Here is a 144,179-nt window from a genome sequence, read left to right on the forward strand (position 1 = left end):
CCAAAGTTCATTGCAGCACTATTTACAATAGCCAGGTCATGGAAGCAACCTAAATGCCCATCAACAGACGAATGGATAAAGAAGATGTGGTGCATATATACAATGGAATATTACTCAGCCATAAAAAGGAATGAAATTGGGTCATTTGTAGAGATGTGGATGCATCTAGAGACTGTCATACAGAGTGAAGTAAGTCAGAAAGAGAAAAACAAATATCATATATTAACGCATATATGTGGAACCTAGAAAATGGTACAGATGAACCAGTTTGCAGAGCAGAAATTGAGACACAGAGGTAGAGAAAAAAACGTATGGACACCAAGGGGGGAAAGCAGTGGGGGTTGGGGTGAGGGTGTGATGAATTGGGCGATTGGGATTGACATGTGTACACTGATGTGTATAAAATTGATGACTAGTAAGATAAATAAATAAACATTTTAAAAAACAATTTAATAAATATTTGTTGAATAGTTTAAAAAAATAATGAACAAGTTGAGATTAGTTTATGTGGTAACAAATTGTCTATTGTAAAATATTTTATTGTGAAAATTTCACAGTAATATTATTTGCTCCATTTTGAATCTTCCAGATTTTATATTTCTGTGATTTCAAAACTATATTGAGGAGTTGTTGAAATAGTTTTTTTCCCTACACTTTCATCTTAAATGTGTCTATAAGTCTAGAAAACTTTGTTTAATCATTCTCAAATAATCTTTTTCCTCCATTCAAAAGGGTATTTTAAAAATCACAAGATTTTTGTCTAAGTTTTGACATGTAAAGAGCTTAGAGGTCATCACTTCTATCCTTACAAAAAGAAAAAGCTGGACATACTAGAAATCAGTCACTTTCCTTGGTTTCATGAAAGAACTGATGTCAGGGAAAATCATCACTGCAAAAATCTGATAAGGCTACAAGATACAGCAACTGAGATCTGCCTACCTGCAAGAGAAGTCACTAGAGCCATAACCTAAAAGGAGCAAGAGAAAAAAAATCAAAAAAAGAATGATAAGAATTATGGCATGTCCATTGTCAAAAATCATGCAAGCCACTAGAGAATGAAATGAAATATTTAAAGAAGAAGCCACCAAATTAGAATTGTACATCCATTAAAATTATTGTTTAAAAGTAAAGGAGGGACTTCCCTGGTGGCGCAGTCGTTAAGAATCCACCTGCCAATGCAGGGGACAGGGGTTCGATCCCTGGTCTGGGAAGATCCCACATGCCGCGGAGCAACTAAGCCCACGTGCCACAACTGCTAAGCCTGTGCTCTAGAGCCCGTGTGCCACCGCTACCGAGCCTGCGTGCTGCAGCTGCTGATGCCTGTGCGCCTAGAGCCCGTGCTCCGCAACAAGAGAAGCTACTGCAATGAGAAGCCGGTGCACGCAATGAAGAGCGGCCCCCGCTCACCGCAGCTAGAGAGAGCCCATGCGCAACAACAAAGACCCAACACAGCCAAAAATAAATAAATAAATAAATTTATATTTTAAAAAAAGTAAAGGAGAAATAGACTTTCTTAGAAAAACAAAAACTGGATAAATTTGATGACTTGTCATGCAAGAAATGTTAAATGAATTTCTTTAAGCAGAAGAAAAATAAGTGAAAAACTTAGATCTACATAAAGATAGGAAGATTATAGGAAAAGGAATAAATGAAGGTAAAATAATATCTTTTATTTTTCTTGTTAGTTGAACTAAAAGATAACTGTATCTTTAAATCAATAATAATAACAATATCAAGTGACTATAATTTATGGATAATTGTAATGACTGACAACAATACCATAAGGGACAGGAGGGAAGAACTGAGGGTGATCCTTTATAAGATACTTTCACTACACATTAAGTGGTAGAGTGTTATTTGAAGGTGAATTTAGATGATCTAAAAACATATATTGTAAACTCTAGGGAAATCATTGGAAAAATGGTTGATTCTGGGATAGGAGCAGGAAATATATAAGATGTACCTTCAGCATCTTGCAGTGCCAGAAAGTAAGCAAGTGCTGAAAATAAAAAAAATTAAAAATAGACACATAATAATGGGAGTATGTAAAAGGGACACAGGAGCCAACTGAAAGAATGCCCAGTGGCCATTAATGGAACACTTTGAGCAACAATGTAAATAAAATAGTATTCAATTAAAACAGAAAGTATAAAATAAATAAATAAATATAAAGTTAATATCTACAAGTTCATTTTGATAGAAAGAAATGATTAAATAAATTAAAAAATGGGAAGAATAAATAAATCTCTTGAACCCCCAAATTCCAAATAATTTATGTAGATACCACCTCCTCTTTAAGAAGGTAGAACATAACCTTCCAGCTCTTACCTATAGGATGCATGTAGTGACTTCTTTTAAAGACAACTGTGTGGAAAGGGGAAAAGAATAACTTCATGGTGGAGAAGGCTGACAAACACTAAATACCACCTTAGCCAGGTGATCAAGGTCAGCATCAGTAGTGATAAATCATATGGACTGCATGAATCCTTAATATGATGTGATGAGAATGGCATATAATCTCAGTCTAATCATGAGAAAAACATCTGACAAACACCATTTGAGAGACATTCTACCTAATGCCTGAGCAGTATTCTTAAAACTGTCAAAATCAAGAACAAAGTTGGGAAAAGTGTCACAATCAAAAAAAAAAAATCGTTCTGAAGAACCTAGGGGCAGGACAGGAATAAAAATGCAGATGTAGAGAATAGACTTGAGGACATGGAGAGGGGGAAGTGTAAGCTGGGAAGAAGTGAGAGAGTGGCATGGACATATATACACTACCAAACGTAAAATAGATAGCTAGTGGGAAGCAGCCGCATAGCACAGGGAGATCAGCTCAGTGCTTTGTGACCACCTAGAGGGGTGGGATAGGGAGGGTGGGAGGGAGATGCAAGAGGGAAGCGATATGGGGATATATGTATATGTATAGCTGATTCACTTTGTTATATGCAGAAAATAACACACCACTGTAAAGCAATTATACTCCAATGAAGTGTTTAAAAAAAAAAAAAAGGAAACTAAGAAGATGTGATGACTAAATGTAATGTGGTATCCTGTATGGGATCTTGGAATAGAAAGAAAAAGTACATTACATTAAAAACTCTGGAAGTCTGAATGAAGTATGGATTTAAATTAATAATAATGTGTAAATATTGGCTTATTAATTGGAGAACTATGCCATACTAATGTACGTTGTTAGCAATATGGGAAATTGGGTTTGGGATATATGGGAACTCTACTACATTCATTTTTTTCTGTAAATATAAAATTATTATAAAATTAAAGGTTTATTTTTAAAAGTCACTATTTCTTCTCTTACTTACTGCTTGCCCAGTTGTAAAGAACCAGGTATTAGTGGTTGCCCGAAATATGAATCATAAAAGGCTATTCTTATTAAAAGAGTGAACTCCTGCTCCAGGAAGCCATGAGCTTGACTAAAGTTTCAGAATTTGGACTTCCTTGCCCATTAAACCAAAAAAGAGAATCTTAAGCACTATTATTTTTAAAAAGCACTAAGCAGAGTAAATATTAGTTTTAGTAGATTATTCCTTTCCCTTGTATTTCTCAAATAATCTGTAACTGTACTGTCCATACCAGCCACACACTTCGGATTCTCTTCATGCAATTGTATGAAATAAAAATACAATCCCTTTCCTTATAAGTTGTGATCTAGATCTCCAGGATTCTTCTGGTATTTTCTTTCTAAAATTAGATGGTTCTGAAATTCTAAAATTGTGAAGAAATTTGACTAGATAGTCGAAAACATGGGTGGATAAAGGACAATGCTTTTTTTTCTGGTTGTTGCTGTTGTTATTGTTTGATTTGTAAGATATCCTTATTGATATTCACTTTCCTAATGAATTTGAAAGTTTTGCTTTCAAATTCTTCCTGGGTAGGATTTTCTTGTATTTACTGTGTTGCTTCCTTTTTTTCTCCCTAAGCTCACATACAGGTGAATATCTTTTATGTCTTTTAAGCTTCATATTATACGAATGTAATACTTGTGGCAGAATGGGAATGTGAGATTGAAAAAGAGAATGATTCAGTAGTAGAAAAATAGAACCATTTTTTTGCATATCTGAATTTTTGCCTGAGATTCTTGTTGACCAAATAGCACCTTTTATGCTGTGATCATTATTATTTCAGGAAGGGGGAATAAGAGAATGTAATAAACAGATTAGAATATTGTCCTAGGAGTTAAGATAGGGGGTTCAAGTCCTGGGACTTCGATGGATTAACTATTTGACCAAGACAAGGTCTAAATGGACTCAACTGCAAAATGAAGCGATCACTTTAAATAATTTCTAGAGTCCTTCCTGGCTTTAACCTATTTTTGTAACACAATTAATAGCCAAAACTCAAGTGCAAAAGTGTTTGAAAAATTAGCCAAACTTATGTGAAATTCTGTTAGTAACTCTTTCCTATAACCAATTCATATTCACATAAGGGGCCTGGGTTCCTCCACTAGGGTTTTTGCTTTGTTTTTCTATTATATTAGTGTTAATGTAACTCAGTAATTGAACAAGTCGCAAAGCATAATTTGGATATCAAATAAAGGGAGTAGAGATCTCTTAATCACTATCTTTAAATAAGCTTCAGAAATAATTTCAAGAGAATTGTGACCTTTTTAAAAGAATTCTAGAGAATGGACTTGAGGACACGGGGACGGGGGAAAGGTAAGCTGGGGCGAAGTGAGAGAGTGGCATGGACATATATATGCTACCAAATGTAAAATAGATAGCTAGTGGGAAGCAGCTGTATAGCACAGGGAGATCAGCTCAGTGCTTTGTGACCACCTAGAGTGGTGGGATAGGGAGGGTAGGAGAGAGACACAAGAGGGAGGAGATATGGGGATATATGTATATATATACAGCTGATTCACTTTGTTATAAAGCAGAAACTAACACACCATTGTAAAGCAATTATACTCCAATAAAGATGTTAAAAAAAAAGAATTCTACTATGTATAAAAAATAGAGACAAAGTTTCTTTCCCTCTCAGACTCCATCTCTCTTTAAAACTTACTTTCTCTGCTTATTTGGCCTATATGACTGCATTTGTTTACTGAGGCTGAGGTAATGAAGTTCCACAAACTGCTGAGTTGCTTAAATTAAGATAAATTTATTTATTGCCTCACCGTTCTGGAGGCTAGATGTCCAAAAAGCAGGGCCAACCTCCCTCTGAAACCTGTAGGGCAGAATCTTTCTTTGCTTCTGCCAAGCTTCTGGAGATGGCCATCCATCCTTGGCATTTCTTGGTTTGTAGCTGAATCCACTTCAGTCTCTGCCTCTGTCATCAAATGATATTCTCCCTCTGTTTTGGTTTCTTCTCTGTTATAAGAACACTGGTTATATTGCGTTAAGGGCTCACCTTATACCAGTATGACCCCTCTTAATGAGATTATTAATTACATCTGCAATGACCCCATTTCTAAATAATGTCACCTTCTGAGATGGTGGGGTTAGGATTCAGCATATCTTTTTGGGGTACACAATTCAACTCATAACAATAATACAATACAGATAAAATATACACAGAAACTCAACCATGGAATCCTTCTAAAATGATATTTTAAATATAACAAGCATAGTTCATTCAATTGATTGATGCAAGGAGATGGTAATGGCAGCTCAGTATGACTTTAAAAATCAAGTAAACTAGTAATAAGCCTGGAAAAAAAGTGAAGGGATTATTTCTAGGTAAATAAGCATTGTATCACAACTTTTCCCAGGAAGCATTTATATGTTAAGCTCTCATTTGAACTTACGGAAAATAATAGGAAACTGTCTGGTGTTCTTATTTTTTCAGCACATGGTATATGCATATTGTATATTCATGGAGTTTTTTGCAACTTAATGGAATGGATAGCACCTGTGACTTTCAGGCAACTAAGAATTGGGACCTCATTAGGGCATGCTGTTTGCTGCTGCCTGTAGTTCATTTGATGACCATGTAAATTATTCACTGACATCCTGTTACTAATTTCTGATCAACATGTGGTCCCTGACTATTTTAATACATACCACCAGAATGCATTAACCTCTAAAACAATTCCGTTTTCATTAGCTCTCAGACTGGAACCACTTAATTTAGACAGTAAGATAAGGTATTGGAAGTCTTTAATAATTACTCTTTTTAATCACTGCTGTGGCCTTTGTCAATATTTCAGCATAGAATTTGTTTTTTGGAGTATTTATCTTTAAAATAGATTTTTAAAAAATTAACATATATTATTCAAGACATTTTGTTTCAATCTGTTTCTTTTTTATTTTAAGTTGCATTGTCTATCCAAATAAAATTCCTCAATAAGCAGCATTTATGAATACATTTTTTAATCATTTTATATTTTCGTAAAAAACACGTAACAAAATTTACTATCCTAACCATTTCTAAGTGTACAATTCAGTAGGTTAAGTACAATTACATTGTTTTGCAAACTGAATATTATTTTTTATAAATTCTACATTTTCTTATACTAATCTATTTTGTGTATGTGTGTACAAATTGCTATTTGATAGTTTCTTTAGAAATCTATATCAACAGGTACTTTGCCACATAATATTGTGTGTATTTACTTAAGGTATAATTGCAAGTGGGTATTGATTTTCAAATTGTGACCCAATATAGGGTTTATTTATCCTCAAATAAACAGTGTGCATTAAATACTCCAACTTTTTGCTAGTATAAAGTAAGGTCATAGAATCTAATTGTTAGAAAAAACCTACAGAATTCACCCAGTCCAGAATGAATTGTGTCACCATGGCTTTTGTCTTAAACAGCACTAGAAGGATCTGCTTAATGGCTTGTTACAACAGAGACCCACAAAATGTTAGCTAAGTTGAATCTGAAGGCAAATTCATGCTCTTTTCCAGTGTCATCGTTACCAGTTATTTCCTTGTCCTTTTGCAATAGTACAGTTAAAATTCCTTTAAAATATATTTTGAATGAGAATTCATTTTATAAAGCCCAGGCAACTTCTCACTTATTGCCAAATGTTTCTTTGAAACCACTGGGGTGGGAGTGGAGGGTACAATTAGAAAACAACTAGGATCCTTGTAGGGTGTGTTGCATTCTTTTTATTTAAATGGAAATTTTGTTCCTGATGGAGAACTTAATATCAACTCAATCATAGCCATAGAGCCTCATATTCTAAAGCACAAAAAAAATTTAATAATATTTATCTTAATTTACATTTGAAATTTAAAACTTAAGTTTAAATGAACATTATATACATTTACATATGATAAATAGGAATTGATCTTACTATAAATTTGCCTCAAATTTTTGGTAAATGTTCCCTAAGTTGACCATCATGTTTATAATAAGCAATATTTAAATAAAGTAAGATTATGTTCTGTCTTAGAATATTAACATTTTTTTGCCAATTATTTGAAGGACCTGTAACTTAAAAATAAGCAATATTTCAAAATTTGAATCAATACCATTTCTTTCTTTTTAATTTCTTTTAGCAATAAGAGATATGCAAGTTGTTTCTGTTAACTTTAGAGCTGCCTGCAGAATACTGCATAATTACTTCAGTTATGAAGCACTTTATATCCACTGGAAAGCCGTAAAAATATAGTTGCCTGGTCATCTGTCAGAACTTTTAAGGAAAAACTTCAGTGTAGTACTGTAGAAGTTATTTGGAGTTTTATGCTGATGCTACTGACTCAGTTTCTGTGTGACCTTGAGCAATTTACTCAAACTTTTGAAGTTTCCTTTGCCCTTATTTGTGAAAAGGAATGACTGTGAGTCTCTGATATCCAAAGTTCTAGGCAGTACTCACATCCTGTGAATAAGTTACAGAATTTTAAGAGCAGGCCCAATATAATGTCCTATTCATATGCTCACATTTGTGCTTTAACCTGAAGGGTTTAGAAAATTTTGAGAGTACAGAGATTTTCGGTTTGTTTGCAAGAATGGCATGTATACGTGAAACTATTCAAGATAGTTTACACCTGCCAAGATGCACAAACTTTATTTTCATGGAGTTTCTTTTCTTGATTTTAAATCCTGGTAATATTTTATTAGAGAAAAACAATACAAAAAATCCTCTTTAACAGCTAATTTCCCAAACAGTAGACTTTCATTAATAATCTTAATTTCGCTAATTTCCTGCAGCGAGCAGGAGCTACTCTTCATTGCAGTGCACAGGCTTCTCATTGCGGTGGCTTCTCTTGTTGCGGAGCATGGGTTCTAGGTGCGTGAGCTTCAGTAGTTGTGGCTCGCGGGCTCTAGAGCACAGGCTCAGTAGTTGTGGCACATGGGGTTAGCTTCTCCGCTGCACGTGGGATCTTCCTGTACCAGGGCTCGAACCCGTGTCCCCTGCATTGGCAGGCGGATTCTTAACCACTGGCCACCAAGAAAGCCCTCATTTTTTAGCTTTTGATATATACTATACAAATTAGTCAAAATTGCAATGATGGTTGCATTTAACCATGCTTAATATCACAAAATTTCATGAATTTAATTTAAAATTATGGCCTACCAATGTAAAAATCATTCTTAATATTGCTTTTAGGAGCATTAGTGAGCATTTGTTTCAGTAATATGTGTTGTTTATGCTTTGCAAATATGATAGGAAATTAGATGACTTTCTATTTGTAGTTTCTGAAAGTGTAAACACAAAACTGCATCTGGCAGTTGTTTTCAGCTTAATAAAATCCCTCTAAAGAAGTATCATAAAAGAAGTACAGGACTTCCCTGGTGGTGCAGTGGTTAAGAATCTGCCTGCCAATGCAGGGGACACGGGTTCGAGCCCTGGTATGGGAAGATCCCACATGCCGCAGAGCAACTAAGCCTGGGTGCCACGACTACTGAGCCTGCCTCTAGAGCCCATGAGCCACAAGTGCTGAAGCCCGTGCTCCGCAACAAGAGAAGCCCATGTACTGCAATGAAGAGTAGACCCTGCCTGCTGCAACTAGAGAAAGCCCATGTGCAGCACCGAAGACCCAAGGCAGCCAAATAAATAGATAAATAAATAAATAAAATAAAATTATAAAAAATTTAAAAATACAAGTATAGTATTGCCTATTTCTTAGGATTATGCTTTAATATGTTTGATATAGTCAATATGCATTGCTTTGAATTTTGAAATAGTAACCTGGAAAAACATATCTACATATATATATTATATACATAATTATATATATATATATTTCTGTACACATATGGTCAGTTTAATGCTGGCCATTTTCCTGGCAATATAGAACCCTGCCAATACAGCATCTTTGTCAATTGATTTAACTCAGTAAGTAGCTATATTTAGACAGATGTGAGATCCTATCAAACTATAAACCTCAAAAGTAGGTATGATTTTTATTTCCAATAGTTCTTATATCAGAGCTCTATTTAGTTTGAACTATTCGGAAATAATAGAGAAAATAATGAAACTGGGACAGAGTTAAACTGATGATCCATGAATTCTGTCCACAGATGCATTTTTTTTGCCTTCATAGTTTATCCAAAAACTGATTTTAAAATATTTCCCAGTCAAAGGCTAACCATAAATCATTAGCAGCATGAAGGCAGTGGTCTTTGCATTCTGAGGTTCCCAAATGCAAACAATTTGCTATAGTTGCTCCCACTGCAAGGGACATGCTTTCTAGACCATCCTACTTAGTCTGATTCAGCCAGTTACATTACTTTTGGTCCATGGAGGTATCTGAGTCCTTTACCCTGTGTATTACAGTTTATTCTGCCTCTGCACTGCTTCTTGAATACTGTTTATCAGTGTCATGATCCCTTAGTTATTGGTGCAATTGCAAAATTACCAGGGCAGAAGTTTCTTATCTTCGTTGTTTGTTTTCTGTTTTTCTCATCTTAGCACTAATCCTTTTCTCCTCACTTTCCTGAGCATTTCCCAAGATAAAATTTTTTACCAAGTCCAAGCTTGTACTTCTTGCCCCATGCCAGGCCAATAAATCGAGAGAAGAGGTGTTGGGGCAAGGAATAGCGACTTTATTTGGAAAGCCAGAAGACCAAGAAGATGGTGCAGTAGTGTCCCAAAGCGCCATCTTACTCGAGTTAGAATTCAGGCTTTGTTGCCGACGTCTTGGTGCCAGCCAGACCCCAGAGGGGATGTGATAATCCTTTGTTCTTGCAGCTGTCCACTTAGGTCTGGTCACAATGTTTCTGTAAACCTCCAACTAGACAATTGTGATTTTCTCTTCCTCAACTTTTTATCTCTATGGGAATAGAAGAGTGTTATACCTTTAAAGTTCAAGCCTGGAAGGCGGAACCTTGAGAATGGGCAATCATGTGTATTTCAGACTATAGGCAACGTTATTTTACAGATAGATGTGCAGAGTCAGCATGGCTAAGCATAGGCAACAGAGCACAAAGCTTAGAGCTAAAGGAATAGATCCAATATGGATTCAGGTTTGTTTTTTTCTTTTACAAAATCATGTCTAAATTTTACTAAACTTTTTAATATATCGCCTAAATTTGAGAATGGAGGAGAGAAGGAACATACTCCCATCCTCACAGGGATATTAGTTTTTATCCCTGGGAAAATCATGGCAGTGAAGAAAAAGAATAGGAAAAAGTGAAGGGAGACAAATGGAAACCCTAAAATTCCTCCCCACCAATGTATAAAGAATAATCTTCAGACCCCTAGCAGGGAACAACAGCAACAGAAATTAGAACTAGAAACTTGGCTTAAAAAGCTATAACAAACTAAATGTGGTAGGAAATGGGTCACAAGTGCTATATTCGTATATCTTTTACAGGTTCTCAAAAACAACAAAATCAAAACCAATAAAAATGTATGCACAAAGATACAGCTCAGTTTAATCATCCTTCCCCTACTTCTCCATTAGAATAGCCTAGAAATTCACTATTATCTGAATCCAAGAGTGACATCTCTTCCAGTATTTATAGAGAGCTTGACATTAGACACATTCAGCAGATTACCTTGCATTCATTTTCATTTTTATTATATGATAGCATTATGGATAATGTTTAACAATTTTGAATACAGTTCCTTCATATACAAGGATTCATTTATGAAGAAGATAACTGAACTTCTGAGAGCTTGTGTTTAAACCAACATCATTTAAAAGAAGTAAGCACATAACTAACTAGCTTACTGGGGGGTAAGTGTGATACATTAAAGAGATTAAAATTATATTCAGGTATTTTTATTTGCCATTGTCTGAATAACAAATGCTTTTTTATAGAAAAGCTGGTTTTCAGATGATACGACCTACTCTATGGTTCTTCACATCTGAATTCTGAAATCTGAGTTTAATTGCCCAGCCATTGTAGAAGAATTGTCTTAAAGGAGATATTCTCAGGATTTGGGGGACTGATATAATAATTAATTTGAATCAGTTTTAAAGCTGAACAAAATTATTATTGCAAATTTGAAAAATTTTGTCAAATTCAGCTATCTTATGCACCAAATTTAAGGCAATTAGTTTGAGAATGACTATTTAACCAATATTGATTTCATTTTCCTGAATAAATTATCAATAAAGACAATCATGTTAAAAATGCAGTCCTTTTAATAAGAAGTGGCTCATTCAATGTGTTCTAATCATTTTTAAGCTATAGATAACACAACTTTAACTCTGAAAATAGTACAATTAGGATAATTTACAGGCTTAAAAGTAGCTGACTTTTACTCTTTAACCATCCTACATACATATAAAATTGTAGGTATTTTCCATTTGGCCAAATTTTTTTCATGTTGTGAGTACATCTTCCCTTTACACGGAGCAAGCTTCCTGTCCTCCATCTATAGGAATCACAAGAGATCCCCAACCCAGCATATTCTGAGAGAAACTGCCTATTCTTCCCTATGCAAATCTTACAGTGTCACCATGCCTACCTGACTCCAGACCACCAGAACTAACCCCGTAGCGCCAGGTGTCTCTGTAAATGTCAATCACTACATGAAACCCCAGATTTCCAGGTCATTATTTCTCTAAATCTAATCCAGTGTTTTTCAAATCCGGTGTTTCTTATGACCATGCATAAGAATCACCTGTAGACTTGTTAAAACATAAATTTTTGAGTTCATGTCTCAGAAATTCTGATTCAGTAGGTGATGCTGAGGTTGCCAGTCCATAGACCACACTTTGAGACTGCTGAATCTCCTTATTTCCTATCTCTCCCCATCTCTCACTGCTCCTCAACTTCTAAGTTGAGTCCTTTCCAATATGCTCTTTGGCCCTCATGGTCCATCAAAAAAATCTCTTATACCTTTGGCATCTATGAATGTTTCCTCCACATATTTACTTTGACAATCAATAAATATTTTTGTCAGTATTTTCAGAAAAGTGTTGTGCTCTTTCAATATGTAGTTTTAAATCTTTTTCTAGCTGTTTTATTTCAGGAAAGTTTTCCTTAATTAAAGATTTTTGTATTTGTTTGTTTTCCTTCCTTTCTTCCTCAGAGATTGCTATTATATATATGTTGAATCTTCACCTATTAATCACTTTTTATATGCTTGTCTTATTTAAAAAAAAAAAGGCTCTATTGAGATATAATTCATGTACCACACATTTTACCCATTTAAAGTATATAAGCAAATGGTTTTTAGTATATTCACAGATATATGAAATCACCACCACAGTAAATTTAAGACTGTTTCAGTCTCCTAAAAAGGAAACCCATGTCCTTCAGTTGTTACTTTCCTTGGTGTAGTTCAGGAGAGCTTTTCTAACTTCACAGAGCTCCCTCCTCTTGATTTCATAGAGTGTTCAAAGATATGATAGTTTTTTCTCTGAGTTTTCTGCTCCATCCCTATTTCTCAGCTTTATCTAAACCTTCTTTTCCTTTTGTGTGTTGTCCCCTTCTTTTCAATTTCATTCTATTCCCAGCAGTTTCCTGTTGGCTTTGGGATCTGTGCGAGAAGGATTTCCAGGTGGATTAGATTCTAGAGTTTAAAGGGGCTATATGGCTCCAGCTCCTTCAGACCTAACCATGGGCTTTTTGAACTTAACTATTACTAGATTTTAGTTCGGTAAAGTCACTCTCATTCTTAGTGGCTGTTCTTGATCTGGTGTGTAATGCTTTGCAGTGAATACCTGTGTCTATTGGGGAGTTTCTTGTTGGATGTCCCATTGCTTTCTTCTGCTTCCTCCTCCTACACAGAGAATGAAAGTATATAGGACTTATGGTGGTGGTGTTTGTTAGTACGTGCTTGTATTTTAAAATTTATGGATATACTTAATGGCCAACTTTGATGCTAGATGTTGTCCATGGATTTTGGTTTGCTACCTAGTTTCTCTCTGGTTTTTGTTTTGTTTTGTTATTTGTTTGGTGTGAATTATATAATCCAGTTGTTATTTTTTGATGTGGGGCCAAAAATAGTACTTAAAAATAATTAGGTTAAAGAGTTGAATAAGTTCTAGAGATATTTGTTGATGATCATAGCCAGAAAGTTAATTTCCTAATACAGAAAAAATATACAATCAAGTTTTATAATACTTTTAATTAATTTTGGGCTCTGTGATGCTTTTCTCTTCTTTTATGCTTATAATTAATCCAAAACTCATCAGATTCCATCATATTACCGTTTTGTTTATGATTTTTATGGCTAATCTTGACAAAACTAAGTAAACTCGATTATGAGTTAGTCGTTTTTGTTTGTTTGTTTTGCTTTTTATGTTAGCCACTTTTTGATTTACAATTTTGCCTAAAAAATTTTAGACTATTTTCTGTTCTTTTTTGTTACATGAAACACATTTTTATACCTTATCAAAATTTATTTTAAATTTTATTTTCAGTATTTTGTTGGAGAGGAAAACTTTTCCCTTCTTCTAGGTTCTTTGGCTGCCCTAGTAACTAAATTGACATAAGACAGATTAACAGAAGAAAAATGTTTAATTTCACATGTACAGGAGTCCCACAAAGATATGAGATTCCAAGGCAGTCAGGCAATTGAGACTTGTAAACCATCCTGAACTAAGGAAAAGGCTGGGGTCTTGGGCTTCAAAAGGAAAGGAGACAATTCACAGGGAGATGAGAAGAGCAAATGTTTGGGAAACATATTTGTCTTGCTCTGCAGGTAAGTCTTTTACATATAGAAAGTTATTTCTGGTAGTATTTCTCTTCCTGATACATACCCCCTTTCTAAATTCTTTTAGGCAGTTAAGGGGGAGGTAGAAAGCTTTTCCTGAGTCTGCTTGGTTTTGACTGCCTTTAGCTCAAAATAATCCACAGGACAAAGTGGCACATTTTGGCACATTTCTGCTCCCTTTTAACTTCTAAAAAGTAAAACATTTAAACTAGATTCCTTACTTCCCTAACATCTTTTATCTTTAAACAGTGCTAAAATTCTATAGTTCTTTTAACACTCCTTCCCAATGCCACACATGAAGAATAAAATACCCATGAAAGACATAGTCTTTCTCTGGATGTTGTCTGAGATGTTAAGTGAGAGTGATGTTATTTATGGGGATAACCTTGACCAGACTGTAATTCATAAACAGTGAATCATTCCCAAACTGTGGTACCTTAAATATTGTTTGTAACAAGTTACCTATAACACATCCCTATGACTGATTACAACAAACCAATTTGTCACTGCTTTGTAGCTGAAAATCACTGGATTACAAAAAGTTGAACTTTTCAATGGCTTTTCTAAAGGGTTTGTGTAAATCTTACATTTTAAAGGAAGCTTCTTCTGTGTGTTATAAAATGTCATCATAATTTGTCTTCACTGCTGTAGGCATTTTTGTTTACTCAGGAGAATTACCTTGCCTTAGGAAGAAGATTTTTGTTCCTGGCATTCTTTAAGTTCACCAGAGAACGATTTTTACAGAATGCCCTTCTAGTAACCATTGTAAACTTCATAAACATAAACTTATTAATACACAGTTCTCCTTTGGTACCAGAGCAGTCATATATAGCTGACAGAGTTTTGTGGCTCTGTTGTTGAGAAGTAAGGATACTATAAATAGGTGTTTTTTTTTTCTGATGCTGCTATCCTGTGACCTCTCTTGAACTTTTTAAAAAGAAATGCATTGAGATAAGCTTAGGACCTCCATTTACCCATTTTTTAATCAAAGAAAAATATTATTCTAAGGTCAAAATAATATTTGTTTTAGAAGATATTTGAGATGATAGATAAAATTTTATTGTTTGGCTGGCACAAAGTTTGGTAAGACATGGAGCTAGAAGGAGAGAATACAGGCCACTGCGTTTTATTTAAACTATTGCATGGCCTCAGCTGCCAAAATATCATTTTGTTTTGTGGTAAAACACTTTAACTGCTTTTTAAATGCTTTTCTTCACATATGATTTTATTATCTATGTATTTTTTTTTAAGCAGTTTACCTATCCAAGTAGACTCTTACAAATACATACAACATGGCTACATGAAAATGGAAACATGCCTATTATGTTATTTTATGCAAACATTATTATTTTAATTATTTGAGTTTCATATTAGAAATATCCACATGTTCCTTTTTAAGTTAATGAAGAAAATAAGGACATGAAAGACTAAATCCCCAGGTAATAATGAAGCTTCATTTTATTTAAAGCAGTGACTACTTTTATCGCCAAGTCTTTTAATAGAACTTCTAGTCAGTAGTCATATTATGTTTATCATCATTTTTATTAAGTGTTTGATGAAAGGATACAGCAGGTAGAAATAGCACAACACATTACTCTCTGGAAAAAAGAAAATTGTTTTGAATTATAAAATTAAGATTTATTTCCCAAATAATTTGTATATTTTGAAAGAAAGTAATCAGCATTTAACCACCCTTGTCCCATGACCAGTGTTTCCACTTGCAAGCCACAGAAATGTCTTTGGCTGTACTTATTAGTGAACTTTTCAAAAGGATATGATGTAGCCTAAAGAAGATTCTAAGAGACAAAGTAGCCTGATTGTATCCAAAATTAAACTGCAGATCTAGTTTAGTGAGGGCACAATTCTGTACTATAACATGCACTCTAACTTGATACACTTCTACTATCCACAGTGGATAGTGTGGATAGTAGAATGAATGCTGTGACAGCAGAGCTGCCAATACTTCTTTTGGAAATTTGTTGCTGTTTTCACCAGTGTGGGTGCCATTTAGGAAGCACTAGTCATTCTTCCTAATTCACAATATGGGATGGGCATGTGGATCTTATTGGAAGGATCTAGGTCTTATGCTCACACTCAAGCTGCAAAGGAGACTAGGAAAGTGACTTCGGAATTTTCAGTTTCTATCATAAGTTTTGCCTCTCATGTAGACTTATAAAGTCCCCCAAACATAGAGAGGAGGATTAGATACTGATTGGCTGAACTAAAGGAAAAATATCCTGTACCATGTTTCTAATTTTTCTGCATATGATTTTTTTAAACAACTCTGTATTTTTCTTTTGTGTTTTACTGGTGTGGATCCTGCAAATACTGATGAAACTGAACAAAAGCTACTACTCCTTGGTTACCATTTAAAATCTAAAAATGTCCAAGTAATTTCCTTCAGTATTTCAAACTACTTCTGTGTGTTCCGTTTGTCAAAAGAGAACACTGTAATCATTTCAGAACATGAATTCCTTAGTCTCTCTTTTGATTCTTTTAAGGAGATATGGAAAGCCCTTCCCACTGACAGTTGTCTGTTCATGAAGTCAGTACTTTGATTGTGAAAGATTAATCGTCAATCAATGTGCCTTTAAAAACTGTGAAGAAAATGCACTAACCTTTTCAAGTTTCTATGCTGAGCTTGGCCTGGGGGCTCAAGTGATTTAGTAACTTATTTGATTTTCTTTTCCTAAAGTTGAAAACCACAAAATTTCTTTGATTTAGCCTTTTATATTCTCTGTGTTGCTTCCTAGACTCTGATTTCTGACAAAAAATCAGAAACTGCTGGGAGAAGTTTTATTAAATGTTGCCTTTATGTCCTGCCACCTGGAGGTGATTCTGGTTCTGGTTCAAATCCAGACTTCTGCCAGGATTTGGAAAAGTTCCTATTTGGCCTTGGGTCATACTCAAGCTGTGTATACTCAAAAGCCTCTGAAAGTTTTGAAAATGGAATAGGGGATTCAGTCAGAGATAAAGGCCCTCAGTATGGTTCATTATTGCCTGAAAGAATCCGCTGTCACCATCATAATGTATTACCAAAATTTTCACTCTTAAGGATACATACCTAACAGAAATGTGTATATTTATTCACAAAATACATGCATTAGAATGTTCTAGGAAATACTATTTATAAGAATCAGAACTGGAAAGAACCCAGATGTTCATCAACAGTACAATAGATAAATTGTGTTGTAGTTAGTAAAATGAACACTAAAACATCAATGAGAATAAATGAAATATTGATATAGCAGCAACATATTTGAATAACACAAAAATGATTTGGAGCCAAAGAAGCAAGATGCAAAGGTATATCTTACAGGATTTTATTTTTTGTTAAGTATCAAAATAGGCAAAATAATCACATAGAAGTAATGGTATTGGTTTCCTCGGGGTGAAAGATAGTGACTGGAAGGTAATACACGGGGGTTTTTAGTTACCAGTCACATATTTCTTCATGTGGGTGCTATTTTCACAGGGGTGTTCACTTTGTGCAAAGCTCTTGAGTTGAAAACATAACTTTGTACATTTTTGGATATATGTTATACTTCAGTAAAAGTTAAATATAAATTTCACTAATAATTCATATTAATAAATTTGAATATTGCTTTTACTCTTTTTTTATTCAAGTTGATTTACAATATTGTGTTAGTTTCAGATGTACAGCATAGTGATTCAGTATTTTTGCAGATTATATCCATTATAGGTTATCACAAGATGATGGGTATATTGCTTTCAGTCTTAAAGCTGTGGTATTACTCTCTAGATCAGGGTAACTTTCAGATTTTTTTTTTTTTAACATTGATTCTGATTGTCCTGAACATTATTACCATGCTCTATTTATGGGCAATCCACTCAACTCTATTACTGAATAGTTATCTAGTAATAAACTGCAAATAAGTCATCTGTGAGTGGTATCATTTTGAAGTAAAATAATGCAACAAACAGTTTTATTCGATTCTCATAGAAAAGTGAAAGACATGCTACCTGAGAAATCTTCAATGGTATAATAACATAAAAGCATCCCTCTAGTGCAATTGCTCTTAATTCAAATTTTCTATACTTAACTATATAAATCCTAATATTATCACCAGCCTATGTAAATGCTAAATTGCCTGTATTTTATTTTAATATGAAAACATACCAAACTCCTGATATTGTTCTTACAAGAGCCAGCACCTTCCCAGTTTTATTCCTGTCGTACCTCATTGCACTTTCTTGATTAACTGCTAGTCTTTCCAGCTAGAATGTAAGCTCCATCAGGGACTACACAATGTCTATCTTGTTTACTCTTTCATCTCCAACATCTTACACATTAAATGATACATATTAGATACTTAAATAATATTTAGAGATGACTGGATAAAGTAATCCAACTAGAAGTATTCAAGCAGGAACATCTTCCTGGTTTTTCTTGGAAAATTTATACATTCTTCTAAGTGCCAAATCCTGATAGCAAGCAGCTGACAAAGTGGGAAAATTATATATATACATATAATATATACATACATATCTGTGTATATATATATTTATTTATAATTCTCTTGTGAGAATTAAAGCATAACTATAAATGTAAAGACTACTGATTTGAAGGAACCTGATAATAAGAAGTCAACAGCAAGAGCAGGAAACATTGGTACACTTTGAAGATTAGGGTTAACATTTTCGAGAACTGGAACAGAAGCCTGTAGGAAAGAATCGGTCACCTTATAATCAGGCAGTATTACTTGTAGCTGTTAACATGTTAAAATGTGTTGGCGATCTTTTCTATTTCTAAAGGTGAGTCATTTGTGCAACTTAGATGACAGATAGATGATAGATAGATGGATAGATAGATATTATAATTTGTACAAATCTTAGTAATGGTGCTTCAAGAAATAACAAATAACAAGTTTAGGATGCTAAATAAATACTTAGATTGGCTGTTTTTACACATGATTCTTTATCTTCCTGTTACTTTGCTAGAAGATCAGAATGCTAAGTTATTCAAAGACTCCCCAGTATTGTACACTGATGTTTTCCAGTATTTGAATTTTTGCTTAGATTACAGTTTTTAGTAAATATAGCTAAAATATTACGAAAATAATAAAAAAAATACTACTACAAATAGTGATAACATACTAAGTACTCTTCCATTTCTAAATACAGTTGACCCTTAAACAACTCAGGGTTAGGGGCACCTATCCTTGGTGTAGTCGGAAATCCATAAATAACTTTATAATCAGCCCTCCATATCCATGGTTCTGCAACCTTGGATTTAACCAACAGTGGATCTTGTAGTGGTGTGGTATTTGCTATTGAAAAAATTTGCATATAAGTGGACACATGTGGTTCAAACCCATGTTTTTCAAGGGCCAATTGTACGACAAAATGCAGAAAAAAATCAAGATTTCAGGAATTCCTAAGAATTACTGGGAATTTTAATCTCAGATTATGAAGATTATATCTGTTGGATATTTGGAAAGAGTAAGTCCAACTTCGTACTTGATCTTAAGATGCTTTATCTATTTGGAAAGAAAACCCTATTTATAAAATACAAATTACCTATATGACAGAGTATACTAAGTACCTGACAGTAGAAAATTGGCTACAACGTTGTTAGAGGTAGATTTCAAAAGAGTGGAGGAAGAGTTGTGATGGTTTTGTGGGAGGAGGAGGATTTGGGGGTTTCAAGTCTAGATTACACTGAAATAAGAGGGCAAGGAATGTAAAGAAGAAGGTATTTTAGGCAAAAAAAAATTGAATAATTGAAGTATATAGAAAAAGAATTACAATGGCTAAATCATAGAACAAGTTTTTCTTTTTTCAAGCAATGAAAGTTCGTTTGAGAATAAAATTATAAAATCTTGGAAAAATAAATAAAAATAACTTGTGTTAGTACTTGAACAATTGTTGAACAGTAGTACTTGAACGATGTCAAAGTTGGTTGGTGTTTACCCTAAAGGCTACTGGAGTTTTGATCGAGATGTGGGAAAATTCTGTGTGTAAGGCAGTGATGGAAGCGGTGTATGAGTGAATCCAATATTTATTTTAATTAAAAATAAATTCCATCGCTATTTTGAGTAATTTATTGAAACACAATCAGTGCCATTATTAGTAATTAAAATTTCTAAAACAAAATCTCCCAATATAGACAAAATCTGTAATAAACTTATGTCATTATTTAAAATATTGAGTAAAGATATCAGGTTAGAATTATTTAAAAAAACAATGCAAAATTTATCTAACATCAAATTTATTTATTTATTTATTTGTTCATATATCCTTCAAATATTTAATGGTTCCCTGCTATTTCCCAAATAGTTGATGGTGTTGAATAACTTTTGAATGTTTTAACAATCCTTAAATAGAATGCCTAAAGTGGGAGAAAGTCTAGAATTTTTCAGAGGTAATTTGGAGGTAGTGTGGTTAGGACAAAATAAGCATGGCTGTGGGCTGATAATATCAGAGGATATCTAAGAGGTAGGGTAGGGCCAAGGGTGGTGGGTTGCAGGTTCAGTAGGGCTTTGAAGGCCTTTGGGAGCACTATGATTTTTACTCTGAGTGAGATGGGATACTACTGGATAGAAGAAAAAGTGACATGATCTGGTTTATGTTTTTAAAAGATCACTCTAACTTGTGTGGAAAGAAAATTAAAATGGAATCTGTATTGCTAAGAGAGCTGTCTAAATTGGAGCCAGGAGGCCACTGAGGAAGTATGCCTTATGCATGTCTCTGGCTGGATGGAATCTGATATTTTGATCACTTATTATCCAAACAAAGGCATCCAGAACATCTGCCAGAAACTCAAGATACTTAATCCAGCCCCTTATCCTAAAATAACTTGTGACAGCCTATCTACTTATGGGAACGCTACCCTAAAACAACTTGTGATTCCTTAAGGACAGACATTTCCTGACTTCCATCAGAGTCTATCACAGTTTTCACAGGGCAGAGAATTTTAACAACCTCATGGCTTTTTGTCTTTAACCCTTCTTTCTCTTTCCTAGAATACTCTTTTAGTTTTACGCAAATCTGTGTCTCCTGAATTGCAATTCTTAAGATCCCAAATCAATTATTTTCTTATTCACAGCTTTCTGCATTGTGTTTTGGTCAATGCTAGCTTAAGAATAGATTATGGAAAGAAAAAAGTGAAAACAGAGACCAGTTAAAATCTTTTGCAATATTGTATGATCTTACTTATATGTGGAATCTAAACAAAAACCAAGAACACCAAGCTCATAGATACAGAGAACAGATTGGTGGTTGCCAGAGGTAGGGGGTGGGGGGTAGGGGAAATGGGTGAAGGCAGACAAAAAGTACAAACTTTCAGTTATAAAATAAGTCATGGGGATGTAATATACAGCATGGTGACTATAGTTAACAATACTGTATCATATATTTGAAAGTTGCTTAGATAGTAGATCTTAAAAGTTCTCATCACAAGAAAAAAAATGTTTTTGTAACTGTGTATGGTGACGGATGTTAACTAGACTTATTTTGGTGATAACTTTGCAATATATACAAATATTGAATCATTATGTTCTACAACTGAAACAAATATGATGTTATAAGTCAGTTATACCTCAATTCAAAAAAAGTTAGACAACCAAAAAAAGAAAAGCCCCAAAACTTTTGCAATAATGCAGGAAAGAAATGATGATGGCTTGGTGATGGTTGCCATGAAAACTGGCAACAAATGGTCTGATTCTGGGTACATTCTTAGAGTAGAACTAATTAGATTTCCTGACACATTGAATATAGGTTATGAGAAAAATGAGCATTCAAAAAATGGCTCCAAATTTTGGGGAGGATGAAGTTGCCATCTATTGTGATTTGTGATATTCTGAGTAAAGAAAGAATACTGGGAGAAGATCCACAGTTCAGCTTAAAATGTAAGTTTGAGATGTCTGTTAAACAAAGTTATGTTTTTATCTAGTGAACCATGGTTTCAAGTCACTGATTTCCTTCAAACATTACATACATTCTAGCATGTACCTTTATTCTGTTGAAAAATCTGGCCGTGAAAATAATTTACAATTACAATTGCTGTTGGTAAGAATCCCTTGAAACAAAAGTTGCATTTGGAAAGTTTATGAAGTCACTGTTCAATTGCTTTTTAAAATTTTCTTTTTGGACAAATTTAGCATCTACAAAATATTACGGTACCACATATTTCCTTTCTTTAAAATTAGATCCAGATGTTTAGAATAACATCATATTTGTAGGGTTCAGAAATGACTAATTATTTGGTAGAAAGAAAGAAAATAATAATTTAAAAATAAATATATATTTAAATAAATAAATAAACATTTTTTCTATTTTTAGAAACTTTTTTTTCATTTCCTTCTTCTCTTCAATTATTCTAATATCTCCCTTCCTTTTTCCCCCATTTCCTTCTTTCCTTCCATACTTTTCCTTTAATTATAATTCATTTAATTGAACATGTACTATATTTCAGGTACTAAACTGGGCATTTTAAAAGATACAAGGGAAAATAAGTTGCAGGTGCATTTAAACGCTTGAAAGCTTATTATAGGATACAAAACATTGCCCTTGCTATATATAACACAATGCTGGAGATGTTAAGTGGAATGAGAAAGGTACAGATAAAATTTTAAAAATCCACTGTTTTATGTTGTCCTGTATTCCATCTTATATATGTAAATTTTATGTGCTAAAATAATTGTCAGTTATATGATTTAGTGTGCCAGATTTCCTAATGGTACGCCAGAATTTATCATCAAGTGGACTCATATTTAATAGGGAAAAAAATAAAATGTAAAGTTTCTACACATTTTCTGTGACTATAAGCATTCAAAATAGAGAAGAAATAACAAGAATAGAGAAGAAATAAAGTGCACGGGTAATTGAAATATTTTTATCTATATAAATATTAAATACATATCATGCTTACATGAGTCTTGGAAGAATTCTATAGAAAGATTCAATCTTATTTTCACAAATAACCCTTGGCAGTTATTATTCCATGAGGTCCTTGAAATTCCTACTAATAATATTGTCTGAATGTCACATAAAACTGCTGTGCTTAACTCTCAGTTTTATTTCCCATCTACTTACTGGATTGCTAGATTCAGAATCTGAATTTAACTGTCTGACCCTGAGAAAGCAAGGTGAACAAAATGCAGAGATGTGTCATTAGTTTGAATAAAACATATCTGTTCTTAGAAGGCCCATTAATCTTCACTAAACCGAAAGGTCTCCTGGCCTGAAGAAAGAGATATAAACTAATGGATATAGGTGCTGTTTCTTACACAGTTGCTGGGGAGGTGGACCAGAATTTTGTAGATAAGGACTTTAACTAATTCACTGAAAAATTATGTGAAGAATTTGGAATGGCTTCTTATCATGGCAAATGTATAATATTACAATGATATACTGATATTTAGAAATGAAATATTAGCATCTACATCTTTATTAGAAGCCACATTGATAAGCCTAGCATTGAGAATATAACCCTCCCCAGCCTTAACTCCAGGAAAGGATGAAACTCTAAATGACCAATTTGAGAAAATGGATTCCAGAGACATCAAGCAGCATATAGGTCCACCCTATTATCCTAAAAGAGATAATATGGCTGCAGAGCATAGTAAAGACGCCTATGAACATATGAGCTGGTATCTGCTGATAGGTGTGAGATTTACTAAGGAAACAGTATGGGAATAAAAAGTACAAATTTGAACCCTTCCAGATGTTAGATCAACTCTGGTCTCTTGTGACTTCAATACACTTTATGAATAATCCTTTGAGACCTAAGTTCAGTTTTAATTTCATTGATGTCTGAAGGACTTAACTTTTGGATCATAAACAAATCCTGGATCCTTCTGCCTCATCACACATGTCTATTCTTGTTTAGGCTTTGGCCAGGATTTCTACAATATTGCACAGGCCCTTCTTTAAGTCACAGGGTTTTACTCAAGCTAGCAGTCTGGTTTCAGTCTACTTCAATCTGTTTCTGATATAGCCACACTCCTTCCTATGATAGCTGACACATCTCCATCAGGAAACTTTTGCATGGACTTTTCCACTCTGAGTGTTTTCAGTGTTGCTTATCTTAAAACTATCTAATACAATAAAAAAACTCATTTTTTTTTGTGTTAGAAGCACTCTGATAACAATTAACAGACACCTTCATGCTACTTTCTCTATGAGAATAATAAAACATTTAATTTGAGTAAAATTTTATTGGAGACATAGGATCCATGAAGTGGCTCTCTGGTAAACTCACTCCTCAATTTGACTCCAATTTTTCTCCAAATGTTGTTCAGGGTTTCCTGAAAAGCCAATGAATATTTTTGAAATCTACACCTGTGTTTGTTGAAATGGAAAATGCTAACATTTATGGGACTACTAGGACAAAGAATGCTCATCAAACTCTGTGTTTTTTCTCATCTTCCTATGTTCAGTGCTCCTCAGTGTTTCTCAGATCCTTTACATTTAGGTTAGGGATAAAGAACTGAGTTCTGACCAGTGAAAGGTATACAAAATTATACACACTGCTTCAAGGCCCATAAAAGTCCTATGTGTAAAATTCCATTCTCTTTTCCCATTGCATAACAGTTGTGGAGACAGCATTAAAAACCATGGTGCCTAAGATGAAAATGCCGGGGTTCCTAAGTGACTGTATGGAACATAGCAGTCTCCCCCACCTAACTGATTCTTTTTGGAAGCTTGTGTACCAAAAAGAGCCACACCTGACCCAATAGATATGACCGAGCAACACAATACCTCTAATCTAGTCTTCCAGGTGGATGCAAAGGTGAGATGGAATTTGGGGTCATCTCCTCTGGAGAGGGTTTTCTGTGTGTGAAAAGAAAAAAGTAAAGGAAAGATCTGATCATTAAGTAAACCATCAATGACATAGGTTCCTGAGATTTTTGGGCTGCTTGATATAACAGCATATAGATAGTACTAAAACTGAAATCTTGAAGTCGGGTACCACTTTAAAAAAAAAACCCTCAAAATATATGATATTGGCAGAATTGTCTAAAAGTGGGCAAAACAGAGATATTGGAGTGGAAATGCAGTGATATATATGTTAATGAAATATCAGAATCCTTGATAAAAATGTTGCCTGTATTAACTGATGACAGATTGAAATTGTAATGGAGTAATCATGGTTCAGGAATAAAAAAAAGAGTTGTGGAAATTTTACACATAGGATTTTTATAAAATAAAACCTAAATTGAGGATCTGGGTCTCAGACACATCCCTGCACCACTGAGAACTTGAACTTTCTGTGAACTATACCTAACCCAAGGACACCAGCCATTTTTAAAACAATATGTGCTAGCTGCAATCTGTGTCTTAAGGTTGTTCCCCCTTGTAACTATGCAACCACTTGGACAATCACCCTTACTCCTTGCCAGCTTATGTAACTGTGGCCTTGCAGTTTTTGCCTTTACGACACTCCCCAATTTTGTAGTCTGGAGGAACACAATTCAAGTGCTTCTTGAATCTGTGTCTCCCAGGCTGCAATCCTAACAAACCCCAAATAAATGCCTCTTTATTTCAATCAGGTCTCAGCTTCTGAAAGTTCGGTTAACATAACGTTGAAGACAGTCTATGCACCTATTGAGCTAGCATCTCTAAGGGAATTGGCTGAGGAAAAAAGAGTTAGTGAGTATTGATATTGGCTGTATTTAGCACAGTATTTCAAAAAGTGATGAGTACAGAAGAGAATTAGAAATTGAATGGTTTGAAAGCAAAAATAAAGGAAAACTGCTTCTAAATATCATATAGTGGGCAATAGGACGGAGAACTTTTTCACCCCTAAAGGTCCATTAAGACCCATACTTGGGTCAAAGATTAGATAAAAGGTAGCTTTCTCTTGTTCACACCTGATAATCTCAATGTTACTTCCGGCAAGATGAGGAGAAGCATGGGGGCAAGGAAGCAAATATAAAGAAAAATTGAGTCTTGTGTCTAAAAAGAACTTCTAGTGTTTTTCTGGTACATGGAATAACTTAGAAGTCTTAGAAGTACCAGACAATGTATGCTCCTCAATCAAAGTTTCAGCTATGTCTAAGGGTATCTTATTCCTAACCCGTCATTGAACTTTTAGTGTGGGGTTGCAGGGTGAGCAGATAACTAGTGTTTAGACCTTAAGTTTTTGGCCCAAGAGGAGCCGCATCTGATCCCAATAGAGATGACTGGATAACACATCTAAAATTTCTGGTCTTTCAGCTGAATACAAAGATGAAATGGAATTTGGAGTTATCTTCTTTGGGGAAGGGAGAAACAGTATTCTATGCGTGGAAGGAAAAGAGCAAAAGTATATTTGGTGATAGAATGATAGAATTTAGCAGAGAAAACTAGTGCTTACTAGTGTGTTCCCTCTCCTTTCTAGATATGTAAATAAAGGGCACTTCCCTTTCAGTTAGATTGGAACCATACACCTGAGTTTCTTCAATGGAATGTAAATAGAAGTGAGGTATGCTGCTTCCAGGCCTGACACAAAAAAATCTATCAGATACTATCCACCATCTATCCCTCCATTCTGTAGACCCAGGGTTGGAGTTGAAGATGGTGGTACCACAGGATGGAATAAACTAGCGACTCTGAATAACTGTTTTGCAATGTTCCCTTTCCTTTCCTATTCCTCACTACCCAACTCAGACTGGAATATAACATGAGAAACAAATAAATCTTTGTTTATTTGTGTTAAGCCATTGATATTTGGAGTTTGTCTTTTAAATACACACACATAGACACACAAAGACACACACACATACACACTAGATTGAAACTGGGACTTTCTGAAACGTCTGAGACATGTAGTTATCGTATATATTATATAAAAACTCCAAGAAATGGGTTCTAAAGCCCATATAATCTTGTCATCTGAAAAAGAAAAGTGACCAAACTTGTAGGAGGGAAACTTACTGGGAATGGATGGTGTATGATGATTTAGGAGGGAACTTAAAATACTCCCACACTCCCTTTCCTGAAGACAATTTAAAAATGGACAAAAAAAATACAGAAAATCTCTAGGCTGAGCTTTTGAAATTTGTAGAATAGTGTGGCATACATAAACCAGTTAGAGTGCTCAATACAAAGGAATTCTTTTGAATAAAGAAAAATGGAGGGTAGAGATAGGATATATCATGGGACATATCATGGGTATATCATAGGACAAATGCATCATGTAGAAATTGTGGAAATCAGGATGTCCCTAAAATGTTGGTGCCTAAGAGTTCTAGGTACCCGAGAGACATGGGTACAACTGGACAGGAGGTAGTGTATTGAGTCCTAGAGAAATGTAGGAAGCTAGCACTCAATACGGTATGGAAATGCCTGGATCCTGGGGAGTAGCCCAGATCTAACTCTCTGCAAACCATGATAGTCCATAGGGCAGACTGAAAGATGGGAGTGGAGAGGGGTACAAGAACTAGAGGACATCCAGATGCTCCCTGGGAGCTGCTGAAATAGAGTCTAGTCAAGAAAAAGGGTTTACATGTGTAGTTTTTTTGTTGTTGTTGATTGGTTACTGCTTTTCTTTCACTGTTGCTCCTCCTATAAAAATAAATTTTGTGGACTTCCCTGGTGGTGCAGTGGTTAAGAATCCACCTGTCAATGCAGGGAACATGGGTTCGAGCCCTGGTCCAGGAAGATCCCACATGCCGCAGAGCAACTAAGCCTATGCACCACAACTACTGAGCCTATTCTCTAAAGCCTGCAAGCCACAACTGCTGATCCCACGTGTCACAACTACTGAAGCCTGTGCACCTAGAGCCCATGCTCCACAACGAGAGAAGCCACCGCAGTGAGAAGCCTGCGCATCACAACAAAGAGTAGCCCCTGCTTGCAACAACTAGAGAAAGCCCGTGTGCAGCAACGAAGACCCAATGCAGACAAAAATAAAAAAAAAAATTTTTTTTAATTAAAAAAATAAATTTTGTGTTTGGCACATGGAAGATATGCAATATGAATTTATTCAATAAATAATAAATATATTCTGTTGATAGGACTTTGGCTGTATTCTAATATATATATATTCATTGGTTTTTTTGGTAGAGGGAAGAGAGGTTTCTAAGTGTTAAGAGAAAACAGAAATAGAATAATTTTTTTCAAGATTAGAATCTGAAATAATAATCTAGATAAAACTATGATTATATTATTATAACATGAAAAAAGCCAAACGACTGTAATTTCATCTTTGTCTTTTTACCATGCTATTTAGGTAAGAAATAAAATTAGTTTATTTCAAAATTACATTTAGAATTTCAAAGAATTAATGTTCTTATTTTAGCCTGAGTTTTTGAAATGCTTATTTATTGAACCCATCTTTAGTGTTTGGTCTTTACTAATTGTTTTTTGAAGGTCCTTATTACCAGAGCCCTATAGAGCTTCCTCTCCCTCACCACCACCCCTCCACCATGTTTGTTCTCTTCCTTTCTTAGAATAAAAAAATGACAAAAAGCAACTACATTCACAACTGCTTGAATGTCAGAGTATTTGATGAGTCAAGGTGTTGTGGATATAGTGATACATCTGTCATTGTCTTGTTATTAATGGGATTCTAATTAGACCAATCAGTTTTAATTAGTATGCTGTCCTGTAGCAATCTAATAAGATACTGTCGTGTAGCAATCTAATAAGATACTGTGTCTAGGAAAATTGATCTGGCCCTGATGCTAATTACCCTCCTAGACTCTAAGCTTTATAAAAATAGGAATTGATTGCTTCTAGGCAACCTATGTCCTTTCTCCTTTCCTTTGTCTTCTCTTGCTTTCTTATACACAGAGTTTTCTACTTAAGTTGTCTCCTTAATTCATATTGTGTTTTCATTCTCAATTTATTTTAGCCAAACCTTGGACTTTGGTGTAACCTGAAAAGAGTAGGGCTTTATCACTTGTCAGAGAAAACAGTCCTCAGTTAAACTTTTCCTCTAGGGAATGCAACAGATCATAGCCTCATAATCTTAAAGGCTGGCTCAGGGTTAAGGCTGACAGGATTTGTCCCAGGTCAACCTCCGAATAAATCAGAGTCAGAGAGAGCTGGGGCTGTGGCTAGAATCAGGGAAGACAGTAACATTAACATTACAAAAGAAATATCATAATAATTATCACGTGGGATTTGCTACCACTGTTTTCTCAAAGCAGCAGCATGGCATTTTTAAGGTTAAATAAATGAATATTTCCAGTAATCAAATGACTGGTTGATATTTCCCTAGCTTCTATTTAAATTTAAAATCAGAATAATTTGAGATAATTTCTGTTTTCTTTTAGTTATGAGGTACTTGGTCTACAAATCTTGAAGCCTGACAAATTTTTAGACGTGTTTTAGCTCATTAACTGTGCATCTGGGCTTTTTATGAAATTGCTGTTGGAAACAAAATATAAATATATCTTCCTACCTAAAAATAAATTGAATTATATTTTTTTCCTTCCTTTTAAACAAAATTTATTTTAATGGTGTTTTAAATCCAAGGCCAAAGAAAGAGATTTTTTGATCTTCATAAAAGTTTTTTTCTATTATGTTAGCATAACCATGGCTTCAGACGTTGACGATCTTCATTAACTGTCTCAATTTGTTTTTTGGGGGGGTGGTCCTCAAGAAGTGAGTAGCTCTAAAATTTTCTGAAATCCCCATAAAATGTGTTATAAGGTTACTGGGCACATATTCATGGTTTTATGCATGTTCGCCTTTAGGAATTCATTAAATTTTACCTTGTGAGGTTAAAGGAAAGTTAAATTGAAGTGATGTTGAATCCTTAGACCAGTGTCTTTCACAGTGTGATCTGGCACAGCAACCAATCCATGAACTATTTGTTACCTGTGCATAATGACATGGAAGTTTATGCCAGAATGAAAATCACATAAACCATTAAGAACACTGTTTAGGTCAGCTGACTTTTTTTTTAAATAACAAGTCTTTATCAATGAAGGAAACAGCAAATTGAATTATATTCTGGCACAAGCTCCTCATTTCACTATGTGTTGTCACTTTGAGTAGCCCTGAGATAGTCTGGCAATATTGAAAAGATAAAAGATGTCTTCCAGTGATAAATATTTACACAGATCATATACTAATGATGGAGGATGTGAGCTCCAACCATCCTATGTTCATCTAGGAGTTTCAGTATGTTCTAAGCATATCATTTGTTATATTCTTGATTAACCTCACTGGAATTTCACTGTTGGTGTGTGGAAGAAACAATATCAGGAAGGAGTAATGTTTATTTCATTCTAACCAGCAAAAAATACCTGACTGATAAGTTGAAAGTGATGAAGTTTTTGAAAGAATATGGCTTTTCCATGGAAGAAGTCTTTGCACAGTTATAAAGGACATTCTGATCATAGTTAGACATGTAAATGAATATTTGAGAGAAAAATTTTTTTTTAAAAAGCAGAGAAAAGGTATGCTGAATCCTGCAGTCAGAGAGCTACAGGAGACTATAAGAAAAATTCAAGGCACTGAAGCATGATATGCCTACTCCAAACTCTTTGAGGATAAGAACTCTGCCTTGTCCACTACTGAGTCCATAGTTGCCTGGCCTGGCCCTGCTTGTTCTTATTTCTCTTCAATTATGCATAGCAATGGGATCTTAAAAATGACCATTTGAAGAACTTTTCCTGTAACTCTTGGACTCTTTGTTGGTCAAACACTAAGTGAGACCTACACTGGAAAAGCATAATGGTGAGAAATGATAGCTAACTAGCTGTTCTGCCTAGGGAAAGGGAAAGGGAAAGAAAACAATGCCATGAATCACCTGCCCTCCCAGAACTTGTTGAGGAAGTGAGAGTGTTTCTCATAGTCCAGATGTGGGTCATATGGGAAAATAATCCACTTTAAGTTGTTAAAGTAGCTTTTACCAAGAGGTCTGATTAGAAGAGCAAAGGAATTTCAACAGTTAGAGATTTTCAGTGCAGATTTTAGAAAACCAGGGCTGAGGAAGGTGTTGCATTCTCAGTCAGAGTAAATGTCTGAATTAGTGGACTACAGGGAAGAGAGCCCCCATGAAGAAGAAAGAATTCTCTGCAGAGTCATGAAAACAGACGCTGAACTCTGAATGCTCAGAAAGCCCAGGGAGAAATAGGTATAAACAATAGCCTGGCCAGAGAAAATTTGGGATCAGGCAAATATAACCTCTCCTGACCCTCAAATTTGTCTTTACCCCCTACTTTTCTCCAAATCCAGAGAAACTAAAAGGCAGCCTAGTGATGATGTGATAACGGGGGTGGTGGAAGATAGAGGTGGGAATTATAGTCCATTATACCCTTCTTCCCAGTCCAGGCTTCTGAAAGATTTTGATTTTTCCAGGGAGTAGCAGATAAAATAGTGTAAACAAGGGTATTTAATTGAGGACTATTTCCAGAACTAATAACATAACTTAGAGAATTCAGGTAATGAGTAGAAAACATTGTATACTTTCTCTTTATGGATTTTTTCCCCAAAAGATTGCATTTAAGTTTTGGCTCTACCTTTTAAGATGGATGTTACTGGCAGACTATATAGATTCAGATCTGGATAACAAAATGGTGAAGAAGTGTATGAGAGACAGTGAAAGTAATTGAGTATGTTTCACTATGAGCAAAGGGAGGCTTGAGGGGGCCAAATATCTGAAAAGTTATTACAGAAAAGGAATTAGACTTATCAGGCAGAGATAAGATTAAACAGAGCTATGGAATCGTAGATGCCAGAGGAGAGAGATCATGAAACATGGGGTAATCATATGGTGGGTTGGTAGTCATCTTCCAGTCCAAGGTTTTTCTAATATGCTGTCCTATACTTCAGGTTCTAGAAAGCTAAAACCCACTCTTCTCAGCTTCCCTTTCAGATAAGATTCCCCAAAATAAAGTTGTTTATATAAAATTTTGAGGGCAGAATTGATGCCATCTTCCTGCTGCTGATATTGGATTTCTTTTTGTTTATTCTTTAAAATTGTATGTGCCAAGAAACAGATGGGTTGTCAGTGACAGCTAGACTCAAGAAGGTTTCTGTGACTGTTGCAGCAGTCAAAGGGCAGTTACAGAGGCAACAGGAATAGCTTCCTTACTCCTGCGTCACAGTTTTGTTTCTCATTCATGCTGAACACCAATATTTCAGGCATTCTTCTTCCAAACACATGGTAAGACTGCACTTCTTCAACCTCTTGAAGTAGGTAGGGTCAGGTCACGTGCTTTGATCAATAGAATGTGAAAGAAGTAGTATGTATCACTTCCATGTAGAAGCATATAAGAACTTGTATGTAATTTCTTATCTTTTCTCTTCCCTTGGCCAGAGCAAAGGTGGAAGTATGTGTTGCAAAGGAGTTACAATGCTCAGCCATCACATGCATAACAGTTGCCCTGGAGAGTCTTCCAGATATGCAATAGATCTTGTCTGGGTAAGAAATATATCATCATTTTTGTTTGGGGTTTTTTTTTCCATTGTTTTAAATCACCATGATTTTGGAATTATTTGTTACCATAGCAAGACCTAGACTAATTTCAATACTGCAGAAATTGACACCAGGTTTGGAATGTTGTAATAACAAAGCCTAAAATATGTAGCATTGACTTGGGCAGAATTGTTGAGGAAACTGAGTCCAAAAACTGGCAGTCTGTGCTATTCACTGGGAAAATAATTTGTTAAATGGACTTCTGAGTTAACATGGAAGGATAGTCATGTACTTGATGACCCTGCAGGTCTAGAGGAAGAAGATAGCAAAGTGAACATGGGTAGTGTGTATTGATTACTGTTTACATGGTTGGAAGGTATTATATGAAAAAGTGAGTTCAGAAAAGAATTGGACAATTTAACAAACAAGAATAAAAAGGAAGAGAAAAAAACTAGAAATTTGGGGATTCCTGGGGTTGGAAGAGGCAGCTATTTCTCAGCCCCTCACAGCACATGTAAAAACTAAAGAAGGCTTTGAATCACACGATTCAAATGAAGGGGATGGCCATCACATCTGTTATTATAATCTCTGGATGGATTAAAATATCTCAGGTTTAAGATCCAATTAAAAGTATGGCTGAGTAAATCTTTTAATTACTTAAAATGTCTCATGGAAAAGAGATTAAGCCATGTCTCAATCACAGAGCTACCACAATCAAACCACATAGAATCACAACTAGGTCAAAAGGGAGAGATGGTCATGAGACCAAAACTAAATAAATAGTGCAAATTTGAAAACAGTGTCCTAAGAGGAACCGTGCATTTGGCTCTTATCATTCGTTATTGATTGGACTCAGTCTACTAAATTTTTCAAGAGGTTTTCTATCAAAAGAAACAAAGTCTAAACTAAAAGTAATCTCTAACTGAAGAATTAAAGTGAACCTTTTGCTTACAAACAAGTATAAGCAGAAATTAGTCTGAAAAAACTGCTCAGCCACAAAGAAAGCTTATTTCCCCAATTCCCAGTTGTGATGTGATCAAGAAGGAAAATGGCAAAGGAAGAATTTCTTAGCTACCACAGAGAAGCTGGTCATGCACAGCATAGGACTTTTGAAAGCAAATGTGAGACTTCAAAATAAAGCAACTGTTAAGTATCAGCTTGAATAGTGAATACTAAAAAAAAAAATCTTTTGAGTATTCAGTAACCTACTCTCTGCTTCACACCATTGTGAAGGCTGTCAAGTCCAAACCCTGCAGGTCAGGCAGCAGACTGGAGACACAAAGAGAAGCTGATATTGCAGCTGTAGTCCAAGGCAGTCTGGAGGCAGAATCCCCTCTTTCTCAGGGAACCTCAGATTATTTTTCTCTTAAGACCTTCAACTGATTGAGGTATACCACATTACAGAGTAATCCCCTTTACTGAAAGTCCACTGATTTAAATATTAATCCCGTCTAAAAAATACTTTCACAGAAACATATAGACTGGTTTTTGACCAAATGTCTGGGCACCACGGCTTAGCCAAGTTGGCACATAAAATTAACCATTACAATTTATAAAGGAGCCCAGAACTCTCCCAATCTTTTCTCTTTTCTTTCCCCTGCAATGTATATGACTGACTCTCTGGACTAAATTCCTAATAACAACTTAACATTTCATTCCACTCTTAAAGGGATTTGTATCTTAGTGAGAAAAAGTTTCTAACCTAAAATTAAACTATCAATATATATTGATAATTTCAGTTTTACTTGATCAGCAGAAAATGATTATTTTGAGTAATAGAATTTGCTTTGGTTCATCAGTCCAACACCTAATCAGATTTCTGTTCTACATAGACACACAGTTTGTCCTGGTTATAAGCATCCAGATATGCCAATTAATTCAATTTAATAACATTGATTAAGTGCCTACTCTGTGCCAGGACTCTGCTAGAAATCTGAAGGTAAAAGCAGATAACCTCATATAAGAACTTATAGTCTGGCAAAGGAGTTGTGTACACAAATAAAACATAGTTTGACAAGTGCTGCACTAATTGTATAAACAAACTATTATAGGAGACAAAGGAGCTAGTCACAGTTTCTGTCTTGGGTCATCAAAGGAATTTTCAAAAATATAAGATGATAATTAGCTGTGTGTTGAAAAATGACTCACTCGATGGATTACAGACAGGGAAGAAAGGAATGAAACTTAGCAGACAGGGAAAGCAGGGTTTGTGGGAAGAACTGAAGGTGCCTACTGCATAGCCTATATGAAAAGATTGGTGGGGACCAAGCTGAGGGAGATGGGTTGGGACAGATATGAATGTATAACAGAAAGATTGGACTTGATCCTGTAAAGAATTCAAAGCCATTGAAAGTACTCAAAGTGAGAAACAACCAGATCAGATCTTTGTTTTAGATATTTAGTTCTGATAGGTAAGTAGAAGATAAATTAGAGTCTCAGAGAGACTCTAGTCAGATAAACCATTTAGGGAAAACCTGTAACTGTTCCAATGAGAGAAAATCTAAAATATGTTTGTGGAGAAGAGAAAATGGATTTGAAAATATATGTTTGGAAGAAACTGGACAGGCCATTTGACTATATGAATGTAGAAAGATGAGGATTCAAAGATTATCTTTGGGTTTATTATAACTTCGAATGTCACAATTTAAGTATTTTAATTGAAATCTTTCTAAATGTTATTGGACACTTTCCTGTATTTTCAAAAAAGCTACTGAACATAATTTCACTTCTCAATAGAGTCATCAATATGAACATTCAGTATGTTACTTTACTGTAATTTATAGCATAGTTTTATTTACATTTGTGAGGCTTTTTCTGTTTTTAGTCTACTTTTCTGTGGCCATTGTTAGAGATCTGTTTATTAAAGATTTTCCATAATATGTAGGTCTCATGGGTTGTCTACATACAGGTGAAAAAGAATTAATTATTAATTATTTAATTATTAGTTAGTTCATTGTCTCTAACTCCATTGTTAATAGTAGAAATGCACTGTTATAAACATATTGTTACAGGTCAGACATTGGCAAAACTATGGCCCACAGGCCAAATCTTGTCTGCCACCTGTTTTTTTTTTAATATCCCTAAGAATGTTTTTTATATTTTTAAAGAGATATAATAAAGAAAAAGTTGAATATAAGAAAGAGATAATATAAGGCCCATAAACCCTAAAATATTTAGTATGTGGACCTTTGCAGAAAAAATTTGCAGACCCTAGTTATGAATAAAGGTTTATTTCTTATATGTGCCTTTTGCTGTCACTTTCATTTTTGTTTACATATATACCGTCTCACTAAATGAATGATCAGCTCATTGAAGGCAGGAATCAGGCCTTGGATTTGTGTAGCCCCCTGAGCATTTGGTACTATATATATCTATGATTCTGTTATTATAAAGTTTATATAGATTACAAAGCTTCCTAACATTTGTAGGCTCCAGAAAAGGGAAGAGGGAGAATGGCAAATTCTGCAGAAAAAAAAGAAACAAAAGATATTCTTATAAGAATTCCAGTTTGAGATGTCAAGAACCCTCTGAGGCTCATTTCTCATTAATTTTTTTATCCTTGTACGAATAGAAATTTAAAAAATTTTTATAAATCACTACCTTGGAGAGAGGAAGGCAGTTAACAAAATGTATGACCATCTGAGTTTTAAGCATTATATGACTAACTAATGCCCTTTTAAATAAGGAATGAATTTATGATAAGTAGAATAGATGCTTTATTGATCTTCTAAAGAGGTCCTGTGAAAAATATATGGCATAGCCAATGAGACCTGAATTCTAAGAGGAAGTATTAATCCTTTGACCATATTAGTTTACCTCATCTGCTTTGAAATTAAATAATAACTTCTATAACACTCTTTTAAAGATTCATATTGGTTTTAAATGTGTGTATATTTCTGAAATATATTTACCTATTGAATGAAGAAGATAATTCAGTAAAAGAACAGACAGGCAACACTATATTGCTTAAGTGTGAAGCCTCTGGCCTGAGATTGCTTTAGTCTGAATAGCATTTCTCTCTCTGACTGTCCCTGCAAAAGGTAAATGAGAGCAGTTTCCTCACCTGTAAAATGGGTACAATTCTAGGGCCTTCTTTATAGAGTTCATGAAAATATTAAAAATGAGATAATATATATATAGACACTTATAAAGTACTAAAAACAACTAGCAAAAGGAAAAAGAAATTATTGGTTAATTTTTTTCTTCTATCTATTTGAAATACTGGCTAGCTCCTGTTCTTCTATCTATGAAGCACACAGTATTCTACCAATCATAGCCAAAAATATCTTCTAGTTCTATAAAAAGATGGGAGAGTATTGGACCAGCTGCAAGCACCTCTTTGGGAATTTACATTTGATGTTTATATTTTCTAAGAAATGGTGTAACTTTCAGATACTTAGTTGTTTTTCTTCATGGATCCATTATATGCTATTCCAATTTGCTCCTCCTCCCCTCCCCTCCCCTCCCCTCCCCTCCCCTCCCCTCCTCTCCCCTCCCCTTCCCTTCCCTTCCCTTCCTTGTTACCATTTGTGTGCCAAGCAGTGTTTGGCTTTATTCACTGCAGGAATGGAATGTATAGGATGCTTTGTTCAAAAGACTTTAATTTTGTCTCAAATCTCCATAATTTCTGGAAAACCCTTTCAGAAATGGGCTTGAGGGAAGAAAATATGATTTTTCCTTTCTGCAGCTATTCTGTTTAACCAACTGGGATGTAAATTAACACTCACAACAGTTCTGTATGTTGTAGACTGTACTATATTTTTAAAATGATAAAGATATTGTAACTTTAATGGTTCTAGAGTGAAACAAGTAACTTGAGTTTCTGGTCATCATGCAAGATTTCCTCTTCTGGTCTCATGACCAGAGAACAACATAAAAGTATTGATTTGTTTATGTAGCCATTATAGTCATCACCTTACATCACCATCATACTAAAAAGTCAGGGTACTTAAAACAATTTTTTTAAAAAAGCAACCTTAAAAATAAGGAGATATTGTATTCCACTACAGACAGAAAACTTGAGAAAAATCATACACAATGTAGCTGACATATTAGCAATATTTTGCTTCAGGTTGTATATAAATTCAATAGAAAAAATGCTTTCAAACAGATATTAGGTACTAAAAAAAGTCAAAAGCAATCCTTAGCAGCTTAGATATACCAAGTAAAAATGTACACTGGCATATAAAATGCATATCTTGATGTAGGTTGTAATTCAAAATAAACTCATATTTGATCATCTAGATAGAACTTGATGCTTTTTATTATCATTATTATTCTTAATCATGTGGATAAAACCTATGAAAGGATGTTCTTAAATGTAAGTATCATTTATGTAATAAAGCACAAACTCTTTAATATTCTTGACTTTCTATTTGAGAGATGCACCAATACACAAAGGAGGGATGGAGTATCCAGCACTGAAAAGATAGCACCAGTCTGAAAATGGTAGCGTAGTATGACTTCAACTATATGACATTGCAGTAAAGGAAAACATATAGAGGCAGTAAAAACATCAACGGTAGCCAGGGAGGGACAAATACGTGGAGTGCAGGGGATTTTAGGGTCGTAAAACTCTTCTGTAAGAAACTGTAATGGTGAATACATGACATTATGCATTATTCAAGACCCATAGAACTGAACCCTAATGTAAACTATGGACTTCAATTAGTAATAATGTGTCAACATTTGTTCATAAGTTGTAACAAATGTACCACACTAATGCAAGATGTTAATAATAGGGAAAACTGTGCAGCAGGTGGAGGGGAGAGGGGCTGTATAAGAACTCTCTGTACTTTCTGCTTAATTTTTCTGTAAACCTAAAACTGCTTTGAAAAAAATCTATTAATTTTAAAAAGTTGCATATATGAGGCATTTTTGTCAAATGCAGCAGATGGAAACTGCTAAAATGATACCAAGAAATAAATACCACAAAATATCCCAGAATCAAAGAACTATAGAGCTAAAACACACCCAGAGAAAAATATCTACTCTAGCCTTAAAGATTTCTATGGAAAGAGATCCTACCTCTTTCCCTGGCAGCCAATTCTAGGATTTAATTACATTCTGAGTCCACCAAAACTACCCTGTATATTAATAATTCTGTCTTCTCTGAAGTAAAGAGTGATTTGATCAATAGCCCCCTTAAATAACCATTCTCTGCTAGAGTTTACTTCTTAAGTAAATTATTGCTTTGCTTTTTTGTCTGGTTCTGATTAAATGGACCCAACACCTTTAATCTTTTGTCACAAATGCAAGATATAATGAACTAATAGAGAGCTGATGAACAAAAATAGTTCATCCATAGCAAGCCTGTCATTTAAAATTTACATTTCTAATGTAGAAATTGTCAAGTTCTAGAAGATTAAAAACTATGTATTACAGCACACACTTGGGTAAAGGAAAGTTACTTTTTATATTGACCCTTACAGTTTTGTTCTCACACTGGATTCTGTTCACTTTTAAATGTAATAATGGATAAAATTTTGACTATCCTAGAAATAATTTGATTAAACTTGTGTTCAAAACCTGATTTAGCACAGGGAACTCTATTCAATACTCTGTAATAACCTGTATGGGAAAGTAATCTGAAAAAAGAATAGATATATGTATAACTGAATCACTTTATTGTACACCTGAAACTAACACAACATTGTAAAATCAACTATACTCCAATATAAAATTAAAATTTTTTAAAAACCTGATCTAATTCACTCCTTTGATAAAGTCAATGTCTACAATTCTAATTTTTCAAATAAAACTTCTTTATTGAAATAATCAAACGCCAAACACCCATTCTCAAGAAGAGGTAAAACCACAAAGGATAGTTACATGTTGACATTGACAGTTGCGCAAGGGAAGATGTAATAGAGAACCCACATTATATATAGCTCATTTCTGAGATAAGTCTGCAGATGAATTAAAATGTTAATGTTTGAATCTTTTTAACTGCCAATTGCCAATGAAATGGTAAATACCACTGAAGACATGGTAATAAAATGCGCAACAAAATTATAAAGAGCATAATTTTTGTGAACATGTGCTCTTTCTGAGTGTAATAAATTATACTCATCATAACTATGGGAGGACAAAAGAGATTATTTTTTTTTCCATGAAGAATAAGTACTACATCCTAGCACATTTCAAATCAATTTTGTATTGTCTAATACTCAACATTAAGGGCTCTTTTATAATCTTAAAAATTATTTTTATGTTAATTTTATTTCAATTATTTGGAAATTATACATTTCTGTTTAAAATGATTCATGGAATCAAGATGAAGTTCAGAACATATTTCTTCCTCTGTCTTTGTTGTGCTTTAAATTTATACCTTTCTCAATTTTAAGGTGTTAATCATGAACACATTTTTCTTTCTCTTTGTTCTAGAAAACAGCTGTTGATACAAGGTTATGAGATTATGGCTCTTTTATGTGTCAAGTTGAAAACTCATAGCTTGACTATTCAGTCATAAATCTTCTTTTTGATATTTTTTTCCCTCTGTTGACAATATAGTAATAAGTCACGAGGCTGACTAAAATGTCTTGCTTTATCAGCATATAAAAAATCGTCATTCCCATATCATGGCTTCCTATTAATCTAGTTGCAAAATGATATGATATTAGGATAAATTTCTAAAAGACCTTTCCATAATGACATCAGAGAGTGTTTGGAGACTGGCTAGTTGGGGCAAGCTGGGTTCTCTGGGAAGCAGGTGCCAAGATGAAGTTAGTTGTGTGAAAGATTTATCGGTGAGTAATAACTGTGGGAGGAAAGGAGTGGAAGCAGGATTGGATGGGGGAGTTATCAGACCTTGTTGCTGACCCTACATAGTCTTTTTTAGCCCAACATGGAGCAACAGAGCAAGGATTGCCATCTGAGAAGTCCTGTGTGGGGAGGGAATGACTAGGCTATTGCTCACCACCTTACACAATCATTGGTTGAAAGCCACCCTGAAACAAAAGCACTTTGCCTTGAAATCTGAGATGGACTTTGAATGAGTTAACAGCTAAAGGCTATCAGCTAGTCACACTCATCACAAGTGGGCAGCAAGACCTCTCTCTCCCTTTTTTTTTTTTTAAATAATTGCCTTGTATTTGCTTTTTATTATTATTTTTAAATTTTTACTTATTTTTGGCTGTGTTGGATCTTCGTTGCTGCATGCGGGCTTTCTCTAGTTGCAACGAGCAGGGGCTACTCTTCATTGCCGTGCATGGGCTTCTCAGTGCAGTGGCTTCTCTTGTTGCAGAGCACGGGCTCTAGGCGCACAGGCTTCAGTAGTTGCAGCATGCAATCTCAGTAGTTGTGGCACGCAGGCTCTAGGGCGCGCAGGCTTCAATAGTTGTGGCTCGTGGGCTCTAGAGCGCAGGCTCAGTAGTTGCGGTGCATGGGCTTAGCTGCTCTTCAGCTTGTGGGAACTTCCTGGACCAGGGATCAAACCCGTGTCCCCTGCATTGGCAGGCAGATTCTTAACCACTGCACCACGAGGGAAGTCCCAAGACCTCTCTTGAGGGGGGATCTGAGTGGCTCATCTCTGTCTGCCACAGTCCACTCTTTGGGACATGTAGCTTCACCTCTCCACACAGGTTCAGTGAGCAGCTCCTTCGAGAACTGGTGAGGCTTCTTCCTGAGGAGAAACTTGGAAAAAGGAGGTCAGAGACCTCCCAGCAGTTGGCCTCGAGGCTGGAACTGGTACTCATCATTATCTACAATAAATTTTTCTTGCCACAAGGTATCACCTCTGCTGATCTTTATGGCTTACCTCATAGAATGACCCAAACCTCATTCCTTAAGATTCTGAACCCCTGGCAAGCATCATTTTTTCAGGTCAAAATTGCTGTTCATTCATAATTTTTTCATTCATATTTACAATGGTTTACCCAATTCATTCAGTTATAGACTCTGAGATGGTATTTCAGCTACACTTTTACCAGGTAATTCTAATGTTCCATCAGGCTGCTATCTTGTTGATGGTGAATGTAACCCGTGGATTCCATATTCATGGGGCTCCTTCCACATGCCCTTCAATGTAAAGTAGGTTCCCTGTTTATTTATGGCTAAACATTACAACTCTACCAGGGCCCAGCAGCGTGCCAGTAGCTGTACTTTAAAACATATGTAATTCTCTGCTAGAGATGACATGGTTTTACTCCAGACACCCAAGGGCCCATTTGTCACTTGTCCAGTGGTGCTTTCCATAAAGTCCACACTGAATTTTTTCCACCACTGAAATCTCCAACACAGTATGGTGTGCTGGATCACATGATCTGAGTGGCAGGACTGCCTGCATTGCAGCATGACCTGTTGCCAGACCTTTCTTGTTCCAGGTCTCATTCAAACTGGCAGACTCCCATATCACACTATAACTGGACCAGAATAGCATTTCTAGGTGTGGAATATGGTATTTGTAGAATTTAAGAGGCCTTCTGACAATGAGCTTCATTTTTGGTAAAAAGGGATGTAAGATGCAACAATTTGTTTTTTGTTTTGAAGGGGAGGTATTGGCATGCCCTTGGCCATTGGACTTCTAAATTTTTTTTGCTGAAGTACCAGATTCCTAATTCTTCATGTAGTTTGCCTCCCACCCTTAAGAGCTCATGTCATTTAAAAAGATCACATAGTCACCTCTTGCTCATCCTGCCTAATCATCATTATAATGAATCAACATGATACTTTGTGAAAATATCTCTTGGGAATATATTAAGAGGATAGAATGGTTAGCCATGGGGCAAAGCTAATAAATGCTGTGGTACATTCTAAGTGAATGTGAACTGTTCTTGATTTTCTTTCCTAATAGACTAGAAAGCCCTAAATCACTGACTGCATAGCAGGTATCTGAGGCTGTATTAGTCTGCCCTAGTAACAATGCCATGTCAGATCTGACAGGTGTGATTGAACATACTATTTAATTGATCTTGTGGTGGTCGATACTGACTCTCCAAGGTCAATTCAATTTTGGCAGAGTCCAGACTTGTGAATTAAAACCATGATGAGGCACCACCTCACACCTGTCAGAATGGCTATCATGAAAAAGTCTACAAATAACAAATGTTGGTGAGGCTGTGGAGAAAAGGGTACCCTCATACACTGTTGGTGGGAATGTAAATTGGTGCAGCCGCTGTGGAAAACAGTCTAGGGTTCCTCAAAAAATTAAAAGCAGAACTACCACATGATCCAGCAATTCCACTCCTTGGTAAATGTCTGAAGAAAACAAAGGCACTGATTTGAAGAGATACATGCATGCATCCCAATGGTCATAGCAGCATTATTTACAATAGACAAGATATGGAAGTAACCTAAGTGTCCATAAACAGATGAATGGATAAAGAAAGTGTGAGATATATATATATAGATATATATAGATATAGATATATATATATCACACAATGGAATATTACTCAGCCTTAAAAAATGAAATTCTGCCATTTGCAACAACATGAATGGACCTAGAGGGTATTATTCCTAGTGAAATAAATCAGAACGAGAAAGATAAATACTGTATGTTATCACTTACATGTGGAATCTAAAAAATAAAGCGAATGAATATAACAAAACAGATTCAAAGACCTAGAGATCAAACTAGTGGTCAGTGGAAAGAAAGAAAGGGGAAGGGGCAAGATAGGCATAGGGGATTAAGAGGCACAAACTATGTATGAAACAAACTACAAGGATATATTATACAGCGCAGGGAATATAGCCAATATTTTAAAATAACTTTAAATAGAGTATAATCTATAAATATATTGAATCACTATATTGTACACCTAAAACTAGTATAATATTGTAAGTCAACTATACTTCAATTTAAAGAAAAGAAATATGACAAAGATCAATTCTCTTGCATTTTTGAAATCTTATGGAGCGTCATTCATCTCTACCTTTTCTGCCCCCCTTCACACCAGAGGCAATACTATTCAATCCTAACCATAGGGGCATGCAGTTTAATAGCTTTTACCCCATTGACCAAGGATCCAATGTGAGCATTTCTAAAACGGCCAGCTGTGTCAATCCCAAAAAATGCATCTGGAGACCATACAAATGACCAATGCTTGGATTTATAGACCTAAGTCACCTACTGTAAGCTGGAACTAGGCCAAGACTTCATTTATTATTTGACACTCGCATGCTCCCACCCTCACAGGGGCCATGATAAAGCTTAAAGTCTGCAAGTATCAATGTCAACTGAACCCTGTGTCCAATGATCTTTGAAATATCTGTGTATTCCTCTTAACCCAGTGTATAATCACTCAAGTATGTAGCCATAGGTCCCTTTGTGGAAGATCTGGAGGAATCACAACAGTATATGTTGGATATGGTATTTCAGGGTCCTTCCTCTGGGGATCAGGTCATCTGACCCATCAGCAGGTTCTGGCTTAGGTTTGAAAATCAGCTCAGATATGGAAACTGGGCAAAGTAATACAGTTTTTATTGGAGTGACTACTTTCAGCGTTCAGCTCATCATCTACACACACACACACACACACACACACACACACAGTTTAGTGGCACTTTTGTTAACTGCCATTTATTTGACACGTAGGGATGCCATGGTCCTTGAAACATCTCCATGGCTCTGTATGTGTCAGGGGCCCTTAGCCAAGGGGCCACTCCAATTTGTCTGTAATTATGATTAATTACATCCCCCTGACTTCTGGTGGCTCAACACGGCCACCTGGATCCTGCTACTTTGGGATCATGTCATTGTTATCATTGCTTTCAGCAAGCCAAGCATGTGACAGCCTCTCTACCATCCGCCCTAACCTAAAAAGGAGAGCCACAGCTAAAGTTCCTAACTGTGCCTACCACTAAGCATTTTTCTCAAGAGTGTATTTCTGATAGACTTTGTGAATGGTGCATCTTGGAGGTCACGGAACATAATTCTCTGGATGTTCTCGTAATTCTGAGTGACCTCACATAATCTTTAGGCCTCACTTAATATATCTCTTCCAGTATGCCCACTTTCCTTGGCCTTTAATCCCTTTCCTATCTGCTCTAAAATATAAGCACTTTAATCTTACTCAATATGGGCCATTATGTTTTCTAAGCTTCTAGATCCAGTCCTAGCAGCAAATTTGTAGCATGCCCTGGGGGTCTTGCCAGGAAGTTAAATCCTGTTTACTGAGATAGTGCCCTGAGTCAACAAACTGTTTCAGTTCCTTCTCTCAGGTGCCCTCAGATCCCTGTCTCACTGTTCCTAGTGATAAATGCTTTCTTTGCTTTCCTATTAGTCCCAGCATGGCACAGCTGGGTTATGCAGCCACTTGACTCTTCTTACCAGCGTGCAGGAGAAAAGGTGGGGGCATCTCCAGAAGGTAGCAACTATGGCTTTGTGAGAAATGATATCTGTATGTTCATCCTGAAGTAAGGGCCAACTCTTAACAGAGTGGGGGAGGATGGATCAATTCTTTGTTTCAAGTGGTTTAGAAAAATATAAGGAGTTACAATCTTCAGAGACATCTACACAGATGTCCTCAAACCATGTGTCAAAGTCCCAGGTTTTCTCAACTTGGGTCCTGACTTTGGCATAAGAGACCTACCTCGGTTGAACATTCAACAATCTTTGAAATTCAGCTACTCTGACTAAAGATCTTATGCTGGTCTTCCCCTTTTTCTATCTTTCTGCTTCATGAGATGAAGCTTCTTTGTGTTCCCAGAGACTCTGGTTCTCACACTAAGTTTCCAGTTCTTAGTACTGACCTTCAACTTTTCATTATCTGCCTGTGAGGAATCAATGCAGTTTAGTGACAACATCCAATTCCTCAGTCCTTATATCTGTTATTTACCTTGTATGTTTCAAATGTCTGAATAATGGCATTGACCAGGGTAGTTCTGTCCTCCATCAGGCCAAACCAGCACACCATCAGTGAATGGTTGAAAAATGGGGCTGCCACACTGTGTCAGGGTAACAACACTTACCACGGGTCCTGTCTTGAACAGGATCTGAGTGGTCCATACTCCTGTCTGCCACAACAAAGGTTTAAGATTAAAATATCTGGATGTGGGCTTACCTGGTGGTACAGTGGTTGAGAGTCCGCCTGCCGATGCAGGGGACGCGGGTTCGTGCCCCGGTCTGGGAGGGTCCTGCATGCCGCGGAGCGGCTGGGCCCGTGGGCCGTGGCCACTGGGCCTGCGCGTCCGGAGCCTGTGCTCCGCAACGGAAGAGGCCACAGCAGTGAGAGGCCCGCGTACCGAAAAAAAAAAAAATCTGGATGCTTTCCCATCTCTCTACAGAATATGGAATGTAAGATGAAAACAGGAGACAAAATTGGAGAACACTTTTTTTTTTTTTTTTTTAAACCTGTTTCTCCTCATACCCCACTGGCCATTCTTCTTAATCTCTTTTGCAAGTTCTTCCTATCCCCACTTATTAAATTCTATTTATTTATTTATGGCTGTGTTGGGTCTTTGTATCTGTGCGAGGGCTTTCTCTAGTTATGGCAAGTGGGGGCCACTCTTCATCGTGGTGCACAGGCCTCTCACTATCGCGGCCTCTCTTGCTGCGGAGCACAGGATCCAGATGCGCAGGCTCAGTAATTGTGGCTCACGGACCTAGTTGCTCCGTGGCATGTGGGATCTTCCCAGACCAGGGCTCGAACCCGTGTCCCCTGCATTGGCAGGCAGATTCTCAACCACTGTGCCACCAGGGAAGCCCTGGAGAACACTTTTTTAAAGCACGGCTACCATGGTATTATGTCTCTGGCCAGGGTCTTACAAAACAAACATGCTGTATTAGTTTCCAACTGCTACTCTAACAAATTACCACACATTTTTCAGCTTAAAACAACACAAATGTACTATCTTACAGTTCTAGAGGCCAGAAGTCCTAAGATCAAAGTATCAGCAGAGCTATATTCCTTCTGGAAGTTCTAGGGAAAAGTCCATTTCCTTGCCTTTTTTTAAGCTTCTGTAAGACAACTGTATTCCTTGGCTCATGGCACCATCTTGCATTTTCAAAGCCAGCAGTGCACTGTCTTTCTCTGTCTCTGTCTCTGTCTCTCCCTCTGCGATCATCTTGCCTTTTATAGCATTGCCCCTTTAGCCTCCCTCTTATAAGAACTCTTGTGATTACATTGGATCCACTCAGATAATCCAGGATAATTTCCCTATCTCAAGATTCTTTCCATGTGCAACAGAAAGCATTTTAAGCTATTAACTTGGATATATTTCTTATATCCTTTTTATGACCATTCCCTTTCAGATCCCATTAGGGAGCTCCTATACTCTCTATGGATAAGGCAATAAAACAAAATTTAGGTGTTGAAACTGGGTTTACGTTCCAACGCATATTCTTGAAATCATAACAGAAAATGCTGTGACTAAAGTGTTTGAGAAGGAAAGGTTTTGTTTGTTTTTTCTTGTTGATGTTTTTAATTTTAAAATTTCAAAGATCAGCACAGAATGCCAGGACCTCGTTATGGATCCATGCACAATAGGTTTTGATATTCAAGAACAAGTGGTGATGTCACAAAATGAGTAAAACCACAGTGGATGTGTTCTGATAACCCAGGTACCTCTTTCTGATGTCAGAGCTACAGGTACGGTCCCAGGGCCTTAGATCATATCTGGAAAAGGATGGGAAGAAAAGAGGAAGAGAGGAGGGTTTCTGAAGTAATAGTTTATCTTTAATAATAAATATAATAAATAATTATTTCATAATAAATAAATTACTAACATTGAGCAAAAATGGAAGACTGAGAGCTAAGCCTCCTTATAGATTTATATAGAAATTTAATTTTTTGTTGATATGAGTTTTACTTGCTAACACTGGAACAATTTATTTAATACACTGAAGAATTCTACAAAGCAAATGTGATTTTTATTTCAATTATTATTTCCATTGAAACTTAGAGAGGTAATGCAGCTAGTGAATAATGCTGGGAAACAATACTCCGTGGGTCTTCTGAATTTCTGCACTTTTTGTGGAGAGGCATTGATATTTTTTGTTCCAGACTATCTATTTAAGGATGCTGGTATAGCAAACAGCCTTGGAAGATAGAAATAGTGTCTTCTTCTTTCAGAGCAAAAGAATTTGTTTTTAGTATAGGAAAATAAATATGTTCCTACAGGGAAAATGTTGGGCCGGTTTGACACCAACCACTCCTAAGATAGGGACTTCCTAAGCTCTGAGTTCCTCACTGTGATGCAAACTTATTGTGCATGTAGCATCCACTTATACTTCTCTGCATGTCACCTCTGGGGTTTGGGGTCAAGAGGAACTATTGTGAACATGAAGTTCATGACACCTGCTGTGCTTTGCATGAGTCCTCTATCTTTGACTCAAGAGTTTCATGTCTTCGGCCACCATCGATGACACTGTGACAGGCTAACTTGTTAGCTTGCAAGCAGAGTAAAATTTCAGATCCCTCATAGTTTTTGAATACGGTAGAAGCAATATTAAAATTTTGGCCATTTGACTTGAAGCCAAGCATTTGAATATCAGTCAATATCTACTGAGGGAATCAGCTAAAAAGAAACTAGCATAAATATAATGAGTAAACTTGCCAGTTCTCTCTGTAATGTCAGATTTTGGTCTTCCCAGGTTGGCAACAGGAGAATTTCTTTACTTCATAAGCCACATCACCAGTATCTTTGTTTTTCAAGGTATAATTGGTAAAACACTACTCTAGGAGAAGAAAATCTTCAGTAAATCTTGACCAAGAAAATTGTGAGGATAAAGCAACCTCGGTACACCTTATTCTTCTTAGAAATTCTTAATACATTAGCATTTAAACTTTCTGAAAAATCCTATAATAAAGAAATTTATTTGACTTCTTTTATTCCAAATATCCCAGATTAATTGATAACAAAATTTTCTACTATCCTCCTATGATCTAGGGTCCCACTGAACACATTTTGAGAATCACTGATTGGGATGGATGTTATCTTCTGAGCCTATTCTCATCCTGTTATTGCAAAGCTTTGAATAGCTTGTAGTTTAATGGTTGTACCTGTACTAATAGAGATAAGGAAAGATTTGTGAGTCCACACTTGGGCTGCAGCAATTATTCTGAACCTTAGAGTCCCAATAAAATCATCAAGTGATGCTAAAAAGTTGATAGTTTTAAAACTCCCTGGGCTAATATAATGTGCAGCCAGAGTTAAGTGCAATGCGATAGAGCAGTAAAGCAGGAACTCAGTCCTGGGGAAATCATAAAGAATGGAAGTCTAGAGTCTATATGTTATTCTGTCAATATGATAGCTGCTAGCCACATGCAACTTTATAAATTTTAGTTTAAATTACTATAATTAAACAAAACTTAAAACTCTATTTCTCAGTCATTCTTAGTCATATTCCACATACTCAATAGCCACATGGAGCTAGTGGCTACAGTACTGAACATCATATGTGTGTGTGTGTGTGTGTGTGTGTGTGTGTGTGTGTGTATATAAAATATTTCCATCATCACAGAAAATTTTACTGGACAGTGCTTGTATGTAAGTTCCAGAGATATCTCCTTGCATGGCCATAGCCAAACTTAGAGGTTCCAGGTTTGGTTTTGTTAAGGCAGTCAATGGTCTTTCCTAAGGGGAAGCAAAGAGGATGTGTATGGAATGTGTGCAACGTATGCACGTGTGGGGGTGTGTGAGTGTGCACGCGTGTGTGTGCATGTGCTGTGGGAATAATTGTGACAGTCTCACTCCTTTAGCCCTATGAAATGTAATATGCTCTAAAATCGTGCTAATATAGGAAAAATTGTAATGAAATACTTAATATCCTTAGAAGCCCAGCTTTAGGAATGTTTCCAGTCAGTGCTTATTGTCTTAACATTACTTCCCTAAAGGATTTTCTCTAATGTCATTACTATTGGTTTTCTCCCTGAGAGTCCCTGATTTCTCTAGCTCTTGTCCTGGAATCACCCCTTAGCTAGAGAAGAAATCATGACTGGTAGTTATGTTCACTGTTTTCTAAGACATTGCCATTAGCTGCAAAATCTAAAACTATAACCTAATTTTTAAATTTTAATATACTCAAAAAAAAGGGCTAGGAAAATATCTCAGGGAACAAATGAAAACAAGCAAAAGGAAATTATTTGGTGTTATAAAAACTCCTCATTGTTTTGTTACATACGAATTTTTAAAAACTTCTTGCAAAGGTGGTTTTAATATTAAGCTATTCAGTATAAACTGTGAAGATAAAAAAGGGTCCTCTATAAAAGTTTATAATTATCAAGTATATGTCATTTAGTGAATGACATGAAGTGTGTGAGGAATAAATAATCCTTTCATGATCACTCATGTCATTTTTAAAAACAGTGCTTAGCTATAGGAAAGGGTAATTTGCTGTTTTCTTTGTATCGGAAAACTGAGAAAGGGAGAAGCCAAGAACATAATTGTCTGACTCTAATCCAGGTTTATTAGCCACAAACCTTCATCAAATAGGAAAATACAAATACTTTTGATGAATGACAAAATGTCCATTCTTAATACTCTAATACTGTGTTCATATTGCTGTCACTTTATGGAACTAAAAAAAAAGGACTAAATGCTCCAGTTTTCTATCATATTTTTTGCTTGTTCTGCTTTTATTCATGGCAATTTTGCAAGGAATATGAGATTAGGGAGCAATATTGATTGAATTTAATAATTACCTCAATTACCCCCCAAAATATCCTTAAACTAGACCTTTTTGAGCAGTACAATAATAAAAAGGATAATAAAAGAATATTATAACTAATTCTATGCTCACCAATATGATAAGCTGGATGAAATACACCAATTCTTTGAAAGACACAGTCTGCCAAAACCCACCCAAGAAGAAATAGATGATCTGAATGGACCTATATCTATTAATGAAATTGAATCAATAATGAATAACCTTCCCAAACAGAAAGCACGAGGCCCAGATGGGTATATTGTGAATCCTACCAAACATTTAAGGGAGAAATTACACCAATTTTCTACTATGTTAGCAGAGTGAATACTCCCTACCTCATGCTATGAAGTCAGCATTACCCTAATACCAAAAACAAAAATCTTACAAGAAAACTACAGAACAGTATCTCTCATGAACACTGATGCAAAAATTCCCAACAAAATATTACCAAATCAAATTCAACAATGTATACAAAAATTATACACAATGCTCAAGTGAGACTTATCCCAGGTATGCAGGGTTGGTTCAGCATTCAAAAATCAATTAATGTAACCCATTATATTAAAAGGGTAAAGAAGAAAAATTACATGATCATATCAATAGATACAGAAAAACCATTTGAAAAAAATCTAATACCCACTCATGATAAAAACTCGCAGCAAACTAGGAATAGAGGGGAACTTCCTCAGCTTGATAAAGAATATCTACAAAATACTTAGAGCTAACATCATACTGAACAGTAAGAAACTTGAAACTTCCCCACTAAGATCAGAAACAAGGCGAGGTTGTCCCTTGTCACCACTGCTTTTCAAATTCATATTGGAAGTCCTGGCTAATGTGATAAGACAGAGAAAGGATAAAATGTATGCGGATCAGGAGGAAGAAATGAAACTCTGTTTGTTCTCAGATGGCCTGATTGTCTACATAGAAAATCCAAAAGAATTAACAAAAGGAATCCTAGAAATAATGAGCAATTATAGCAAGATTTCAGGATATAAGGTTGATATACAACAATCATTTTCCTATGTACCAGCAATGAACAAGTGGAATTTGGTATTAAAACATAATACTGTGTGAGCACCTAAAATATGAAATACTTAGGTATAAATTTAATAAAACATGTACGAGATCTATAGGAGGAAAACTACAAAACCCTGATGAAAGATATCAAAGAATAACTGAATAAATGGAGAGATAGTCAATTTTCACAGATGGAAAGACTCAAGATATCAGTTCTTCCCAACAAGATCTATAGATTCAATGCAATCCCAATGAAAATTCTGTTAGGTTATTTTGTGGATACTGATAAACTAATTCTAAACTTTTTATATAGAGAAGCAAGATACACAGAATAGCCACCATGATCTTGAAGGAGAAGAATAAAGTCAGACCACTGATACTACTAGACTTTAAGACTTAACATAAAGCTACAGTAATCAAGACAGTGTGATACTGGTTAAAGAATAGACAAATAGATCTATAGAACATAATAGAAAGCACAGAAATAGCCCCACATAAATAGAGTCAACTGGTTTTTGACAAAAGAGCAAAGTCAATACAATAGAACAATGTTAGTTTTTTTAGCAAATAATGTTGGAACAACTGGACATCAACGTGCAAAAAAGTGAATTTGGGCACAGACCTTACACCTTTCACAAAAATTAACTCAAAATGGATCACAGACCTAAATGTAATATGTTAAACTATAAAACTCCTGGAAGATAACATAGGGGAAACCCTAGATGATCTTGGGTATGGTGATGCCTTTTTGGATACAATACGAAAAGCACAATACATGAACGAAAGAATTGATAAACTGGACTTCATTAAAATTTAAAATACCTTCCCTGAAAAAGATACAGTCATGAGAATGAGAAGATAAGCCGAAGTTTGGGAGAAAATATTCACAAAAGATACAACTGATAAAGTGCTGTTATGCAAAATATACGAAGAACTTTTACAACTCAACAATAAGGAAGAAACAACTCAATTTAAAAATGATCTAGGGTGGGATAGGGAGGGTGGGAAGGAGGGAGATGCAAGAGGGAAGAGTTATGGGAACATATGTATATGTATAACTGATTCACTTTGTTATAAAGCAGAAACTAACACACCATTGTAAAGCAATTATACTCCAATAAAGATGTTAAAAAAATGATCTAAGATCTGAACAGAAGACACACCAGAGGAGATATACAGATGACAAATAAGCATATGAAAAGATTATCAATATCATATGCCATCAGGGAATTAAAAATTGAGACACAACTGAGATATCACAACACGTCTATTAGGATGACCAAAATCCAAAACACTAACAACACCAAATGCTAGCAAGAGTGGGGAGCAATCTCATTCATTGCTGTTGGGAATGCAAAATGGTATAGCCACTTTGGAAGACAGTTTGGCTGTTTCTTACAAACTAAACATACTCTTACCATACAATGCAGCAGTTGTGCTCCTGGGTATTTACTCAAAGGAGTTGAAAACTTATGTCCACACAAACCATACGCACAATGTTTATAAAAGCTTTATTCATAATTGCCAAAACTGGGAAGCAACCAAGATATTCTCCTTCAGTAGGTGAGTAGATAAATAAACTGTAGCACATACAATGGAATATTTTTCTGAGCTAAAATAAATGTGCTTCAAACATGAAAAGATATTAGAGGATTCTTAAATACATTACTAAGTGATTCAAGCCAATCTGCAAAGGCTACATACTGTATGATTCCAAGTATATAACATTCTGGAAAAGGCAAAACTATGGAAACAGTAAAAGGATTAGTGGTAATTAGGACTTAGCCTGGAGGGAGGGATAAATAGGCAGGGCACAGAGGATTTTTAGAGTAGTAAAACTAATTTGTTTGATACTATATTGGTGTACATATGTTGTTAAACATTTGCCCAAAACTTTGGGTGATAATGTGTCAATGTAAGTTTATCAACTGTAGCAAATGTACTACTCTAGTGTGGCATTTTGATAGTGAAGGAGGCTTTGCATATGTGGGGACAGGGGGTTATATGTAACTTCTCTATAACTTCCACTTAATATGCTGTGAACCCAAAACTACTGTATAAAATAGAGTCTATTAAAAATATTTCACATATTTTTTGTTTTCATCCTCTTTAAAACCACACAAATTCAGAAGATTTACTTACTTAGGGAATTCAGTTTTATATACATATATATGTATATTATAATTTTTCTAAGTATTTAGCAGACAAAATAGTACAAATTTAGTAAGTGTTAAATTAATGCCTTTTATTTGGAATACATAAAAACTACACATTTAGTACTACATAAAATAGGAAATAGAAAATGAGTTATGCTCTGAGTTAAAACTACAGAACTGGCTTGCAGATTTGGCAAAATACTTTTAACTATATAACATTAATATTGAAGCATAGCAAACAGTATTCCAAACTTGTCCATTTTTCAGAGGTTCCAGATAAAAAGGTCCACAGCCTGAACCAGATGTAGTTGAATTAACTGTCTCTTTCAGAAGTTCACTTGTAGATACAATTTCCCAGCAAAATATCATTGCAAAGTAACCAGGTAGTGAGGGGAAATATTTTTATTAGATAGTAACTAATGCTGCACTTCTAAGCCCAGCTTATAGTAACAATCACGGGTAAAAGATATATTTGAAAGTAAATACAGCACACGTCTGGCAAAACAATCTATCTGGTCCAGCCTATGATTTTTTTCTGGAAAGTGACTATAAACTTTGTTAATCTATATACATGTAAATATGCACTTAAAATCCCCATTAGCTCAAGTTATTGATATTCCTTACTGTAAATATTTCTGCTCTTTGTAATATATTCTTGTTTCCACTAAAAAAAGAGGGAGTATCTAACTCTGAAAGATTTTTGTCTCTGTTCTGTTTGTTTGTTTGTTTTTAGCTCAGGAAATGTAATTTCAAAGGTTACATTTCCTTGCTAGCTCATGTTCAACTGTAGGGATTTTGTAGGCAAACTTGCCCTTCCTCTAGTACGCTGCTGACCTAAGTCACACCCTCCTCTCATTCAGCCCCATACTCCAGAGGACCAGCATCTTTTCCAAGTCCTCCTCCAGTCCTACCTTCTTAAACAGCCCTCTCCTTTCTCAGGTCCCCCCTCTCCACCTACTTTACCACCCCCACTAAGCCACAGTCTTCATTTTTCATAAACATGAAATTCAAAAGAGGTGCCTGCCTGTGATTTTGCTTCTACATCAACCTTAAGCTCATACATTGAGTATGGTATAAAAAACTCAAAGTGAATTTATTTACTTTATTGTTCTTTCAAAATAGGTCTGTTGCTAACAGGTCTCCGGATATGCATACGAAATTCATATGGCTGTAAAAGGAAAGACACAAATGCCAGACACACAGCACCAAGCTGAGAAACAAGATGTTAAGCAGGGACAATGAAGGGGCTGAGCTTGGAGGCTGGCAATGAGACTCAGTACTGACTGCTATTAGGAATATCAAACATTCTAATCAGTATGGAGCATTATAGGATTCCCAAGTAATAAGGAAGGTTGGCATCAGTGCCCACGTTGTAACCACATTACAGCCAAAAATTTAAGGATGAGATGATAGAAGGAAAAAATAATTTCATAGTCTTCATCACACAAAGGAATAGAGTGGTAATATTTTAATTCTTTCCCCCTTCAAGGCAAATAAATTAATAATGTAATTAATAACAACTTGTGCAAAATATAGTAAATGCAGAAGTTGGTCAAGAGGAAAGATGGTGCTCCTGTTAAATGTGATCTAAGTTCACCGAGGGACTGAAATATTACTGGATACTCTGGAAAATGTTTCAGAGAAATTCTGTTCCAGGATTAAAGGCATTGTGTGTATTGCTGTGAGTAAACCCTCAGACACTTTCAGTTGCAGTGCAATTTGCTACATCTAAGGGATGTTTGGTGACTTGCCAAGAAATTTCCAATGCAGAGCAGTTTACCATTAACTTTGAAACTGGAGGTCCAGTCTTGGGGAAAACCACCCTCTGGGTCAGCTATTGTGTACCTGTGACATCAGGAATGACAGATTATGTGCTAATGCCCCTTGCCTTTCACCAGTTGTAGTTCATAGGGAAAGCTGAGGAAAAGAGAAAGAATCAGAATTCTGGCTGTGTCACGGTCCTTAAGCCTCTGTCACAACTGCTGTATTTAGTCCTGGCAAAAGGGTTTGAAAATGAGCTTTCCAGTTATTTACCTGAAATTTCTTCCTTGTTCACAGTGTTGGCTCTCATCCCCATCCTTGTGTCTCTAAATACTTTTGTAAGAATTGTGATCATTCTGGCATTTCAAAATCAGTTTTCCTAAATTAGAGTTCAAGTACCTTTATAAATTCCCCAGCAATTTTATTTATAGGTAGACAGGGAAAATTTATTTTATTACAATGTTAATGGATATTTAATGATTTAAAATAATGGGCCAGGCTGATAATACATCATTATGTACTAACCATCAGAAAAATGTCTATTTTAAAAAAAAATTGCTGTATTCTTTCTCTATGATTTTCTTTATTTATATTCAGTTAATCCTAAATACAAAGGTCTTAGAAAAACAAAGGGTAAAAAACAAGATCATTTTCCTTGGCTAACTCCATGGTAGTTGACAATTAAGAAATATTTCAAATCAGTTCACCCTAAATAATTTATGTATTTACAACGGAACATCCCAAACTCAGTTGTATGAATTTTCCTAAGACACTACTGCTTGTTAACAGCTGAGCCTTTGCTACCTTTCCAAGGTGAATAGGCCTAAAAGTCAATTCAACCCATATTTGTAGAGGACTTCTTAAACTTAAGTCGATGGTAAGCGTTATGGGATTCAAAGATAAAAAAAAGGGATGGATCCTATCTTCAAGTAATACGTACTATTCAGTGTAATGGAGTACAGAATGAGATAGGCAGCATAGTTGAAGCATAAACAAAGTGCTCAGAGAAACTAGAGGAGGGAATAATCAGTGAGAAAGGAGAGATTGATTGAATAAATGCTAATTGATCTGGACTCTAAACAATGAATTGAATTTAGGTAAGTAAAGAAGAGGATAATTCACTATAGACACAAGTTTATATGGAGATAAGAAAGTAATCCTGACCTGGACTCTAAACAATGAACGGAATTTAGGGAATCAAAGAAGAGGATAATTCACTATAGACACATGTTTACATGGAGATACGAAAGTAATCCCTTATGTACAAAATCAAGATCAAAACTAGCAATATGATGAACATGGTTTTGCTCCCACTGTTAAGGGTCAAACATGGATAAGACAGTCCCATCTCTCATTTCAACTTTGTTTTTCTCCATAGCGCATTTTACACTCTAATATACTCATATTCATTGTCTAACTCTCAGTGACAGAATCGCTAGCTATGTACACACACACATACACACTCACATGCAAATATTTTCTATTCTTGCTTGACTTAGAGCTTAACTACATTTTCCATTCTCCCTTGTACTTAGGTGTGTCCATGTGAATGAGTTCTACTCATGGCCACCCTTGGAATATGCAGAGACCCAGGAAAATATTTTTGTGGGGCCCTCATCTATTTAAACAATTTGACTAAAAATGTGTTATTGAATTCATGGGCCCATGTGAGGTATGATAATTTATCAGTGAAAATTTAGAATAATTAGTAGAAAATAGTTACTCCTGAATTGGTTTACTGTCCAATAAATGCATGCAAAGAATCTCTACAGTGTCCAGGCACCATCTCCTCTTGTTCAGATTAAGAGGCCCCTCTGGGTTCCTTATTGTCAAATGTGACATTCCTGGCTAATTTCTTATCTCCCATTGTGAGAAAAAGGTAGCAACAGTATTATTACTAATGATGCCATGGCTTTTTAGAACCTGTTTTTATTTAAACTATATATATTCCTCTTGCATCTACATTTTCTAATGCCATTTATTTAATGCCTATTTCATCGTTACTCAAGACACTGCATTATCCTTCATGCTGTCAGAGACTACCAGCTTTCAATGACTTTCTCAGAAATTCTTATTGTGCTTCATTGGTGATGACCACAAATGCAAGTATTATCCAGAGAATTCAGAATAATGTGATAGATGATTCATTTTCTGGTCACTTTAAAGTTACCATTTGGAAAGTATAATAGCATATCTTCTAACCATATCTTCTCTTAAACTCTTTAAACCATAATCACTACATTCTTGGAATGTGATCTCTTTGAATGTTGATTACATCACCGGCTTCCACATATTATCACCAGTGGAGAGGATAGATAAGTGGAGCAATAAGAGAAACTAATCTATCTGAGAAATGTCCATCTGTCCTCTGGTATGGCTTAAGAACGACTTGGTTGAGCACAGTGCCACCACATCTGTTGGAGGCAAGAAGACAACAGTCAGAGGACCCTTTGTCATTGTGGAGCAAAATCTCAAAATCCTTTCACAGACACAGGTACAATCACTTCTAAAGGATGGCCTGACATGTGGTACTAGGTACCATCAGGAGGGGGCTCACAGAATAAAAGACACCTTCTGCCGCTACTTACCACTGTGGATGCTGCAGAAAGAGTCAGCACCATAGTCACAACGTGAACCAGTAAGAGCTGACGGAAGGGAAAGAGCTGGTGCATGGGCTCATACATGTGGCTCAGGCCCAACTGTTGGTGCTAGTTGTAGGTGGTCTAGATCTCTAAACTCAGCATATGTCCAATTTGAGTGAGAGTCACCCAACATCAGCATGCCAACCAATTCAGGCACCCTAATTTTAGGCAAACGTGCAAAGAAATACCATAATAGCTAGTGGAAGTGATTTGCTCATGAGGCTGCCTTCCTGAAACCAACACCTGGGCACAGGATCTCAGGATGAGCTTATAAACTTAACTCCTAGAGCTCTTTGCAGCATCTAGATGACCCTGCACAGCCGGTAGAGGGTGACAGAGTAACACAAGGTGAGAAATGGAGATAAGAGTCCACAAAAGACCTAGTCTGGGATCCAGGTGTCCTACTTAGACAGGACTCCTGGCCAGTTCCAGGCCAGTCCCAGGCATCTGGGGGCCTTAGATAATTACAAAGAAGGCACCCTAGATCATGGGGCCCCTGAGATGCAGGGCCTGAGACCGAGGCCCTACGTGCTCATGTCTAAGGGCAGTATTTGTTCTATCCAATGGAAGTGAAGAATACTACTTCTGACTTTGGAATATAAAGACATACAAAAATTCCACATTTAGTTATTTTCTTTTGTTTACCGGATATCTGATCTCAGCAGTATCTTAAAGCCACATGTGGAACGTATGTATGGGGCAAAGCAGCCCTACCTCCACCTTGACCCAGAGTAACACTTTTAACTATTTATCTGTATGAGAAATAATTTTCTATTTTGTTTGAGTCATTATATATTTTGGGGTTTATTTGTTTTAATAGTTGTCTACTCTAGCTAATACAATCATTCACTAAAATGTAAACTCAACAAAGGTTGGGGTTTTTGCTTACTTTGTTCCTGTTTTATTTCTAGTGTCTGAATAAATGTCAGTCATGGCAGTGATCTATAATGATTGATATTACGCACAGCCTTCAATAAAGGATTCACTTGAGAAAATAAATCAAATATTTAGGGGAACACAGTTTTAGGAGCTTAGTGATAGGAATGGGGCCACATGACAAAACAGGAGGAAGATCCGACTTATTGTATACTTGGATGTTTAGTGCTTATTCTAAAGACATCAGTTAAGAAGGTTTAGGCTACATGTGACTCTCAGAACGAAGGTGAGGAGTATATTAATGTGCCTCATTCCATGGTCACGGGAAGTGCCGTGAATTGAACCTGCCAGTGAAAGGCCGCAGTGATTAGAACTGAGGGGAATGCGAAGTCAAGAGCTGGTGCAGGCAGCTTGTAAATGTTGTATCACAACCTGAAGGACCTTAGCTGTTCCGATAAAATGTATGCATTTCCAGATACATGGGTCTTACTATATGAGGAATCTATATTGGATTGCCACTGTGGACAGCTGTGTAGATCATAATTGCTAATAAATAAGTAATTTTAGCAGAAATAAGAATGTTGACACATACAGGGCAAAGCAGATTGATTGGCTCTATAGAAGCAGCAGTTGTAGTAGTAACACAGACTCATTACCCAGGCCTCAGTTTTACTTTTTATTTCAAAACCAAATAAATAAATATCATTGAAAGCTACAGAGATGTTTGGAAGCACAGAAATAGTCATCTAATTGTGATCAACAAAGGCAGAATAGCTGTATTGAAACCTTAAATTAAAACAAAAACAGCAAAAATTGAGAAGTAGAAGTAATTAGTAATCCAGATTTTTGTTCTAAAATGGGGTTAGGTCAAGGTTGATCTCACTTTGCTCATTTTCCATTCTGTCCTCTGCTTGGCCTATCCCTGTTAATCAGCCTTCTGGATTGAATAATTGCTAGTACAACAGTTGAACCCAGACTAGCCTGCAGTATCTCATTTCCAATCAACCAACTCCCAAGTGTGTTAAGGTTTAGAACATCAATAATGAGCAGGGGGTGAGAATGGTCAAATGTAAAGGAAAACAAACTTTTGATAGGTTGGTGATATGGTAGGTTCAAATTTTTCCTCACAATGCTACATGTATAATGTGAAAATTAAAGTCTAGAAGAGTAGAGTTAGCTTTTAATAGTAGCATAGCTTGGGAGTAAAGAGTTTAAACTCTGAAGCCCGCTGCCTAGGTTTTAATTTCAGCTTTACTACCTACTAGATGTGCATCTTTGGACAAATTGCTTAATCTTTCTGTGCTTCAGTTTCCTGATATTTAAAATTGTGACAGCAATAATACCTACTTTATGGAGACTAAATGAAATAATATTTAGAAAGTTCCTGGCCTGAAACATATACTATGTAAGGGCTCTATAAACTACTGTGTTTAAAGTTATTTTTAAAGTCCATTAAACAATTCACTTAATGTGTGTGCGTGTGTTTTTCAGACCACTTTAATTATTACCTTATGGTTAACTAAATATTACACCTGAGAATGAGAAAACTCCCTTGACAGCTGGGAACTAGTCTGGCACTTAAAGCTGCTATAAATCATGGTGTTTTCAATCCTGTTGGACATAAATGATCTCACAGAACACCAGCATCAGACAAGGCAACTCTGAGACATTAATGAAATGACACACAAAAAAGAGACTACTTTGTGATTTTATCTAAACACTTCCCATCTCCTCCCACACACAGTACCCTCTACTCCCAATAACATGAGTGGCCAGTTCTTTACACATTACAAATTTAGCCTCATTCCAGTATTCCCTCCTTCTAGTTAAGATTAATTAAGATATGCAATCATAGAATTACCCCTGCTTCCTGACATCATCCACTCCAAAGTGAACTACTGCTTCCTTGAAGCTCCTCCGCAAGTCGTCATCTAACCAAAGTACAAATCCTATAATAGGCCCTCTCAAAAACCCTCTTACTGACACCTCATGGTTCCCCATGGTGTGTGATCTGCCTCATTGGAACTTGTTCAGCTGCAGGTAGATTGTTAGTGGTCTTTGGCTGGAGGGCATTGACACACTATTTACTACGTAGGTATTTTTATTCGTATAGAATATCCATGCTTTTAGTACTGATACAATTCAGTCTTGGCTATTTGGAGGCTTTGAAAGGGTTAAGTCTCGAATCACTTCAATTTTTACAGCTGTCTCAAACACAGTAAAATATATGGACAAAACAACCTCTGTAGTTGAATGCAATTCTCTAAGCTAGAAACAGGTCTTTATGCACTTTTTGCGTGTAATATTATTGCCATCCATATTACATTTCTGTTCCAAATAAGAGAGATTATTCATTGTTTGATTTAATGGGGGCTGGTTTTTCTGAGGTGTTTTTCCCTTTTGTTTCCTCAGATTTATGAGCCTGGCAAGCTTTTCTGTCTGTTGCTGAAATGACTATTGTGCCCATGTACACACAGTCTCAGAAAATAATTTATTTCAGGCCTCTGAGAACATTCTTTTTTCACCCTCAAAACAGGGATTTTTCATTTCAGTCATCTCTCCCAATCTTAGTAGTGATTCTCTAATGTCAGTATTCATTTTCAATAAAAAGAAGAAGAAAGTTATAGTTGAGGGGGCTTTGACATAGGTGAATGGAGTGATGGTGAAAATGGTGCTGGATTTTGTACCACCAAAACAGAAATTTTGGTCAGGGATAAATTCTTTTTTTTTTTTTAATTCTTATTGGAGTATAGTTGTTTTACAATGTTGTGTTAGCTTCTGCTATACAGCAAAGTGAATCAGTTATATATATATATACATATATCCACTCTTTTTTAGATTTCCTTGCCATTTAGTTCACCACAGATCATTGAGTAGAGTTCCCTGTGCTAAACAGTCGGTTCTCATTAGTTATCTATTTTATACATAGTGTATATATGTCAATCCCAGTCTCCCAATACACTCCCCCTTGCCCTACGTTTGTTTTCTATGTCTGTGACTCCATTTCTGCTTTGCAAATAAGATCATCTGTACTATTTTTCTAGATTCCACATATAAGCAATATTATACAGTATTTGTTTTTCTATTTCTGACTTACTTCACTCTGTATGACAGTCTCTAGGTCCATCCACATCTCTGCAAATGGCACTGTTTCATTCTTTTTTTATGGCTGAGTAATATTCCATTGTATATATGTACCACATGTTTATCCATTCGTCTGTCAATGGACATTTGGGTTGCTTCCATGTCCTGGCTATTGCAAATAGTGCTGCAATGAATATCGGGGAGCATGCATCCTTTCGAATTATGGTTTTCTCCGGATATATGCCCAGTAGTGGGATTGCTGGGTCATACGGTAGCTCTATTTTTAGTTTTTTCAGGAACCTCCATACTGTTCTCCATAGTGGGACTGTATCAATTTACATTCCCACCAACACTGTAGGAGGGTTTCCTTTTCTCCACACCCTCTCCAGCATTTAGTTTTTGTAGGCTTTTTTATGATGGCTATCCTGACTGATGTGAGGTGTTATCTCATTGTAATTTTGATTTGTGTTTCTCTAATAATTAGTGATGTTGAGGATTTTTTCATGTGCTTTTTGGCCATCTGTATATCTTCTTTGGGGAAATGTCTAGTTAGATAAACTCTTAATTTTTAAATATTAATTATTCTTTTGTCTTCTGTTTCTTTCATCCTAACCTCAAATGCCATGAAAATAAGTATATTCCAGTTTTAGCAACAACACATTGGACTGGGAGATAATAATTCTATTAATTCAAAGAACAACATATTTTATTTTACTTAAAAAGAATAATCTTTTGCCTTGACTTATCTGGATGTTATCTGCATCAACTTGTCTAGGGGTGTAATTTATTGACAGAATTATATTATTATTTCTCCATTTTACTTCTATGACTTTGAAAATTGTCCCTTAGAATTTATAAGATTCTGTTGCCTATTAATCTGTGCTTTCTTTATCCATGACAAAATTTTCTGATCTTGTCACATTACATGCATATAATTACATATATTGTCACATTATATTACAGGGCTAGATGAGAGTTTGGAAATGTGTGTAACTGATTCTCTTAGGTACAGAGCAAACTTTGCTGCCATCCTTAAAAAATAGTCTTTCCTTCAAATTCCCCAAAGAAGATGATTCTTCAACCTCTCATTCTGAAAAGAAAACTGACTTTTAAAGAAATGACCAGAGAGACCTTGACCATACCCATAACAACTTGACAAAGTACACATTTATCATTTGCTTTTGAAGGTCTCATACTATACCTAGTGATACTGACATTTCATAGAGTCAGTGGATATTATGTTATATTCATATCATATTATCATAATATTATGGATATCCCCTCTCCTGATCATCTCTTTGTCTACTTTAACATCAACTATGTTGGGATTAAATGCCTGGATTGTTGAATAGGAAAAGATAAATCTCATTTTAGCTCCACTATTGGCAGCAGAACTATTCCCAAACCATTCTTTTTACAAACCTTATGAAACCCAGCTACAAGTCTCATATAAGGGCAAAAATTAGCATGCATTCTGAAGGATTTGTGTGCATATTTTCATCAGCTAAGATATGACAGTTTTGACTAGAATATATAAGCAAAACTTCTCAGGAATAGTTTTGTCAACATTTGTAAAAAATGATATAATATTACTTATCAAAAATTTTTTATTAGTGATCATGGGAAAATCACTCAGTCACTCTCTTGCTTGTTTTTCTATCTCAAAATTGACAATATTTACTTCTGTTAAACTCACATAAAGCATGTGTTGACATTGAGCTAGACACTCCCATTCTATAAACTTTCAGGGAATAACTCAACATTTTGGAAAAAAGGGAAAAAAGACTATCAGCATGTGGCAAACCAGGAAATATCTTATGTTGTAACATTTCCCAAAAACCAAAATAGTACTTCCCATAAGCATTACAGAAAGCAAAATACACTGGCATTGATAAATTGAAATATGACACTGTGTTGGAAGTATGAAAAGTGCAAATTTTAGGTAGAATATAGTCTCTGACGTATAGACATTTAATATCTCTGCATTAAACACAATATAGCACATTTAAAATTGTATACTATTATTCTGTTTTATTTGGATCTTTCTACAAATCAGCGAATCCACTTTGATTACTCCCAATCAGTCAACTGTCCAATTTTAATATTCTTGAGGATTGATTCTCTAAACCTTACTAAAATTTTCCCATATCCTTTACAGTACTCGTTACATTTTGGAATTCTCAGAACAATGTTTACTCTTTTCATTTTTGAAATCTTTGCACCAAACACCTTCCACTAATCATCACGTTAAAAAAAAGGAATGTCTCATACTTCCCTCTGCCAGATATGGAGCGCTGCCTATCAAGGAATGTTTCCAGTATGCAATAATGCATATCTTCATTTTAATCTTTAGCTCCTTGTGATTTTATAAACATAGAAATGTTTGACATAATATTTAAGCTATATAATATACTAAAATGTATTTGTTGAATCTGATGATATTTACGTGTCTGTGTTTGTGTAATGTGTACCTAGAGGGAAAAGAGTACTAATTTGACTTACAGATTCACATTTATAGCTTTAGGCATCATTTATATACAATTAACAATTTTGTAGTAATTTATAGTAGTATTTATCTGACAGTTCCTGAACTGTCCTCTTAAATTATTCTCTTAAAAATAAGCCAATCACTTATGCCACTGTACTGGAGGATCTAATTTATTTTGTTACTGAATGATTTTGCTATATTAATGATTTTTGATTAATATAATAGGTACAAATAAATACTTTCTAACTTAAACTCAAAATATCATCAAACTATTCCTAGAAGATTCAACAAGCTTTTAGATATTTCCTTCCTTTCTGGAATGCAAACTGAAACCAGGGGATTTCAGTCTATAAATGACCTTAAATGCCTCAGACACCTATTAACATTTGGAGAGTAAAATACTTTTTCACTACCCTTGAGAAGTTATATCCAGATTATGCTGGAACATCCAGTGACAGTGAAATAACAGCTTCTCATCCTATCTACTCTATTTTGGGGCAGCAATGACTATTAAAAATATTTTTTAACTCAAATTTCTCCTCTGTTTCCTTCCTACCACTAGCAAACAGAACAAATCTAATCTCCCACAGAAAAGCTCTTAAATTATTTCAAGACCGCTATCCTGGATCCCAAAGTATTGTCTATGCAGGGACATTTAGCTTTATTAAGTCTATCAGAAAGTACATTGAGTACATACTCTGTGCTAGGTATTGTACTAGGCATTTGAAATACAGTCTTAAACCAGACAGATCTGACCCTGTGCTCATGAATTCACCATCTAGTTAAGGAGGTAGACCATAAACTCATAAACAAGTAATATGAACTCTTTTTTAAGTTTTCACTCTCCTCATCTCACTTCTCTGAACATACTCATCTTCCACTATATTCTGTTTTAATTTTTATTCCCAGATACAATATTCCAAATATAATCTGATTAGTAATGACTTTACTAATTACTCTCATTGCCTCAGTTTCCTTAATGATAAAAGGAGTAATTGGAGTATCTACAGCCTTAATTGTGAGTTTTAAATAAGACAACGGATATAAAGAATGTACTATAGTATTTGTCACTTAGAAAGTACTTCATAAATGTTAGCAATTATTATTGCATGTGGCAGATTCATTACTATCCTCCTTCTTTTTCCTACATGGAGCCTCAATCACATTAGCTATTGTGGTGAATACATTATACCACTATTAGGACTTTTCTATTCATCTTGCTTCTTAATTATGACTGAATTATCATGTAAATCTTGGATGTTTTACTTTTCAGTTATAATTTTTACTTAATTAAAATTTTATCTTTATAGAAAAGATGCACCATTTCAGATGCAGTCTAAAGCTCTAGATTCTAATTATGTTACACAGTATATTTACTCCCCTCCCATTTCCTGCATTCTGCATTTAATTAACATGTCTATTATTTTAAACATTGGACAGTGCTGGTCCAAAGCTAAAATCTTGTGACAATTCTCTGACCCAGCTGGAAGTTAGATATTGTGGAGAGAGTTACTTTTCTTAGTGCTTAAGAGATGAGACTTTATATATAATAATAATAATAAGATAAAACCCCAAAGTTTCCTTTGTAAGCACAAGCATATTGTAAATTCTTCTTAAGTCCCACCCTAATTATTTAGAAATGCTGCTGTAGCTACCCTGAACCTTGTTTGGCTCTGTGAGTGATGGCTAAGATGAGATTTACTACACAAATACAGACTATCAAATCAACAAGATCACCAATTTACAGACCAGAGAGACAACTTCTAGTAATCATAATCATATCCACAACAATAATAATAATATTCTTATGATAGGTTAATTGAGACTTACCATGGTGATTACAGAAAAATAAAAAAAAACAGTAAAGAAAAGAAAAGGCAGACTTAAAGCAGCAGATGCCTCTATTATGGCTGCCAAGAGACACAAGTCCTTTACATGCAGACCATCTGAAATTTATTGTAAAAACTTTGGTTGGCTGAAAGCTATCCACACCTACCAGGCACGCCGTTAAGGGAGACGTGCCATCTCTTTTACATAAATGATACAATGCCCAGAACAAGTCATCTGTGGGATAATGCCATCACTTTTGATATCCCTGCAAATGGTATCAAATAAATGGCAGATAGATTGATTCTACTTGTAAATGTGTACTTGTCTAGCACCCACTCACACACTGATATTTGTTTAAAGGGTTATATCTCATAATGCTCTCCTTAAGTACTGCATAGGCATTTAATACCATCTGCAGGGAGCAGACAAGACTAGAATCACCACTATTTCACACATTTTTGAATAGCTGTCCATTTAGACCCTTGGGACCCTGTCTCCTTTGTACTACATTGTAAGCACTTTGTTATACTGCAAGCCAGTTATAATTACAGCTGCTAATTCAAAATCCATCCAAGCCCCTTACTTATCTAAATGTATTATTCTTTGAAAAATATTTATTGCAGATTTTCTGAGTGGTTCATCAATTGTGACAGAGGGACAAAAGAGAGTGTTATCTGGGGGCTTTCAGCTATTCTTAAAGGACTTATTCACTGTTTTTCAGGGCAAGAGCCCTTGCTAAAAGTTTTATTGCCCTGAGGAGTAACTACAGATTACTGATTCCTAAGGATACCAGTTTACAGGGCATACAGTAGGCCAGCAAACTGATGGTATGTTCTTTTGATTCCTGGCCTCTGTGGCCATGCAGTTGAGGTAATTTAATCCCCTGAAGATTTAGCAGTGCTTTGTAAGTGTGTGTGTGTGTGTGTGTGTGTGTGTGTGTGTGTGTGTGTTGTGGTGGGGGGTGGTCCAAGGCTTACACATGCTCTCTTCTTAACACCTACAGCATTTGACACCTTCTCTTTGACCTTTGTCACTGACTCAGTTCAACCCTTCACTCATTTAGTACCGTGCTTATTGCAGCAGACTCCCAACTGGTCTCCTGGCCTCCAATCTAGTCTAATCAGCTCTGAAGAAAATCAAGGTGAGCCTGGCAGGAATACTGCCTTTGAGGTAGGGAAGACTGGAATCTGAGCAAGGCACCTAGAGTCAGAGAATATTGGATCCCAAGGGCAAAGAGAACCTAACAAAGAAGGTCAATGGCAACAACACTGGAGAAAACAAATTTGTTGTCAGAGCTAATCAGAAATGTTGTACAGTTTATGGTTAAAGCAGCTTATTTTCAAAAATGTGCAAAGTCAGTGTGCACACATTTTCACTGCCCCAATTCATTTTAACTCAAAAGCCGATCATCACAGCCTCCTTCTAAAAGATGCTAATTGCATTTGGATATGAGAGGATGCTATGTGTGTGTGTGTGTGTGTGTGTGTGTGTGTATAATTTTGAGTCCCTAGGACAGTGTCCCATATTGTCTTTGTTTGTTTGGGCTACTACAACAAAATAAGATAAACTGAATGGCTTATTAACCAACAGAAATTTATTTCTCACGGTTTGGGAGGCTGGCAGTCCAAGATCAGGTGCCAGCATGGTTGAGTGAGTGCGCTCTTCTGGGTTTTAGACTTCTCGTATTCTCCTGTGGTGAAGTGGGTAGGGAGCTCTGTGAGATCTCTATTATAAGGTCACTAATCTCATTCATGAGGGCTCCCCCCTCATGACTTAATCACCTCCCAAAGACTTCACCTACTAATACTGTCACACTGGACATTAGGATTTCAGTACATTAATTTTGAGGGAGCACAAACATTCAGACCATAGCACACATGTACCATGCATTTAGTAAATGATTTTTGAATGACAGCTATGAAGAAATAAACAAATAAATAATTTCCTCAATTTATTCACTTACAAAAGTGAAAAGGTCAAAGTAGGAAATTTCTGAAACCCCTAGTTTTAATAATCTATAATTATATGATCCACAGGAAAAATAGGAAATATTAATTTCATAATTTTTGAGTCAGAATTATTCATTCTTTCTCTAAGTGGTTCTGTTTCCTATTTACCTAGCATTACTTTTTTTTTTTACTTTCTAGTTTTCTATAGCTTCTTATGGTATTTCAAAGGTCTGGAGTGGTAAAGAAACTTGAGGTTTAAGGAAACCAGTACTAAAAACTGGTCCTTTCTTTAATAATGTTGAATATTCCAGGAAAACAAAAGAGCAGGAAGGGAGACAAGGTATTCCTTGGACATTGGATTTATTTGAGACATATTTCAGCTAGAGTTCAAGATTTTATTCGTTAATAAAAGAAATAGTCTAGATTGCATCCATAACTATTCCAAGTTAAAGAACTGGTAGTTAATTAACAAGTGAAAAGGTGAAAGAGAAAAATAGGAATTATGTATAGTTCTTGAAACTCTACCTAATTTTTTTCCTTCCAAGACTATACTTACCAAACTTATAGGGTTAAGAAGAAGGAAAGCTATACATGCAAATGGAAGTAATACTTGAATTTTGGCAAGACATGTACCTTGTAACTTCCAAGACTCGGAAATTCCAATTTTTAATTACTGTCTATGAAGCATACTGTTTTTAATATCCTTATAGTTTATAGTAAATATCAATTTGATGCTGACCTCACATGCATTAAAGCAGTTGATTAGATAGCTATGCAGTAGTCAGTAGTAAATACAGTATATGCTCCTGAGATGGGGGGTTCGGGGAAGGGGAGAATGGTGCTCTGTGAATTCTGACTGCTTGGTGCACATTTTCCCTGACTACACACAGTAAAATTTCCAGTATTATTTTCAACCATAACAAGAAGCAAAATGGAAATTTATTTTTATAAGATAAATGGACTGGGGAGGATATATAAGCCTAAAATGTTAATTAACACTCTCCATACAATCATTGCTGACAATTTTTTAAATGAAGATTAAATGCACATAATGCAATTATTATTAGCTGTGAATTAAACCTTCCTCTGTAATGAGTGGAGGTAAACTTCCTCATGTTTAAATATTACCTGAAATAGGAGTCTGCTAGCTAACTATCAAATATAGTTTTCTTGTTTGAGGCATCATTATGTTTAAGAGACATATATGGTTAATAAAGACTTTTAATAAAGTAATAAGGCATTTCTTAAGGCCAACTTGATGAAAAGTGGTTTCTTATGAAGGTGATTCCCTAGTTTCAAACTGAATGATATTTTATAAAAAAGTTTATAGATTACTTTAGACACTAAAAAGAGAAATACACATAGAAAAGGACTTAATTGACAATTTATCTTCTGCTGAAAAGCAGACTAACATGTGTATTATGTTTCCAATTATAATGGAATACCTACTCAAATCATGGGTATTTTATCTATTATTGTGTCCCTTTATTACGAAACACTGGAAGAAAAATCTAATTTCAGCTGTTCTGATTCATTTACACTTAAGCCATCAACTTTTTATGTGTGCAAAATTTTTTAATGCACAAAACTATAATGATATCTTTAATAGCATTTTTATTTCTTCACCATAGAGATCATATTTTTTGATGTCTTATGAATCATTTAATAAGAAAACAAAAATGGAAATGAAGAGGAAGTGTTTTTACTTGACTTGAACTATTTCTGTTTGATATTACTAAAATCATTTTAAAATCAAAGAGTTGACATAAGATAAACTAGACTTTGCATCTGTATAATGGCAAAGAAATGGTCAATATTTTTTCTTTCAGTTTTATTGAGAGATAATTGACATATACTATACAAGCTTAAGGTATACAGCATAATGATTTGACTTACATATATCATGAAATGATTACCACAGTAAGTTTAGTGAACATCTATCATGTCATATAGATTCAAGCTTAAAGAAAGAGAAAAAAAAATGTTTTCCTTGTTATGAGAACTCTTAGGATTTATTCTCCTGACAACTTTCATATATAACATACTGCAAAGTTAATTAGATTTATCATGTTGTACATTATATCCCTAATACTCGTTTATGTTATAACTGGAAGTTTGTACATTTTGACTGCCTTTATCCAATCCTGCTTCCCCCCAACCCCTGCCTCTGGTGACCACAAATCTCATCTTTTTTTTTCTATGTTTGTTTTTGAAGTATAGTTGACCTATAACTCCATGTTAGTTCCAGTTATGCAACATAGTGATTTGATATTTCTATACATTTCAAAACGATTACCATGATAAATGTAGTTATCATATGTCACCATAAAAAGATATTACATAATTATTGACTACTTTCTCCACACTGTACATTTCATACCCATGACTCATTTATTTTGCAACTGGAAATTTGTAGCTTTTAATCTCCCCCGCCTATTTCTCTCTCCACCCACACCCATCTCCCCTCTGGCAACCACATATTTGTTCTCTCTAATTATGATTCTGTTTCTGTTTTATTATGTCTGTTCATTGGTCAGTGTTGTTAAAGGTTCTGCGTGTACAATATAAAACCCACTTATGACTGGGAAAATTTGGTAACTTTTAAGCCTCTCAAATAAATCCATTTTAGTTTGATCACTCACAATTCTACCATATTCTCCAATTTTCTGAAGCCATGCTATATTAGCAAAATGAATTGAATTATGATTTTCTTGCTAATTGTTTTACAGATAATACTAAACTGGCTTATGTAAAAGGTTTGAGTTAGTTATTACTAGTATCAGGATTCAGTGGTTTCTTGAAAGAGATTTAATCTGAGTTATTTTGAAAAATAAGCCTCTTATAGCATTTATGATGTGACCCAGGAAATGATCAGCAAATATGATTAGAAATAGACAAAGAATTCTGGTGAGGAATCACAAGTTGTGTATCATGTTTTGCACTACAGTATCTTAGTGACAAGGTATTTGCATCGATAATATAAAATAATAATGACCAAAGGAATAAAAGCAGTAAAACTGAATATTTCACTTTTGCTACTTTGTAACTAGACTACAAATCTTGTATCCTTGTGTCCAACAACAGTGAGGCCAAAGTTGTTAAACTTTGCAGTTAAACATAGATTCAGGATAAATTGATGAAATCTTGGAAACATTCAATGCATTAATTCATTCATTTTTCATCCACTTATTTATTCAACAAATATTCATTGAGTGACTAGTAACAAAACAGCAAAGGCTCGTGTCCTCATGGAGTTCTTACTCTAGTTGGGGAAAACACAGAGTAAACAGATAATAAACATACCATATGCTACATGGTGAAAACTATTCAAGAGAAAAACAAGGCTGGATAAATATTAAGCATTTTAGAGAAGGTTACTAGGGAGCCCTCTCTTATAATATGGTATTTCAGTAGACACCAGCAAACCAGGTGGATATTTGAGGGAAAATTGTGCTAGGCAGAGGGCAGAGTAAGGGCAGTGGCCCCAAGAGATGACCATGCTTGTCATGTACAAGAGACTGCAGGGAAGGCATTGTGGAAGGAGCAGAGGGAGGAGAGGGGAGACTGATAGGACCTGAGGCCTGAGAGGCGTTACTCAGAGCGCGCACCAATTGTGTTGGAAGCATATAAATACAACAAAGCTTTTATTCTGGAAGGGGCCTAAGACTAATTTGCATAGAGAACAACATAATACTTAACATAGTTAAATTATTAATTGTGTAGAGCAGATTTTATGATAGCAACAATTGATCTAAAATTAGTTAAAATCTCCTGATTTTGCAAGAATGATGTTAACTTATAATTACCTTCAAACTATTTTTTTGTAGTATATGAAACATCCTACAGAATAATTTGAAATGCACAGGTGTAGTTTTCAAAAATAGACCTAATTATATTCTGTAAAATAAAAAATCACAAATTTAAAATAGGTGAGACACATTTCTCAAGTATTTATTATGCTCTGGTTTATGGGCATTTGAAACAAAAACAATAATCACCAGGAGTCAAGATTGGTTCACTTAAAGCAAGCTATTTTTTTTTCTTTCAAGATTGTTATTCTGGTATACTGGAGAAATGTGTTAGACATTGATATTCATTAATGTTATTTGAATCTAGATCCCATAAGTTAATTTTTAAGATCTCGTGGAATATATTGGACGTAAGAGACAAATATAAATGTGATTATTATGCCATTTTGTGGATTAACAGCTGGTTGTAACAACTTTATTGTCTGCTATCTACTGGCTTGTATGACTCTTGTCATATACATGCAATTACTTTTGAGCATTAACTATGCCACCACGCATTGGGAATACACTGATGAATAAACAGACATATTTTTTCTCTTATGCAACTTACAATTAGCAAAGAGGACATAATATACATAATTTCAAGGGTGCCATGTGGTTACAAAAGTATCCACTGGACCATACCAATGAAAGTGCTAAGGTAGACTAGGGTTTATGCATAGAAAACGTTTGCATGAGGTGATGATGATTTAAGATGTGTCTGGAGAATAAGTAGTTTTAGCTAAGTGAATAAGGAGATGACTTTAATGGAGAGTATTCTAGGCAGAGAGAATAGAGAATATTCCTATGCCAAGATCATTATGTCAGAAAAATTCAAGAAGAGAAGTATAAATGGAACATAAAAAACAAAGAGTGGTGTGAAGCTGGAGATACAGGCAAGTGTCAGGTGAATATGTTGATGTATTGTATTCAGTTGCAATGGGAAGTCATTAGAAGATATTATGTAATAAAGTAAAAGGAAGCTGTGAGAAACACAGTATTTTTGTTGTCTGTTATGGGTTGAATTGTGTCCCTCCAAAATTCATATGCTGAAGTCTTAGTACCTCGGAAAGTGACCTTATTTGTAAGCAGAGTCATAGCAGGTGTAGTTACTTAAGATGAGATTATCCTGGAGTAGGGTGGACCCTTTTTCCAATATGACTAATCATTATAAAAAGGAAAAATTTGGACACAGACACACATAGGGGAACAACATGTGATGGTGAAGGCACAGATCAAAGTGGTGCAGCGGAAACCAAAGGTTACCAGCAAACTACCAGAAGTTAGTGGGGAGGCATGGAAAAGATTCTCCCTCACAGACCTCAGAATTAGCCAACCTTGCCAACACTTTGATCTAGAATGTCTAGCCTCCAAAACTGTGAGACAATACATTTTTGTTATTTAAGACACCAGTTGTGGTACTTTGTTACATTGGTCCTAATGCAGTGTTGGAATCAGAATTCCCAATTATCACAGAAGTTGTAGCAATGGGATGAATTTTAAAAGATGAAATTACGTAGGGTTAAGTGTAAAATACTTCCCTGGGTCAAACATTTATTATACAAATAAATGACAGAGATACTGTTCAGCAATTGCATGAGATTAAAAAAGACACATGTGTTTAGTTCAACATATGCCCAATATGAATCGTTGGTATAGTGCGCAAATCAATCAATTCCATTTCAAGTGCTTTTAAAAATATATTTAGTGTAATGAGAACATATCTGGAAATATGTGTCAGTGCTTTTATTCTAGTACTTCCTCATTACTTGATCATTTTTTACTTACTCAGGAACATGTAAGTTGCATTAAGAATTTGTTTTGTTGTACTGAAATTACAAAGATCAAGAGAAATGACCTTTTCTCTTTTTTAGATCCAAAATGTGCTGTAATGTCTTATTAAAATAGTAGTTTTGAAATCTAAACATTTTTATTTGTAATAACCAAAGGTGTATATTTTGATTTTGTTTGCTTATTTTTGAGAGAAGAATAATAGATAAGATCCCAAAGGAAGTAAAGAGGGATGTAGTCTTGCGACATAAATGTCTGATCTTGTAATAAAATTTCTTTTCAAAGAACTTCTGCTCTATATCTTTTGCATCTTTTTTTTCTTGTTTCTTAAGGTAGAAACTTAGATAATTTATTAGATAACTTTCTTCTTCTCTAATGAAAGCATTTAATTATATCTACTTCCTTATAAGCAACATTTTTGTGGTTCTTTAAATTTTGATGTGTTGAGTTCTTATTTTCATTCAGTTCAAAATGTTTCCTAATTTTACTTCAGATTTCTTTGTACCTTGAGATATTTAGAAATGCATTGTTTAGTCTCCAAATATTTGGAAGATTTTCCAGATATCATCCTGTTATTTTTTTTCAAGTCAAATTTTACTCTAATCAGAGAATATGCTTTGTATGATAACAATCCTTTTAAATTAATTTAGAATATTTCTTACGGCCAAATATTCTAACACAGTGAATGTTTTATGTGCACTAGAAATAAATATGTATTTTACTCTTGTTAACTTGTCTAGGTTAAGTATAAATTAGGTCAGGTTGTTCGGTAGTATTTTCAAGTATTTTATACGCTTTCTGATTTCCTATCTACATTTTCACTATTGAGAGAAGAGAGGTAAACTCTCCAACTCTGCTTATGATTTTTTCTCTTTCTTCATTCATTTCTGCAAATTATTGCTTCAAGTATTTTGAAGTTCTGTGACTACTTGAATATACATTGAGAACTGTTATCCACTGTGTCCTCTTAGTTAATTGACACCATTATCATGTAATGTCCTTCTTTACTCATGATAGTATTTGTTGTTCTGAAGTCTACTTTGTCTAATATTAATTTAGCCACTATAGCTTTCTTTTGATTAGCATTTTCATGGTACATATTTTTTATCCTTTTTGCTTTTAACCTACTGTACCTTTAAAAATTCTAAATATATATCTTATATTTATACGTTTATGTGCTACCTATTTATAATAAATGAATATTTGTTTATTTTAATAGTAGTATTATTCCAAGTAGCATTTGTTTTGCTACTCTATTCTGTTTCACAAACTCTGTCTTATTATTGGAGTATTTAGATAATTTACTTTGAATTCATCATCTGTATGATAATGTTTAAATCTATAACCTTACTATGTGTTTTGTATTTGTCCCATCTTTTCATGTTCCTTTTTATCTTTTCCTGTCTTCTTTTAGATTAGTTGATTATTTTTTTATGATTCATTTTATCTTCAGTCATCACTTCTTAGATAACTCATTGTTTTATTTTTTATTTTTTTTCATTGTTTTATTTTTTAATGGTTGTACTAACCAAAGCATTTTGAACTTTAGAATGTGTCAAAATCACCTGGAGGGATTTAAAAAGTGAAATTGCTGAGTACCACTCCCAGAGTTTCTGACTGGTTTGAATTTGGATAGATAGAGATATAGATAAACATAGATATATAGTTGTATAAAATTTGCATAAATATTGGTGTACTTATAAGGCAAAAGCATGTTTCACTTTTTTAATTATTAAATTTTAAAAAGAACTTCTTAACAGCTTTATTGAGATACAGTTCACATACTATGTATTTCACCAATTTAAAGTGTAAAATTCAGTGATTTTTAGTAGATTCACAAATATGTGCGATCATCACCACAGTCAATTTTAGAAATTTGTGTTACATCAGAAAGAAATACTGTGCTCTTTCGATATCACCCCCTATTCCCTACTCCACCCTACAGTCCCACATAATGACTGATCTGCTTACTGTCACTATAGATTGGCCTATTATGGATATTTTATGTTAATGGAATGATATAATATCAGTTTTTGGGACTGGCTTCTTTCACTTAGCATAATGTTTTTAAGGTTCATCTATGTTTATCTTAAGGGAAAGTGTCCATGCTGTACCATGTATCTCTTCATTCCTTTATGGTCAAATAATATTCCATTGTATTAATATACCACACTATATTTATCCATTCACCAGTTGATGTACATTTGGGTTAGTTCCATCTTTTGGCTATTACAAATAATACTGCTACAAATAGTCATGTATAAGTTTTTGTGTGTATATATATTAACATTTCTCCTGGGTATAAACCTATGGGTATAATTGCTCTAACTCTATATTTAACTATTTGAGGAACTCCCTTTGGAAAGGACACTTTCCAAAGTGGTCATACCACTTTACCTCCCCACCAGCAGTGTATGAGGGTTCTGATTTCTCTATATCTTCACCAACACTTTTTTCTTATCTGACTTTTGATTCTAGTCACCCTAATATGCATGAAGTGGTATCTCATTGTAGTTTTTATTTGCATTCCCTGATGGCTAATGATGTCAAACATCTTTTCATTTTCACATTGCTCATTTCTTTGGTAAAATGCCTCTACAGATTCTTTGCCCATTTTTAATTGTTTATTATTATATTATTATCATCATTATCATTATTGAGTTGTATGAGATCTTTGTATAGAATAAGTGCTTTATCAGATATGTGAATTACAATTAATTTCTCAACTTCTGGGTGTTGTCCTTTCATGTCCTTGATAGTGTCTTTTTAAGCAGAAAAGTTTAATTTTTTTTTAAATGATTACACTGTTCTTTTTTTAAAAAAAAATATTTATTTATTTTTGGCTGCATTGGGTCTTCTTTGCTGTGCGCGGGCTTTCTCTAGTTGCGGTAAGCAGGGGCTACTCTTTGCTGCGGTGCGCAGGTTTCTCATTGCGGTGGTTTCTCTTGTTGCAGACCACGGGCTCTAGGCGCACGGGCTTCAGTAGTTAATTGTGGCTCGCGGGCTAAGAGCACAGGCTTAGTAGTTGTGGAGCACAGGCTTATTCGCTCCGTGGCATGTGGGACCTTCTCGGACCAGGGCTCGAACCCGTGTCCCCTGCATCAGCAGGCAGATTCTTAACCACTGCAACACCAGGGAAATCCCAGAAAAGTTTAATTTTAATGAAGTCTGATTTATCTATTTTCTTTTATTTCTTCTGCTTTTTCTGTCACTTCTAGGAATCCATTGCAAAATCAAAAGTTATGAAAAATTTCCCCTAAATTTTCTTCTAAGTGTTTATTTTTAACTATTACGTTTAAATCTTTAATTCATTTTGAGTTAATTTTTGTATATAGTGTAAGGTAAGGGACCAACTTTTGTTGTTGTTGTTGTTGTTTTCTGCGGTACGTGGGCCTCTCACTGCTGTGGCCTCTCCCGTTGCGGAGCACAGGCTCCGGACATGCAGGCTCAGTGGCCATGGCTCACGGGCCCAGTCGCTCTGCGGCCTGCGGGATCATCCTGGACCGGGGCACGAACCCGCGTCCCCTGCATCGGCAGGCGGACTCCCAACCACTGCGCCACCAGGGAAGCCCTGTTGTTGTTGTTTTTACATGTAGATATTCAGTTGTCTAAGTATCATTTTTTGAAAATATGTTTCTTCATCTATTAAATGTTCTTGGCACCCTTGTTGAAAAAAAAGTTGACCATAGATGTATTGTTTATTTCTGGACTCTCAGTTCTATTTGTCTGCCATATATCCTTATGGAGACCAGAAAGTCTCCATTACTGTTGCTTTTTAGTAAGTTTTGAAGTGTCAGTGCTCCACTTTGTTCTCCTTCATCAAGATTTTTTTGGGGGGCTACTTTGAGTGCCTGGTAATTCCATATGAATTTTTAGAATCAACTGGTTAATATCTACAAAGAAGTCAGCTAGGATTCTGATAGAAATTGCATAGAATCTGTAATTCAACTTGGGGGGTATTTCCATCCTAACAACGTCTGATCCATTAATATGTTTTCCCAATTATTTTGGTCTTCTGAAATTTCTCCCAACGGTGTTTTGTAGTTTTTAAGAGTGTAGGTTTTGCACTTCTTTTGATAAGTATATTCCCATTATATTATTTGATTTATTGTAAATGGAATTGAAATTGTTTTTCTTAATTTCATTTTTGGAATGTTTTATAACTGTATAGAAATAGTATAAATTTTGTATGTTGATCTCATATCCTGAAAACTTGCTGAACTTATTAGTTCTAACAGTTTTTACTTAGTCTTTAGGATTTTCTATATACAAGATTTATATCAACTGCAAATAGAGATAGTTTTCTTCTTCCTTCCAGTTTAGATGCCTTTAATTTTTTTTTTTTTGCTCTAATTACCCTGGCTAAACCCTGTAGTACAATGTTGAATAGAAGTGGTAAGTGCAGGCATCTTGTTTTGATCCTGGTCTTAGAGGAAAGCATTTAATCTTTAATTATTAGGAATGATATTAGAGTTTTGTTTGTTTTGTTTTTTGGGGTTTTTTTACAGATATCCTTTATCAGGTTGAGGAAGTTAAGCTCTATTCCTACTTATTGAGTATTTTTATCATGAAAGGATGTTGGATTTTGTCAAACGGATTGAAAGCAAAAGGATGGGAAAAAATATACCATACAAATTGTAACCACAACAAAGCCAAAAAGCTATTATGAATATTAGACAAAATAACTTTTAATACAAAAAATATTTCTAAAGACAAATATGGCCATTTCATAGTGATAAAGTATTATTTCATTAGGGAAGGATAATAATAACAATATATGCCTAATAATATGTGCCTAACAAGAGAACCTCAAAGTACTTAAAACAAAAATTGGTATAATTGAAAGAAAAAATAGGCAACCCAACAATAATAGTTGGAGATTTTAATACTTGAGTCTCAATAATTGATAGAACAGCAAGATAGAAAATCAACAAGGATAAAGAAACTTGAAGAACATTATCAGCCAACTTGAACTGAAATCTATAGAACATTACACACAAAAAAGAGCAAAGCACATTTTTCTCAAGTGAACATGAAACTTTCTCTGAGATAGACTAGATATGCTAGTCCATAATACAATACAAGTCTCAATAATTTAAAATGATTGAAATAATCCAAGTATATTCTCCAACCACAACAGAATTAGAATAAGCAATAGAAAGACATTTGGGAAATCTCTAAATATTTGGAAATTAAACAGTGCAATTCTAAATAATGCAAGGGTCAAAGAAGAAATCACAAGTAGAATTAGAAAATATTTTTGAATTGAACTAAAATAAAAATGCAAAAGATAAAAATTTGCAGGGTACACCTAAGCAGTACTTAAAGAGAAGTCTATACCTTCCTACCTTCCTTCTTTCCTTCCTTCCTTCCTTCCTTCCTTCCCTTCTTTCTTTCTTTCGTTCGTTTCTTTCTTTCTTCTTTCTCTCTATTCTGAACAGAGTTTCCTTCCAGGATCCATGGCAGATCATCTCCAGAGTTGTCATACAGAATCAGAACAGATTGTTATAAAAATTGACTACATGATAACATGATAAATAAGATGGCTATTAATGCATTATTACACTATAAATTACCATCAAAGTAAAAACAGTGCTGTAATTAAAGGCATAACTCCGATAAAAAAAATTAAAGCCTCTTGGAAAACCCCAATATGTTAGAAAGCAGATCTCTTGGTATACTTCAAATCACATATATTGGAATAATATCTATATATTTGCTTGAAGAAAATTGAACCACATTTCAAAGAAACATATTTTATTAGTTTTTCTCTATGTTAAAAGAACTTATTATCAACAGGATATAAAAACAGAGGAAGGAAAAAATCTGCTTTGGAAAAGCTTTACCAAACCTAGTAAAATTTCTTATCTTTATTCTTAAGTAAACTATTTGATATGAATTTTTAGGAAGGGCTTAATAGGAATTTCATAAAAGAACACACATAAATAAGAATCTTGCCTACTTGCTGATGCAGGTTTGAACAAATTTTAAAAAATATTAAAACACTTCCTTTTATACAATTTTAGAGGTTTTTTTGTTCACTTGGAAATAGAAAGGTTGTATTGACAAAATGAAGTCAGATGTATATTTAATTATGAAGAGCTTTTTTCTACTTTGAATTTAACATACAAATGAAGCTTTGTGAAATGACCTATGTTTCATTCAGGCATTTCTTCATGTATTATAATATTTCAGGCAAATTCCCATAGAAGTAAATATGTTTTCATCTTCTGCAGGTGTAAAAAATCTTCAAAGGTGCACTATTTCCCAACAAATGAAAATATTTCCATCACCAACCAGCCTTGAAAATGTTACCCCTAGGAATTAAGAACTTTTCTATGATTCTAAGGCCCGTGTTCAGGACCCATTATGTCAAAGGCAGATTAAAATATATCATTTTCCCATCTTTGAATTTTATATGTCACCACTTGTGCTAACTCTCCCTTCGCTTTTCATTTTAATGGTTATGATGACTATAGCCTCTTATTATCCTCATGTGACTAAAAACATAGTAACAGGACTGCTGCAGTTATCATTCATAAATTATGCTCAGAATGCATCAGTGTGAGCTCATAGAAGTCAATAAAGTACAGCACTATTTGTTGCTATAATTAATTAAGAAATTAGTTTTAATTTTTATATATTCTAAAACCCAATTCAACAGGTTTGTTATTGCTTGAATTTATATAAACCATAAGTCATATTATGTCCCTCAATGTTTCTAGTAATTATAAGCAATAAGGGTCTGAGTATCATGGCCTAGAAAATGAATGTTTATTCTGTCTGTGTATGATTGTGTGTGATGCAAAAGTAATGCTAGTTTTAGGGTTAGGGTTAGTTTTTTAATTCAAAAACTATTTATTTCTTTTAATTAATATTTATACATAGTTTGATTTGAACAGAATTTAGATAGAAAACATATCACATTTCCTATGCGAACCACCAGTTTTCTGATGATACCAATCAACAATACACATAAGAAATCAGATAGCAAAGTACAGGGATAGAACTTAACTCAGCAATAATCTAAATATTCAGGCATATTCTTATGCCTAAACAATAGTCTTTAGGAATACATAGAAATGCAAATAAAAATCCATAAAGAAGAAAGGTGACAGGATTCTGGATGATGAATATCTCAGCTTGTGAGAGGTAGGAAAATACGTTGGGTGAATGCCTATGATTAGATATAGGTTTGCCCAAATCCTAGCTTTCTTTATTTCCTTCAGCTCTGTATTGAAGCATAAAATATTTATAGAAAAGTACACTCCTCAAAAGTGTATAGCCCAGTGGGGTTTTACAAACTAAACACACCCTTATAACCAACATTCAGATTGAGAAATAGAATATTAAGGATAAACTAGAAATCCCCCTAGGCGTTCTTTCAGTCTTTATCTCTTATTCCCATCAAAGATAATCATTTATCCTGACTGCTAAAATCATGAATTAGTTTTTGCTTGTTTTTGTAATTTATATAATTGAAATCATACAATATATACTCTAGTATCTGGTTTCTTTTGCTCAACATTAGACTCGTGAGATGAATCCGTATTTTTGAGGTGTAGTTATAAAGGGTTAATTTGTGCTGCATAATTTCTTTGTGAGAATATATCAGAATGTGTTTATTTGCTTTTCTATGAATAGGCCTTTCTTAGTTTCAAATTTGAGGCTATTACAAACAGTACCTGTACAAATAATGCTAATACTTGTTTTTGGTGAACGTGTGTACATGTGTATATAGTAAACATATACCCAGAAGAGTACTGGCTGGGTCATAGGGTCTGCATATGTTCAACTTTAATAGATCCTGCCAATTAGTTTTCCAAAATTGTATCAATTTATACTATCATGCTCCACTATCATCACTATCATACTCCATACCTGTGACAACATGTGAGAGTTTTCTTTTTTTTTTGCATTTTCTCATAGGTGTCTAATGGGTATCACTTTATGGTTTCAATTTTCATTCTCCTTATCACTGATGAAGTTTAACTTCTTTCCATACATTTATTGTTCATTCAATATACACTTTTGTGAAATGTGTGTGCAAGTCTTCTGCCATTTTTCTATTGGGTTTCTATCTTTTTTCTTGTTCATTTGCCTTTCTGTATCAGATATGACTCCTTTGTCACATATGTGTATTGCAAATACTTTTTTTCACTCCATGTGTTGCCTATTCACACTGAATGGTGTTTTTAGCAATCAAATATCTCATTTTTACTACAGACCAATTTGCAAAATTTTCTTTTATGTTTATTGATCTCTCTTTCCTATTGAAGAAATATTTTTCTCCTCCAAAGTCACATGATAATTTGCTCTGATTTCTTTGAAGTATTTTCTTTCACCTTAGACATATCTACAAGGTGAAGCTCCATGAAACTCCAACTGACATGGTACCATTAATTGAAAGAAAACACCCATTTTCTCACTTCACTGTACTACTTTTATATGGGATAGTAGGTTATAATTGTTAATTACATTATCAAAAATAATTAAATTAAAAACTCAACTAAATGGAAATAAACTATGAATGGACCAATAATGAAAGTATATAAAGAACCAAAGATTACATTTAATCCAATTCTGAATATCTTGTGTATAATAAATAAATTTTAAAAATAAAATTAAACATAAAGAATATAGGTGAGTCAGACAATAAAAAAATGATCTTAGTGTTTATTTAGAAGAACAGAAATCACACTAGATATATGAATAGAAGGAATTTAACATAGGGAAACATTTATGTAAGTATGGAAAAGTGAAAGAACAAAAAAGGTCTTACTTTCTGGGTTTTATTATACCCAGAATTATTAACTACAGAAAGCAGCACCCATAGCCCTGGGGAACAAAGGAGGTGGTGACCTAGTCACCACTGACACCTTTTGGGCCCAAGGAGACTGGTTCGGATGGTGCCAAAAGAAGCCGGAAGCTGTAAGGAGCTGCTGAGACTATGGTCAAGTTGTACTTGTAGCAAGCAAACAGATATGCAGAAGTTTCTTCTCCCCTTCCCCTGCTTTCCAATCTGTCTCTGGTGCCCTTTATTGGCAGAATATACTAGAAGGCCACTGGCAAAGAAAAATTGGTATTTGGATAGTTCTCAGTTTCAGAGTGAAAAAGCAACAAAAAACAGAGTACATTTGGAACTGAGAGATAATATGTTAATAATGGCACAATGATAAAACAAATTTGAACATCAAAGAATACTATATACTATTTCATTCACATTTTGATTTGAATTTAAATTAAATATTTGATGATATGTATTGAGCCATAAGTCAATAAGTTGCTTCATTCAGCATGTGCTTATATTTATTTATATGGCACTAAATTTCACATATATTTTCCAAGGTTGCATCGAGTAAGTAGGTTTTCATTTTTTTTAATCTTATGGACTTCTGTAATACAAATTTATGACTTAAGTGTGATGAACTGCCTTGGTTAATGGTTATAATCTAAATTTTCCTCCATTTTCTGGGTGCATTATTTTTCATTACCTAAATATTACTCTGGCTTCATCTTCTGCTTCCAGTATCTACTATGGTTCAAATTTTCTGAAATGGTTACCAACATCATCCTTATGTGTCAAAATAATTTCAACCACTTCCTTTAAAACTTTCTTCCTTCCTTTAAAATTATATTGTCACATGACAATATAATTTACCATTATAAATAAACAAAATACAAAACCTTGTGATAATTTGCAAATCAAAAATTGTACATCTCAGCCCATTAAGAGAATGATATAGGAAAAGATAAAAATCCTCATTTGCGTGTTATTTTTTTCATGTGTGCTGCCCTAAAAAATAATTAAAAGGTTATTTAAAAATTTGTTACAAGCTTATAGAGGCTGAACAGAGCCATCTGGGAGAGGTTAAACACAGAAATGAAGAACATAATTTCAGCCTATATATACTTACTGGTTATGTTGACTCCCTATAAGAATGAGGTAATACAATGAAAAAGCATCTATAAAAGAAAGTGGTTGACATCATGTAGGCCAAGAAAATTTCATCAGCTTAACTATATTTCTTCCTCTACTTATTGATTTGTTGTGTCATAGAAATGCATAAGCACAAATTAAACTTTAGGAAGAGAGAAAAAGAAAAAGAACAGAGAACATAATTTAAAGAAAGAGGCTTATTTTCCACATTTCCTACCCTAAACCTGTCTCAAAATGTGGCAGTTCCAAAATTTCCATGGAATAAAGTAGACTCTGATCATAATGTCCCAAATATTACAAAGTGGAGTAATAAAATGAGAATTAATCTAAGCCACTGCTAAAAATTAAAACTCAACATTGCTAGGAAATACTAGTTTTTTCTCTTTGTTCTTGTAATTATTATATGCACAAATATTTCCTGAAAAATTAAGTTAAAAGAAAATACATTAAAATATCTAGTTGGTGATTTCTGATATAAGCAAAAAAAAAGATGATTTTTCAGATATACCTTAACTTTTTGTTTGTTGCATTTGCGTTGATGCCCAGCTTATCAGATGATACAGATGACCGAAGTGCTAGTTAAGATTACAAAGTAACACAAATCATAAATTCTAGTGTACTTTACCCAAAAAGATTTCATCAACAACACTAATAAACCAATACATAAAATTTCCTTTTCACTTTTTTATGCTTCCTGTCCTTCATTGTTGAAATGTCTGTTAACAGTCAAAGGTTGGCAGAAATGGAAAGGCGGGAAATGAAATGACTGTGGAGTTAGACTGTACCTGCCAAGCAGGCTCCCATGGGAGCTGGCCGCCAGGGAGAATTCTCAGGCACAGAACACCACAAAACTGATGTCTTGACATCCTTTCCAATTTGGGGCAGAGTAAAAAGCACAGGTGAATGAATATAATTTCCAGAAACAAATAGATCAATTCTTGAGACAAGTCAGAACTTGAAGAAATGAAAGTGGACTCCATTTTCTTCTAAAAATTTCCACTTCAGTTTCTTAAACTTGACTTTGAGTAATGAAGACGGAGTTATAAGAAATTAAAGATAAATACATATACACACACACATACACACACACACATATACATAAACATAAGTGTAAGTAATTTAATATAAAATGCGTGTGAATAATAGATTAAGGGCCAACATGGATTTAAAATTCACATTTACTAAAGCTTATTTTATTTTACTGTGTCCTCTGCATCACATCTCATCAGACTTTTCCTGAACTAGTTGAAGTAAACAGCCATTCAACAAACTGTGCAGGACATCTCTATTTAATCAAGTCCGTCCCTGCTCTTCCCTTCTTTGGCCAAGCAGCCGTAACCTCAACTTGTTTAACTGTGTGTAAACCTAAATACACTCATTGACAGGAAATGATTTGGGAACTTAGGATAATGACAATAGCAAAAAATGACAGCTCAGAGACTAAAAAGAAAACTAAGATGATAATTAAAAATAAATAAGGAGTTACTTTAGGAGAACTTAGGTCAGGAATTTGCAATTTTTCAGGTCTTCAAGGTTTTTAAGATATCACTTTAATTTAGTACAGTATAATAATTTAACTGAATGATAAATATTTTTGAATCATCAAATTCATTTAATCCATATTATGATATTAATGATAACAATAATAATAGTAGCCTTAGTTAACATTTATTGACAATTATAAGATGACAGACACTATTCTGAATGCTAATTGGCCTGTTAAGAGACTATGGTATTTAAAAGAACACAGAGATTCAAATAATCTTCAACCATTGTAACAATTCTTTGTGGGAAGTTTATTAACGTTCTTATTTGTAGTTTATGAAATCCATATAAATAAAAGTTAAGCAAATTTCCCAAGAACACATTGCTTGTCCGTAGCAAAACAAGGTTTTGAATCAAAAGAATGTAGCTTGAAAAACAATATTTAACCTCTACATTAAACTGGAGAATGAGATACAGTAAAATAAAATGCAGAATTTATTCCTCTTTTTGAAAACTGATTTAAATGGAAGTGTTCATATACCACAAATGATACATTACTCTATTTGCATTATTAGCAGCTCAAAGAAAAAACAAAAAAAACCCAGCTACATTGAATTTCTTTATAAAGGAGACTTCATAAAATATAGTTGTAGATACAATCTTAGAGCAGTGAGACTCATTCTAGATGTTTTCAGTCTTTAAATATAGTTACTATAAGCATTTTAAATGATATATATTATCACTTCTGCTCTTATTGTTTATTCAAGGCATTCTTTCATTCAACACTCATTATTTATCAAAGAATTATATGCACCAGGTAATGTGCAAGAAGGTAGGTGGATAGAAAAAGAAATTAATGTCATAGTCTCTATCCTCAAAGATTTCAGAATCTAAACTGGAAAGATTAACAGACAGATTTACCTCTGTAAGGACAATACATTAGTTTTTATTGGATATTAAGGGGAACAAGAAAAGGATACATAACCAAGCCTAGAAATGTGGAGAGAAGCAATGAAAAAGCCATCCTCTAGGATTTGGTGTACCAGAGTCATAAAGGATACACCAGAGTAGCTATGGCTGGAAAGAAGAAAGGCTTTCTGGGAAGAAATACAAAGGCAGGGAACACTATTTTCTTGGAGTAGGTGATGTGAAGTAGACATTAGCAAGAATGATAGTGGAGTTATAAATAGGAGCCTTGATAGTCATTTTAATTTGCTTGGCTTTCATTCTGTAGGTGAGAGGGAGGTTTTGGTTAGATTAGACATGGAACTGACAATGCCAATTTGAAATTTGAAAGATTTTCCTTGAAAGGTATATGGAGAAAAGAATTGAGGAAGACAAACATGGAAGCAGAGGAACTGGTTAAGGGGTTTGTTGTAGAAGTCTAAGAACTAATGAGGAAATAAACTAGCAGTGATAGTAGGGTTAGAAAATAATTGATAGATTAATAATTCAGAGGATATATTATTATTCAGAATGTTAAGATTGGTAGGTATGTGTTCAAGGGAAAAAGTGTGAAGTCAAGACTTTCAGGCATGTAGCTTTAATGCCTGGGTGGAAGATGGTAATACTGAGATACAAAATACACTAGAGGCAAATTGAGAGAGACTGATGTATCCAAATTTATGTGCTTTGAGTTTGATATGCGTATATCACAGGTAGATAGAAAATTCCAGCTGGTGGTTTAATAGATGTGTTTGAAATACAGGTAAAAGGCTAAAGCTGGAGATAATAGATTTGGCAATTCAGAATGCAAAGGCTGTTTAATATATGAGAGTAGATGCAACTCCCCCGAGAGAACTATAAAAATTGAAATCACTGGGTCCAGACCATATCTCTGGGGAATGGAGACACCATGGCAGGATATTGTAGATGCCAAGATATGATGTCCTCTCAAAAAATGATCTGAGGAAGACCTTGAGGTAACTTAGAGGAAGTAAAAGATATTTCAGCTCAAATATCATAAGCATTTGCTTTGGATTAGTGAATTTCACCATTCATGAAGTCATGTCCTATTCCAAAAGTGTATAAGGAGAGAATTTCCCTCAAGGCTTTAAAAGCTATTATAACAAACTCTTACTAATTTTTTTCTGTGTCCCATCACCATGGCAGTACACATAAAAAAATAAATGTAGAATATGTAAGATGAAATGCTTCTGATCATACCTTGTATAAGTTATCTGTCTATTCTTTTATATTCTATAATTTTCAATATCCCTAACATATTCATTGTAAAACTTTTGATATTCCAAGTTGTAAATATTTTCCACCCAGATGGAGGAGGTTCACATTTAAGGAATAAGAAAATACAATATTCTAATGTGGTTTCATATATATATACACACACGTACAGCACACACTCACACACACATTTACTCAATCATTTTTTATATATCTGAAAGCAATAAGAGAATAAGATCATTTTGCACAAACATGGCATGGTTATAAAAAGGCTCAACAGAGTCAATGTATTCTGATTCCCCAAAAGTTACTTTTTTTTGTTTCATCCCATTCCACATCTCATAATTGTCTCACTGTAACTCAGTTACAATAACCTGAAATTTCTCTTATGATTTCCTATTTTTTCAATGACTCTTTTTACTTGTCTTTGATATGTTTCTCCATTGACCTTAGTACACTGATGAAATATGTGATTCTGCAAATTCTACTTTGGGTGGCTTGTATTTCTTCCTCTCAGTCTCCTGACCTCCTCCATCTCAATTGCTCCAACGTTTCTTTCTTCTGGATGAATCTTGCTTGTGAATTATGATACGTACCAAAGATTCTAAATCCTATTTAATCTAATTTGACCTATTTCAAATGTGTACCCTATAAAGGGTAATGCCCAAACTAAATACAAAAGAAAAAAAGTGACCTGAATGAGGTCAAGTAGGTTGAAAAATCATGTTGTTCATTCTCGTCAGTATATAGGTTTTATCCCTGTCTGGAAACTTACAAGGGTTAATGCCTTCCCTTTCATACTACCACCTCACCTTTGAGTACCAAGGATTTCACTTTCTGTTGAATAATAATTTTTAAAAAACAGTTTAATTACAGCAAAGCAAAATCTCAGAGCAGAGAAAGGCTTTACTTCTGCTGCTGAGTAAAGTTGCAGTAAAATGTCACCATCAGAGAGCAGTGAGAAAAATAGTCAAGCAACACCTCAACATTGGCAACAGACAGCATCCTCAAAATGGTAAGAGATGATTGGCAGTCATTGGTTCACATAGCTCACTATAACTGGCAATGTACTTTTTGATTTAATCTCTAGATTTTGAGTCTGATTTTTTGTTATGTCATTCTCCTAGGAATTTTGCCCCTAGGCACATTTCCCCAGTCTTGGTACCCAGATACTTCCTCCAAAGTTTTACCCTCATCCCAGACTTTTTTATTGAAAAGATCAATAAAACTGTTAAAGAATTAGCAAAATGGATTAAGGCCAGGGGTGGGAGGGCATGGACACAATTTACCAATATCTGGAAGGAGAGCGGGGACATCATTACAAATCTTCCAGACATTAAAAGAATGGTATGGAATATTCTTGTGCTAATAAATTCAACAAGTAGAATTAAAGAAGGTATTGAATATATTTACTAACATTAAATATTTGTTATTACTTTCAATAATTTGAAATGGATAAATTCCTCGAAAACACAACCTGTCAAAACTCACTCAAGAAAATAATAGGTAATATGAATAGTTCCATATCTATTATAGAAATTAAGTTTGTAGTCAGACACCTTTTCAAAAAGAGAATTTGAGGCATAGATGCCTTCACTGGTAAATTCTTTACAAACTTGCAGAAACAGAAGAGAAGGAAACACTTCTAAATAGATTATATGAGACCAACACTACTTTGAAACCAAAGCAAGAAAAAAAAAAAACAAGAAAAGATTGCTACATATTATATCCCTCTTTAACATGGTTGCAAAAATCGTAAACATGATGTTAGCAAATCAAATCAAGTAATTTATAAAAAGGATAATACATCATGATCATGTGTAGTTTATCCCAGGAATGCAAGTTTGATATTATATTAAAACCCCCCAAAAATGTGATCACGATATTAACAAACGAAAAAACAAAACAAGCCAATTATCTCATAAAGTGCAAAACATCACAAAATTCAATAACCACTTAGGATTAAAAAATTCACTTTCAGCAAATGAGGAACAGAGAGTAACATTCTCAAACTGATAAGGAAATCTACAAAAACCTTCCACTAACATCACATCTAATAATAAATGATTGAATTCCTCCCTCCCTGCAAGATCAGGAAAAATGCAAAGATGTCTGATTTACCACTTCTATTCAACTGTATACAGTAAGTCTTGGCCAATGCAAAGGTGCAAAAAAAAAAAAAAAAAAGAAAGAAATGGTATACATAACATTTCTATGCCAAAATATCATAATCTACCAAAAAGCTACTAGAATTAAATAAGCTTAGCAATTTCACAGAGGCAAAGATAATTATGCAAAAATCAAATGTATTTTGGAAATGAACAATTTTAGCAATGACAATTTCAAGTTGAAAAATTTAAATACTGTTTACAACAGCATCAAGAAATGCATAACACTCTGGGATTAATTAACAATATACCATTGAGAATTATTAAAGAAGATAAATACATAGAAAGGTATAGCATATTCAAGGGTCAGAAAACTCAGTAGTGTCCTGATGTCAGTTTTCACTAAATTGATCTATACATTAACCGCAATCTTCATCAAAGTTTAAGATGGCTTCTTTGTAGGAATTAATAAGCTGATTCTGAAATGTATGTGTAAATGCAAAAGACCAGAAATATTTAAAGCAATCTTGATAAAGCACAAAATTAGAAGTTACTCTAGCTTACCTAATATAGTCTTTATCTAAACACATCATAACCAAGACAGTGTGGTATTTGTCTATATGCATAGACACACAGACCAACTGACCAAAATAGAGAATCCAGAAATATACCACACATATATTTTCAATTGATTTTTGACAAAACTGCTAGATATCTAAAGGAGAAAGGATAGTCTTTCCAACAGTGGTACTGGAACAACTGGATATTCTCATGGGAAAACATGAACATAGATTCTTAGTTTATGTTATATAGAAATATTAACTTGAAATGTATCACTTACCTAAATGTATAAGGTAAAACTAAAAATTTCAGAAGAAAACATAAAGAAAATGTCTGTAAATTTGGGTTAAGCAAAATTTTCTTGGGTAGGGCACAAAACTTTGAAATCATAAAAGAAAAAATTTGATAAATTGAAATTAATCAAAAAATTTTTAATTTGCTCTTAAAAGGACACTATTAAGAAAATGAAAAAGGAAAAGAAAAACCTGGGAGAAATGTTTCAAAACACATATTTGGTAATGGATTTACATTCAGAATACATATAGAATTCTTACAACTCAATAAGAAAACAAAAATTCAATTGCAAATGGGCAAGGATATTGTATAGATACTTCAAGAAAGAAGTTATACATATTTACATAACCACATGCAAACATACTCAACATGATTAGTCATTATAAAATACAAATTAACAAACATAATAGGATACTGTGACACACTCACTAGAATTGCTAAAATTAAAATACTGACAATACCAAGTATTGGAGAAAATGTAGAGCAACTGGAACTTTCAAATATTGCAGATGGGAATGAAAAATAATTTAGTAATGTCCATTCTGATATAATATAACATGGACCACTCTTAAGCAATATAAGGTAACTATGAAGGTATTGGGAAAATCTGAACATAATTTAAGCATTCAAAAATATAAAGAAATTAAATTAGTTTAGGTCTGATAATGAGAAACATAAAAAAATTTATGGATGGACCAACATGGTGCCTGAAATTTGCTTTGACATAATCATACACATTAGGGGTAGAGATATAACAATTTGATCATGGATTGATAATTGCTGAAGCAGAGTGAGAGTATATTGGATTCATTATACAGTCTCTCTACTTTTGCAAATGGTTATTTTCCACAATGTAAAATTTTAAAAGTTCACTGCATTCTGTATGAAGGTAATTATTCTAAAATATTATATGAGACTATTTGTCTCAATGTACCCTCCCTAGAATGAACTAATTAATTGCTTATTTTTTGCCAATATAATTATTTAAAATGGCATTTTATTGTTTTGTTAATTTCTATGTATTTGATGGTTATATTTACTGTACATTTTTAGTTCTTATTTATAGTTTTCTCTTCAGGCCAATAGCCTTTGATTCTTCTTTCTTTTTCGTTTTCTGCATTTATCATCTTCCCAAGTTCTGTTGGAAAAAAAACCCAATATTACTAGGTAATATCTATTGGGCACTAGCTATTAACAAGGCATTTTGTCAAAGAAGTTATTATACATTAGCTCAAAGCAATAGAGCAATCCTATGGATTAGGTTTCATTGCTCTCTGCACTTTGTAGTTAAAGAAACAGAAGTTTAGTATGATTGTATAATTTACCAAAGGTCACACAGCTAAAAAGAGCCAAGGAATTACATTTTCTCAAACTCCAATCAGAAATCTTCATCATTGTATGCTTCCTCTTTAACACTTCTGTATTTATTCCATTTTTCTCCATGTTCATTTTATACCCTAATTTAAGACCTAAGTCTTTTTCGTGGAAAGACTCTTCCTCTCACTTTATGCCTTTAATTTTGCTTTCTTCTATGCCTGTCTTTCTACTTATTACAAAGTATGAAATCACAGTTCAAATGCAACCTTCTTCATAGTTATATAGTGTAGTGGTTAATATCATTGATTGTGTAGTCATTATCTGGGTTCGAATATTAATGTGCCATTCATGGGCCAAATGCCCTTGGACAAATTACTAAATATGTCTGTTTTCATTTTTTATGTATAAAATGAAACAATAAAACCCTTATTTACAAAACAGGAACAGACTCACAGACTTAGAGAACTAACTTATGGTTACCAGGGGGAAGGGTAACCATTAGTTAGTTCTAAACTACCCCCATATATATCATATATTTCAATTTCTTCCATTAACATGATGCTTCACAAGATATCTGTTATGGAGTCATACCATAAAAAATGTTTTCTCTTTACATTGGCTGAATGCGCAGTGAACAAGACACAGTGATCCAGATGGCATGCGACTTAACTTGAATCAATACACAACTTTCTCCATTAGTGTGTCTTAAATACTCATTCAATAGTAATTAAGTCCTGCTACTATTGCACAAAATCTCCCATACACATAGGTTTTGGTAGATTAAATGTCAATTGTTATGGCATTCTTTAAAGAAAGAAAATCATAAGTTCAGCTATTCAAAATTGGCTTGACAGACATGCAATTTTTGATAAAACAATTCCATATATAATTTGAATTGCAGTCTAAAGTTTTGACATTCTTGACTCATCTGGTTCAATATCTTGATGGAAAATTATGTTCAGCTATAGCTATAGCAGTTATCATATTGTGGACACTCAGTATCTATCTGTTAAATTCAGCCAAGTTGATTCATCTTCTTTCATATATTCTTTTTTAAATAATATTTCTTCATGACAGAATAAGCTACCGCACTGAAGTATTATATGTATCAAATTGTCTTAATAGGATATAAAAACACTTCTAGTTTAACAACAGCAACATGTATAATATTATATTTTAGTACAGATGTTAAGAAAACACTAATGAACTAGAAATAGCAATTTAAATGAAATATCTATAAATTAACAAATATAGCATCCCAAATGGGTAATGTTCTACTAAAAGAATATAATCTTACCAATATAAGATTTTTGTCTTGTCAAAGACTGCAAAGTTTATTTCTCTTGACAACTTTTGCCCAAGAGTCCTAGTGTGTTAAGAGCCACCATGCATGCTAGCCTTGCTTCCAGAAGTTTTGGCTTGATGTTTCTCCAAGTTCTTCATATTCCTACGTAGACTAAAATGGAATCCATCTTTAAACTACCTTCTAACCTACTAAAAAAATAGTAACATTTGGGTCAAATCCATGGAAATATTGTGCCCCACTTGACCAAATTAGACTATTAAAAAACAGGTGGCTAACCCCATGCCAGACCCCAGGCCAACATATTTTAATATGTATCACTTTTCAAATTAGTGTTTTCTCTTGAATCCCTAATACTGAAGTTATTGCTTACTTTCAGAGTCAGAGATTTAGCTCTTCTTATTTCTCTTCAGACATTATTTGTCAATGCCATATAGAAACATACCTTTTTTGATAGATATGACCAGTTGCGCTCCCTGTAGAAAAAGTATCTTTCTTTCTGACCCAAGTCCTTTCTTTTTCATTTGAATTTTGTGAAATGTTCGGTTACAGCTATGAAGGACTTTGAGATTCCTCACACAGAACAATGTCAGTAGAGAGAATTAAGACATTGGTTTCTAGTACTGTAAGAGACTAAAATTTCTCTCTCTCTCTCTCTCTCTCTATATATATATATATATGTGTGTGTGTGTGTGTGTGTGTGTGTATTATACTGAATAAGATAAAACTTCATAATTCTGAACTTAATAATTTTACATTTTATTTCATCTACTATTACAGGCAAATTGTGTCACTGTGTCACTATGAAACAGTCAGGGCGAACTTGTGAAAAGTAGCAGCAAAAAATATGTATGAATACTACCTGATCCAATTTCCTAGAAACCATAGTAAATATTCTCTTTAAGACTGGATATGACTATCCTTTATTAGACTTGAACTGTATTCTGGGTAATTGTCCAGTAATAACCTTTGTTAAATTATACAAAGTCTTTACTTAACAGAGAACACAGACTCCCAACCGCTAATATTATCATCATTCAAGATAATGAGCAACACAAACCATTCTATACCAATCTAAAAGCAATAAATGTCAAAGTAAAGAAGTATGCAATATTCTGGCCTGAAAGAACAAAGGACAAAAGTAATGATAATACCTCTTTACATTTGCAGTCTATTATATCATGCATAACAAATGATGCCGTAATTGCAGACAGTGTTATTTTAACAGGTTATAAGAAGATAGTGGGTGAGGTGAGAGGGTGTTTTGACTATTGCTGTGAAAAATGCTTCAAGCTTCTTAATTTAAAATAGCCAGTAAGAGGAGGATATCATTTTTAGAGTGCATTTGATTTTAGTTCTTCTTTGAGTTATATAAGCTTAAGATTTCAGTGTTTGATTAGTCATCCAATTCACTGGATTGGTGACTTCAAGGCAGTTGGAACATATAGGACCTAATACAATATATTTCTTAACTAAATCATCATCAGAATAAACAGGTAGTGGATAAATAATTTCTTAACTGGTCATTTCAAACGTTTTAGTAGAAATAAAATCCTGTTCCCCTAGTGAATGTTGAACAATAAAAATGATGCCCTACCCTACAGCATTACAGCTCATATATGTCTGTGTCTCTGTGAGGATCTCGGGTTTCAAGACTGTGTAGGGAAAGGGCACTGGGGCTACAAATGAGGAGATCTTGGCTCAAGCTCTGACCCCTCCCCTGACTAATTAATAAAACTATTTTAAAATATATTTTTTGAGTGAAAAGAGACTTGAAGATCCTGTAGTACACATAATTGCATAAAATACAAAGATAGCCAGGAAATTCTCACTTGATTGGATTTTTCACACAACTTTTGCTCTTTAAACTTATCCTCTCAAATTTATCCAGAGACCTTGGGGTGATGTGTAGATCCTTTGTAGATAAAGTCTATTGATATTTGGTGGAGATATCCCCCTTTTTATTAAGGCTTTGTTGGCATTCTGTAGTGGCAATCCATCAGCCTGTCTTCTTTAAGTTCCTGCCCTCCCTCTGGACAGCACACCATTGATAATTGGGACAATATAAACCTTCAATTTGGAGATCATCTGGAGAGGTTGAAATTCTTTCTTAGTGTTTTCTCTTTTTGGTCCACAAACAAAATTACCTTTGTAATCTGTACATGTAGTGAACAGCATCCACAGGCTGGTTTTGATAGCAATAAAATAAAACATATTTTTCCCCTTCAGGGTATGTACAAATAATCGCAATTTACATAAGAGTGATTAAATTCAATTTGTAAATAAATCACTGAGTGTAACTGGAAAACTCACTAAGAGAATGGAAACATTTTGCTTTAGAATAATTGCATTTGCTCCACCCTGTGGGTGTGGGATTCTCTAAGGTACCCTCTGCAGCTGGATTAGTTATGAGCTCCTGCCTCTCAACTTGGTAAACATTCTCTGTCATCAGTCAGCCACTCCCTGTCGGCCTTGCTCCAAGAGCATCCCTGCACAGGTTGGTAGGTGATATTTTTGTACTACTCTGTGCATTAATCTCATCTCGTGCATTTCTTTAAAAAATCATGAGGGAATAATATGTCTTCATAGAGTTTGCATATAAATGAACAATACACTGAGGGATATGACCATTTCAGTCTCAGTATAGTTGCTATAGAGGAATACTTTTGTCTCAGTGAATTTTGCTTCAGAATTAATGGGATAATTTATTTATTTTCTTTCTTAAAAGGACCAGAATGCTCTGTATATATCAGTAATTTATAAATTACAGTACTTGTGAAAATAATATTTAAAAAAATTTAATTGAGCCAATATTCAGTGTACTTTCTTTAGAACTAGCATATTTTAAGCATGTCTTTGGAGGCTATACTTATTTTCTGAGTGGACTTGTTACAAAATTCAATATCTTTGCTTTTCTCCTTTTAAGAGAATTGTTTATTTTGAATAAATGAAAGAAATTTTTTAGGAGTGTTCACCTCTGGCAAGTACAGTCTAAATTTCAGCTGATGATGTTTACGTTTGATGCTATCAGACTCTTATTTAGTCATCTGTGGAGTCCCTTCCAGTACACTCCCTTTCATCTGTCACGAGAACAATCTGATAAACTTGCTTAGAGACTGATGATTGCAATATTGTTTAATATTTTTATTAAATTAAATTTACTAAATAATACTTTAGCAAATAATATCTCAAAGCATAAAGCTTTTATAACTCCATCTTCTCAGAAAACCGTTTTTCTGATAGAACTTTTTGGCACTAAATCAAAATCTTTGAGGTATTTTCTGTTGTACATAGGAGGATTCCTTTTTTAATGCTCTAAAAGTATACCACATATATGGCCTATTGAGAGTATAATTTGTCTTTTACTAGATATTTCTCACTTGACTCTATGTTCATTAATGGCAAGTATCTGTGTCTTTTACATATCATATCTAATACTTAGAACTTAATAAATATTCTGTATTATTTCTCTATATAATAAAAACAAAGGAAAGTCTTTGTCATTCCAGATTAATGTGGCTGCTATGGCCAGGCAAAGTAACAAATTCAGGACCAAACACAATATTTTTTATTTTAGGGATTTTGTAGTATTTAAATCAATTTTCAAGTTGTAAAGCTGGGTCTGAAATAATTAAGAAAACCAAGTATTACAGACATACTGGCTAAAACAAAAATTTTTGAACTGACATTTCTTTAAAACTACTAATTTATAACTCTCTAATCACAAAGGGCCAAATTCTGCTCTCACATATTCAGATAAGATAATCTGTGTTTACTACAGAAGTTCAGAATAAGTTCTCGACAGCACAATTTAGCCCAGTGAGTTTAATTTAAATTAATAACCCATTATGGTGCAGTCATTATTTGGAAGGAAGGAGGTAAGATTACAGATCCAGACTTTAGTAAAATAGTCAAAATTAGAGGGAAATAGTTTTGGTAATAAAACGATTCACTGATGCTGTTACTTTAAGTAATTTTAAAATTCACTTTTAATGTTTCTGAAGAAAATAGAATCAGTTATTGCATTTTTTCCTACCTGAAGCTACCAATTAATATGGTGCTTGCATTTTTAATTAGCATAAACCTTCTCACTCCAACTTCAAAAAGCACATTAAGGTTTAAGGCAGTTTAAAACATATTTCTAACATTATCTTAAAAACTGTGTCTCTAGTACTGATTACTGACTGTCCTTTCCATTTGGCTCTAGATTTTGTTACAAAAGTAGAAAATTGGTTACATTTGAATAGTTGGATGCATTCCATAATTTTCATAGTATATCCAAAAGTTCATTTGATTCAGGCCATTTAAAAAAAAGATTTTAAAAACAAACACAATTTTCCATTTATTTCCTCAAAAATACAATGCATGTTTTGAAAAAGTGAGCAACTTGTTGGGAAAAAATAACAAGTCTGCTATTTCTAAGACAAAACCAAACAAAATAGCTGAATATTTATTTGTTATTGTGTAGCTGAGTATTAACAGCTGTAATTTATGCAACATTTAACTTGGTGTTAGACAATTACTATACACACAACCTGAAAACATAGGAACTAATTTCCCTGTTTACAGATGAGGAAATTGAGGCAGAAAGATACTTTTAAAAATTGCTCAAGATCAGATACTTAAAATTAAACCCAGTTTTGCCTAAAGTCATCCTCCCCCTTCTAAGCATGACACTTCACTGAATCAAACCACGCTGTGAACAATTTTGTTTGCAGTCCTGAAGGTGTGAGTCACCAAGCATGGAGAGAGTACAATGGCTCAGTAATCAAAAATCATAAGGGAGAGATATCCTAACAAACTGCCCCAGATGGATGTAAATTTGGCTTTAGAATAGAATATGAGAATCTATCCAGAGAAAGAAGAAATTGTTTTTTTCTCTCTTTCCCTATGTTTGGTAGAAGGTGGATCCAGGCTGATTTTTCTTGAAGTTAAAAGCCACTATGCGAGAAATAATGTCCTTAACAATAGTGTTTTTATTTTAAGTTAAACATTTGCATAATAAAACCCAAATAATATAGTGGTTTCTTCTGGATATTATTCAGGAGAGTGCTGATATCAACCTAACATATTATTTCAAACTTAGTGAGCTGAAGAACTCTTTGCAAAAATGAAATTGCAAGTATTAAGAGCAATATGTACAAGTTAAAGCAGAGTCTTGTTTGGATGGTGGGAAGAGGTGAGCTGAATCTACCATCCAACCATCTCTCTTCAATGATTCCAGAACAGGAGTGTCTCTACAGGATCACTTGGTGCTTCACATCAGAATTGTTTTGGAATCTATAAGCCAGATTTTCAAAATGTAAATTTGTAATATCCTAAGGGTATATCAGTTACATTTTAATTTTCTCTATATGGCAAAAATAAAAATGATTTAGATAGCCAAGCAAAACTTATGTGTTCCATTAAAATAAATGAAGGTCAAGCCTTTAGCAGACAGATTATGTTCAGTAATTAGTGAGTAGATTATGGCCATTAGTTCCAGTAATGTGAAACCTGGATAGAGTCTCAAGACTGAGAGAAGAATGGACTATGAAAGGAAGGTTTGGAAAAACAGGATGTATCTCTAAGACTAAGATGATGTATCCTACAAGAAAATAAGGAACCTAAAAACAAAGTAATAGACCACTTGGTAAACTTTCTCTAATGCCTCTCATTTTCTTGCCTTTGCAGTATCTCTTTACTAGGTTTCCTTACAGTTAACATGACTTTTCTTTCCTCTTTAAAGTATTCAGCTAAATCCATTTATTTTCTATCTTAAGGAGAAAAGCTTAGTTGGTTATATTAGTTTTCTGTAGCTGCTGTAACAAATTGCAATGAATTTATTTGGTAATATTTATTTTCATACAGTTCTGAAGACTGGAGGTCCAAAATCAGTTTTGCTGGGCTAAAGTCAGTGTTGGCAGGGCAGGTTCCTTTTGGAGACTTAGGGGAGAATCTTTTTTCTTTGCCTTTTCCACCTTCTGGTGGCCACCAGCATTCCTCGGTTCATGGCTTCTTCCTCCAATAACTTACTTTCATAATCACATCTCCTAATTTCTCTTTTGCAGTTAAATCTCCCTCTGCTTCCCTCTTATGAGGCGTCTTAAGATTACATTTAGGGCCCACCAGAATAATCTTGGATAATATGTCCCTTCCAAAATCCTTAACTAAACCACATATGCAAAGTCACTTTTGCCGTATAAGGTGATACTCACAGATTCTAAGGATTTAGAACCTGGACATCTTTGGGAACTATATACAGCCTACTACAATGATTTTTACCAAAGATTGTGTATGCATTTGTGTGTGTGTCCTAATTAAACCAATTTTCATGTGAGGATAACAAATGAAGGTTGTGTTTATTTGGACAATCAGGATAACACTACAGATTTCCAATTTGTCGAATCAGATATCTTAAGTAATATTTTTAAAAGTAAAGTCTCCATAATTGTTTTAGTTCCAGATTTCACCATGGGGAAACTCTCTACTCTGAGAGAGATATGACTAGTTCATATGATGTTTGGAACAGAATTGCAAATTATGTGGATTATGTTCTATTTCTTGCATTCCTTACATCCCTTTGTGTAAGGAAGTGTGGTCAGCCTTTAAGAGCCACAGCTGATGGCCAGGACAAAAATGTGGACCTCGGTCCTATAATCACAAAGAGATGAATTCTGCCAATATCCTAAGGGATGTTGGAAGCAGATCATTCCTCAGTTGAGCCTATGATGAGACTGTAGCACAGGTAAATATCTGAATTACAGCCTAGTAAATAAAACCTTGAGCAGGAGATAAAGGTAATCCATGCCTAGATGTCTGACTTTCAGAAACTGAGATAAAAAATTGGGTGTGGTTTCAAGCCACAATGTTGTGGGAATTTGTTATGCAGTAATAAATATTAATACATGTCCTTATTTCTCTATTCTCCTCCTTTCAATTTCTTTGAATTTTAAATGCAGTAAGAGTATCTTAAGCAAATTTTATTACATCTGGAATTGGCATTTAGTTCACTTGTTTTTCATTTTCCTTCAATTAATACAGTCAAAGGTGATGCAATAAGAAATTCTTGGTATATATACCAATATAAATTTAGAAGAAAATGAATATTTTTTTCTAAAAGTTTATTCCATAGTTTTAAAGCTTGAAAAAGTTCTAGTCACTTTGTTTTACTTAAAAATCTTTGGTTGGGCAGTGAGGTCAACGAACAAAACAGAAATTCTAGAGCTAAAGAATACAATAATTGAATTGAAAAATTCACTAGAGGAGGAACAATGAGGAAAAGTGAAGAAAGCCTGAGGGACATCAGGATGATCAAAAAACACATTATGGGAGTTCCAGAAGAAGAAGAGAGAAAGGGGCAGAAAGCTTGCTTGGAGAGATAATGGCCAAAACTTTGCAAATCCATGGATGGAAATTGACATTCAAATTGAAGATATTCAAAAGTCCCAATGAGGATGAACCCAAAGAAGCCCAGACCAAGACACATTATAATCAAACTATCAGAAGTCAAAGACAGAGAGAAAACCTTGAAAGCAGCAAGAGAAAAGTGACATCATGCCCAAAGGATCTCCATTATTATGAGATTTCTCAGCAGAAACCTTAGAAACCTGAAGGGATTAGAATGATATATTCAAAGTGCTGAAAGAAAAAAAAATTGCAAACCAAGAATACTGTATCTGTCAAAATTGTCCTTCAAAAATGAAGAAGAAGGGTTCTGTAAAGATAGCTGAGTAAGAAACACCAAAATTCTGTCTCCCCACCTAGAAAGAAATTGAACTGGCAGAATCTGTCTGATGGTAACAATTTTGGAAATCTGGAGTGTATTGAAGGCTTGAAACTTCTAGGGGAAGACATGAATAGTAATTGGTGGTTAATTTTAGACAATTCGGCTCTTATCTCAGTAGTAGCTGTTTATCTCCCACCCCTCAGCCCCATGGCAAACAGCTTTGCATGTATTTCTGGAGCAACTTGCACACAGCTTATAGAAGACAGGGTGAGCAGACCAATTTACATATTGTGGGATTACCAGAAAAAGAAGGCAAAAGGAAAAAGGCAGCAAAAATATTTGAAGGAATAATGGCTGAAAATTTCACACATTTGATGAAGGACGTGAATATAAACACCCAAGATGCTCAACAAAGTCCAAGTAGAATGAACTCAGATACCCACACTGAGACACATTATAATCAAAAGGTTGAAAGCCAAAGATAAAAAGGGAATTTTTAAAGCTGCAAGAGGCTATTTATCACATACAAAGGATCCTTAATAAGATTATGAGCAGATTTCTCAAAAGAAACACTGGAGGCTGGAAGGTAATGGGCTCATACATTCAAAGTGCTAAAGTGGCATGAGCCCGTCGGGAGACAAAGGGTGGGGATTAAAGGGGCTGCAGCAGAAGTCCAGACCAGCAAGGTTGATGCCTGGTTCAAGGATGCAGCTGTGGAGATGAAGCACAGAGTGCAGATTTGCGGGAAGACGGGTGAGCATCATTTAAACAGAGGATTAAATAAACTAACACATATGGGATGGTTTTGTAAACTGTACACATTCCAGTATGATTTCAATTAGGACTGTTTTCATCAACTTTATTTCTGGGCCCATCAGCTTATATCTGGTAAAACTGCCTTCAAAAGTGAGGGGGAAATTAAGACATTCCCAGATAAACAAAAGCTAAGGGAGTTTGTCACCACTAGACATTTCCTGCAAGAAATGGTAAAGAGAGTCATGGTCATGCAGGTTGAAGTGAAAATACATTAGACAATAATTCAAAGCCATATGAAGAAATAAAGATCTCAGTAAAGGTAAATACATAGACAATTATGAAGTCTAGTACTGATACAGCAATGGCATTTAACTCCACCTTTTGTTTTCTATAAGATTTTTAAAAGCTAATACATAAAAATGCATTATGATTTTAGATACACAATGTACAAAGATGTAATTCTGTTACATCAGCAACCAAAAGGGGTGAGACAGGGTTGTTAAAGGAGCAGCATTTTTATACGTTATTAATGTTAAGCTGGTATAAATTCAAATTAGAGTGTTATAGCTTTAAGATGTTATATATCATCCCTGTGGTAACTACAAAGAACATAGCTAAAGCATATACACACAAAATAAATAAATAAATAATGTAGATATTTTACTAAAAAAATCAACTAAATACAAAAGAAAGCAGTAATGTAGGAAATAAGGGACAAAAAACATATAAAGCATATAGAAAAGAAATAGAAAACTAATAGAAGTAACTCCCTCCTTAATAGTAATTACTTTAAATGGGTTATGGACTGAATGCTTATGTCCCCTCCAAATTCAAATGTTAAAGCCTTAACCCTCAATGTAATAGTATTTGGAGGTAGAACCTTTGGGAGGTACTTAGTTTTAGATGAGATGATGAAGGTTGGGGCCTCATGATAGAATTAGTGCTCTTTTGAGTAGAGACCAGAGAGCTTGCTTTCTCTCTCTCCACCATGTGAGAACACAGCAAGAAGTCAGCCTTCTGCAAGGCAGGGAAAGGGACCAGGAATTGAATCAATCAGCACTTTGCATGTGGATTTCTCAGCCTCCAGAACTGTGAGAAATGAATTATTGTTTAGTTACCTTGTCTATGGTATTTTGTTATAGCAACCCAAACTGACTAATAAAAAATTTAAATGGATTAATATTTCCAATAAAATGACAGAGATTGGCAGAATGGACAAAAACCATGATACAACTATATGCTGTCTACAAGAGTCATGTTAGATCCAAAGACACAAATAGATTGAAAATTAAAGGATGGAAATGGACATTCCATGCAAATGGTAGCCAAAAAAAGAGCAGGTGTGGCTATATTAATGTCAGACAAAGCAGACTTAGAATCAAAAAAAGCTTACAAGAGATAAAGGAGGACATTATATGTTAATGAAAAGTTCAATACAGCAATAAGATATATAAAAATTATAAACATTCATAAAACTAATAACAGACCATCAAAATATATGAAGCAAAAATTGACAGAATTGAAAGGAGTTCAACAATAATAGTTGTAGGCTTCAATACCATACTCTCAGTGATGGATAGAACAATCAAACGAAAGATAAGTAAGGGAATAAAGGACTTGCACAGTAAAATAAACTAAAAGATCTAACAGACATATACGAAACACTCTACCTAACAACAACAGAACACATTCATCTCAAATATATTTGGAACATTTCCCAGGATAGACCATATGTTAGGCCACAAATTGTCTCAATAGATTATGAAAATTTTATGCATCAAAACACACTTCTCTATCAGGAGAGTAAGAAGGCAATCCACAGAATAAGAGATAATATTTGAAAATCACTTCTGGTTAGAGATTAATATCCAGATATATAGAGAACTCCTAAAACTCAACAACAAATAAAAATAAAACTGATTCAAAAATGGGCAAAAGACTGCAATAGAATTTTTTTCAAAGAAGATATACAAATATCCAATAAGCACATGAAAAGATGCTCAACATCACTAATCATTAGTGAAATGCAAATCAAAACTGCTATGAGATACCACTTCATACTCATTAGACTGGTTAATCAGAAAATAACAAGTATTGTTGAGGATGTGTAGAAATTGGAATCCTTGTGCACTCTTGGTGAGGATGTAAAAAAGTACAGCTACTGTGGAAACAATATGGTGATTCCTCAAAGAATTAAAAATAGAATTTCCATAAAATCCAGCAATTCTACTTCTGGGAGTATACTCAAAAGAATTCAAAGCATGGTTTAGAAGAGATATTTGTACACCCATATTCATAGTAACATTATTCTTAGTAGCTAAAACGTGGAAGAAACCTAAGTGTCCATGACAGATGAATGGATAAGCAAAATATGGTATATAGATACTATGGAATATTACTGAACCTTAAAAAGGAAGGAAATTCTAACATATGCTACAACATGAACCTTGAGGACGTTATGCTAAGTGAAATAAGCCAGTTACAAAAGAACAAATAATTATAATCCCCTTTATATGAGGTACTCAGTGTAGTCAAAATCATAGGGACAGAAAATAGAACGGTGGTTGCCAGGGGCTGGGGGAAAAAGGGTGTAGGGAGTTTTTATATATTGGATGTAGAGTTTCCATTTTGCAGGATGAAAGAATTCTGGACATGGTTACACAACAATATTAATGTACTTAATGCCACTAAACTGTACACTTAAAAATGGTAAAGATAATAGATTTAATGTTATTTGCATATTACTGCAATTAAAAATGGGAAAAAAATTAAGGAGAACTAACTACTTTCCCAGATAAACAAAAGCTGAGAAAGTTCATCACCACCAGGCCTACCTTATAAAACATGCTAAAGGGAGTCCTGAAATGAAAGGATGCTAGGCATTTACATGAAAGAATGTGCAAATATAAAGCTCGCCAGTTAAGGTAAATATATAGACAAATACAACATATTGTAAGATATTAAAAATGAAAAATAAATCTCAAATCAACAACCTAACTTCACTTGTCAGGGAACTAAAGAAAAGAAAAAGAAAAAACTAAAAGCCCAAAGTTAGCACAAGGAAGGAAATAATAGAGATTAGAGCAGAAATAATAGAAATAGAGAATGCAAAAACAATAAGAAAAAAATCAACAAAACTAAGAGTTGGTTTTTATGAAAGATCAACAAAATTGGCAGGTTCTTAACTAGACAACTGAGGAGAAAAGAGAGAAGACTCAACTACCTAAACTCAGAAATGAAAGAGGAGACATTACAACTTCAGTCACATTTTTTAAATATATTTTCCCTGACCGTTCATTTCTTTTTTCAGTAGCCATATGGTGTTTGTTTCAAAACGTTTATTTCTATTCCAGATTGCTTGTGATTTTAATCCATGACTAATTGCTTAGTTTAAGGGGCCCACCAGGAATACAGTAGGTCCCCTCTGATGTTAATCATCTTTCTCTTTCAAATCTGAACCCATTTCTGAACTTGCTTATCTTAGTGAAAGATAAAATAATTGTTGCCTTTGTCTTTTCTTAACCCTCACATACAATGTCTCACTAGATACCATTAATCCTATTTTCTAAATACCTCTCTTTCATGTTTACTTTCAGGCCACTGTTATCAGACAATTATAATATCTCCCCTGAATTAAAGAAGCCTCCACATTTTTCTTATTGCTTCCATAAATCCATTCTCTATGCTACAGTCAGGATGATGATTCTTGAGATATAAGATATAAGCAGATATCTCACTTGCTTAACACTTCAATGGTTTTTCCATTGCTTTTAAGATAAAGTCCACTCTGACATGGCTTATATAGCCTGTGAGAGAGCCTCTTTAGCAGCATCCTCCTTCAGCCACTGCCCAACATCTTTTACTTCTTCCATCCAACTCCCTTCTATAATCCAACCAATAAAATTGTTGTATAAATCATTGACTTCCTCTCCTGTTGCCTTTTAATATATGGTTATGCCAGTCATGACCCTGCCTCACCCCAACTCTACCTACTCTTATTAGTCCACAAAAATTAGCAGAAATTTTAGAAGATAATAGAAATTAACTAAATAATTAAATTTGAATGAATAAATAAGAATATATATTTAACTTTTAAAAAGCAAATGACTCAGAATGCTTGTGCAATTTTGTAAAAATAGGTTTTTTTAACTTTCAAGTGTTATTGATAACATATAAAGCTATCAAAAACGTTCTGAGAATTTTAGATTCTACTCAAAAATTCTGATGTCTTTTATTAAAAGTTTCTCTGAGTCATATGTCAGAATATGGGTGTCACAGTTAAATAAAATGTATGACACATTTTATGAAAATTGTTATTTACAAAACCTACAAATCTGCCTTATTTGCTTCCTTTTCCTTTTCCATATATGTGCTTCTTCAAATAGTTCATAATTTGCTGACAGAATAAACATAGTTTTTCTAGGGGACTTTTAAGGAGGTTTCTTTAGGACTGTTCTTGTGTGGGAATAAGGAGAAGAGAAATGATCTTTGTTTCTTGAGTAAATACGAATATATTTTTAGAGTAATAAAAATAAAATTTGTATAGTAAAAATATATAATAATTATATTAAAATCGTTATATTATCTCATTTTAAAGAAAAAAATTGGAATGAACAAAATTGTAATCACCATAAAAATTAGTTGGTTAGATGCTATAACTTGTAAGTATCATTTAATATTTAAGTTTCACATAGCTAGTGAAATGACTACATTTTTTTATTTCCTTGTATTCTGTAGAGAAGAATATTGCTTAACCTAGTATAGACGGTTTTAGCACTTGGGAAGCATTTCAACATTAGATATGTTATAAACATATGTTGATTTAAGTCCAAAATAAATGCAGTATTAATATAATTCTTATTGTATCAAACAAAAAATTAGCATAAAAAATTCACCCCAGACAAGCAAAGATAGAATGGTGAATATGTTGAACTGATTTTAGAAGAATGTGAAAGCAAGTTGGATCATATTGATAAGCATTCCCCTCCCTTCTCCCTGTCTCCGTCTCTGTGTTATTTTTTAGAAACAAAAGTGATTTCTTCATTTTGTTTGACTCAACCATGTAATTATTGGAATCCTTCTATTTCAGTTAGCTTTCCTATTGAACTGTATTGATGAACTATCATAGGTAGTTTCAGTTGATACAAACACAATATGTAGGCTGCCCTTCTCAAATATTGCTGTTACTTGGAATGTTTATCAGCAGGGAATCAGCTCAGGCTGCATGGATCACAAGTTAATGTCAATTGACCCTGCTATTTCTTATCTAAAACTGAAAATTTTCATAATCTGGAAAAATATATAGGAGTGCATCCAAACTACTCATTTTATAAATATGACGCTGTATCCTCCACATTATTTTATAAATTGGTTTCTCATTTTATCTGGTGAAAGAACAGTCTTAAATGCCAAGTTAACATTTTTTGTTCATAGATGCCTTCATACGAAGTTGAGTAAGATTCAGAAAGCTTATATAATTATGACACAATCATAACATCAAAAGTATTGCTTTCATTTTAGAAACCCTCTAGAAAGGGTATAACACTCCAGGTTTTATTGTAAAAGAAAAAAATCTACAAAAAATGTTCCGTTTCCAGGGAATTTTTTCCTAAAATAAAACTATTTGGTTTTCATTCTTCTATTTCTATTGTTTAGTAGTCCCACCATTGGTATATCAAAAGTTCATAGCACTTACATTATCCATAAATATATTATCCATAACATATTATCCGTAACATATATGACAATATATGTTGTCAGTTGTTTGTTCACATTTCACAACTTTGATTTCTCCTCAAAGAGAGATGGAACTGTCTGTCACTGGAGCTAGAGATTTTCAAACCTGGAATAAGTTAAACTGCCAGTGACCAGGAAGTTTATAGAACTTCTGTGTATTATACTGACAGATGCTCTCTAGCACACCCAGCATTTCTCTTTAGGGTGATCTACAGTTTATAATCCTGTTATGAGGAAGAATATGAAGGTGTTCTTATCCGCCTTTCCGTTCAACCTGTAGTCATATATAACTTCATCATTACTTCTTTTCTCAGCCATCCCAAATACTGAGAACATAAGCAGGACAAGAAAGGGTTTGGTAGCAGAGCAGTCTCATCGTTCAAAATATTTAACTGATCAGAGTGAATTAATTTTAAAAAAAGAAAATTTGAATATTTTGCAAATAAGATGCAATAAAACTCTCTGCTGGTGATCAAAGTTATTCAGATAGAAAAGAGGAAAACAAAACATATCTTCAAAGTGAAGAAACTTCTGTGCTGTCATTGATTAGGTGAACAGGAGCTTTTTCTTTTCAATCAAATAGGTAATAGTATTTCCCATCATGTTATGGACGAAGAATGATATTTAAAAATAAGTTGTTTTTTTTGTTTTGTTTTGTTTTTTCGGTACGCGGGCCTCTTACTGTTGTGGCCTCTCCCGTTGCGGAGCACAGGCTCCGGACGCGCAGGCTCAGCGGCCATGGCTCAGGGGCCCAGCCGCTCCGCGTCATGCGGGATCCTCCCGGGGCACGAACCCGAGTTCCCTGCATCGGCAGACGGACTCTCAACAACTGCGCCACCAGGGAATCCCAATAAGTTGTTTTTTATATCTTAAAAAACAATGTATTTTTCTCTTACAGTGACCACACTATCTTGAAAAGTAAGGCAAAAAAAATTTCCTCCACAAAATAAATAGTTAAATGAAGGCATTTTGTCTTTAAGTTTTCTGATGTCATATTTCTTGGGAAAGATTTATTTTCTTACCAGTTAGAAACAGGTATCATTTGCATCTTTTGCATATATACATCACACACATTCACAGTAACATGCAACCCATGATTTTGAAGCAATGGGCCACATTGGGTAGCCCTTTATACTCATGAGGGATGAGTCATGGCTTATACAGTTGACCCTTGAAAAACATGGGTTTTAAGTGCCCAGGTTCACTTATACACAATTTTTGTTTACTAAATACGTACTACAGTACTACACAATCAGCAGTTGGTTGATTCCTAGGATGTGGAACCACAGATACAGAGGGCAGACTGTAAAGTTATTTGCAAATGTTTGACTGTGGAGGGTCAGTAGCTATAATCCCTGTATTGTTCAAAGGTCAGCTAATAGTCTCATTCTGTTAGGAATGTGTGGCTTAAACCAATGGGCTGGCTTCTTTTATCCCATCACTACCTTACATTTAAGGTAATTTGTAAACTAATGGGATTAATGTTTCTAATTTACTTAACCCTCCTTTGTTATTATGAGAGAATAAAAAAGTGAAAATGTACACATAATGAAAGTGGATACATTAAAAGTACAAGATGAAGTACAAATGCAGCTATGCTCATTTAAAAATAATTATTGATGCCTCATGAGTCAAATCCTATTTTCAGAAAATATGGCTAAGAAAATATAGTAAGAACCTGCTGCTCTAGCTTGATAGATTCTAAAATACTAATTTTTCTGCCAAATCAATGTCACCCAACCAAAATGGCCTTAACATTATCCTCAGTTTGACTAAATTACACAGACATTTTTCTAACTCTAGGCCCCTGAACTCCAAAAGAGCATTTACTTTTGAAAACTTGTAAATTCTTTCTCTATCCCTTTGATATGTCAATCTTTGTTTTTTAAAAATTTTTTCCAGTTTTAGAATTCATGAATGTCTTTCTCAAGGACCTGAGAGCCATCTCTTTGAAATACTTGCTGTAATCACGTGAGATAACAGCCCTATATCTTGCTCCAAGTCATAAAACTACCCACTGTCATGAAGATAGAATGTATACTAATGTTACCACTAGTAAGCACAGATGGCCTATGATCTCCCCACCCCAGTTCTTAAAACTCTCTACCCTTTTGTTTCAGTGGAGTTGAGCTCAGACTCAGTTCTGGCCTTTACCCCTTATTTCAATAGCCTTGAATAAAGTCTTCCTTGCCTGTTTGACTTTTTCCAGTGCAACCTTTGCTTTGATTCACACCTCCAATGCTTTATCAATGAGTGTTGCGTGTCTAAGTTAATATGGTCTTTTGCATAGGTCTATCTGGCTGACTCTAGCAGTGAAAACAAGGGTAGAATAACTAAAGTTCACTCATTGCCCTCTTTGATGAACATAAAAATCCAGACTGGTGATTTTAGTGTCTGGAAATTTTGGACCGTGTCAATGTATACATATCCATAACACTAGTTAGAAGCTTTGTGGGTTTTTTTCCTTAACACATTAAATATTAAAATTTTAGTTATTATAAAAATGATTATTTTTTAAAAGCTCATAGAGACTTCTTTTTTCATTCCTATTTTAAAAGGCTTATGGTTCACAGCAAGAAGAATTACGGATGAACTCATTAAGGTCTTTGTCATATGTAATTAGTTGTAATCAATATCTCCTTAGAATATTTTTAGCCTTTTAGTAAAGACAATGTTCTTAAATTCCACTTGCATGTTAAATATGCAAAGGTACTAATGATCAACCAATCAAGGCTCTTGTTTTGCAGAAAAAGAAACTGAAGCTTATAAGGATTAGATAAACTCTTCTAAGATTGCACAGTTACTTATATGCAGAGCTGGACCTAGGGCTAAGATGGGGTTTTTTTGGTTTTTTGTTCAGTTTTTTTGTTGCTTTTGTTTTGTTTTGTTTTCCAATTTCCAGGCCAATAACAATAACTCAGTGAAGTCAGATGTTATCAATTAATTAACATAGTGACATGGTTTGTTTGTAATCTTAGTGCAGAAAGTCACCAGAGTGTTTGTTTAAAAAGGTAAACTTTTCTGTGTATTTAATTTGCCCTCTTCACATCTATATTTGTAGCAACTACTTCTACTGCTAAGGGAATTTGTCTAGGCTCAAAAGTGTGAGACAGACTCATTGTGAAACTGTTTTTTTTAAACATCTTTATTGGAGTATAATTGCTTTACAGTGGTGTGTTAGTTTCTGCTTTATCATTGTGAAACTGTTGATTACTCGAATTAAATTCTTAGACCATGTACCTTTTTTTTAAAATCAGCCTCATGATGGAAATGTATGCCTTGCTTAAATGTTTTTATTGTCTTTAGCCCTAGTCACTCAAAGACCTGCTAAGGTGATAAGAGTTGATCTAGTAAAATAACTCCCATTTCAGCAGAAATTATGTTGCTCAAAATAGATTAAGAAAGTTACTTTGGAATATATTCTTGTGGGCCTTCAAATCTGACTATACCCACTGCTATCTAATCTAAGAGAGTTGAGAGCGAGTACTAATATGTTCAGAACATTCTAAGACCAAGCAAGTGTTCAAGATGAACAGAAATAAGAATTTGCTTTTAAATTAAATGAAATCAGTGACATATTTCATTTCCTGAAACTGACTCATCCCAATGTCAACTATAGTTTTTCTACCAGATAATAATCTATAATTTGAAATTATGAATGTTGGATATAAATAGTCATTTGCTGTGTCTTCTACAAAGGTTACATTTATTGAAGTTTATTCTCCATGTGATGGTGGTTCTGGGTGATAGTTGGAGGGGAGAGAAAAATATTTCAGCATTTGTATTTGTGAAAGGACATTGAGAGTAGTCATATTTCTTATTTTAAAATATCCAGGGCTTCCCTGGTGGCGCAGTGGTTGAGAGTCCGCCTGCCGATGCAGGGGACACGGGTTCGTGCCCCGGTCCGGGAAGATCCCACATGCCGCAAAGCGGCTAGGCCCGTGAGCCATGGCCACTGAGCCTGCGCATCCGGAGCCTGTGCTCCGCAACGGGAGAGGCCACAGCAGTGAGAGGCCCGCGTACCGCAAAAAAAACAAAAACAAAAACAAAAAAACCAAAATGTCCAGTCTGCTTGGGAATAGTAATAATATTACACTTTTTTTTTTCAATTGTAAAATGTGTCTTTAAATTTCTGGTATAATTTTATGAGTAAAGTAACCATTTTATAATAAGCTCCAACATTTTAACAGAAACAAGTGACATTTAATATAAAATAAAATAGTAGTTGAGACCATGGCTATGATTTCAGTATGACCAGCATTCCCTTTTATTTGCCCCAGCATGTCTTTTTCACACCTGATATTATTTGTCTCCTTCCTTAGTTACGAAGCCAAGTGAGAGAACAAATACACAGGTATATTTGTACTGATCAAACAGTTCAGGTAAGGGGTTTTCAGCAGAAAGGTTTTGGTAACTAGCTCCTTACATCACTGCAATAAAATATATGGATGCTGAATGAAAAAGATTTTTTTAAAGAGTTGGGAAAAAATCTGCAGGGAGTTTGAAAGGAGCCCCAAAACCCAGCCATTAGGGTCTTAATTATAATGATGTCACTTTACTAATTATTCTTACTACTCACTCTTCCCACCCACCCCTCTCCCATTTTGTTCACCTTAGTCTTTGCCTATGGATCATTTCATATTCAATCTCTGTTTTGAATTTTCCTCTTGACCCAAACTTTCTACTAATTGAATATATTCAGGGTGATTAGAAATACTCAGAGCAAACAGCTAACTTTCCTTGGTTAAAAACTTATCAGTTTTTCTAAATTGTTCCATTTACGAACACAGGGAAGTGTATTTCACCTGAGAGTAAATTTAATAGCAAAAAGGAATCAATAAACTGCCCGCAAAGAAGTGTTAGAACCCCTTTATTTATGTTTTTTTATTTTTTTTCCACTGAGAATATTTTGTAACTCACCTTTTAGCCTTGAGGTAACGTCAGACTCTTTGGATCTAAGGCCAACTCTGAGCTTTCAGTAAAAATGTAAATTGGTCCATGCTTTTAACAAAATAGTCCATTCAACTCAGGTTGGGTACAGATCTGTAGCTTCACTCCATTCTGAGGCTGAATAAAGAGTAGTTATGGGGATTTTGATTTCTTTGGTGACCATAGAGTAGTCTTCTACGACATAAGCAGGCTTTTTCCCAGAGGATTTAAGCCTTTTGTATTAGTTTCCTATCCCTGATCTAATAAATTAGCAAAAATGTAGGGGCTTAACACAGCATGCATTTACTATTTCACAATTCTGGGGGATCAGATGGTGTCAACAGGTCTGCATTCCTTTCTGGATAGCAATGGCCAGTCCAGTCTGTCTTACATCCCACACTCTGACAAATACTCTTTGGCCTCCATCTTTCATATTTAAAGATTCCTTGTGATTACCTTGGGGCTACCTTGATAATCCAGGATAATCTATTTCAAGGTCATCTGATTAGCAACCATATGAAAACTAATTAATTCCTAATTAATTAGGTTGCCATGTAACCTAACATGTGCTTATGTTCTGGGGCTTTGGAAGGGTGGTGATGGGGACTTTATTCTTCCTATTCTTCACAGATTCTTAGTTAGTCCTAACTCTAGGTGAACAGTTCCTGTTTTTAAAGGGATTGGAGAAAATATAACAGCTTCAGTTTTCCTCAAGGAACTAATCCTTTCTAATCAAACAACACTGGGAGCAGAGGTGGGAGGTATTCTTAATGTCCAAATTAGGAATAATTTTCCTCTTCCTAGAAAAATGAATTAGTTTATCTCCATTGATACAGGTGAAGCATGACTATCTCCAATCTAGATGGTCCAGGGGGACAGTGGCGGTGGATGTTTTGTGTGGTGGGCAGTTATTGTTCACTTTCCAAAATATTAGTCTTCATTTCCTGTGATTTTGTTCTACTTTGAGATGTGACAAAGTCCCTAGGAACTTGGGTTATGATAGTGTTAAAATATTCATAAATCCTGATTTCCTTATCATTTAATTTTTACCCCTTCTACACTTTTCTTTCCTCACCTTAAAGATTCCATGTGTACCCCATACAGATACATTTCTGATATTTCTCCCATTCTCTACTTCTGTTTTGGGATAGTTGCTTAACAAAATGAAAACACACATAAATGTATTTTTTTACCTCAAACAACAATAACAACAAAAAAGGCCAGGGGATTGCCACAGCTAAGAAAAACAAGAGATACCCTAATTAAAACACTATCTATTAAAAGATGCTATAAATACCTTTCTTTAATTTCCTTGATTCCTAAATGAGAAAGTTGAGACCATGTTAAAGGTCATGTCCAAGTTCACACGGCAAAGTGAGAGCCAAATTAGACATGGAACTCAGTGTTCTTACTTACATGCAGCACTCATTTGACAAAATATCAGATTTGGTGAAGTATAAAATAATGGGCATGGGGAGAGATGTTGCAAAAGCCTTTGTGGTTCAGTGCTGTTTCACAACAGTCAATGAAATTCCAGCAACAGTGTTCCAAATCTGATGAACACCATAAAACCTGTCTGCACTTGATAAATATTACTATTTTGAAATGATTCCTTTAATGGTATTTTCACAAGCTGTTAATGGTTGTGGTTGAAAGAGCCTACCTCACATAGTCTGACATGTCATAATTCATGCCATAGTCACAGTTTTTTCTTCCAGGTTGATGGCCTCTTGTTGACTTTAAGTATAGCCTGCCTGCTCTTTCTAACGTTACATTCAATATATCATACGGGATGATATGATTACACAATACTGAAAGCCTGCGGTCATAAATGCCACTTCTGTAATTATATCACCTGCTATTCTTCATACATAGAAAAGCTGCAGAAGCAGAAACATTTGAGCATTTACAAGGCATGCAGCACATGTTCCTTTCTAGCATTATTTATGTGACATAAAAGTTGGAATTTATGAAACTGGAGTTGCAAAATAAAAAAAGGAAAGTGGAAGTTTACTGAACATATAACTTTCACGAAAATGTTAATTTATTCCTAATAAGAAAGATAATAGATTAAAAGAATTATATTCTGGCTTGACAAGGACTTAACTCCAAAGTGAATCAATACATGTATGATTTGTTATTTGGCATATAGATAATGAATTATTTATATAATATGATTTCCACCCCTTATAATAGTAATATAGTTTTATCAGATTTCATTGTTACAACCATATAATAGTAAATAATTATTTGTGTGGAGATTAGCACTATTTAATCACCCTTACAAAATTACTCTTTTCATATTTATGTTAGCATTCGCTCCCATGCACATATTGTCACAGTTATTTAGCTATATTAAACATAAGCTTATTATGTTTTTTAAGAGATTTCACATGTCTAAACTTCTCTCCGTGACTATTCCATAATTCACTAAACCATTTCCCACTGATAATATATTTAGTTAATCTCTAATTTTTGTTCTTATAAATAATTCTATATTGAATATCTGCATTATTAAAACTGGTCCTTCCATATAAATAATTAATTTCTTATGATGAATTTTCAGAAAGTACACTGCTAAGTAAAAGAGCACAATGCTTTTACTGCTTTTTGATTCAGGTTTAGATATTGATTTTCTACTAATATTTAAGTTGTATCCCCCAACCTGTTATTCATGATGGAAAATTAGGGTAACATTAAATTTTAAAAAGAAGAAATATTTACAATTTTAAAACATAATATTTATGAATTATGGGATTAACTGTAGGGATAAAACATGGAGAGAAATATCATATGGTTCACATGTAATCAGAGTTGATTTATTTTTGACTTTGAATATTAATGAGCAATACATATATTTTTTTAACTTTTATTTTTTAACATCTTTATTGGAGTATAAATGCTTTACAATGGTGTGTTAGTTTCTGCTTTATAACAAAGTGAATCAGTTATACATATGTTCCCATATCTCTTCCCTCTTGCGTCTCCCTCCCTCCAACTCTCCTTATCCCACCCCTCCAGGAGGTCACAAAGCACTGAGCTGATATCCCTGTGCTATGCAGCTGTTTCCCACTAGCTATCTACCTTACGTTTGGTAGTGTATATATGTCCATGCCTCTCTCTCGCTTTGTCACAGCTCACCCTTCCCCCTCCCCATATCCTCAAGTCCTTTCTCCAGTAGGTCTGTGTCTTTATTCCTCTCTAACCCCTAGGTTCTTCATGACATTTTTTTTCTTAAATTCCATATATATGTGTTAGCATATGGTATTTGTCTTTCTCTTTCTGACTTACTTCACTCTGTATGACAGACTCTAGGTCTATCCATCTCATTACAAATAGCTCAATTTCGTTCCTTTTTATGGCTGAGTAATATTCAATTGTATATATGTGCCACATCTTTATCCATTCATCCGATGTACGGCACTTAGGTTGTTTCCATCTCCGGGCTATTGTAAATAGAGCTGCAATGAACATTTTGGTACATGACTCTTTTTGAATTATGTTTTTCTCAGGGTATATGCCCAGTAGTGGGATTGCTGGGTCATATGGTAGTTCTATTTGTAGTTTTTTAAGGAACCTCCATACTGTTCTCCACAGTGGCTGTATCAATTTACATTCCCACCAACAGTGCAAGAGGGTTCCCTTTTCTCCACACCCACTCCAGCATTTATTGTTTCTAGATATTTTGATGATGGCCATTCTGACTGGTGTGAGATGATATCTCATTGTAGTTTTGATTTGCATTTCTCTAATGATTAATGATGTTGAGCATTCTTTCATGTGTTTGTTGGCAGTCTGTATATCTTCTTTGGAGAAATGTCTATTTAGGTCTTCTACCAATTTTTGGATTGGGTTTTTGTTTTTTTGTTATTGAGCTGCATGAGCTGCTTATAAATTTTGGAGATTAATCCTTTGAAAGTTGCTTCATTTGCAAATATATTCTCCCATTCTGAGGGTTGTCTTTTGGTCTTATGGTTTCCTTTGCTGTGCAAAAGCTTTGAACTTTCATTAGGTCTCATTTGTTTATTTTTGTTTTTATTTCCATTTCCCTAGGAGGTGGGTCAAAAAGAATCTTGCTGTGATTTATGGCATAGTGTTCTGCCTATGTTTTCCTCTAAGAGTTTGATAGTTTCTGTCCTTACATTTAGGTCTTTAATCCATTTTGAGCTTATTTTTGTGTATGGTGTTAGGGAGTGATCTAATCTCATACTTTTGCATGTACCTGTCCAGTTTTCCCAGCACCACTTATTGAAGAGGCTGTCCTTTCTCCACTGTATATTCCTGCCTCCTTTATCAAAGATAAGGTGACCATATTTGCGTGGGTTTATCTCTGGGCTTTCTACCCTGTCCATTGATCTATCTTTCTGTTTTTGTGCCAGTACCATACTGTCTTGATTACTGTAGCTTTGTAGTATAGTCTGAAGTCAGGGAGCCTGATTCCTCCAGCTCCGTTTATCATTCTCAAGATTGCTTTCGCTTTTCGGGGTCTTTTTTGTTTCCATACAAATTGTGAACTTTTTTGTTCTAGTTCTGTGAAAAATGCCAGTGGTGGATTGATAGGGATTGCATTGAATCTGTAGATTGCTTTGGGTGGTAGAGTCATTTTAACAATATTGATTCTTCCAATCCAAGAACATGGAATATCTCTCCATCTATTTGTATCATCTTTAATTTCTTTCATCAGTGTCTTATAATTTTCTGCATACAGGTCTTTTGTCTCCTTAGATAGGTTTATTCCTAGATATTGTATTCTTTTTGTTACAATGGTAAATGGGAGTGTTTTCTTGATTTCACTTTCAGATTTTTCATCATTAGTGTATAGGAATGCCAGAGGCTTCTGTGCATTAATTTTGTATCCTGCTACTTTACCAAATTCATTGATTAGTGCTAGTAGTTTTCTGGTAGCATCTTTAGGATTCTCTCTGTATAGTATCATGTCATCTGCAAACAGTAACAGCTTTACTTCTTCTCTTCTGATTTGGATTCCTTTTATTTCCTTTTCTTCTCTGATTGCTATGGCTAAAACTTCCAAAACTACGTTGAATAATAGTGGTGAGCGTGGGCAACCTTGTCTTGTTCCTGATCTTAGTGGAAATGCTTTCAGTTTCTCACCATTGAGGACGATGTTGGCTGTGGGTTTGTCATATATGGCCTTTATTATGTTGAGGAAAGTTCCCTCTATGCCTACTTTCTGCAGGGTTTTTATCATAAATGGGTATTGAATTTTGTCGAAAGCTTTCTCTGCATCTATTGAGATGATCATATGGTTTTTCTTTCAATTTGTTAATATGGTGTATCACATTGATTGATTTGCGTATATTGAAGAATACTTGCATTCCTGGAATAAACCCCACTTGATCATGATGTATGGTCCGTTTAATGTGCTGTTGGATTCTGTTTGCTAGTATTTTGTTGAGGATTTTTGCATCTATGTTCATCAGTGATATTGGCCTGTAGTTTTCTTTCTTTGTGACATCCTTGTCTAGTTTTGGAATCAGGGTTATGGTGGCCTCGTAGAATGAGTTTGGGACTGTTCCCCCCTCTGCTATATTCTGGAAGAGTTTGAGAAGGATAGGTGTTAGCTCTTCTCTAATTGTTTGATAGAATTCGCCTGTGAAGCCATCTGGGCCTGGGCTTTTGTTTGTTGGAAGATTTTTAATCACACTTTCAACTTCAGTGCTTGTGATTGGTCTGTTCATATTTTCTATTCCTTCCTGATTCAGTCTTGGCAGGTTGTACATTTCTAAGAATTTGTCCATTTCTTCCAGGTTGTCCATTTTATTGGCATAGAGTTGCTTGTAGTAATCTCTCATGATCTTTTGTATTTCTGTAGTGTCAGTTGTTACTTCTCCTTTTTCATTTCTAATTCTATTGATTTGAGTCTTCTCCCTTTTTTCCTTGATGAGTCTGGCTAATGGTTTATCAATTTTGTTTATCTTCTCAAAGAACCAAGTTTTAGTTTTATTGATTTTTGCTATCATTTCCTTCATTTCTTTTTCAGTTATTTCTGATCTGATTTTTATGATTTCTTTCCTTCTGCTAACTTTGGGGTTTTTTGTTCTTCTTTCTCTAATTGCTTTAAGTGAAAGGTTAGGTTGTTTATTCGAGATGTTTCCTGTTTGTTAAGGTAGGATTGTATTGCTATAAACTTCCCTCTTAGAACTGCTTTTCCTGCATTCCATAGATTTTGGGTCTTCGTGTCTCCATTGTCATTTGTTTCTATATATTATGTTATTTCTTCTTTGATTTCTTCAGTGATCACTTCGTTATTAAGTAGTGTATTGTTTAGCACCCATGTATTTGTATTTTTTTACAGATCTTTTCCTGTAATTGATATCTAGTCTCATAGCGTTGTGGTCAGAAAAGATACTTGATACAATTTCAATTTTCTTAAATTTAACAAGGCCTTGATTTGTGACCCAAGATATGATCTATCCTGGAGAATGTTCCATGAGCACTTGAGAAAAATGTGTATTCTGTTGTTTTTGGATGGAATGTCCTATAAATATCAATTAAGTCCATCTTGTTTAACGTATCATTTAAAGCTTGTGTTTTCTTATTTATTTTCATTTTGGATGATATGTCCATTGGTGAAAGTGGGGTGTTAAAGTCCCCTACTATGATTGTGTTACTGTTGATTTCCCCTTTTATGGCTGTTAGCATTTGCCTTATGTATTGAGGTGCTCCTATGTTGGGTGCATAAATATTTACAATTGTTATATCTTCTTCTTGGATTGATCCCTTGATCATTACGTAGTGTCCTTCTTTGTCTCTTCTAATAGTCTTTATTTTAAAGTCATTTTGTCTGGTATGAGAATTGCTACACCAGCTTTCTTTTGGTTTCCATTTGCATGAAATATCTTTTTCCATCCCCTTACTTTCAGTCTGTATGTGCCTCTATGTCTGAAGTGGGTCTCTTGTAGACAGCATATATATGGGTCATGTTTTTGTACCCATTCAGCCAATCGCTGTCTTTTGGTGGGAGCATTTAGTCCATTTACATTTAATGTAGTTATCGATATGTATGTTCCTATTCCCATGTTCTTAATTGTTTTGGGTTCGTTATTGTAGGTGTTTTCTTTCTCTTGTGTTTCTTGCCTAGAGAAGATCCTTTAGCATTTGTTGTAAAGCTGATGTGGTGGTGCTGAACTCTCTCAGCTTTTGCTTGTCTGTAAAGGTTTTAATTTCTCCCTCAAATCTGATTGAGATCCTTTCTGGGTAGAGTAATCATGATTGTCGGTTTTTCTCCTTCATCACTTTAAATATGTCCTGCCAGTCCCTTCTGGCTTGCAGAGTTTCTACTGAAAGATCAGCTGTTAACCTTATGGGGATTCCCTTGTGTGTTATTTGTTGTTTTCCCCTTGCTGCTTTTAATATGTTTTCTTTGTATTTAATTTTGATTAGTATGTGTCTTGGCATATTTCTCCTTGGATTTATCCTGTATGGGACTCTCTGTGCTTCCTGAACTTGATTAACTATTTCCTTTCCCACATTAGGGTAGTTTTCAAATATAAATCTCTTCAAATATTTTCTCAGTCCCTTTCTTTTTCTCTTCTTCTTCTGGAACCCCTATAATTCAAATGTTCATGCATTTAATGTTGTTCCAGAGGTCTCTGAGACTGTCCTCAGTTCCTTTCATTCTTTTTTCTTTATTTTGCTCTGCAGTAGTTATTTCCACTCTTTTATCTTCCAGGTCACTTATCCGTTCTTCTGCCTCAGGTATTCTGCTATGGATCCCATCTAGAGTATTTTTAATGTCATTTATTGTGTTGTTCATTGTTGTTTGTTTCATCTTTAGTTCTTCTAGGTCCTTGTTAAATGTTTCTTGCATTTTCTCTATTTTATTTCCAAGATTCTGGATCATCTTTACTATCACTATTCTGAATTCTTTTTCAGGTAGACTGCCTATTTCCTCTTCATTTGTTAGGTCTGGTGGGTTTTTATCTTGCTCCTTCATCTGCTGTGTGTTTTTCTGTGTTCTTATTTTGCTTATCTTACTGTGTTTCGCATCTCCTTTTTGCAGGCTGCAGGTTCGTAGTTCCCGTTGTTTTTGGTGTCTATCCCCCGTGGCTAAGGTTGGTTCAGTGGGTTGTGTAGGCCTCCTGGTGGAGGGGACTAGTGCCTGTGTTCTGGTGGATGAGGCTGGATCTTGTTTTTCTGGTGGGCAGGTCCATGTCTGGTGGTGTGTTTTGAGGTGTCTGTGGACTTATTATGATTTTAGGCAGCCTTTCTGCTAATGGGTGGTGCTGTGTTCCTGTCTTGCTAGTTGTTTGGCATAGGGTGTCCAGCACTGTAGCTTACTGGTCGTTGAGTGTAGCTGGGTGCTGGTGTTGAGATGGAGATCTCTGGGAGATTTTCGCCATTTGATATTATGTGGAGCTGGGAGGTCTCTTGTGGACCAGTGTCCTGAAGTTGGCTCTCCCACCTCAGAGGCACAGTACTGACTTCTGGCTGCAGCACCAAGAGCCTTTAATCCACACGGCTCATAATAGAAGGGAGATAAAGTAGAAAGAAAGAATTAGTAGAAGTAGAAAGAAAGAAAGAAAGAAAGAAAGAAAGAGAGAGAGAAGGAAAAAGGAAGAAGGGAGGGAAGGAGGGAGGAAGGAAGGAAGGAGAGAAGGAAAAAAAAAAGAAGATAAAGTGAAATAAAATAAAGTAAGATTAAAATATAATAAAGTTATTAAAATAAAAAAAATTTTTAAGAGAAAAGAAAAAGAAAGTTAAAAAAACAAAGGATGGATAGAACCCTAGGACAAATGGTGGGAGCAAAGCTATACACACAAAATCTCATGCAGAAGTATACACATACATACTCACAAAAAGAGGAAAAGGGGAAAAAATCATAAATCTTGCTCTCAAAGTCCACCTCCTCAATTTGGGATGGTTTGTTGTCTAAAGGAGGGAAGGAGGGAAAAAAAGAAAGAAAGAAAAAAGGTAAAATAAAATAAAGTTATTAAAATAAAAAATAATTATTAAGAAAAAAAATTAAAAAACAAAAAAACCCGGACGGATAGAACCCTAGGACAAATGGTGGAAGCAAAGCTATACAGACAAAATCTCACACAGAAGCATACACATACACACTCACAAAAAGAGGAAATGGGGAAAAAAATCATAAATCTTCCTCTCAGAGTCCACGGCCTTAATTTGGGATGATTTGTTTTCTATTCATGTATTCCACAGATGCAGGGTACATCAAGTTGATTGTGGAGCTTTAATCCGCTGCTTCTGAGGCTGCTGGGAGAGATTTCCCTTTCTCTTCTTTGTTCTCACAGCTCCCAGGGGCTCAGCTTTGGATTTGGCCCCGCCTGTGCGTGTAGGTCGCCAGAGGGCGTCTGTTCTTCGCTCAGACAGGACAGGGTTAAAGGAGCCGCTGATTCGGGGGCTCTGGCTCACTCAGGCCGGGGGGAGGGAGGGGCACAGAGTGCAGGGCGAGCCTGCGGCGGCAGAGTCAGGCGTGACGTTGAACCAGCCTGAGGCGCGACGTGTGTTCTTCCGGGGGAGTTGTCCCTGGATCCCGGGACCCTGGCAGTGGTGGGCTGCACAGGCTCCCCGAAAGGGGTGTGTGGATAGTGACCTGTGCTCGCACACAGGCTTCTTGGTGGCGGCAGCAGCAGCCTTAGCATCCCATGCCCGTCTCTGGGGTCCGCGCTTTTAGCCGCGGCTCGCGCACGTCTCTGGAGCTCCTTTAAGCAGCGCTCTTAATCCCCTCTCCTTGCACACCAGGAAACAAAGAGGGAAGAAAAAGTCTCTTGCCTCTTCGGCAGGTCCACACCTTTCTCCGGACTCCCTCCTGGCTAGCCGCGGCGCACCAACCCCCTGCAGGCTGTGCTCACGCCGCCAACCCCAGTCCTCTCCCGGCGCTCTGACCGAATCCCAAGCCTCAAATCCCAGCCCCGCCCGCCCCGGCGGGTGAGCAGACAAGCCTCTCGGCCTGGTGAGTGCCGGTCGGCACCGATCCGCTGTGCGGGAATCTCTCCGCTTTTCCGTCTGCACCCCTGTTGCTGTGCTCTCCCCCGCGGCTCTGTAGCTTCCCCCTCCACCACCCGCAGTCTCCGCCCGCGAAGGGGCTTCCTAGTGTGTGGAAACCTTTCATCCTTCACACCTCCCTCCCACTGGTGCAGGTCCCGTCTCTATCCTTTTGTCTCTGTTTATTCTTTTTTCTTTTGCCCTACCCAGATACGTGGGGGGTTTCTTGCCTTTTGGGAGGTCTGAGGTCTTCTACCAGCGTTCAGTAGGTGTTCTGTAGGAGTTGTTCCACATGTAGATGTATTTCTGGTGTATCTATGGGGAGGAAGCTAACCTCCGCGTCTTACTCTTCCGCCATATTCCCCAGCAATCAGCAATTCATATTTTATATCACAAGAATTTTCTTTGTATAATATAATGAAAAGATCATTACAAATACTCTACAAAGAATGCTTAGAATAAAATGACTTTCAGGAATTACAGAGACTTGTTAAATATTAGACCAGTTTTCAAGATCTTAAAAGCAAATGCTGATTTTAGTAAATTTATGAAATAAAGCAGCGTGATACCTGATCACTCCACTGCTAGAAAAAACAGGAGAATTAGTCATCTTCTACATGTCCTGGGAAAACCAGGATATATTTTCATAGTGTTTTGCATGATTCTGGGATTAAAATATGGAGACATTTTTCATGGAGGGTAAAGACTGCAGGGTTTTTTTCTTTCTTTCTTATTCTTCTTTCCAGTTTTAAGGCCTGATCATCATAGTGGGTTAAATAGATCCACATAAAATCTCCATGGGAGCTAGAAATAGTGTGTGACTATATTTGTCTTTAATTTTATTTAGCTAATTTCCCTAACGCCTACTTCTTTCCACTGAATAAATTACAAGTCCCTTCTAGAGCCATTAGACAAGCCTTGGAACAAATGATGGATTTTTATATCTACCATCAATCAGATAGTCTATGTATTTTTTAAAATTTAAATAGAGGGCTTCCCTGGTGGCGCAGTGGTTGAGAGTCCGCCTGCCGATGCAGGGGACATGGGTTCGTGCCCTGGTCCGGGAGGATCCCACATGCCGCGGAGCGGCTAGGCCCGTGAGCCATGGCCACTAAGCCTGCACTTCTGGAGCCTGTGCTCCGCAATGGGAGAGGCCCCAACAGTGACAGGCCCGCGTACCACAAAAAAAATTTAAATAGAGATCTGCTGAGCTAATTACCCTTCTGTTTACATGTCTGTATTCTGCCTATTCCAAGAGGATTTGAAGTCACTCCCTGTTATTTATTGAAAATTCCAAGAAAAGTTTTCTAGCTTATTTGAAATATTCAAATTCTCCCAGAGGAAATAAAAATAAGTCTTAAGATCATGATGGTGAAAATGTAAGGATGCCCCTAAAATTCATTTCATTTGCTCTTTGCTTGTCCATTCCTCTTTCTTAGACATTTATCATTATCAAGTTTTGAATTAATTATACAAGAATACTTGATCATTTTAGCACTAATTATTTAGGCTAAGTCCAAATCCTATCAATCTGAAAATATATCAGTTTTATATAGTGCAGGGAAAGAGTGTTTTGAGTTTCTTTTTGAATGTTTTTGTGCATATATTAGGTTGAGTTGTCTACTCCTTTGGCAAAATCCCTAGGTCGTATAGATTACAACTTTTAGCCTCTACCTTATATCTTTTAGCTTTTCTCTATCCTTCCATAATTCTCACAGCCTTTCCTACTCTCTCCTCTGCCTCCTCTGGAAAACTATTTTAAAGAATTTGAGCCTGAGAAGGATTTAAAGTCTATATTCTGGAAACTTTGGAGATAAAGGGAAAAGCTCATGTATGATTGGCAATTTGGGATGGAAGGCAAAGAGTAGATGTTCTCAGTATTTACTACTGAAAAATTATATTCATTAAAAAGAGCATCTTTTGTATTTTGGGAGGAACTATTTATTATGCATGTAGTTTGTTTTATTCATGCATTCATGAATGGTATTTGTGGCATTTACTGACCCATGTGCTTAGCTTTGTCTGTCTTCCAAGATAGAAAGCCGAAGATGTGCTAATTATATTTTATTAAAAATCCCAAAGAATGGTTTTCAAGAAGAATTCTCAGATTTTTTTTCCATTTTAAAAGCATGCCTTATTTATTTCCTATCAAAATTAAGTACAATCAGAAAAATGAAAGAATATGTATTAGAATCAGGACCAAAATAGTTTACATATAATTGTCTTCCTAGATATATATTCCAAAAACAATTTTTTTAAATTGTAAATTATTGTGAACATACTCTTTTTTTAAACTACATTCTGAGTAAGAATGAACCTTTGCCTTATCATTCTTTAATCTGTATTAATAGTATTTTTATTTTGTGCATTATGATTATTAATATTCTTTTCAAAATATTAAGTAATACCATTTAAAATATTCTTCAAGTAAATATGAATCTATATTGAAGTTACCATTAATGTAATTTTGCTCTTTGACATTTTATATCTAGGTGCCTTGTGGGTGTAGATTGTTACCCTCTAAAGCATATATATTCCTGTGTTTTTCTTAGAGTTCAAGAACAGTGTTGGTCATATAGCAGTCCACAAATTGAATTGATGGACTAATGGGTTTTTCACATAAGCTTATTTTATGAGTTTAGACAATGAATGTGTATACTGTTTATATAATTCTCATCTATTCAGTTGGACCTGTGAATTATAAATTCAAACACTTTTTTAGTAATGTTTGGAGTCTCTTGAGGTATTGATTTGCAATTATGCACTGAGGAAACAGTTTGTTACCCAGGTATTCTGTTCAGTTATATGAAGCTAATGCATTGTCATAGGAAAAAATTTAGTCTGAGACCAGTTAAATCTGGGTTCAAATCTCAACCCTTTCCCAACTCATTGTATAATTTCATACAAATTGTATTACATCTTTCTAGCCTTTTATTTCTTATCTATACACTAGTAATAAAAATACCCAGTTTATGGTCTGTTTAAAGGATTAAGTAAAATACTTCTTAATGATTAGGTTTTTTCTCTCCCCATTTCAATATGGTGGTTATCATTTCCCAGACAACAAACCAGATTAAGTGAGATAGTATTTTATAAGTGGAGGTTTTCTAATCTAGAAGCTCTTCTATGTAGACCTGTGTAGCATCTGGCTTTTATTCCTCATGAGTTTCATCCTGTTTTTTCACAAGGGAACTATATTGCCTCAGTGAGTGAAAGAGTGACTTCACATAAAATGCTCTTTGGTCACGGTTTGTGTTTTCTTAGAAATGCTGCCATCAACTGATCGTTCATCATTAGCTCTATAATGACCAGCATTGATTACAGCACTCAGTTTAGTTCTACAAGGATTCAGGTGGTATCAAGCTTCCTTCTTACTTAAAGGATTTGAATTTCCCACATCTTCACAAGGGATTTGGTTCAAAAGAAAATATGCTATAACAGAACTGCAATTGATTTATAGAATTAAGCATTTGGAATAGCTCTGAGCACAATACTAGAGACATATTATTTGTGGAAAAAATAGAGAACTATGGTCATTACAAAGGATTGAAAGTCAAGGTGCCTTTGCCTTTGTATAATTAAAATGAGTGATTCTAAGACTCTCACAAATAGGAAATAAAATATTTTCTAGACCCCTTCATAAAGTAAATTCAAATGCTTTCACAGAAGTAATTGAAACTCTGGTTGAAATAGAAAGAACTTGTTCTGTTTGTGAACTGTTTCCTGTGTTACTGAATCTGAACGAATTCATTGATCAAAATGGAGGCAAATAAATTCTGTATCTGAAAAGTGGTGGTGGAGGTGCCAGTGAAGAGATTTTCTGGACACCAACCAAAGACTTGATTCACATGGCAGAAGCAGGCCTCTGTATATTTGTAACTGAGTTTGAGGCCAGTCCTGAAAGCCTATTTCAAATAGAGACTGTATTATTAGATGGCTCCTTGATAGAAATTCTACCTGAAGATTTGAGTCACATTGGACAGGTTTGTATCTCGACAGGTAACATATGATCCAACTAAATACATAGTCCTGACTCAGACAGACTAGAATATACTTTTGCTTTTTGTGCTATCTGTAATAAAATTAATTTGATAAAGGAATCTGAGGAGACTGCATTGACAACATCATTTCAGTTTTTTTTAACAATCTCTTTTCATCTAATCTTTTGGAGATTTAGTGTCTCAATTTTTTTTTTTTTCTGCCAGTTTTTCATAGTGACCCTCAATTAACATTCAGAGATTTTTTTCCCCTGCTGTATGCGTTAGGAAAACATATAGCTCTAAATTAGCATGTATATATCTTGGACTAAGCTAATCTTGGACTTAAACTGAATTATTAAATTTGTGATGGACTGTAATGTTTTCCAATACCAATTACTTAAGAGCATTTTAGAGCCAGACTTAATGATAGATAAGTTACTTGATGTGGATTAAAAAAGCAGTAGGACTGTCTATCTGGAATCCAATTTAGGTGATTTATCCATTGGCTGTTTTTTTCACCTATCATCATTTTCCCCAATTCCTTCCCTGGGAAATCATGATTCTGTTGTCTCCTGACCCTTTGGTTTTTATCCGACCTCTTTTGCCACTCTGGGCTGAGGATCTTTATTCTTCCTTTTATCAGTTACAGCTATTTGTAATTTTTTGGATAACATTTTCCTTGTCCTTTAGGACTCAACAATGTATCAATAATAATTTAGACAACATCAGTCCTATATCACATTGACTGTATGACTATACCCAAGGGAAATGATTACTGGCACAGCTTCAAATAGGAGAATTCTGTTAAGTGGTGGCAAATATAAAAATTACTAATAGTAACAGGATGATAATTACCCTTGCACCTGATATTATTTTGGATGTAATTGCCAATGCCATAAAAGTCAAAAAAAATAATCCTCAGAGTTAAGAAATCAGTATAACAATCAACCAAAACTAGAATTCCATCAATGTAAGAACAAGGCAACGCACTTGGCAACCAATAAAAACATGACATCTAAATGAGGAAATGCTGCCTAGGTATATAGTATATTATTTAAAAAAACAAAAACTTTATCATTCTTTAGTTTCTGGTATATTGTTTCCACTATAAACACCATGAAATTATGCAGAAATCAAATTATTTAAAAAATTAAGAAAATTTTAAAACTTTACAGTATTCATTTAGCTTCATTTTAGCAATTTGCCTCTCCTTAAAGATATTTGTATTTTCCAGTATTTTAAGTCATCAGCTTTTATGTAATCTATGTTGAATTTGAAAAGATTGTGTTGGAAAATAAACCCATAAAGATTACTGCTATTAATTTCTTACTCAGAGCATGTATTTAACATTTACTTCAAATAATCTTGAAATTGTCCTTTTTATCTTTTTATTATTTTTTTTGGCTGCGTTGGGTCTTCGTTGCTGCACGCAGGCTTTTTCTAGCTGCGGTGAGTGAGGTCTACTCTTCGTTGCCGTACGCGTCCTTCTCACTGCGGTGGCTTCTCTTGTTGCAGAGCACGGGCTCTAGGGCATGCAGGCTTCAGTAGTTGTGGCACGCAGGCTCAGTAATTGTGGCACATGGGCTTAGTTGCTCTGCAGCACGTGGGATCCTCTCAGACCAGGGATCAAACCATGTCCCCTGCATTGGCAGGTGGATTCTTAACCATTGCACCACCAGGGAAGTCCCTGTCCCTTTAAAATTGAACATTTCTTCAGTAACTATTCTACATGTCCCCATATGGTTTGAAATAAAATTGTTTTGTTTTCCAAAATTTATAAAATTTAAGAGGAAGCATTCCTATTTTTATTATGGTCATACTTCATAATGACAAAAACATATTTTGCAAAATCTCTTTCATAGTATGAATTATTACATACGTCAGCTAAGGCTTTGTAAATAAATTTTGAACATAAGACTCCCTTTCATTGAGTCACATATTGAGAGTTGTCAGAAATAAAAACAACTTTTGGTGCCTCTGTGACATTAGACAAGTCACTTAACCTTCCTAAGCCTTGAGTTCATTTCCCTAAAATCATAAAGCAAAATCAAATAATGCGTAAGATCCCATTTAACTGTTGAATTGCCTGTTGCCCTCAAAAACTGAATCTCATCTTTCCTCATGACCTGTCCCATTTCTTTTTTACAATGTGTTTTAGAAATTTCCTTTCCATCCACATGTAAATATTACTAATTACCTAACATGTTACTATATACTACCTCAAACTAAGGATCCCTTGGCTCTCTGTGTGTATGTGTCTGAGAGAAAGAGAGAGAATTTTTCCTCTCCCTAAAGTTGAGCTCACCTTGGCATTAATTCTGAACAAGAGGTATAGACTGATTTTACTCTAATCCATGCTCTGCTCCCAAGGAAAACGAAAATGAATATGAAGTAGATTCAGAATGGTTTGGCAGTAACAGCATGTTTTTTTTAATATTAAAAAAAAACCCTTTTATTATATAGAGACTGATAATAAATTCACTTTTTCCCAGATATGACATTTCTAAAATATACATTTTTGGAAATAATATTCACATTCTATTGAACAGTTCCTGTAGTACAATTTTGTGTTTTTTCTTAATACTTAGGATTTTTTTATTAATTAATTTTTATTGAAGTATAGCTGCTTTACAATGTTGTGTTGGCTTTTGCTGCACAGAAAAATGAATCAGCCATGCATATACATATATCCACTCCCTTTTGGATTTCCCTCTCATTTAGGACACCACAGTGTATTAAGTTGAGTTCCTGGTGCTATACAGTATGTTCCCATCAGTTGTCTATTTTATACATAGTGTCAATAGTGTATATGTGTCAATCCCAGTCTCCCAATTCCTCTCACCCCTTTCACCTTTGGTAACCATATGTTTGTTCTCTACATCTGTGTCTCTATTTCTGCTTTGCAAATAAGGTCATCTATACCATTTTTCTAGATTCCACATATATGCATTAATATACAATATTTGTTTTTCTCTTTTTGACTTACTTCACACTGTATGACACTCTCTGGGTCCATCCACATCTCTACAAATGACCCAATTTCGTTCCTTTCTATGGCTGAGTAATATTCCATTGTGTTTATGTACCACATCTTATTAATCCATTCCTCTGTTGATGGACATTTAGATTGCTTCCATGTCTTGGCTATTGTAAATAGTGCTGCTATGAACATTGGGGTGCATGTGTCTTTTTGAATTATGGTTTTCTCTGGTTATATGCCCAGCAGTGGGATTGCTGGGTCATATGGTAGTTCTATTTTTAGTTTTTTAAGGAACCACCATACTGTTCTCCATAGTGGCTGTATCAATTTACATTCCCACCAACAGTGTAAGAGTGTTCCCTTTTCTCCACACCCTCTCCAGCATTTCTTGTTTGTAGATTTTTTTGAGGAAAGCCGTTCTGACCAGTGTGAATGGATACCTCATTGTAGTTTTGATTTGCATTTCTCTAATAATTAGCAATGTTGAGAGTTTTTCCTGTGCTTCTCGGCCATCTGTATGTCTTCTTTGGAGAAATGTCTATTTAGGTCTTTTGCCCATTTTTTGATTGGGTTGTTTGGTTTTTTTGATATTGAGCTGCATGAGCTGCTTGTATATTTTGGAGATTAATCCTTTGTCCGTTGCTTCATTTGCAAATATTTTCTCCCATCCTGAGGGTTATCTTTTTGTTTTGCTTATGGCTTCCTTTGCTGTACAAAAGCTTTTAAGTTTAATTAGGTCCCATTTGTTTATATTTGTTTTTATTTTCATTACTCTAGGAGGTGGGTCAAAAAAGTTCTTGCTGTGGTTTATGTCAAAGGGTGTTTTTCCTATGTTTTCCTCTAAGAGTTTTATAGCGCCCGGTCTTACATTTAGGTCTTTAATCCGTTTTGAGTTTAGTTTTGTGTATTGTGTTAGAGAGTATTCTAATTGTATTCTTTTATATGTAGATGTCCAGTTTTCCCAGCACAACTTACTGAAGAGGCTATCTTTTCTCTATTGTATATTTTTGCCTCTTTTGTCATATATATTTCGTGTCCATAGGTGCGTGGATTTACCTCTGGGCTTTCTATCCTGTTCCATCGATCTATATTTCTTTTTTTGTGCCAGTACCATACTCTCTTGATTACTGTAGCTTTGTAGTATAGTCTGATGTCAGGGAGCCTAATTCCTCCAGCTCTGTTTTTCTTTCTCAAGATTGCTTTGGCTATTCAGTGTCTTTCGTGTTTTCAGACAAACTTTAAAATTTTTTGTTCTAGTTCTGTGAAAAGCAATCTACAGATTCAATGCAATCCCTATCAAATTACCAATGGTATTTTTTCACAGTAACATGTTTGAAGAGACCCTGAAAGCTGCTGCCAGATCACATGCAAGCTGGTCAATTTTTTTTTTTTTTTTTTTTGCTGTACAAGGGCCTCTCACTGCGTGGCTTCTCCCGCTGCAGAGCACAGGCTCCGGATGTGCAGGCTCAGCGGCCATGGCTCACGGGCCCAGCCGCTACACAGCATGTGGGATCCTCCCAGACTGGGGCATGAACCCATGTCCCCTGCATCGGCAGGCAGACTCTCAACCACTGCGCCACCAGGGAAGCCCCAAGCTGGGCATTTTGACTAAAGCTGTGCTGTTGCTTCTACTTGATTTCCAATCAGTTTAACATTTAGTGATCACTGAAGCTTAGGGCATGCCTTCAATGCTGGGACAGCCTGAATGTTTTGACCAACATAAAGAATTATGTTCCCTTTTTCCGTAGCATTCTCATTGTTTGTGGAGTCTCTTCTCACTCAACCTAAATTCACTTTTTACCTAATACTAGTCTTGTGTTCTTGTCTGCCACAGTCTTTGCTGTTTTTAAGCAAGAATATTAAATTCCTTAAGTACTGAATGATAATAATCTAAAAAGGCAGGGCATAATATAAAATTGACTTTACATGGTTGAAAAGACTAGTCTTAGAACTCAAAACACTTTTTAAAAATTAACGTAAAAAAAGCGTTACTTTTTACAACAGAAATTTAAACCATTACTACTTAAAGTGGGAAGTAAGAAGAAAAATGATTAGAAAGAATTTGGGGAAGTGAATGTAGACACAGATGGGGCCAGATTCTGTTACAATTATTGTTACACAGATAAAACAAGACTTTCAATTTTATGCATTTATACATATAAATGTTTTGCTAAAACAAAAACGGACTTCTGACCATTTAACCTTCTAACTTTGTCTCTTGCTTTGAAATAGCCCTTATTAGGTTTTCTATTTTTTGTTACTTTTGTTGATAATTTTTCAGAAAATTCATGATTTGGCATATTAGGAATACCCTAATGTCCTTTCAAAGTACAGATATACATGTATTTTCTGATGGGTGAAACATGCTTTAATATTTGTATTTTTGAGGTTGTTTATTCCAGGCCTACATTATGATGCTTCATGAAGACATATGGATTATACTTTGAAGCCTAAGAAAAGTAAATTCTTGTTGGCCTACTTCAGAGGCATTTGTGACAGGAAACTTTCTGCCACAGGCAGAAATTTAGTGATCTAGATGTTAGTCCTGTTTAATTATCTTTCTAAGAATTTTCTATAGATGTGAACTGTGGTACATACTATAGTTTAGGTACTAATCATTACTAATTAACAACTTCTTTCAAAATTGTTTTTTATATTATTGGATTGTCACAAGTATTTGATAAGCAATTTATTTAGAAATTGTATGATTTATTTCAGAAATTATAGATACAATTTTTCAGTTTTCTTGTAATTATTCAAACATTGCATTATTTTAATATAGATAAGGTGCATTTTCTTCAGTAAAGAGTACTGAAAAGGAACGTAAAATTAAATCTAAAACTTCTACTTCAGCAACAGATTTTGTGGAGCTTTTTTTTTCTTTGATTCTATTCACAGAAATATTTCACGTAATTATCTGGCTTGAATGCTATGTTTTAAAATAGATAATTTATTACCATTACTACTTCTACCCTGAGTAACATTGATTTATGGGTGCTTTTTATACTTAAAGTCAATGAAATCATCTCAGAAACAACTCTGTTTGTATATGGAAATGTTAAGGTGTTTTAGACAACTGTAATTGGGGGAATTTCTTGCAGCATATTGATGATATCATTGAAGACATAGCTCCATGAAGTACATCTCCAATGCAGCCATAGTTATGGGTTTTAAACACCACCAGAAGTCCTTTATTTTCTATCTCTTGTTTCTATCTCTACTTTTAACTTAGTAATGTTATTTCTTGACTCTTACAGACATACTTTTGCACTGAGCTCTCTTCCAATTAGTTGTAATTACCGTTGCAATTTTTTTTCTCCTGTTCTGACCTCATCACTCTTCCCTCACTAGGTGCTCTTCTGATACAAGGTAAACTATTCTCATAAACACTGAGTACCTCTGGGCAAGTTGAGGTAAGCAAAATTAGAGTAATTAATTCAAGCTGAAACAACTGTTTTTGCCTGATGGTTCTGAAGAGCATGTGAGCTTCAAAACCTGTCAGATTATATACAGCATACACATTACAGAAATGTCAACATCCTGAAGCATATGTTGCTTATCAGATTCAGAAGCAGAGGATAAGAGGGTATATAAATAAAAAAGTTTAAAAAATATGGTGACCACAGTATAAATGATACATATAAACCAGGTAGCATGAATCCAAAATTTAGGAAGTCAGTGATATTTTTAATTGTGAGGTTGATGAAGATTAGATCTGGGAAAGGAGGTGTTAGGTACTGAATGTACCCCCAAAATTCATAATGTAGAAGCCCTAACCCTCAATGTGATGGTATTAGGAGGCGAAGCATTTAGGAGGTAATTAGGTTTAGATGGGGTAATGAGAATGGAGCCTTCATGATGGGATTAGTAACCTTTTAAGAAAAAGAAGGGACATGAGAGCGTCCTTTTTCTACCAAGTGAGGATACAACCAGAAGGTACCTGTCTGCAAGCCAGGAAGAGGGCCCTTATAGAGAACTGAATTAGCACCTTGATCTTGGACTTCCAAGCTTCCAGAACTGTGAGAAATATATTTCTGTTATTTAAACCACCCTCTGTGGCATTTTGTTAATAGCAGCTCAAGCTGACTAAGATAGTAGTAGTCATCTCTATCTTTCTAGATATGGTTAATCTGAAAATGCAGTTACAGTCTTAAGAATAGCCTGTTGTTTCTTTTGTTACTTTACTAAGTTATGCTTTGAAAATATAATGAAGTATTTCTGAAATTCAGACCACTTCAGTAACTACAAGACAATGGCTTGTGAAACTTGAGAATCTGGAGAATTTTATCTGTTGTATTTAAATTTGGAAGACAATCTGAAAAAGTTAATCACTAAGATAGTGATCAAATGATTTTAATCACTGATTGTAACTATTTTTTACTCAAGTACTGCCATTGGGCCATGAGTGTATTTGTGAATTTCATTGGGGCCAGATATAATACTTTAATTTTACTGGAAAATGAAGAAAATCAAAATGGATTAAATACATAAATCATGTCTTCATAGTGAAGACCATAAATCATAGTGCCCTAAATCTGTAAAACTTTCATGGGAGCTTGGAATATAGAAATAAGATAGGAGAATTGAGTCATCCAATACAGTCAGTTCTGTAATGCAACATATATGTTCTTAAAAATCACTGCTCAGGACTTCCCCGGTGGCACAGTGGTTAAGAATCTGCCTGCCAACCCAGAGGACACAGGTTCCATCCCTGGTCTGGGAAGATCCCACATGCCGCAGAGCAACTAAGCCCGTGTTCCACAACTACTGAACCTGCACTCTAGAGCCCACGAGCCAGAACTACTGAGCCCACGGCCACAACTACTGAAGCCTGTGCGCCTAGAGCCCATGCTCCGCAGCAAGAGAAGCCACAACGAGAAGCCTGTGCACCGCAATGAAGAGTAGCCCCTGCCCGCTGCAACTAGAGAAAAGCCCACACACAGCAACAAAGACCCAGTGCAGCCTAAAATAAATAAATAAATTTATTTTTAAAAAATCACTGCTCTATAGATAATCACAGCATAAAATATAAAAGGCTTATGGAAAATTGGGATTAGGGACAGAACACTAAAAAACTTTGTCAATGACATCTAAAAATATAGGAACCTAATAAAAGCACAGTTTTACCCAGAAAAAAATGGTTAAGAAGTACACAAATACTACAGTAAAGATGGTGTTTTACCTTGGAAAAAGACCTGAAGTTTTGTGTGTGGAAGTGAGCACCAAAGGATTTCAGCTTTGGAGTTATTTTGAAGTAGTGGAAAGAGGTTTATCTGAAATCAGATGGAAAATTGTAACACCACAAGTGGATGGGTGTGGCTCATAACAAATAAGGTAGACTGAGGTGGCTGGGAGATGTTTGAAATGCATGCTTTTTATTTATTCTTACTGGGCTCAATTTACCCAGTTATGGTTTTCTGCATTCATGTAATGGATCTCATAGAGGTATCTTATAAGCAAACACAAAATCTGTGTTATATTTCCATTGTTCCCTATTATATCATTCATCCTGAGACAAGTCTGCGTTTTTAAAACCAGCATCGTAGTAGGACTGACTGTACATAGATAGGCACACACACCGTAGTGGCTGTCTGTACCTTTCATGTTTTGAGGTGTAAGCTTGTTTTACCAAAACAACATCATCTGTCTCATTATATATTAGCCATTCATCCAATTTTGTTTAAATTTTCAATTTTTTTATTTTAAAATTTGTATTGACTTTCTATTTAGTTGCACAAGACTTATGTGCATGGAGATTTTAGACCAAAGTTGTTTATTTGTATGTCACTAACACTTTAATTCAACATGATTTAGCACTAGAGTTCCAAGACAGTTTTTTCCGTGTAAAATTCTTACATTTTCAAGTTTATGGTGTGATATATTAGAGAGATTTTATCATATGTTCTCATTCCTATTTCCCTATTGCTTTGTCTCAAATACCAAGACATACTACTATGTACCCAAAAAATACTTGTGCTAAAATAGATGTACCATAACCTGGTAGATTTAAATAATATTCATTCATTGCAAAATACCTTACCCTCCATCTTCCATTTCCCTCTCTTTTGGTTTTCAATTAGCCCATTAGTGTTTAAAAGGAAAAATAAAGAAGAAGAAAATGTGAAGATGTTATACCTGTGGCTGTATTCAAATTAAAAATTTCTAGAAGTTAGAGACTGTGTTTTTAATATTCTTTTTGCAAATGTTAGAATAAAATTAATCTATTCTGTAAGAACATATTTAGGATTTCAGGAAGGTATGTTAATTACTTAAGTCCAAAAAGGTACCAAGAAGGATATAGTGTATACATCATATATTTGATCTCAAATAGTTAATGCAGGTACCAAATCCACAAGCATTTTTCCCTGGAGATAATTATAGAGTCTTTTCTATTTTCAAAGAGAATTTGAGAATTAATAACTTCTGGAGATTTTACCTTACCTTCATTTTTCAATATTTCAGTTTAAAAGTATTTCTTGGTTTTGAGTCATCTGTTATTATTGCTTTATTTCTTCACTCCATTATTCTCGGAAGAGTTGTGCATTTTGGATCAATATATATTAAATATTACACATTAAACGTGCCAAATTTTGTTGAGTTGAAGACAGTGTTCTAAGGAAAAATAATGTATCATCTTATATGTGAATTTCTGCTAGGAGGTGGTTGTAGGCAGCTGTGTTTAGCCATCATTGCTGTGAGCCTGATTTAAACTGTTCTAACAAGTAAGCCTCATACTTCAACATGACCACAGAAGTTCTCTGGCATATAAAATTCTTATTTTTATCGCTCTTAGTTTCCTAAAAAGTAAAAATTGCAAAGCATCCTCCCTCCTTCCCTCCCTCCCTTGCTCCCTCTCTTCTTCCCCCACCTCTTTCATCAGCACCTCTATCACAGTGTAGAGCAAGATCTAAATATTTTTGTATATACTCTAATATAATAATTCTCACATACTTTTAATAGAAAAAAACAAACATGTTAAATTCTATATAAATGTACATATAAAACTAGTTTATCTATTTAGACTAATTAAAACTCAGTATAAATTTTATAGGGTGTTTTAAGTTAAGGCAGACCTTAGAGGAAAGGCATTCATTAAACAAAAAATTACAAGTGCACTAAGCACTCCAGAGTAAAAATGGATATTAGAGACAGAAGAATCACAGTCTGGGAAGAAGGGTGGTTAGGGAAAGCTGAAACCTGAAACAAATACTAGTTTGTTAGCTTAAGCAGAAGTGAGGTAGAAGTCAAGAAAATACATTTTTTTTTGCAGTTAAAACAGTGTTTCTTGAAGGCCTTGGGATAGGGAAATGGTATAGGTAGAAGAATTGAAAGAAATTCATGTTAGCTGAAGTGTAGAGAGCTTTCATATGAGTGACATCAAATAAAGCTCAAGAGAGGGAAGTAGTATCAAGTATGAAAGGGTTTTAAAGTCCGAGGAAGGAATTTGGTCTTTATTCTGAGGGCAATGGAAAACAATCAAAAAGATTTTAGTTGGTGGTTGACATGGCCAGATATATCTCATAAAATATCACAGCATCAAAAATGGATGGAGGAATAAAGTGAGGAGGTGGGAATAACATTTAACAAGCTATTGCATTAAGAGAATATAATTGATCTGACCATGACATACTCCTGTAGCATTCTGTGACATTTAGAGAGCCCTGTGACTTGGACTCATGGAACAGCTGTTGAGATGGGGAGTACTAGACATGGAAAAAGATAATTTTCTTTTAAGTCAGGACTTAGGAGCTGTTCCTTGTGTTGTAGGAACAATGACACCCTTTCTCAGTGGTACATTGGAGCAGATATGTGGAGATGCTAAGATGCAAAGGAAAATCCCCAAACATCTGGGAGAACAGATGTAAAGGAAAATTTCAAAATATCTGGGAGGATATTTCCTGGAAAATTACTTGGTCAAAACCTGACAATCTTACCAGCATCCTGGGGGTTGATGAATACTAATGGAGCTATAGATGCACTATAATGAAACACTGACTAGCAGCTTCATTTTGAATTGGGGGTTGCTATCTGCCCATTTAAAAAGGTCAGTTTGCTGTGAAGTTACTAAGGTGTAACTACTTCTCACTAGCACCACTAGATTTACTCGTCTGTTGTATAAAAAACTAAGTGATTAGGAAAAACTCTTCATTTTACAGACATGTAAAGGAAACATACAATTTTGTTTTATCAAGACAAATCATATTGATTTTTAATTTTATAAACAGATCATGAACCAACATCAAATCTAGATTAATGTAGCCATAAGATTCAAGTCATTTTTATTTAATTATGTCACACACTGACCTAGAGAGTCACAACCTCTTTACAAGTTTATTTCCCAGGTATATTACTATTTTAAATACAGGAATACAGATGAGACTATTTTTTTTAAATAAAAAATCCTTTGTTTTCAGTTTACCTTGTAATCAAATGATTCTGAAAATGAGTGTTTCACTGTTGGTCACCTGTTTGAATTTAAAATATTTACGTAATTGTAATTAAAGCTGAGTGAAAGTATTGACAATTGACTCTTGTGAAAAAAATCCTTAGTAAGGTTTTTATGGAGAGATGAGATGACTCAGTTTGAGAATTGAGCACAGGAATAAGGAGAGGTATGGAATATGTTGGTTTTGTTCTGGGTACTGGTTATTACTGGATTCACAGAGGTCAGAGCAAAGTGGAGAGACAGGAATTACTGGGGAAAAAAATACCAGGCATTGAAACGATAAAGGTTATTACTAATCAAATCATGGAATATTTAGTCCTAATATAACTGTAATTTTGAAAGTCCCGATGCTCAAGTTGAGAAATGGGGAATAGTATACTGAAAATAATGGAAGAGAGCACAGTATAACAGAATAATTAAAAGGAGTTTTTGATTAACTGTGGTCATGAGGGAAGGTCACTGGTAAGACAATATGGATTAAAACTAGTCAAACATTGCACAGAATAGATATAGTATAAACAGTAATGGCATCTGATCTGACCTGATGGTTGGGCCCTATGCATGATCATTTTCCTAAATAGCTGTATGAGTACATTGTTCCCAAGACAATATTTAAATGTCATGGTCAAAATATCAATATTTTTGTCATAATGAATCCTATTATTTTTTTCCTAAAATGTTTGTTTCCCAGACTTAGTGAAGAGAATTTGATTTTGGATCTACAGAACACATGACGTAGCTCAGGAGAAACCAATAAGCATGTAGTTAGGTGGTCAGACACACTGTGAATTTGCCCAAGTATTAAGAAAATGTACAAAAGGTTTGGGTCTCTGGGATTGTTTCTTGTGGCCCTTTTAATATAAAAGTATTCTTAATGTCACCACATAGAGACAAAGCACACAGAGATAATATTTTGACTAGCTATATCTTCAAAAAATGTAGGTGCTAGGAATTCCACTGTGACCTAAACATACATGGTCAAGCATAATTCTAGGAAAATAAGCTTCAATTAAAACAGGGTAATAGATCCTGCATGGAATGTTAATGGGAAGCTTGAGGTGTCCTTCAAACAGAAATAACAATTTGAGAGAGCCAGCCATGCAAAAAAAAGCCAGGGGTGGGGGTACTTAATACAGAGGTCTAAGACTTGCTGAAACCTAGCAATCTAGCAATGGAAAAAGGGCCATTTGGCATAATGGGTTACATGTATAATTGTGAGTATCTTGATATTACCTAATAGAATGAGGGAAGCTGTGGGACCTTGGGAACATAAAATCATTTAAAGATATAAAACACACCTTCATGTGAGGATTCAATGAGATAGTGTATGTAAATTGTGATGATGGGCAAAATTTTAGCCATTACAACTCCCATAGTTCATCTTTTTGCTACTAGATCAACAAAACACCTCAAAGTGAAGTAGCCTTTTGTGTTAGTTCTTAATTTCATTTCTTTTGTATTGTTCAAAACACAAATGTACTTGTATATGCCTATGTATTTTGGTATGTTATGAACAAACATTGACATTGAAAAAAATATTCTGGAGGTAGATTAAATGTATAACAAATGAGGAGAAAGGACAAGAACATTGTCCAGATGCCTAGACACATCTTCCATGGGGTGTGATTTTCTGATAGAAGAAATAAATGAAGACAAGCACTTGGGAAGAGTATGGCGAGTGAGATTTTTGGCTATGTGAGACATTCAGATGAACAGATAGAAAAAAGAATCTGAGCTGGAGATGTCCCTTTCCTCATATACCTGATAACTGAAGCCAGCAGAATAGAGGAGATGACCTAAGGAGGCAGTGGTATATGTTAGAGTAGAAATTTGAAAACAGAAACTTGAGATGAACCTTCCTGACAAGGTGAACCCCGAGGAACTGAGAGAAAGAGAGGCTGGTGTGAGGGGAAACGTGGACTGAACATGGAAGGGAGTGTATTTCTGGGAGGGAGTGGCCTGCAAAGTTTAGTAAAGCTGAAAGGTCAAGTAAACTAAGGAGAAACAAGTAGTTTATGGCTTCAGCTGGGCAAGTTATAAAAACTAATTTATTTTTGGTAGTATTGGCTACATTTTGATCTATAACTTTTTTTTTTAACATCTTTATTGGAGTATAATTGCTTTACAATGTTGTGTTAGTTTCTGCTGTATAACAAAGTGAATCAGCTATACGTATACATATATCCCCATATCCCCTCCCTCTTGCGTCTCCCTCCCACCCTCCCATCCCACCCCTCTAGGTGGTCACAAAGCAACGAGCTGATCTCCCTGTGCTACACAGCTGCTTCCACTAGCTATCTGTTTTACGTTTGGTAGTGTATATATGTCCATGCCACTCTCTCACTTCATCTCAGCTTACCCTTCCCACTCCCTGTGTCCTCAAGTCCATTCTCTACGTCTGTGTCTTTATTCTTGTCCTGCCCCTAGGTTCTTCAGAACCTTTTTTTTTTAGATTCCATATATATGTGTTAGCGTACGGTATTTGTTTTTCTCTTTCTGACTTACTTTACTCTGTATGACAGACTCTAGGTCCATCTACCTCACTACAAGTAACTCAAATTTCAAAAAGCTAATTTTTTTAATCCTACTATATCTCAGTCACATTCAGATTTCTCTGTTCATAACGAAAGACCTTGAATTTGGAAATCTTGGGGAACTTTTCTCTACCTAATTTTCTTAGGCATATTTGTTACCTGATGGGTTTGCAAAACTTATATTATACTTAATGAAAATGAAGTAATTAGTTCAACAATTTAATAAAATTCTAGATTTGGAAGAACTACCATAGAGTATTTATATAAACAATTAAAACATATGCTCTCCAGGCATCTTAATTTTTTTATCATTTTGAAAATAAATGACACTTGAGGATATTGTAAATAAACATGTAAAGTAGAACCATATGAATTATTGATATTATAACTATACCTTCTATACATATATTAGGTATATTTATTTTTTAAAAAAGGTAACAAGTGGTGAGATACATGAGCCTTTGTGAATTTTACTTCTCTTTCTTAAAGTGCTCAAGCATTACCTCCTCTGTAAAACATTTCCTCTGTGCCATCTTCTTGATGGAATAAATCACTCTGCCCTTGTATCCACACTGTAACTTGGGCATAGTCAGTATAAATTTTAACAACACTTTATTTGATGGTGCCTATTAACTAGGTCCTATGCCTTAAGTTCCATTCCTCTGTGTCACCAATGCCTAGTTTATAGCTTGGTATGTAGTAACAGCTCAAAGAATGTTTATACACTATTGAAATAATTTTCTTGGAGAATATAGATTATAAAATAGAGGTGACATTAGACTCTTAGTTTAAAGAACATGAAGCATCCCTCCATTTTCTAGGTGACAATACTGATAGCCTGAGGTAAAGGCCTTGCTCAGAAAATTAGTTCTTGTCAAAGAAGGATTTTAATCATCATATTTTAACCTGGAAATACATGTACAAAAATACTAACATTAGTACAATTCCTATAATTTATTTAGAAAGCAAAAATAGGCCAACATAGCATTTTCAAATGAGAGGGGAAAAAAGAATGCTAGAATATATAAACTAGGGAAAAACATTGATGCCAATCTAGAAGCATTCTTTCAAAGTGAGGTATGTATGCACTCCAAAGAGGTTTGGATCTCAGATATGCCTGTTTTCTATAAAAATATTTGAAGAAGTTTAGAAAAATATTTTGCATTTCATATACACAGTTGTCCTTTGAACAACGTGGGTTTGAACTGCACAGGTCCACTTATAAGCGGATTTTTTTCAATAAATGCATTGTAAAAGTTTTTGGAGATTTGTGACAATTTGAAAAAACTTACAGGTGAACCATGTAGCCTAGAAATACCAATAAATAGAGTATGGTAGTGTAAATGTTTTTTCTCTTCCTTTTATGATTTTTTAAATAACGTTTTCTTTTTCCTGACTTACTATCCTGTAAGAATACAGTATATAATACATAAACATACAAAACGTGTTGATCAACTGCTTATGTTATCAGTAAGGCTTCAAGTCAACAGTAAGCTATTAGCAGTTAAGTTTGGGGGGAAATCAAAAGTTATAGGTTGATTTTTAACTGTGCAGGGTCGGTGTCAAGGGTCAACTGTATATATACATATATGTATATATACACATGTATATATATATTCTATTGTCATATGGACAGAGAGTATTTTTGTTTTGAAACAAAAATACTTTCATGTAATAATATGAAAAGAAGACATGCTTTATAATCATGTTATGTAAACAAAGTATTCATTTTCTCTAAATGCAGTGCATATAACTTAGAACACTGATTTCTCAGAAACCAAATTAGGCAACCTCCCTCTGAGTTATGAGTAGAGACAATTTGTCATCCATCTGCATATGAATGGAAAAGTTTCATCTACAGGGAGAATGTATAACATTCATCAATTCTTTTAGTATCAGAGGGAATCTATATCTCTCTAATATGAGAATTTATTTACATATAATCATAAAATCTAAAGATTGCAGAGGACCTTGGGATTATGCATTCTAACCTTCTACTAGACATTTGAATTTAAAGAATAAGATTTTCAACAGTTTCTTCCTTTCCTTGAACTAATGCTAATGGAGTCCTTAATTGTTATGAGTTTCATTACGTCTTTGAAAAGTTCAAATTATTGAAAAACATCTTCATTGTAAGCCAAACAAAGTCTGCCTATAATATTTCTGTTTTGTTTATACTTTTTAAAGCCATGCATAAGAGAATCAAATGTCTCTTTCAAAATGGCACTTCAAATATTTGAAGATAGTTATCATGTAACCTCTAAATTTCCACTTCTATAAGCAAAATCTTATTTTCTTCAGATATTCCTGTTATTATATATCATTAATTTGTGTCAATATTTTTATCATATCCTCTGATACATTTCCATTTTGTTTATATCCCTATTGAAGTGTAAAATTCATAACTGAGTAAAGTACTCTTAATGTATTTTAAGCAGCTCAGAAATTACTGCAACTCATTTGAGATACCCATTTTTTTCACAACTATTTTTTGAGCACGTATATGTGAGAAGCAGTTTGCAGTTGTCAGAGTAGTCGGTGACCCTGCATCATAGAGCCTTCTGCCCATAGTAGACACTCTGGGGTACTCTGCTCACCATAAATCTTCTATGGTGTTTCTAAGGCACCTCATACAACCCAATTTTGCATCTCCCTTCCCAATGTCATTTTTAGTCATGTTCTATTAGTAGCTTGAAATTGATCATAAAGGGTGTACTTACACTATAGAAATCAATGAGCACTACAAATAAGTATTTTAGTTTGTTGTTTGTTTGTTTGTCTTGCTTGGTTTTGTTTTGTTTTGGACAGCTGGTTGGTAAACCAGTATATCACTTTTCTTCTGTTTGGAGTGCTTCTCTCCCACATGTGTAAGATCCTGGTTAAGTTTTTATTAAAAGACATGGTTTTATGACTATAGTTGATTAGGCTAGTGGCAAACATAAACTGGGTCATTTACAGACGATTGAAAATAATGTTTATTCTATGCTATTAGAGTATAACATTTATTTAAATCTTATTAACTATATCATGCTGATCCTCTATACATTTATTTATTAATCAATAATTTAAAATTAAGTTCCTTTACCTGATCACAATGAAACCAGTGTATAAGCCAAGTTGGAGGGCTTCATTGCCTTATTCTTCAAGCATAATTACCCCTAGATGGGCTGACTACTCTACATATGGAGGATATCTGCCGCTCCCCTTTTTAATTGCTGCTTCCAATTTATATAATCTACATTTCAGTTTCTATCTATGGTTTAAAGCCAAGCCCTGAAATTATGCAGATATCTTCAAGAGATTTCTCTTGCCTTGAAGATAGTATTGCCATATGTACATATTATACGTACATACATATATATGTATTATGGGGACAACTGTGTTTTCCAGAATTCAGTAAAAGATTCACTGCTCTCTGAGAAGACTCAAAAATATTCAAGAGACTTTAATTGAGATTATATAACATTTCATATTTCTATATGGGAATAAATCAACTACTTCTACATTTAATAGAGATCTTTGTAATTAGAAAACATCACAAAAGAGGAAAATTAACCCATGGAAGATCCTGGTAGTAAAACTGGGTCTCAACAAGTACACAGATCACTTGCAAGATGCTCCATAAAGAGTATACTACTGAGCAGAATATCTGCAGAGTTAACTGGACTAATATCTGTGACACCTAATTATATCTACAAACAAAATAAAAGGGAAAAATAGCTGACTATAAGGAAAGCATTTTTTCATAAACACTTAAATACAGAAAATGCCTCTGAAATTATTCTGGAGTTGGTGTGGGCTGCTTTTGTTCTGTTTCACTTGCTAAACTCTAAGGAAAATTATGATTCACAGGTATTGTTTGGCAGAACAAACCATTAACTGAATTTCTTATGGTAGCTAATCAGTATTTGCAAAAATTTCCAAGAAAGGAAAAAGGAACTTATTAAATGTAAGCTCATGGTTATAAATGAAAGGCTTTGAAATTTTGGCAAGTGAACAAAGAATTCATACAACTATACAGAAATACAGAACGGCAAATGGGCAAGTTTGTTTTTTTTTAATCTCTTATGGAATTAACTGTGAATTCTCCAGGAAGAAGGTCTATTAGAAAAAAAATGTTCAACCAACCCTGTATTCAAAAACTTCTCTGAAGTCTAAATCTAGACTGGTATAATAATGCCCAAAATGCACAACCAATGGCTTCTCCTTTAGGACAGCTTGGGAGAATTTTATTAACATTTATGCTTCATTATTTTCATTATTACCCCTAGACCAGATTGGTACTTAATGTATTTAGCATATTTAAATGGGATCTAAGGCTAATAGCTCACTATCATAGAGCTGGAGACTTTGGCCCACCAAAATTTTTCCAGGTTTTACCATATCTTATCTTGTCCCTGTAGTTTCTTTTTTGGAAGATAGGCAATTCTATCATAGATTGATATGCATGTACAAAATTACTTCTCTATTTATTAATAGAATGAAACCTCTTTTTTTTTTAAGTCTAGGTATGTAATCTATTTTACCACAGATAGAGTCTATTTAGAGTTTTCTCCTTAATAGGAATGCTGGATGATTCTGACTTAATTGATGTACTTCTCAGAATCTATTCTCCAAGCAACCATA

This window comes from Delphinapterus leucas, chromosome 4 (assembly GCF_059928025.1).
Source record: "Delphinapterus leucas isolate spDelLeu-1000000601 "Yukka" chromosome 4, BTC_Dleu_Yukka2, whole genome shotgun sequence".
In the NCBI taxonomy this organism is placed as follows: domain Eukaryota; kingdom Metazoa; phylum Chordata; class Mammalia; order Artiodactyla; family Monodontidae; genus Delphinapterus; species Delphinapterus leucas.